This window comes from Staurois parvus, unplaced genomic scaffold, assembly GCF_062004578.1.
Source record: "Staurois parvus isolate SC_StPar_1 unplaced genomic scaffold, SC_StPar_1.0 ptg000155l, whole genome shotgun sequence".
Lineage (NCBI taxonomy): Eukaryota > Metazoa > Chordata > Amphibia > Anura > Ranidae > Staurois > Staurois parvus.
The window spans coordinates 113,035-257,213 of NW_028317951.1; the positions used below are offsets into that span (position 1 = coordinate 113,035).

Below are 144,179 nucleotides of genomic sequence, written 5' to 3' on the forward strand. Positions count from 1 at the left end.
TGCAGTGCATTGCAATTCAGTTATGTTGGGAAGGTGTGTTAGGGTGTTATAATTAATGGCGCTACAGTGAACCAACACAGATAATGTGCATTACCGCAATGTTCTAGTGCAGCCTTTCTCAATCTTTTCAACATAGAGGAAACCTTGAAATAATGTTTTAGTCTCAGGGAACCCATGCTAAAAATTACTATATCTACAGCTCATGATACATTAGTGTCAGTGGGAAGAATGCTCCTTACACTTGTGGTCATTGGGAAGAATTACCCTCTTATAGACAGCTAAAAAGATCAGTGTCAGTGGGAACATACAGTATCTAAGAGGCAGAAATTGCTCATTGCTAAAGAAACCCCAGCAACTTCTGAAGGAACCCTAGAGTTCCACGGAACCCTGTTTGAGAAACCCTGCCCTAGTGTGAAAGGGTCCTCACTGACCACAAATGTCGGAAATTAGGGAGTAAAGTTAATCCACTGACCACCAGTTCTTCCCACTGAAGATAGGAAGATGCTGGGAGGGAGGATTCTTCCTTTCTATTACCTGCTTAGACTATAATATGTTTTGCCTTCCACTGTCCAGTAGGCAGGTCTGAGTCTCATTGACCTGACCTTTACACTTTGTATCTTGAGCTATGTGTGTTCTACTCCTGATTTCTGCATTCTATAAGCTATGTTGTACATTAATTACTCCTGATTTCTGCACTATATCCGCTGTAATTTATGTTGTATAGATCTGACTGCAGCACTGTATAAGCTGTGCTGTCCATTATGCTGATCATGGTGTTTAATTGTCTCAACAGTTGCTGGTTACCATGTAGTCCCAAACTATTTTAATGAAGTTCTTCTTTAAGGAAGGATCACACAAGGTGTTAGCTGTCTTCTGTGCAAAGAGAACGAATTTTATTTAAAAATTATCCTTTTTGCTGAGTGATATGTATATCTGTAAGACTATCATTTGTCCCAATATGAGGGTAGCACAGTGGCTAAATTGTTAGCACTTCCGCCTGGCAGTACTAGGGTCGTTGGTTCAAATCCCAACCATGGCACCACCTGCCTGGAATTTGCATGTTCTCCCTGTGCCTGCGTGGGTTTCCTCCAGGTACTCCGGTTTCCTCCGACACTCCAAAGACATGCTGGTAGGTGAGTTGGATCCTGTCTAAATTGGCCCTAGTATGTGTATGTATGAATGTGAGTTAGGGACCTCAGATTGTACGCCCCTTGAGGGTTAGGGACTGATGTGAATGTACAATATATATGTAAAAGCGCTACGTAAATTGACGGCACTATATAAGTACCTGAAATAAATAAAATATCATTAAAGTGGTAGTAAAGTCTGTTTTTTTACTTGTACCTACAGGTAAGCCTATAATAAGGCTTACCTGTAGTTACTGTAAATATCTCCTGGCATCAGAAACTGGTATTGCTTTATGTAGCAGAAATCACTTCTTGTAGGCATTTTGTATAACTGGCAACCAGTCTCTGACATTGACTCAGTGAACTTTTTGACCACTTCCCCTTGCAAAATTCCTCCAGTTTCAAGATATTTATGGGTTTTCTTGCATGAACTACTCATTTCAAAATTCCCCTACATAATTTTGGATCAAGACTTTGATTCCTATAACCCACTATTTCTTCTTTTTGAGCCATTCCTTGGTCGAATTGCTTGTGTGTTTCAGATCATTATGGTAATGTAAGCCTAAATACACTGAACAGGAGAAAAAAATTATTTTTTTTCTTTTAGCAAATTGTCTAAGTAGCTCAGTGAACAAACCTGAGAGTTTCTGCTCATCCCTTATTGCTACATCTGACCTAATTCCTCCAGGTATTCTCATTCTAAAAAAATACTGTCATCTACCCATTCATCACAACTTTTGCAGAACAGCTTTAATATCAGAAAACCATACTAAATAAAAGTATGGTTACAGTTAAATGTAACTAAATGTTTTAGAAGTGTTTGGGTGGATCTGGGTGGCCTGACCATATTCAGATTTTAGATTTTTTTTTTTACTATACCATGGTAGCAAAAAAACATTTCCCAAAACACAATTTAAAAACAAATCTCACCACTTTCACAAACCTATTCTATGGACCACATTGAAATATGACTAATTTGCCCTTCTGACCTAAAGAAATTGTTAATTTAATTGGTTATTATATTGGCAATCATATGAACTGTTTAATTACATAAATATTGCATCTGTCGCTCTCTGTATGCAACACACGCACAACTGGTGCTGTTCACATGGAAAATTGTGCTGTTCTTGAGCAATAGGGTTGATTTACCAAAGACTAAAATTATGTAAAGGTCTGCTGACTTCCATCATCCAATCATGTGCAAGCAAAACTTTTTTGTATGTTCATGCATGTGATTGGGTTTGCAAAGTCAAATTTCACCAAATTCATTAAGCTCAGGGGCAAAAACCCTTGCAAAGTGAATAGCCTATTTGTCTTCAGTAAATCAGTCCCACTGCAGATAAGATGAAGAAGAGAGCATGATCAAGAACAGTCAAATATACTTCCAGTCATTTATGTTGTACACTCTTACACACACTAAAATAATAACATTTCCTCATTCAATGCAAATAATGTATCTTTAAAATGTTCACTCTCATTTAAAAAATAAATATTACTGTATATTGTAGAAAGATTATAATTAAAAATACTTTTATATTTAATACCACTTCTTTCAAGATTGCAGATAAATACAGAGAAGCAGAAATATATATTCTAGGAACACTTGCCTATGGATCAACTATAGAGGAATCACAAGTCTCAGCATCAACTACAGCACGCTGGTTCATATATCTTTAAGCTGCAGTTTACCTAATTGTCTAAGATTTCCTTTTCATGTCTTGTGCATGAACCACCTCCAGTCATGACAGCAGTGGAGTTCCCTAGGGATACCAACAGGTCTATTTAATATTATTACAGGTAAGGTAGCAGGTTCACTAGTTGCTGATAGCAAAGCTTCCCTCTCTTGTCTGACAAATGCACCATGTTATGTGTGATTCAGCATCTGTCAACCTCCCCTGGATTATCCTACAACTTCACAGGTCAATAACTGAAAACAATCCTCTATAGCTAGTTACTGGACCTACTGATCCTCTCTGACGTTGGCTGCATTAGTGCTTGTTATCGCCACAACCAACAAAATGCTCATTCTAAAGGACAGCAAGGTGTTCTGCCTACTTGTTGCTTTGACCATCTGCCTACAGGACCATTTTGTAGACCATGTACAGGCTCAGGAGTGCAGATTGATAGGGAAGTTTGATCTACATGGATTTGTAGAATCTAAAAACCATGAACTGATCATTGGAGGACTGTTCCCTTTTCACCAAAGGACCATACTGACCAATGACACTGATATGGAAGAGCCCAAGTCTCCATTGTGCGAAGGGTGAGTCCTTTTATTCTGATCTTAATGAAAGAAAAAAGTTATAGCTATAATACTTATTTATTTGGACAATAAATAGCACCAATTTAACTCTACCTATTTTACTGGCTAACATAGTATAGCATTTTGGTATTGCATATGGATTTTTGGTATTTGGAGGTATAAATCTTGAGCCTGAAAACTTCAGTTATCTTCAATCACTGCAGAATTAGAATATCGTAAGTTGACATCTCTTAGACAGATTTTGTTTATCGTTTTCATACCAGTATGATTTTTTTTGTAAGGCTGTTCAGAGAACAGAGAACACATAAACTCATGTGTTTTGATCAGTTTAGCCAGTTTGCTTGCTATGGATAAGTGAACTTCTTACTTCATCATTGCTTCTTGCACCAGCTTGGATGAGTCATTTTCAACTATCTCTGTATCGTACTTTTGGGATTTTACAATTTCCCTTTTCACAAGAAACCTAATTTTTAAATGTGTTACTTTTTATCACATCAGATGGAATCTTTTGTATCAGTAATATACAATTTATCTTGCTGTATACTGCCTGCTACTGTCAAAATATAGATAAGCAGCTATAAGAGTAATGCCATTATTACATTAATACAAATGACTGTGTAACTACATATGTAAGCAAACTGCATAACTTCTAATATCCAATATCAAACTCAATATCAAAGTAGGGTTAAGCAGTATGTCTGTATAGTAATATCTTTGTTACAACAGCATTTGGCTCATACTATTAGATAGAAAGAATAGGTCTGTTGTCTAGGCATGAAATTGCTATGAAAGTAATTTAGTGAAGGGTTTCTCATTGTGGTAAGGCACTGTCTTTGGTAATATGTCCTTGAAATAAATGAACTTGTGCCTACTTCAAACATCTAAATCTTTGCAGAGAAGTTTTTGTTTTTTAAAGCTCCCCATACCAATACTTGAAGTAGACCCAATCTTACTTTGTTCCCCCAATCTCAATTTTACTAAATCAATATTTTGCTATAGGGCTCTATTATGTTTATGTAATGGACTGACGTGTTGTGTCATATTTAAAATGGCTAACAAAACCCATTTTACATACCTATATATACAGTATACTTTGAAACATGGCCAACTCTATTTAACAAGGACATTTCCAAAGTGTCAGAATTTGGAGATTTCCGTTTCCCACATGTAAGTATTTAAACAAGAATTGATGAGCCGTCAGGGACTCCTGTGAGTAGTCTTTGCTGAAGGGGTGTGAAGAGTAGGTTCTGGAAGTCTACTAAGGAAAGTGACTTAAAATTTAGTTTGAGAAGTTGAGATTTTATGTAATTGTCACACACCTGCATTGCCAAAATGTATAGCTTAGATGTAGGACACAGAGCAGAGTTTGTTGATAAAGATATTGAGCATGATCTACAAAAAAAGAAGTGGACAGGGATAAACCTGCATTGAAGGACTCATGAGCATGTCGATGAATGTGCACATTACAAATACAATCCCTGTGCTTTTGTGGCAAATCCTACACTGATACTGAATGTGCATGGTGAAGTCCAAAATTGGTTTGCAGTGTGTGTTGAACATCCAAATAATGATCTTTTGTATTTTCTGTTCTTGTAATTCTATTGTTGATTAGTTGCAATGTGGTACGACCCATCATAGTTTTTTCATTGTTTATTAAATGAAGCCCTATATGCCCATTTAGATAATGTGGAAAACATAATAGTAAATATTTTAATCCTTATGTGTGTGTGCCTTACTGGAATTTAAAGATCATCAAGTTATAATAACTATAGGGTAAATGTTATTTTATTTTATTTCAATTACATTGGCATACAGAAATATGACAGCTGTGATATTCAGTTGAGATTTAAGCCTACTAGCTGCAATTTATAATTAAGTAGTGCAACCCTCAATTACAGTAAGATGAGCTACTTCCCTCATCCTTGTTTATAAGAATCCCTCTGTATCATTTCAGCTTAACAGCTGTGCTTGAACTGTATGATATTCACATGAATTACAGTTTTCCACTGAATTTTATTTATAATTAAAAAATCAAATTGTAATAAATGCCTTATTTTTGCTACTTAGGCTACATTCTCTTGTGTGCATTTGCCTATGCAGATTAAAGACACAGCATATTTCTGGTGTCCCAGATGTCCCAGAGCTGTGTACAGACACCTACAGCACAGGTGTCAAACACAAGGCCCATGGGCCGAATCCGGCCCTCCAGGCCATTTCAGTGGCCCTTGCACCGCTCCTGCAGTTACCCCCTTGTCTCTGCCCCCACCTCGTCTCAGCAGTCGGCAGCAGAGAGGAGAATAGAAGTCCTCTGTCAAATCCTGCACCTCTCAGTGCAGCTGCAGCACCCCCTCATCTCTTCCTCCCCTGGTCTCAGCTCTCAGCAGACTCTGGTAACTGACTTCACTCCTCCTTTGGTCCTCCTCCAGACCCTGCACTTTCTACTTTCCAGCTCTGCCCCCAAAGGGGTGCATGGTGATGTTAGGGAGGGTGTGGGATTCTTGACATCTGATGTAATGGGTGGTGTGGTGCTCTGGACATCTAGTCTGACAGATACAACCGGCCCATTGAGGGCAACCATTATGCTGATATGGCCTGCAATGAAATGGAGTTTGACCCCCCTGACCTACAGTATAGGCATGAACGAGTGAAGGCACCTGTACAGAAGTAGTGCACTGAACACACCTAAAGTGTGTTTGTTGCATTATGTTCGTGTATGCCCACAAATTTATGCAAAAAGCTGCATACAGCCTCCTACACCCATTCATGTCTATAGGTGATTGTACACAGTTTTAAGACTTCTGGGACACCAGAAATATGCCTTGTCTTTAATCTCCTTAGGCAAATGAGCCCATGTAAATGTAGCCACACTTGGTAGAGGTTGTAGAACTGTATTTACAGTATATTTCATTATAATGCCTTTATGTTGCTCTTTTGCAATGGTTCGTGCTTCAGGTTAAAGCATGCTCCAGGTTATGCACTAAGTTGCAATTTAGACAACACAATTATGCAAATGAATTTAAAGTTCAGCTATGGGCAAAAAAACTTTATACTTTACATACATACAAACCAGAATCTATCAAACAAACAAACTGAGAATCTATCAGGCCCACCCACTACAGGCTGCCTGCAGAACATTACAGAGGAAGGTGGATATAAAACCAGTCACCCTGCACAATCCGAGAGAGCAGCAGTGGTTTGTCTTTGTAAAGAAAGCTCCTGCACGGTGGCAAAGTTTCATGCTGGATTACTGTACAAATCTGGATATGTTCTGTTGTGGGATTGGCTGGTGTGGCTGAGAGAAGCAGAGGCACGAGAAAGGTCCACTTAGGCAGCCAGACAGTAGCTTTTCGCACTGGACCCAACAGGGATGGTTGAAGAGAATCAAAGCTGGGGATTTTAGGGAGAGAGCCAGGAGGTCTGCTACTGCTACATATTGCTGGTGGAAAAAACTGAGCTGTGTGGTGAGCAGGAGAGTTGGGACGTTGAGAAACTGAGAGTTTCAGCGAGAGTCTTGCAGGCTGTTGGGTTGAAGGGGAATACTGTGCACCAAGTTGCAGGGAGCTGTACGGTAAGGTGGCCTTAATTTCTCATTGAAATCCAGGCACAGACTACTGACCACGTCCACTTTTATTGGAGTGAAGCAGGGTTGGAGCAAGGGGTGGGGATGATAGCGGCATGCAAGCTGCCCTACACCAAATGTTGGGTATGGCCAAATTGTGCTAACAGTTGGTGTGCATTAACCTCCTTGGAGGTATTCCCGAGTGTAGCTCGGGGTAAAATTTCAGTACCAAGAGCGGTAACCCCGAGCTACACTCGGGCTTACCATGCGGCATTGCTCAGGGAGTCCCTGCAGCACTTACCTTGTCCTTCGCTCCCACGATGTGTCCCCTGCAGCGTCCCCGGCCATCTCCTCTGGCCAATGCCGGCATCCGTCTTCCGTCTTCCGGTCCCTGTGACGTCGGGACGTACGGGCGCCGGGACCTGCTGCAAATTTGAAATTTTTTAAAAATTTAATTTTTTTTAAAATGATTATTACATAGTAAAACATTGCTGTTTCAATGCATTTCACATACATTTTGTCCCTATTGCTTTGTCCTGTGCCCTGCCTGCATTTTGACTGTTCTTTCTGCCTGGAAACTTAGAAAAGTCCATGGCATCCAAAAAGCGTCCCTTTATGTCAAAAGCGGTTGTAGACCAGCTAGAGAACAGTGATAGTAAATCAGAACCACTTGCAGAATTGAGTGATAATGATTCATGGGGAAATTTGTCATCAGACACTGAAAACGATTTTGCGACTTTGCTCAGCGATGTGCGAATTTGCCTCTGTATTTCAAATTTCAGTGTTTTTGGTTTGATTATATTATTGAATTAAATATATTATTATTATTTTTTAGGATTATTTATTAAATTATAATTTATGATTTCGTGTTTCAAGTTTTATCATATCCGGAATGTTTACTAGACTCTTGTTCGGACAGATTTCAGTGAGTTATTCCTAAAAATTACAGCCTGCAATAAAAAACTACATATTTCCATGCAAAAAAATGGTACCGCTTTCAGCACAAAAAATCGGAAATAATCGCACCGCCAGGGAGGTTAAAGGAGTATGGTTTAATAACACCTGAGTCTACTTTGCTCTGGGTCAAGAGTGCAGGCCCAGGTGCGCACTGTAAATCAACATCACAAGCAAGAGCAGGGCAGAAAATAGTCCATATCCATCCGCAATTAAGTGTGTACAAGCCGAGAGACCACGTAATATCATCATGTGACACCAGTAACCCTGGACACTGCCAAAAGCAGACACACCCCTCCCCTCACTCCTTCTGCTCCAGGCCAGTCACAGAAATGTTGCTAAGATGGATTACTCACCTGGACTGGGGACACCATTAGTAAAGAAATCGGGGACACCATTAGTAAAGAAATCGGGAACACATTCTTTTAACCAAGGATGAAATTGGGAACATTTCTTTTCCAGGGACAGCCCCATAAAATCAGGGACTGTCCCCAGAAACTATGGCTCTCTGGTCACCCTACTGTACAGGAACTATGTTGTGCTGCCACTGTTATGTGTAGGGAGAGTAAATACTACATGCTGCTTCTGTGCTGAGGGTCAGGCTTGAGCTGTGCAGAGCCGAGTGCTATGACCATCCAGAGACTAGACAGTGCCAAGGGGCTGTGCTCAGCAGGGACCCAGAGAGAGAGCAGCCTTATACCCCTCCCTGCATGAAAGGACTGAACTACTACTGGATTCAGTGGTGCTGGTCAGGAGCTGTTGCTGTGTGAACTGTTAAGTATGCAAACCCTACTGTCAGAGCTGAGAACTGTGGATGACTGAGAAATGTGTGGTGCTACAGAGTTATGGAACCCTGAGCTAGAGACCGACTGCAGAGAGCTACAGTGGCAAAAAAATATAGGGCAGTTACAAAACAATGGCATCCAGAAAGGAAGAAGTTCTTTAATTCAGCAATGCTGGCTTGATATGGGAGCCCTATGAATGTGGTGTGACCAGGGGCGGACTGATCATTTGGAATCCCGGTCACTGCCTGAGGGCCCGGGGTCAATAGGGGCCCCATGAGATGCCCCTGGTACATTTTTCATAGGCTTTTTTGAGTTTGGGCAAGGACACAGGGGCCCCATGAGCCCCTATTGCCCGGGGGCCCCATGAGTTGTCAGTCCGCCCCTGGGTGTGACCTGTTGCCTGGCCTTTGGGGGCCGCCTGAGACCAAAGAGTCTATCTGTGGTAGAGGTCTTTTGGTCTGAATTTACTGCATTTTATTTGCTTTGATCTAGGTTCCCAATGCCACTGGCTAGTGGCTTAGGAGGAGCTCTAAATCTAGATAGGCCATATGGTTGACTTGTAATACCTGTCTACAATTGTGCTGAACTTCATTTGTTACAGAGCCTTTATTGTCAATGATATCCTTGTCTATTAACAAAGCCCACTTTACACTACTGGTGTGTCTGTGAGTTTGACTTCAGCTAGGGCAGGTCATCGCAGGGGAAAGACAAAAGGACACATCTATCAAGCTGCTCCTTTGGGGGTATCGCTGCAAACACACTGTGCCCCACAAGTTTTCTGTATTAGGCACTCTATGTTAGGACAGCCCTTTAATTTTTAATGATCTGGCAGCACAGCTTAAAGTGGAACTTCACTCTACTTTATGCCCTCCTCCCCCCTATCTTCTGTGTTTGGCACTTCTTTCCAAAGAGGGGGATTGCTGTGGTGATTATACTGAAGGTTCTCTGATGCCCCCTGCTTGCAACCTTCTGGTACATGTCACAGGTCCCAGAAGGCTGTGGGACCATTCAAAAAGTGCAGCGTGGCTCGTACATGTGCAGTGAGAAGCCAGCTGTGAAGTCACAAGAACACACCGGGGACCCAAAGATTGTCAAATAATCAGCCCGGACTAGGACAGTTCTGGATTCCTGGACAGGTAAGTTCTCTTTTTTATTAAAAGTCAACTGCTACAGTATTTGTACCTGCTGACTTTTAATTTTTTCAGACTTCTTTAATGTACAAAAAAAGTAATTTTAATAGCTGCTTACCAAGTGAAATAGGGGAGCACACAAAGTCAAATTTACACTACAAAGAATTCCCACAAATTAGATCTAAAAATGTAGCTCTAACCTCAACATACATCAATGAATTACACTATGTAAATCACATAATCCGAAAGAGACCAAAAGCCAAATAGTTAACCTAATTAATAGACTTAAATAAATGTAAAATCATAAATTTTTTTAAAATGATAAAATCATATAAAAACAAACACACACACACAAATACATATACAGTGAGGAACAGAAGTATTTGAACACCCTGCGTTTTTGCAAGTTCTCCCACTTAGAAATCATGGAGGGGTCTGAAGTTCACATTGTAGGTGCATTCCCACTCTGAGAGACAGAATTAAAAAAAAAAATCAGGAAATCACATTGTATGATTTTTAAAGAATTTATTTGTCTTGCACTGCTGAACAGAAGTATTTGAACACCTGAGAAAATCAGTGTTAATATTTGGTACAGAAGCCTTTGTTTGCAATTACAGAGGTCAAACATTTCCTGTAGTTCTTGACCAGGTTTGCACACACTGCAACAGGGAATTTGGCCCACTCCTCCACACAGATCTCCTCTAGATCTGTCAGGTTTCGGGGCTGTCGCTGAGCAACACGGAGTTTCAGCTCCCTCCAAAGATGTTCTATTGGATTTAGGTCTGGATACTGGCTAGGCCACTCCAGAACCTTGATATGCTTCTTACGGAGCCACTCCTTGGTTATCCTGACTGTGTGCTTCGGGTCGATGTCATGTTGGAAGACCCAGCCACGACCCATCTTCAATGCTCTGACTGAGGGAAGGAGGTTGTTGCTCAAAATCTCACAATAAATGGCCCCATTCATCCTCTTCTTAATACAGTGCAGTCGTCCTGTCCCCTTCGCAGAAAACACCCCCAAAGCATGATGTTACCACCCCCATGTTTCACAGTGGGGATGGTGTTCTTGGGATGCAACTCATCCTTCTTTTTCCTCCAAACACCACGGTGAAGTTTAGACCAAAAAGTTCTACTTTGGTCTCATCTGACCACATGACTTTCGCCCATGCCTCCTCTGGATCATCCGGATAGTCATTGGCAAACTTCAGACGGTCTGGATATGTGATGACTTGAACAGGGGAACCTTCCGTGCAATGCATGATTTGAAACCATGACGGCGTAGTGTTCTACCGACAATGACCTTTGAAACTGTGGTCCCAGCTCTCTTCATGTCATTGACCAGCTCCTCCCTTGTAGTTCTGGGCTGATTCCTCACCTTTCTTATCATCAGTGATACCCCACGAGGTGAGATCTTGCATGGAGCCCCAGTCCGAGGGAGACTGACAGTCATCTTTAGTCTCTTCCATTTTCTAACACTTGCTCCAACAGTTGATCTATTTTCACCAAGCTGCTTGGCAATTACCCCGTAGCCCTTTCCAGCCTTGTGGAGGTCCACAATTTAGTCTCTGGTGTCTTTTGACAGCTCTTTGGTCTTGCCCATGGTAGTAGTTGGCGTCTGACTGACTGTGGGGTGGACAGGTGTCTTTAAAGAGCTCAGACAGTTGCTACTAAATTAGATTAATGAGTGGAGTAGAGGTGGACTTTTTAAAGGCACAGTAACAGGTCTTTGAGAGCCAGAATTCTTGCTGTTTCTTAGGTGTTCAAATACCTACAGTGGGGATCGAAAGTTTGGGCACCCCAGCTAAAAATTTGTATTAATGTGCATATAGAAGCCAAGGAAAGAGAAAAATCTCCAAAAGGCATCAAATTACAGATTAGACATTCTTATAATATGTCAACAAAAGTTAGATTTTATTTCCATCATTTACACTTTCAAAATAACAGAAAACAAAAAAATGGCATCTGCAAAAGTTTGGGCACCCTGCAGAATTTATAGCATGCACTGCCCCCTTTGCCAAGCTGAGACCTGCCAGTGTCATGGATTGTTCTCAATCATCGTCTGGGAAGACCAGGTTATGTCAATCTCAAAGGTTTTAAATGCTCAGACTCATCTGACCTTGTCCCAACAATCAGCACCATGGGTTCTTCTAAGCAGTTGTCTAGAAAACTGAAACTGAAAATAGTTGACGCTCACAAAGCTGGAGAAGGCTATAAGAAGATAGCAAAATGTTTTCAGATGTCAATATCCTCTGTTCGGAATGGAATTAAGAAATGGCAGTCATCAGGAACAGTGGAAGTTAAAGCAAGATCTGGAAGACCAAGAAAAATATCAGACATAACAGCTCGCAGGATTGTGAGAAAAACAATTCAAAACCCACGTTTGACTGCACGATCCCTCCAGAAAGATCTGGCAGACACTGGAGTTGTGGTACACTATTCCACTATACAGAGATACTTGTACAAATATGGTCTTCATGGAAGAGTCATCAGAAGAAAACCCCTTCTACATCCTCACCACAAAAATCATTGTTTGAACTTTGCAAATGAACATATAGACAAGCCTGATGCATTTTGGAAACAAGTTCTGTGGACCGATGAGGTTAAAATTGAACTTTTTGGCCGGAATGAGCAAAGGTACGTTTGGAGAAGAAGGGGCACAGAATTTAATGAAAAGAACCTCTGTTCAACTGTTAAGCATGGGGTTGGATCAATCATGCTTTGGGGTCGTGTTGCAGCCAGTGGCACAGGGAACATCTCAGGAGTAGAAGGAAAAATGGATTCAATAAAATTTCAGCAAATTTTGGATGGTAACTTGATGCCATCTGTGAAAAAGCTGAAGTTAAAGAGAGGATGGTGTCAGGAATGGACTGGCCAGCAATGGTGGGACTCACCTGCCTTTTGATCTGCAGTACCAGGGCTGGCCAGCGGATGCTCCCAGCAATCAGAGACTCAACTTTGCAGCCAGCTAACACCTGGAACTGATTATGCTGGGGTATTTAAGGGATGGCCAGACCCACAGACTCTGCCTTGGTGTTGTGTTTGTCCTGGGCCCTGTATCCTGTTTCTGTCCTGCATCCTGTTTCTGAACCGCTGCTGACTTCTCCTGCTCTGATCCCGGCTCGCTCCTGACCATCCCTCTGCCTGACCCTCTGTACCACGCTGCTTGCTACCTGTTCTGATCCCTGGCTTGTGACCCTGACCATCCCTCTGCCTGACCCTCTGTACTACGCTGCTTGCTACCTGCTGAACCTGGCCTGTGACCCCGACCAATCTCCGCTTGCTCCCCCTGTACCTACCTGCCCTATTGATATTGACCCGGCCTGCCTGACGACGCTTGCTTGTATGTACTGTTATCTGTGGGTGGTTGGTTTGGTTTGGTTTGGTTGCACTGTATTATGTTTTAGTATTGCACTGCGTTTATACAATCTCTTAGTGTCTGTGGTGAACATGTGGAATAACGCTCCAGAAAGTAACCCACATCATCCTCTAATAACCACACCAGGGACTCTACCTGGTCTGCACTAAATGGTGGCAAAAATTCATCCCTGCATTCGGGGGAACCAGATGAAACCAACTCAGCACAAACCTCAATCAAAGGCTGCACCTCAGAGAACTCTGTGCCCTGATCTACTAGAACATGAGCGAGCCGTGTACATTCTAGCAGTTCATCCCGGGGATACTCCTTCAGAGTTTGATAAGCATACTCCCTGTCATCAAACACTAGCAGATATAAATACGCAACCTCATCAAGATCCATCCTTCCCATCAACAAACCAAGATGGCTTCCCTGTGCAGCCACTTCTGGTCAGGATTGGCCTTGGTGTAATGTCAGGGCTCCCAGGTGTGACCAGAGGTGTGTGGCTGACGCAGGGAAACGCAGACCTCAGATATGTTATAAACAATATAATTTATTAACACTAACAATACAAACATAAACGCAGTGCAATACTAAAACATAATACAGTGCAACCAAACCAAACCAAACCAACCACCCACAGATAACAGTACATACAAGCAAGCGTCGTCAGGCAGGCCGGGTCAATATCAATAGGGCAGGTAGGTACAGGGGGAGCAAGCGGAGATTGGTCGGGGTCACAGGCCAGGTTCAGCAGGTAGCAAGCAGCGTAGTACAGAGGGTCAGGCAGAGGGATGGTCAGGGTCACAAGCCAGGGATCAGAACAGGTAGCAAGCAGCGTGGTACAGAGGGTCAGGCAGAGGGATGGTCAGGAGCGAGCCGGGATCAGAGCAGGAGAAGTCAGCAGCGGTTCAGAAACAGGATGCAGGACAGAAACAGGATACAGGGCCCATGACAAACACAACACCAAGGCAGAGTCTGTGGGTCTGGCCATCCCTTAAATACCCCAGCATAATCAGTTCCAGGTGTTAGCTGGCTGCAAAGTTGAGTCTCTGATTGCTGGGAGCATCCGCTGGCCAGCCCTGGTACTGCAGATCAAAAGGCAGGTGAGTCCCACCATTGCTGGCCAGTCCATTCCTGACAGATGGCTTCTACAAATGGATAATGATCCTAAACACACCTTGAAATCCATGGGGGATTACATCAAGAGGCGTAAACTGAAGGTTTTGCCATGGCCTTCACAATCTCCTGACCTCAGCATAATTGAAAATCTATGGATAGACCTTAAAAGAGCAGTGCGTGACAGACAGCCCAGAAATCTCAAAGAACTGGAAGACTTTTGTAAGGAAGAATGGGCAAAGATACCTCAAACAAGAATTGAAAGACTCTTGGCTGGCTACAAAAAGCGTTTACAAGCTGTGATACTTGCCAAAGGGGGCAGTACAAGATATTAACTCTGCAGGGTGCCCAAACTTTTGCAGACGCCATTTTTTTGTTTTCTGTTATTTTGAAAGTGTAAATGATGGAAATAAAATCTAACTTTTGTTGACATATTATAAGAATGTCTAATCTGTAATTTGATGCCTTTTGGAGATTTTTCCATCTTTCCTTGGCTTCTTTATGCACATTAATACAAATTTTTAGCTGGGGTGCCCAAACTTTCGATCCCCACTGTATGATCAGCAGTGCAAGACAAATAAATTCTTTAAAAATCATACAATGTGATTTCCTGAATTTTTTTTTAATTCTGTCTCTCAGAGTGGGAATACACCTGCAATGTGAATTTCAGACCCCTCCATGATTTCTAAGTGGGGGAACTTGCAAAATCGCAGGGTGTTCAAATACTTCTGATCCTCACTGTATGATCTTTCTGATTAATGTAGCACTCCACAACACACAATATGTGCACTGTGGTTCACACTAGTGCATATGCACTGACATCTACTGTATGTTTGTGTTGGGGTGACATTCAAAATGAATACACTACACTGCACATAGTACTATGCATTAACCTGCCTTGTAGCAATGCACACAGCTAATAGATATAAAGTAAGCCTAAATGACAACTCTGTCACCAACTCACAAGCTTAATTTTGAATGATGTTTATTGGTCAACTGGCATGTGATTTACGTGACCAATTGTTCACAGTGCACTATGATTGGTCCTTTGCATTTTCCCTGTGACCTGTGCTGTCTATAAACAGTGCAAACTTAGGCATTGTGAATGCAACTGGCAGTTAAATAGTATTGGTGGGTAGGAAAATGGATAGGCTTGGATCAGTGTTTGGCTCTCAGCACTATGAAAGGAGTAAAGGAATGCAGTAGGAGTCCAAACAAATGTCTGATATGCGCCTGTGAGGAGGAGGAGAAAAAGATCACATTATCAGCACTCAAACAGAAAATGGCTGCTATGCGCCCTTGAGAAGGAAGAGGCACAATATACTTTAGAACAAATTGAACGTTTCCACCACTATTCATGAAGAATTATGTATATACTGTACATATTGCACAGAATTGGGGTAAATAAGATTTGAGTGTATTTAGCTGTAATTACCCTTGTTGGTGCCCACTATTGTTTATTCACAGAAGTAATAATATAACTTTAGAGGGTGGCTGCACTGCATTTGTGTATCTTTGAATTTTTGTAGGTGTTTGAACAGATACCAATGTTAGCAGTAACCCAGCAGTGAGTTCAAATTTAGCTTTGTCATGTTTTTTTTTTTAATTGAGAGGGTTACATACAGATTATTAAGTGTTCTTGCATGGCAAGACCACTTACTGTTATCTCACATATATATTCTTATTATTATAGCCAAATTTACCACCCTAACTCCTCCCACAGTTTTTACACTACATAGACAGTAATATACCGAAACGTGAGGATTGTTCCCGATTGGTGTGCTATTACTGTGTGGAACGTTTCGCCGAATGGTTCACAAAATATCTGCGTTTTTGTGGTGAAATTGGTCCCATTGGAATGAATGGTGGAATTTTCAAAACTAGAGTGGGAGCTGACAAAAGCTAGAGTGTGAGCTGAAAAATCAGGACATGATTTCTAAACTGCCATCACTCCCTCATTTTCAAGTCCACCTACACAAATCTTATATCAAAACGTTCAGCTATCCCTGCTGCCACAAAAAATGTCCACGGCTAAGTCATAGTCCTGATAGTTTTCACAATATGACCATTTGTTTGCAACTCATGCCGCCAATTGACATTCATTGAAACTCCACTCTAGCCACCTCAAATTTGAAGGGCAATTTCTAAACTGCGACTGTGCCTTCATTTTTTATATTTCAGAGACATACTATGCATCAAAATGTAGGTCTGGGTCTTGTGATTCTCACAACATAAAGCTCTTTGGTGTAGGATTTATCATTTTTAAACTACAACCGTTTGAAGATGGCAACCGCCAGTGAAGTGAGCAAGTTGGAGCAGTTTGTTTTTAACCGCTCTTCTCTGCCCTTGTTGCAGAGTGAGTTTCTATAGGAACCTAAGTGTGCCAGCAGGCAGCAGAGTGACAAAAGCTAGAGTGTGAGCTGAAAAATTAGGACATGATTTCTAAACTGCCATCACTCCCTACACAAATCTTATATCAAAGCGTTCAGCTATCCCTGCTGCCACTATAAATGTCCACGGCTAAGCCATAGTCCTGATAGTTTTCACAATATGACCATTTGTTTGCAACTCACGCCACCCATTGACCTTTTCACAGTTACTCCAGCCACTCCAACCACACAATAGTTACTCCAGCCACTCCAACCACACAACAGTTACTCAAGCCACTCCACCCAGTTACTCCGCCAACTCCAGTTGTAGACTACTGGTGGAGGCAAGAACACTTCACACAATTTCCCCAGAAATTTTAGCTTTTCTAGTTATTATTATTATTCTACAGGATTTATATAGCGCCAACAGTTTGCCCAGCGCTTTACAATATAGTATATATAGATTAGTAGCTCAGTATTTATTTTCCATAAAATATCAGGTGTCGCAGGTTGCAATCAAAACTACTGCAGCCAAAAAACCCCCAAAAAACTACACTCTGACGCTGTTTATGAGAATCGTACTGTTTGTTATCAGCATATACAGCTTAAAGGCATCCACCAAGCATGTAATTTAAAGAATTGGCATTTTCCCATGTCTCCGTTCTGATGTTGCAATAAAAGGTGGACCCATTCCCTATGATATGGTATCTGATTTTCAAGATTCACCTTTATAGACTTCAGTAGGGATGGGATTGCAATTTTAAACTAAACAATGGGTTCAATGACTATCCTGTGAATCCAACCCTGAAACAATTGCTCATTTCCATAAACTATCCCCATTACTATCAATCATTATTAATTAATATATTTAGCAGTTGTACTTATTTATATGTAATCACAATGAAGATAAGTGCAGGAGAATAAATGAGTAATTCCAATTGTTTTATAAATAAAAATAGTCCTTTTGATACAGTATACAAAAATGTTCTATTTGTTATGGAAATATACTGTAATAATAAAATGAATAAATGGAAAGAGAGAGATGGAATCTTTGAAATTATATCTTTTATTTCATAGAGATCTTAATGTTCATAAAACACTAATCAGTATGCATATCTTTACATACTTTGCTAGGAATTTTATTTTGTTTAAAGGTAAACTAATGTATTTTATTGTTGTATCTTCTTTATTGTTTTTGCCAGTCTAGCTCTGTCCCTGTGTAACTAACACTCATCAGGCTTTAAATAAAGAATGCAATTTCCAGGATTTTATGTGGAAAACAAAATCAAATTAGGGCCACTTTAGTCTGGTACCTAACCGGTCAGTATGTCACATGGCCATTTCTGTTAAGTTTTGATGTGATAGCACCAAACCCCCCCAATGACCCCTTTCTGGAAAGTAGACACCCCAAGGAATTTAAAAAGAGGCATGGTGAGTATTTTGCAGATCTCATTTTTTCTCACAAGGTTTTGAAATATAAAAAAAAATAGAAAAAATATTTTTGTTTTTTTTTCTTCATTTTTCAAAAACTTGTGGCAACAAATGAGATCTGCAAAATACTTACCATGCTTCTTATCAAATTCTTTGGGGCGTCTACTTTCCAAAAGAGGATCATTTGGGGGGGGTTAGGTGCTATCCTGGCATTTCAGGGCCTCCGAAACTGTGATAGGTAGTCAGGAAGTGTAATGAGGAAATAAAGCCCTTTAAAAGCCTGAAGATGCTTATTGGATTTTGGGGTCCTGTACTTGGCTAGACTGTCAAAACGTCTCTCACATGTGGTACCCCCATACTCAGGAGAAGTAGCAGAATGTATTTTGGGGAGTAATTCCACATATACCCATGGCATGTGTGAGCAGTAAATCATTTAAGTGACAATTTTGTGTAAAAAAAAAAACATTTTTTGTTTGTCATTTTCCAAAAACTTGTCGTAAAAAAATAAATTCTTCTATTGATTCAACATGCCTCTCAGCAAATAGTTTGGGGTGTCTACTTTCCAAAAAGGGGTCATTTTGGGGGGTGGGGGTGTTTTATGCCCAGCATTAGAAGTTTATGCCGTACATCATTCACTCTTCCAACCACATGAAGACTAAGCGTTTTCTGACACTTTTTGTTCACATGAAAAAAATCAGTCTTTTTTGATAGGAAATTAATTTAAACCCCAAACATTATATATTTTTTTAAAGCAAGCACCATAGTGAACAAAATGGTGGGTACTACAATTTTGTAAGGCACATAGTACTCACACAAAAGCACAACATATTGGCCAATTATTTGGTAAAATTTAAAAGATGATGGTATACCGAGTAAATAGACACCAAACATGACATGCTTTAAAACTGTGCATGCCCTGTGCAATGGCGACAAACTGTATAATTTTTTAATATCCATAGGCGGTGCTGGTATTATTATTATTATACAGGATTTATATAGCGCCAACAGTTTGCTCAGCTCTACAATATAACGGGAGACAATACATCAACAATACAGTTCAATACAAGAGGGTTAGGAGGGCCTGATCCTGGGAGCTTACAATCTAATAGGCTGCATATGAGAGTCATCAAAATTCACCGGCAAGTGCTTATAGAGATCAGGCCTGATTCTGCGAACACTGCGGTTTTGTGTGTAATATATCAAGTGACAGGGACCTACTGACACTGCACTTGCTGGGGGAGAAGGGGGGGTAAGCGTAGGGGCTAAACACAGGTGCTGGCAGGTGCTGGGGCTGATCCCGTTAACGCTGCATTTTTGAGGATGCTATACTAATGTAAACTCTGGTATAGTGCTGATCTGATCAAAGATATTGATCCGTTCAGACACTATACTAGCAATGCAGATTTATTGTATATGAGCCTGTTGCTCGCAATCAAGGGGTTAAATGTGATAACTGGTGTACTGACGGACAATCTGACGCCATCTGGGAGGGGCGTGAAAACCACGGGAGCACAAATCATGTGTATATATATATATGTGATTTTGTGCACCTGTGCCACCCTGTAGCAGTATTTCTGCTATAGGGTGGTCAGGAAGCGGTTACAGAAGTGGTTTGTGTTACGTCACTGCGTTACTTTAACTGACAATTGCGCGGTCATGCAACACTGCACCCAAATTAAATTTACGTCCTTTTTTATCACAAATTGAGCTTTCTTTTAGTGGTATTTGATCGCCTGTGCGGTTTTTATTTTTTGTGCTATAAAAAAAAATGCTGACAATTTTGAGAAAAAAAACAACATTTTGGACTTTTTGCTATAAAACATGTCCAGTAAAAAAATTTAAAAATCAAATTTTGTCATAAATTTCTGCCAAAATGTATTCTGCGACATGTCTTTGCTAAAAAAAATCCAAATACGTGTAAATTAATTGGTTTACGTGAAAGTTATAGCGTTTACAAATGGCGGGAAAGATACTGGGATTTTTTTTTTTATAATAATAATTGCGGCAATCAGCGACTTATGGCGGTGATCAGCGATTTATGACAGTGATTAGCAACTTATGGCGGGACAGCGGGACTGCGGCGGACATTTTAACACTGGGGGGGAACTGACTTGGGGTCACTGACATCCCCAGTGCAGTGACACCAATACAGCGATCAATGAAAAGAAAAAACACTGACACTGTACTAATGACACTGGGGAGGAAGGGGTTAACTTTTTTATTCAATGAAAGGGTTAACTGTGTGAGGGGAGTGTTTTACTAGTGGGCGGGGGGTGTGTACTTCACAAGAACATGCTGTCCCGGAAAGCTAATCTCTGCTCTCCGTGGCAGTGTGTTAGGAGCTGACAGGGAGCAGGGGTGCAGTGTAAACACTGCAGCCGTGCTCTCTGTCAGTGATTGCCGGTAATCGCCAGGAGCCGGCGGGTAGTGACTGGCCGGGACCCGGTGATTGACATCCGCGGCCGCGATCGGCGGCGCAGGTAGGGCAGGCGCGCGCCCCGCGCGCACCCCCTACCTGTTTTGCTAAACGATGTTTTAAAACGTGGTTTAGCACAGCGGTGCCGCCCTGTCGCAGTATATACACTGCGGCTGGTAGGCAAGCTGTTAAACAAAAATAGTTATATAAATATAGGAGTAACAGTAGGTTATTTCTAATTTTAATAACCTTCTGCAGTAGCAGTTATTCTGCTTTTGTAATAAATGGCTGAAAATTACCTCTTGCTATACTGCACAGTTTAATTTTTTAGGGTGGGCACTCACAATAAAAAGAAACCCAAAAATTTTATTTTTAAATTGATTTACTAAAATACAAAGGATCATCTGCAAAGTACAGTAAGCAATAGCAACCTATCATCAGTTTGGAGTATTTAGGTTAATCAAACCGGATTGCTTATTGGTCTGCTACACTTTGAGAAAAGTTTTTTTGGGATATATGTCTGGGGTAGTTTGAAAAATATTGCTTATGAAACATTTAAGAGCTTCCTCGCATCAAATGCAGTAGAAACACTAAGTTGATTGACCCACTGCTTTCAGTCCTAATAGCAAATCTTTATTGGTCATGCATTTTTTACAGTAGGCTTTAGTAGACCCTACAGATTTACCACTTCACAGCCAAAGAATTGTGCATTTTTAATGTTTTACTTCAAGCCTTATTAAAGAGCTTCCTGGCAAACAATATATTATTCCACTGGTTTATGTGTCCAGCTCCCCACGCCTCTGACAATCACTTGCCTATTAGCCATGAAAATGAAGAGTATTGATTTTTCAGATTCATTTCCCATTGACCTCAATCACATTGCATTTGCAGTTTACAGTTTGTGGGTTGTTGGCTGTGTTCACCAACATGCCAGCGAATGGAACCCAAACAGGTTTGCGCCTCACAAGCGATAAGCCATGTTGTTTGGAGTGGATTTACTGGTCTCCCAGGTTTTTGCCATATGCAGGTTATGATGAAATACCAAATCATATAGGATCGGGAACAAGGTGAAGATGAATTGTAGAAATTTTTATTCATATAACTATGAGTAAGGTCTCATTTGACTGAAACGCGTTGGTGTTGCTTGCATTCTGGAATTAATTTTACTCAACATCTGAATGAAACTTTCTACAATTCATCTTCACCTTGTTGCCGATCCTATATGATTTGATTTACTGGTTCGGCGGGTGGAAGCCACAGGAGTCGCATAGTGAGATATATACTCCTTATGGAAAACATGCTATGAGGGTTGCAGCACCTATTCCTTGTATGTGTGAATTTTATGAGATACCCAAGGTTATATTTCCCACTTCCTAACTTGCAATATATTTTGATCTCGTCGACTATTGTCCTAATAAAGACTTCCTCTGCCAACATCAAACATTCCTACACCTCCAGGCTAATGCATTGTGACATATAGACAACTCCATATCAAAATGCTGGAGGTTTAAAAATATGTGTTTAAACACAAGTACATATACTTTTACAGTATATTAATTGGAGCAATGGATCCTTGGAAATAACCAACAATTTAAACCAGAAAATTCTATCAAAAACGTGAAAAAGAAATATTGACTCTTCAGATGTACAATAAGCTCTGTTGATAGGTGCCCTTCTTGTTTGCTGGCAAGCAAACTGCAACATCTAGATGAATTCTCTGAAGTGTGAAATGGCACCTATTGTAGCTAACACTATAGACATGCAGATTGTTAACCCCAGGCAAATCTCTTCATTAGATATGTGTTCATTTATTTTTAATGAATAAAAGCTTCAGGTGTCTGTACAAAAATATAAGAAAAAAACTGCAACTCCATAAAATGTTACAACTCAAAATAGTGACGCTTGAACTGCCTTGGATTTGCACAATGGTCCACTAATGCTGTAGCTATGTATCTCTCCTGAAGCCTCTCAAACAGGGGCGGACTGACAACTCATGGGGCCCCCGGGCAGTAGGGGATCATGGGGCCTATAAAAGCCTATGAAAAAGGTACCAGGGGCATCTCATGGGGCCCCCTACTGACCCCGGGCCCTCCAAATTGTCCAATTGACCAAATGGTCAGTCCGCCCCTGCTCTCAAATAAATGATTTGGTCTTTTAAGACTTATAAGACATAATATATAGCTTTGGGGGCCTGTCAGATAATCTGATTGTACTATCAACATGCTATATACATGTTATTATTTATCTTCAAGAACTCCTTTGTGAGTGAATATCTCACTTTATTGATGGCTTCATATATAAGTATGATGTGACTCTCATGCTAAAGAGGATCTCACTCCCTAGAGCTGGACCAACTAGGAAACAGACCATACGTATGTGATGTGGGGGTTCCCAACTGCTACCTCGATGATTGATTTACCTATATACACTATTTGCTATAGTTTGGGGTTCATAACTGTTCTTCGAGAATATCTGCCATCTGCTGTTCAAGGAGCCATAATTATTGCAATGAGATCTGATTTAAGATAGGCAGTCATTTTGTAGAGTCTCGTGTGGGTATAGTTTGGAGTCTCATTTGGACACATGTAGCCCCAGTCCACAGCAATGCTGTGCTTTGCAGCATGAACTAGGCTGCCATCATTACAGAGTTGACACTTGCATGTTGTCTCGTCCTATCAGGCCATCAGAAAACTGAAGGAACATCTGTGTGAGGAGAGAGGGGAGATATTGGGGACACAGAACATTTGCAGGGCTATGGTGCAGACTGAGAGCTGGAGGGGAGCCCTGACCACCATCTGCGAAAGCAGTGAAAGCTGAAATTGATTTATGTGCAGTTTGGGAGAAGACAAAGTTTGCTGGGAACTGACTGGGATTGTGAGAGATAAAGTCCCCAGAGACAGTTTTCTTATGGACCTATGGACTGGATGGGCTACAATTCCCAGCATGACAGGTAGGTTGGAGGAGGAAAAAGGGGACAGATTTCCTGGGTTCAAGGCAGTCCTGTGCAGGATGGTTTGAGATGCACATTAAAGTGGGTTGCTGTGTCAGAGAGATGCCTGGTAGAGGATTCACTATGGAAAAAGGAGAGACTCAGCTGTTGACATCACTAGGTCATGGCATATCATCCTCATTGAGTGCGGTGTCACTACCAGGACTGTGGGAGAACAGAATCATTGAGTCCAGTGTTGCTGCTTACAGGTCTGTGGGGAAATTATCATTGCTGAATCTTGTATCACAGCTGATGTCTTTGAGTCCAGATGGAGAGTGGAAGGAGGTGAAACCCCAGTTCATTTGATGGTGAGAGGCTGCTGGCTGCAACTTTCTGCCCACTGTCTAAGGGGTATTAATACCTGTTATAGGATACAATTTGGGCACCTGTGCCCGGTTTTGTGAGATTTGCTCAAGAGTGAGTGCTGCAATGCTGAAACTTTGGGCCCCAATGATCACCAACACACTGGCCAGTGAGAAGTGTTTTACAGAGACTAACAAACCTCTAATTTTCGACACAACACCTTACTTAGGACCTCTCTGATTTTAGAGCCTAGGGGTAGAGACATTTGGTCCACCAGGTTTTTATAGAGTTATGTGCTACATTAGTACCTGTAAGAACTTCGTGCTAAACAGGGACACGGTGTCTGTTACTCAATGAGGTGCAGCCCTCTAAAGATTGGGGAATCTTGATGCTCTTTTGTTAACATTAGTACCTGTTATTATGCACTTGTTCATTTTTCTTCCATTTTGGTTATTAAATTGTGTGTTGAACAAATACATTTTCCCTATTTAGTATTGGTGTTTTGGAGAGGTGCTGCCCAGAGGGTCATTAGCACTGTGAATGGAGATCTGAAAAACAGCAGCTCCTTCGAGCGTAAACACTACATACATACTGTATATTTGCTTTGATCATTTTTTTTATGCACATTGATTTATTTTTTTGCCACAAACAACCCTGAGGATGGACTTTCCAGACATCAAATGCATTTATCAAATAAGCTTTCAAGTTGAAGTTCTAGTGAACTCTACCTTATTTTATATGCAAGACTGACTTCTTCTGATCATCTGATTGTGTGCCTTCTTCTAAGCTCTTATGCTGTAACATGCTGTATATGATAAATTCTGATTTAGTTTATTAGATTTACTGTATGTGGTAACATGGTTAATGGTTCTATTGTTTTTTTAATTGTTTTTAAATGTCATTGGGGGGGGGTCTACTGTTTTTCAGGGAATATAGAGATAGTGTCACAGTGTTTGCCATGTAAAAACATTTTCTCAGGTTGATTAAATTATCATTTGGGATGTTATACAAAATTCCAAATTTATTATTGTGTTCTCTGAACTGTAAGAAATGCTTCTCAACAGACTGTATTGCACAGTCTAGGACACGGAGTAGGACACAGTAAAAAAAACTCCACCTTGTGCTAACTCTATAGGCGGCCGGATGTAAACAGACTCTGGTATCCAGGCTACCTCCAATCTGTCATGTTTAGGTCTGGAAAAATGTAAAGGGGATCTTGATCAGAAAGCCCGCATGAAAAGGCCCTTTAGGATATATTTAAACTCTTCCTCTGAATGACATATTTGCAGGAAGAATTTCACTTTTTTCCAGCTGTTAAAGCGCTTTAGAATATCAAATTCAACAGCTTGAAGCTTTTTACACGTGACATTTATTTCAAACAATATATCAAATTACAACAGCCACATGTAGAAACTTGAAATTGCCTATGTTGTTCTGGATACTCCTTCCTTTTAGAAACTATGTTAGAGTGAGAAACAACTGACAAATCTGGATTCTCCATAACTGCAGTAATGGCATTATCTATTTTATACAGTTTGATTCTGTAAAGCTTTTCCAGCATCATTGAGACTTTCCCAGTGAGTGTACTTAAGGGTTTCAGTGTATTCATCGGTATTACTATGAGACTGGCAGGTGGGTTTTTAGATATTGCTAATGATCAATAGTAGCTGAAAAAAATACATAGATGCTCTGGATGATATTACAAATTCCACAGCTTGCACATGGGTGAAAACCAACATTACTAGCTACAAGATTTAAGGAATGGAAACTGCAAAGTACAAGTAAGGTCAGTGTTCACTTCCAACACACTTTCGCCTCTACTGCACTGATTTTTCCTTTATATTTGCCCTATTATCGCAGCCTTGCCCTTTCAAATTATTAATATCAGTATATAACTCTTTGATATGTTTCAGAAAGAAAGAGCTCAAGAAGTGTTCTTTAATATTTACAATGGAAGGTCCACTTCTGGTACTTTCCTTCACTGTTACAAACCTTATCATTAGTGTCATTTGTTCAGTATGACTTGCATCAGGAGTACAATATAGTATCACAAAGTAATATTTTGCTGCATTTAACTCAAGACACAATTTTCTGCCTGATTTGTTGAGCATGTAGCTGGATAATCTCATTTTATATTCTGTTGCCAAGGTAATGATTGTGTGTTTAATCATTAGTAACAATTGTTTTTTCAAGGTAAAACTCACTTGCCTCTTCCACAGATTTAAAGAATTTTACATTATTCAGCTGGCAATGTTGACCTGACTTTCCTAGCTAAAATTTGTGTTCCCAGAATTCCAATCAATATAGTTAACCTTTTTCATTTCAATTTTTTTTACTGGATTTTAACAAAAGAGATACAAAAGTTTAAGTCAAGCATATGGATCGCCCTCACAGGGTCTGAGTAATAGATAACCACAACAGACTAAACCATACAAATCAGTCAAAGACATCAAGCATCAAAAGTAAAAGAAATCTGGGATGTTGAGCTGGAACTAATAGATGGACAGAGAGAATCTAGGTCCCAAAATTCTCTCACAGACCTCAAGGGGGAGGCTCTGCACCTGCAGCCAGCTTCAAAAGATGAAGGCTGTATAACCATGGCCAAAGAAGGTTAGACAGATGAAGGAGGAATGTGTAAGAGAGGGAGAGAGAGAGAGAGAGAGAGAGAGAGAGAGAGAGAGAGAGAGAGAGAGAGAGAGAGAGAGAGAGAGAAGGGAGGAAGAGGGTTAGAGGAATAACTCGGATTCGGAGGCCCTGAGGGCAGAAATCAGGCAAGGCCCAGACATGATGGATACAGTGCCTTCAAAAAGTATTCATACCCCTTGAAATGTTTTGTCATGTTACAACCAAAAATGTAAACGTATTTATTGGGATTTTATGTGATAGACCAACACAAAGTGGCACGTAACTGTGAAGTAGAAGGAAAATGATAAATGGTTTTAAATTTTTTTTACAAATAAATATCTGAAAAGTGTGGCGTCCATTTGTATCACAGAACTACCTATCACAGGTGAGTCATACAGCGCTTAGTATCATGGATAACCACCATCAGCTTTCTCCATCTTGGGCCAGCTGCACTCTTTCCTTCTAACTATCTCACATAACATGTAGGGAGAGATGGAGGGAGACTACCATAGTGTAAAATCTTTAAAACCTTTAATTTATTAAAACCCATTTCCACAATGCCCACTCACATTGTTAGGTGCATACCCTTGCACCAGGATAAAAACGCATGTTACATCATAAGCACAGGTATAACACGGATCTGGCTCTCTCACCGCCACCTTCTCCTGTATTAACCACTTCCGGTGTCGCTATACGGGATGATGTCTCTTCCTGCTATGCTCTGACGCGGCATTTCATCTTCCTGACGTTCTCAAGAAGCAGCATTTATTCAGCCTCATAACTGCCCTTCAATGCCTGCCATGAATATTACAATGGCACCACGCAGTGCTCTGCACACAGAAGTAGTAGTGTGTTATCTTGAAAATTCAGCAGCATGCTGCTTTCATGAGACATTGACGCTTGTCAGCCACACTTTAACATCACCTGAGCATTTGTGTCAGTGGCAAAGATTTTTGTTTCAGCAAAGTCAAGTGTCAAAGAAATCAAAGTATACAAATCCATCTTGCAGAGAATTCACAAAAAATGTCTGCTATCACACCACAACCTAACCACGCCTCAAAGTAGATAATTTCCTCTATATCACTGCCCCTTTAACCACTTGCCAACTGCGCTATAGCCGAATGACAGGTACAGCGCGATTGTCCAGTTCTGGGAGGGCATCATATGACGTCCTTCCAGAACGTGCTCTCCTGCTTGCCCCCGGGGGCATGCACCCAGCGATCTCTGTGATCGTTGTGTCCTACGGACACAGCTGATCTTGTAATGTGGTAAAAGGCCAATCACAGCGGCCTTTTACCACATGATCACCTGTGTCCAATGACACAGCAGATCACCGGTAAATGCAGTTGACAGTTATCGGCTGCACTTTCCTCATGCTGTCACAGCGTGAGGAAAGTACTTCTGATAACCGGCAATTGTCAGAGGACGGATCGGCACCGATCATCAGGGCACTGATGATCAGTGCCCTGATGATCAGTGTCCAGCAGTGCCACCCAGCAGTGCCGCCCACCTGTGCCCATCAGTATTGCCCACAAGTGCACAGCAGTGCCACTCACCTGTGCCCATCAGTGCCTAGTAGTGCCACCCACCTGTGCCCAGCAGTGCCACCCACCAGTGCCCAGCAGTACCCCACCTCAGTTCCACCCATCAGAGTTGCACAGAAGTGCCCAGCGGTGCCACCAGTCAGTGCCACCCATCAGTGCCGCCTATCAGTGCCCATCAGTATCATCTATCAGTGCCCATCATTGTTGCATATCAGTTCAGCATCATCAGTGCCGCCTCATCAGTGCCGCCTCATCAGTGCCAGCTCATCAGTGCTGCCTATCAGTGACCATCAGTGCCGTCTATGCATGCCACCTCATCAGTTCTGCCTATCAGTGCCCATCAGTGCTACCTACCAGTGCAGCCTCATCAACAAACATCAGTGAAGGAGAAAAATTACTTGTTTGCAAAATTTTATAATAAAAACAAATTTTTTTTTTTTTTTGTTCATAGCGCAAAAAATAAAATGCCCAGTAGCTATTAAATGCCACCAAAAGAAAGCTCTATTTGTGTGAAAAAAATTATAAAAATGTAATATGGGTACAGTGTTGCATTACCGCGCAATTGTCATTCAAAGTGCGACAGCGCTGACAGCTGAAAATTGGCCTGGGCAGGAAGGGGGTATAAGTGCCCGGTAGGCAAGTGGTTAAGCACTTCCCACTTTCATGGGCATTTTTCAAGCATTGTTGAAGCTTTTTTCAACACATCATAAACACATCATAAATGGTATAAGTGTGTGAGCATTGCTTTGTCCTTCAACACACGTCTCCCTAGCTTACTTCAGGAATTCCATAGGTTTGGAATGTATAGTAACTTTAAACTGAATATTTTGAAAACGGAGGCCCTGAACGTCTCTCTTCCCGACAGCATGCTTTCACATCTTTGTTCCAGTTTCTCTCTCCAATGGCGCCCTAAAGCAATCTCCTATCTCGGGGTCCTTATCCCTTCCAACCTCTCTGAACTCTACGCGCTTAATTATCTCCCCCTATTATCTTGCATGCGTAAAGATTTGACCTCCTGGGGAGTTTCCTCCTTGCCCTTAAGAAGGATTCTCTGCCTAAATTGCTCTATGTCTTCCAGACAATACCTATTTCCGTGCCCAGGAGTTTCTAGCTTTTATCACAGTCTTTTTTGATCCGTTTTATTTGGCATCGTGGCTTTTCTAGACTGAAACACAAGTTGCTTACCTATCAAAAACTCCAGGGAGGAGTGGGTTTGCCAGATTTTGATCTTTATCACAAGGCCGCCTTGTTGGCGTGTATGCTTGACTGGGTCCCTCGACCCTTCCGTAAAGCTTCTTCTATGGTAGAACAAGACTTGTCTCCTGTTGACCTTCGGGCTTTCCCCAGGGGATATAGCCGTGACCTGCACCATTTCCCTGGTCCTTCGCCCTTAACCTTGGCTGTTTTGCGGTTGTGGTACAAGTGTGGCCTTTCAAATTCTTTTATCCTCAGACCCATTCCCACTGTCTCTATTCGATAACCCTTCTTTCCCGCAAGGATTGGGATCCTCAGTACTTGGTCCTTTTTCTCGTACCTCATGGCCGGTGGCTCGTACCTTTATTCATCCTTATTCGGGCCCACCTGTCCTTCCGGGTAGTCCGGGGGACTGGCTTACTGCTTTACACCTATCTTCATTTTTTAAGCATTTGTACTCCTCCTCTCAAGTACACCGTCCACTTTCTGAGTTTGAGCAGTTGTGCTCCTCTCTCTCTGCTCCCCAGACATCTATTGGCTTCTCTATATAGACTGCTACAGTCCTTGATTCATACTGAATTTCCACCTTATACTAGGACTTGGTCTGGAGATCTGGGCAGAGATATTTCTGATGCCGAGTGGTTCACCTTGTTCCATTTTACTCATAAATCTTCCATCTCCTGCTATGCCAAGGAAAAGAATTTTAATCTCCTTTCACAATGGTACAGGGATCCCTCCTCTTTGCATAGGGTATTTCCCTCTACATCCAACATTTGTTGGCGCTGTGGTGCCAAAGTTCCACCGACCAGATGCGACCTAGCAGCTTGTAAACCATGCCTTTTACGTTTCGGCCTGATTGGTCGTCTTCACCCTAGACAAGCTGTATATACCTAATGCCAGTTTATATAGGTACTGTAACACGTGACTGGAATATTTTGACTTGCATTTTCTAATAAGTTTGACTCTGTGAGACCTCTTCCCTGGTATCTTCTATCTTGAGTGGAGGGGTACTACATGTGGAAGATTCTCGGGTGAAGCATTAACAGGTGATAAGAGTACAGGCGAGTTACCCCAAAAGTGCAGCTGACCTGACTAGCGATAGTAGGTCAACATCCTGAGTTGAGTGTTAGTCCATGTGGGGACACCAGAAGCACTTTGAGTGTAGCACTCGTGCGAGACGCATGAGCACTTTATATTGAGAGCATAGTCGCATTGGGGCTTTTATTGGACTGTTTGTTATCATGGTTTATATTACACAGTATACACCTATGTTTCATATAGAATTAATGTGAGTTCACAAGTTCAGATTTTTTGCGAATAGCAGTGCAGTTTTCATTTATTTGTTTTCCTCAGCTGCATTTGGCTGAAGGTTTGCTTGTGGTGGTACTTTTTGTACAATCTCTTCTGGCTCAGCCGCTCACCACCTCCAACAGGGAGACAAATCTCAGCAGCCATCGTGGCAGGATAGACTGTTTGGCCAGCCAACTAACAGTCAACACCCAGCTAAGCTGGACTTCAGTACAGACAAGGGGATATGAGCCAATCCTCATAAAACAATGATGCATAAAAGCAGTGCAAAAAAAATAAAATAAAATATATATATATATATAAACACTAGCAGAGTGAAAATATGATACAAAATATAACACTGTAAAAATACACAAATATTTAAATCATTTGACATAAGTCCATCAACTGAAAAATGTAAATTGTGATGAAGTGTAAAGCCCTTAGCCCTCATGCACACTGGACGGTTTGATAACGCTGGTAACATTAGCTGTGTAAAGTCACATTAAAAACGTGAGTTTTTCAGCTTTTTTTAGCATTTTTGTATTAGCGTTTAACAGCATTTTGCTGTGATTAGCGGCGTTTTCCTGTGCTTTTCCGTGTTTGCGTTTTTAGCAATTTGTAGAGGTCTTTTTGACCGAATAAAAAAAAATTGGGGGGTGTCAAAAAAAAGTCCAAAATTGCTGGTTTGCAGTGTTTTGCCACGTTTTTCAGTGTTGGAGCATTTTTACAGCTAAAAAAACTCCTCTAGAAACCCACTAGTCCTGGGTTTTTTTTCCAGCCAAAAAACGTCCCAGCCAGAAAACGTTGATTACAGTCTATGTGTGCATGTACACATAGGATAACATGCTGGGGAGTTTACTGGCTGTAGAAAAAGCATCAACAGCCAAAAACAGCAGCTGTAAAAGCGTCAAGCATGAGGGCTTATGATCCACCAAAATCACCACGTGATCAACATAATGATACTTGGTTGAGTAAAATGCACTCAGATATCACCACATGCTCCAGAGGAAAAGCTCCCCCAATTCAGTAGCACTCACCAGATATCGTGGCCCATCCAAACCTGATAGGCAATAGTGCTTATGGTAAGTATCAGTGTAGTGCAGATCATCAATCAACAAGCCCTTCATCAATCAGAGACTGATATGATGGCGGGACATCCTCCAAACTATTACACTCCATAATCAAGGAAAGATGACAAAGTAAACTCATAGCGTGAATCCATTAAAAAACATTTATTGGGTAGAAAGTATTGCACTCACATGAAATAAATGAAAGCATGCCAAAATTTTTGTATCTTAACGGTTATTGTATCTTAATGGTTAAGGTGGATATTTTGGCATGCTTTCAATTGGGGGAGGTTTTCCTCTGGAGCACGTGGTGATATCTGAGTGCACTTTACTCAATCAATTATCATTATGTTCATCACGTGGTGATTTTGGTGGCTCAATAAGAACTCTGCACTTCATCACAATTTTCATTTTTCAGTTGATGGACCAGGGGCGGACTGACAACTCATTGGGCCCCCGGGCAATAGGGGATCATGGGGCCCCTGTGTCCTTGCCCAAACTCAAAAAAGCCTATGAAAAAGGTACCAGGGGCATCACATGGGGCCCCCTACTGACCCCGGACCCTTGGGCAGTGCCCGAGTTTCCAAATGGTCAGTCCACCCCTGTGATGGACTTATGTCAAATGATTTAAATATTTGTGTAAATTTACAGTGGTATATTTTGTGTAAAATTGTTAAACCCTGCTAGTGAGTTTATATATATTTATATCTTTATTTTGCGCTGCTTTCATTCATCATTGTTTCATGAGGTGATTATTGCATTATTCACAATTAGGGCAGCTGCATGCTTACTTAATCTATGCACTCATTTATTGACTTAGGTGAATGATTTATTCTGCAGTTATTCAGGTGTTAGATTTTTTTAATTTTTTTAAGTTATTTTCACATCTCATTTGCACAGTGAATATATGGTTTATACATTTATTTTGAAGGTATACTGCACTGCCAACATGCTGATCTGCCACCCCCCCCCCCACATGACTGAATGAGGTGATGCCTGAAGAAAAAGTCTCAGGTTGTTTCCTTAAGAGTGTTTATATATTTCTTGCATAATCATCCATATTCTGAGGGTAGTAGAGGTGGAGCTACATCTTAACCGCTTTGAAAAACTGTAGCGTCTGATTTAAAGGCATACTCTAGTCAAGACTAAAAATAAAGCCTTGAAATGCATACAGCTAACATAGCCTATTTGGTGTGTAGCTCAGACATTGATTAGTTGCACCTGTACACCTTTGTGTTTTCTTTGCTGTCAATCAAATGTACCTTGGAAATGTGAACATAACTGGTGATACAGGAAGCAGAAAGGGAGAAAGGTAGAAAAGACAGGCTTCAGGAAGAATACTGCAACATACCTTATACTGACTTTCTATGGAGTCGTGTGTGATAATAATATATTGGCCTTTTTTAATTTGGAAAAGTCCTGGACAGTATAAGTAAAACATTAAACAATTTAAATTGTGCAGGGATCTGTTACCCTCTACTGTCTGCATTTGTAAATGTCTGTAAATATATTATGCATGCACTTCCTGTCCCTAGGTTCTTGGTTATGAACCCCTAGAAGGAGGAAGCGGAGAGGGAGAGAAATCTCACATGTCTGTCCATGCTGCTAAACCCCATTTTGCAAGTATTTCTGTGATCTAATAGTTTAATTGCAACTGCTGAGTGTACAGTATATCTAAATCCTTGTGACAGACATACTGTCTCTGCTCTGCCCTTGTCATGCTCAGTGCCAGATAGCTAGGGCTGTGCTACTGTATGTGTAATAGTCACCTTCCAGTATATTGGTAGGTGAACCTGTTTATTGCAATATAGTTTATATGTGTCTCCTGTTATTCTAGGTAACCCTGTCCCTTCTTGTCTGCAATTTTATAGTTAGTTTTAGCTTAGGGCTCGATAACCAGCGTAGGTTACAGCCAGGTTAGGCTTCCGGTTTCCATGTTGAGATCAATAGCTTAGAGGTCCAGTTGAAACTATTAGGAAGGGACTAAAGTAGATAGGCTGAGTTCCAGTGCCACAGTTCCTGCACCACAACATAGTTTCTGCTGCTGAGAAGCTCTGTTCCAGGCTGGTTGGGCAAAAGTTGGAGGATCTTTCTATCACTGCTGATCTTGTTTTCAGGACTTCGACACAAAGATAAAATATCATCCACCGGGGCCCATGCGACTAAATGTTGCTACAACATTCATCTGGAGTTGTCTCTATTAATAATTGTATATACCCGGGTATACAGTCAGGTCCATAAATATTGGGACATCTACACAATTCTAACATTTCTGGCTCTATACACCACCACAATGGATCTGAAATGAAACAAACAAGATGTGCTTTAACTGCAGACTGTCAGCTTTAATGTGAGGGTATTTACATCCAAATCAAGTGAACAGTGTAGGAATTACAACAGTTTGCATATGTGCCTCCCACTTGTTAAGAGACCAAAAGTAATGGGACAGAATAATAATCATAAACCAAACTTTCACTTTTTAATACCTGGTTGCAAATCCTTTGCAGTCAATTACAGCCTGAAGTCTGGAATGGTTAGACATCACCAGACGCTGGGTTTCATCCCTGGTGATGCTCTGCCAGGCCTCTACTGCAACTGTCTTCAGTTCCTGCTTGTTCTTGGAGCATTTTCCCTTCAGTTTTGTCTTCAGCAAGTGAAATGCATGCTCAATCGGATTCAGGTCAGGTGATTGACTTGGCCATTGCATAACATTCCACTTCTGTCCCTTAAAAAACTCTTTGGTTGCTTTTGCAGTATGCTTTGGGTCATTGTCCATCTGCACTGTGAAGCGGCATCCAATGAGTTCTGAAGCATTTGGCTGAATATGAGCAGATAATATTGCCTGAAACACTTCAGAATTCATCCTGCTGCTTTTGTCAGCAGTCACATCATCAATAAATACAAGAGAACCAGTTCCATTGGCAGCCATACATGCCCATGCCATGACACTACCACCACCTTGCTTCACTGATGAGGTGGTATGCTTAGGATCATGAGCAGTTCCTTTCCTTCTCCATACTCTTCTCTTCCCACCACTCTGGTACAAGTTGATCTTGGTCTCATCTGTCCATAGGATGTTGTTCCAGAACTGTGAAGGCTTTTTTAGATGTCGTTTGGCAAACTCTAATCTGGCCTTCCTGTTTTTGAGGCTCACCAATGGTTTACATCTTGTGGTGAACCCTCTGTATTCACTCTGGTGAAGTCTTCTCTTGATTGTTGACTTTGACACACATACACCTACTTCCTGGAGAGTGTTTTTGATCTGGCCAACTGTTGTGAAGGGTGTTTTCTTCACCAGGGAAAGAATTCTTCAGTCATCCACCACAGTTGTTTTCCGTGGTCTTTTGGGTCTTTTGGTGTTGCTGAGCTCACCGCTGCGTTCCTTCTTTTTAAGAATGTTCCAAACAGTTGTTTTGGCCACGCCTAATGTTTTTGCTATCTCTCTGATGGGGTTGTTTTGTTTTTTCAGCCTAATGATGGCTTGCTTCACTGATAGTGACAGCTCTTTGGATCTCATCTTCAGAGTTGACAGCAACAGATTCCAAATGCAAATAGCACACTTGAAATGAACTCTGGACCTTTTATCTGCTCATTGTAATTGGGATAATGAAGGAATAACACACACCTGGCCATGGAACAGCTGAGAAGCCAATTGTCCCATTACTTTTGGTCCCTTAACAAGTGGGAGGCACATATGCAAACTGTTGTAATTCCTACACCGTTCACCTGATTTGGATGTAAATACCCTCAAATTAAAGCTGACAGTCTGCAGTTAACGCACATCTTGTTCGTTTCATTTCAAATCCATTGTGGCGGTGTACAGAGCCGAAAATGTTAGAATTGTGTCAATGTCCCAATATTTATGGACCTGACTGTATGTGTAGCTAAATCCAAAACCTCTGTTTCCTGTTGCTATCCATGTATGTACCTGCTGAGGAAATTTAATTATCTATTTACCATTGTGAACATTGTCACTAGGACTAAAATTATAGAAAATATGGGGTGCAGATTGGGTAGTGGGGGGGCAGGGGGATCATTCTGGGAATTTTGGCTCACACTTCAAGTCATCCAAGTTATCAATCTGTACTCATTCTAAACAAGAAGTAGTAGACCAGACTGAAGACGTGGGCTGTATGTGTGAATCAATGTTATTTAGTGTGGGGGAAAGTTTCCTTTCATTAGTTGTAACGCTGGAAGGAAAAAGTTTCTTTGCTTTGGTGGTGTCACTGGAATTAAAAAAATGCCGTGCATTGGTGATGTCACAGGAAGGAAAAACTGTCCCTGCATCAGCTGTCTCACTGGATGGAAAAAAATGTCCTTCCATCAATGTTGTCACTGGGAGAAAAAAACTCCCCCGTGTCAAAGTGGAAATCAAAAACACCCAGTGATTAATCTTATAAGAGAGCAGCTCACGGTCACAATCGACCCCCAAGATTAATGGAAGGTCTAAAATCACTTTTGTATAATCCACTCTGGAGAGCCATCTTGATATCTGAATCTTGATTATAGATGGATACATCAAGATGGAAATCCCATATGCAGAGAAAAAGAGGCTAACAATAGTGAAGTACTGCTTAAAAAAATTTTATTAAAAAGTTATACTCACAAAGGCAGAAGAAGTGTTGGCATGTCATAAATCCCACAAGACAATACAGTCTCAAGCTCTGGTGCCACAAACCAGGCACTCCTGTAGCTCAAAAGCATTCAAGCATGATGATGACACAGGGGACTTAATCTACATGTATGAGTTTTGTCAAGGTCCTTGAGGAAGCACTTTCACACCTTCCATTAATCTTGGGAGTCCATTGATTTAACATTGCTACAGTGCATATGCATATACATTTCATGTATATTACTTTTGAAGTGGCTTCCAATTAATTACTTTAATTACATTTTGTATTTTTTATGCTTACTATTTAATAATTATTAATTATGCGTTTACTTAGCTAAAATCTAATATGCTAAAGTCAATTAGATCTGGTTTATTGCTATAGGTGTTGCACATCACAGCTGTTCTTTGCACATCTGTGCTGATGAAGCCCGAAGTGAACTTTTTTCTTTCTCTTTTTTGTTGGCAGCTTCAACTTCCGTGCTCTGCGATGGACTCGAGCCATGATGTTTGCGATTAATGAAATTAATGAGCGCAAGGACCTCCTACCAAATATAACACTGGGGTACCAGATATTTGACACATGTTTTACCATATCCAAATCAGTGGAAGCCACTTTAACATTTCTAACTGGGCAAAATGAAACCCATCCAAACTTTAGGTGCAGTGCTGGAGCTCCCCTGGCTGCTGTGATTGGAGCAGGGGGGTCTGCGTTATCCATTGCTACAGCCAGGATACTGGGGTTGTACTATTTCCCACAGGTAACATGGCTATTGCCCTTATGATCTAATGCTTGTAGCTTTGTGGATATATGTTTGTCTCTAAAGCTATAATACAGCAGTAATAATTATTATATAAATGAAGGATTAATCAATTAATTATATTAAATGAAAAAATCTTCCACCAAGGTGTAGCAGAGTGTAGTAAAAGAGGATGAAATCCACCATACAGATGTCTTATAAAGAAAGTCTCTGTAGTTCATAAATTCACTCCAGAGACTTTCCTTATAAGATATCTATGTGGTGGACTTCAACCTCTTTTACTACACTCTGCTACACATTGGTGGAAGATTTTTTCATTTAATATAATTAATTGATTAATTCTTCATTTATATATTATTTTATGTTAGTCTATTGTTATGATCATATAGAGTGAAGAGCTGTTTTATGTGGATTTTTTTATGACTCATATTATTGATCTTTTCTTCTTTTTTGTTTAGTGGAAAAACAGCAGCTCATTGGTTTTATCTTATTTATTTTATTTTATTTTTGGCTCACCGGTACATAAGCGTATAGTTGACACACTCACACGAGTGTCAATTTATTTATATAAGTAATAATTATTAGTTGCCACTTTCTTTGTTCCAGTAAAGCACTGAGAGACAAAAAAAGGACACATGTAGTCTGGAGCAATGATGCCAACCTCCCAAAGTTAAATTTATTGACAGGATGCCCAAAATTTACGAACAGCACCCATTTATTTTTTACTAACAAAAGTCATGAAATTTACTGACAGAGCCACATTTTTTACTGATGTTTCAAAAAAGTACATAAAATGCAAAATAGTGCAAATATCAATATTTAAGCTACAAACATGTATCTAGTGTGATTAGCAATGTGTTTAAGATATAACAAAAGGCAAAAAACATATTTCTCTTTTTACATGAAGGTCAGGTTAATATAACCCAGAACAGAGTTCCCCTTTACAGTGCAAGGGGGAACTTGACGTAAAAGGGAACAGTGTGGACTCTGATGTAAAGGAGAACTCTGAGGATTCTGATGTAGGGGGAATGCTACAGACTCTGCCATAAAGGAAAACACTGATGCAAGGGGCTCTCTGGTCAACACGGTCCCCTCCTTACACTACAGAGCTCCCCCTTACATCACAGTCAAAAGAGTTCCCCCTTACATCAGAGACCACAGAGACTGCAGAGCTACTACAGGAGATGGTCAGAGACTGCAGACCTACTACAGGAGACGGTTAGAGACTGCAGGCATACTACAGGAGATGAGATGGTCAAAGACTGTGCAGACCTAATACAGGAGATGGTCAGAGACTGCAGACCTAGTACAGTAGATGGTCAAAGACTGTGCAGCCATACTAGAGGAGACAGTCAGAGACTGCAGACATACTACAGGAGATACTCAAAAACTACAAATATACTATAGGAGCTGGTCAGAGACTGCAGACATGGTACAAGAGATGGTCAGAGACTATAGCCAACCTACAGGAGATGATCAAAGACTGCAGACATGGTACAAGAGATGGTCAGAGACTGCAGGCATGGTACAAGAGATGATCAGAGATTGCAGACATACTACAGGAGATGGTCAGAGACTGCAGACATGGTACAAGAGATGATCAGAGACTGCAGACATACTACAGGAGATGGTCAGAGGCTGCAGACATGGTACAAGAGATGATCAGAGACTGAAGACATGGTACAGGAGACAGTCAGAGACTGCAGGCACACTACAGGAGACAGTCAATTCCTGTTATTACGAGTTATTGCTCTTTAGATCTTTGCATTGAATGCATTTTAATCAGTCCATGGGTGTCGTGCAATAAATGTGCTCAGCATAGAAAAAGTTAAAGAGCATGCTGCTTGTACACCTTTAGAGACAGCAAGGAGAAATCAGGGGACACAAATAATTTGTAACATGGTGCTCTGTAATGTTATCACATCTCTCTATTAATCCTGTAATTCAGGGGACATCAGCTCTCAGCTGCACTCTGAAAACGTCTCTTCCTGGAGGGGAAAGTTTAAAGCAAAGTGTATCAGCACTGAGCTGGCCTGGAGTTCTATCCTGCATGCAGCTCAGTAGGGAAGGGAGGGGTGGGTTCGCTTTCTTTGTACGGGTCCCCAGAAGCCATGCTGGGTCCAGGCTGAGCTCTGCTCTCCATGTGCACAGGGCTGAGCAGGCTTTCAGTGTTGCACACATGGAGGCAGCTGTCAGAACTGGCTCTGGAGACTGCTGCTATGAATCATAAAAGGCGCCAAGTGGCACCATGACGTCACCATCTGCTCGAGCCCTGCCGAGCTCAGCCACGCTTGCCTGATCCTGGTCAGCTTTGGATTTGCGCATGCTTAGCCCCAAAGTTAGCCGAAGGCCATTTCTTTTGCTGGCAGCCGCTGTCCCAAATGGACATTTACAGACATCTTGTAAATCGTCCAAAATTCACAAACTTTAAGCGGTTGGTAACCCTGGTCTAGGGTCAGTTTTTCTGTCAGAAGTAGACTGGTTGATGCTGAGCAGCTGGCAGAAAGTTTACTTGGTCACAATTACCTGCTCTTCAAGTACTTGCTAAACTTGCTACATGATTTCTAACTCCTACAATTCTCTGCCACAAAGTAGATGCTGTAACATAGCTAATACATTATTATTATACAGGATTTTATAGAGCACCAATGGTTTGTGCAACACTTTACAGAGCAAAGGAAGACAGTATAGTTAGAATACAATTTGATACAAAAGGGTTAGGAGGGCCCTGCTCATTAGAGCTTCCAGTCTAAGATACTTCCATGTTTGTACTGTTCACTGTGTTGGGGTTTATTGGTGACAGGGCATTCAACATATACAAGTAAAAAACAGGCTTTATTATGTTCAAGGAATAAACACTTAAAAGAGCACAGATACCCACACACCATATAGCATTTAAAAAAATAAGTTGTCTAGTCAAAACGAAGGGCTGTACAGCCTGCACACCATACAATCATCATACTCATTCACACAGGTCAGATAAACATAATTGTGACTGGCAGAGGGGGACTAACGTCCATCAAAATTGAGTAGATATCACTTAAAGGCAGTGGAACATAACGTGAATGCTGCTTCAGCTATCTGAGAGTGTGGGTTTTATGTCCATAGTTCTAGATCCAAACATGGATATTTGCATGGACAAATGGAGGACCTTTTTCTGTGATCCAGGGAAAAGAGATACTGGTGGGGACAAGATTAAGAAATTATTTAAACATCATAAGAAATTGACTGTAAAATTTCTAAATAGGAAATGGGATATTTCTTCACTGGAATCCCATATAAAATATAGAATTATCCCTAGAAGGTTTAGGCAAAAAGTAGTTCCAGCTGAACATCTTCAAACAGAAAGGTTTCTAGGGAAATGTAGAGATCACTGATTAGAACATGGTCTGTCTGTGTTGAGATTAATTATTGAAGAACAAAGGCTGCAGCTACAGGAGATACAGGAAGACCTAGGTGAAAGCAGTAAAGCCTCAGAGTCATTTAAAGATGATTCTGAATTTGACAAACAAAATGAACTGTTAAAAAGAGAAGTTGAGAAAATTCAAAAGAATTTAAAAAGTACTAAACAACATAAATTTCAACAAAATCTAGAGGGTTAGGAAAGAGGAGAAGCCTTCGACCTCACATCTCATCGTGGACGTATTAGATCTAGGCGAGGTAGATATAGGTCTCGTAATAAATCCATGAATACCCAATCATCTTCAGAAAGCAAGACTGAAGGAACAGCTAAATCGGTGGCTTTTTTAGAAGTAGGAGGGAGAGACCAAGATCTAAGTGTACAGAAGAATGGGAACAAGGAGATATCCAGACCAAGAGAAAAAGGAAAAGGTGGAGAGTAAGGAAAAACAAATGGAGATGGGAGAAAGAACCCAGGACACGGGAGGACACGCAGCGGGAAATAATGTGTCAAAATTCGTTGATGAAGACAATTGTCCCTTGCGGGACATGAAAATTGTGAATTTATCAGACTTTCAACTGATTGAAGATCACATTAGCCTCCTTAAGAGAGGCCTATCCTTTTCACCTGCTTCTACGATGGATGAATTTGAGGTATATAAGGACATTATCCTGTTCCTTCATAAAGTTCCCTTCCAACTATGGCATACAAAAAGGACTGAGGAACACAAGGAAGTATACCCTTTGACTTTATCATTAGAGGAAAAGACTGATCAGGACACGCTGGATATGCTGTTGTCCCTATTAGACAGAAGCACACAGATGGAAGAAGAAGATCTTCAGTCCTTTGACTTACAAAGGAAATGTGATCTGAGAATTAAATCCAAGAAAATGCGTCCCATGCACAAATATTACTGGATCAAGGTATTTTTAGAGTAGGTCAAAGAAGATCTACTTAAAGTAGACTGGACTTGGCGGGGCCTCAATAATTTGATCAAAAAGAGAGCGAGCTAGGAGGTAATGTTGTACTGATGTCCGAGGGGATGTATGAGAAAGAAGTAATTCAACAGCTTAGAGAGAGCTCTACGTATAGTAGGGTCTCCTCTAACCCATTTCCTGTCTTAAAAATAGCTCTAAATAAAAAACTCTAGCCTGGGAGGAAGGATTATTATCCCATAAAGAGAAGGAATACCTTTGGGTGAATGAGTATAATGATCCTATCTATTATATCATACCCAAGCTTCACACGTCTCTTATGAACCCTCCAGGTAGACCCAGTGTGTCAGCTATAAAGGACCCCCTAAAAAAATGGGGAACTATATAGATGCACTTAACGGTTTAGTGTGCAAAGTATCCTCATATGTGCAAGATACGTCTGATGTATTGCAGAAACTATCACAGGTGAGGATCTCCCCTGGGGCCCTACTGATGGGCATCGATGTGGAATCATTGTACACTTCGATCCCCCACCACTAGGGCCTTAGAGGAGTTTCCATCTTCCTTGAGCATGAATTTTCCCATTTTGGAGCACATAATGAATTTCTGCTGGAACTCTTGGAGTTTTCCCTGCAATGCTGGCAGCACTCATATGTCTATTTCCCAAAGACAACCTCTGGATATGACGCTGAGTAGAACCTGTCCTGTTAAACCGCTGTATGGTCTTGGTCAACGTGCTGCAGCTCAGGTTCAGGGTCTTGAAAATCTTCTTATAGCCTAGGCCATGTTTATGTAGAGTAACAAATTTTTTTTTCAGATCCTCAAAGAGTTCTTTGCAATGAGGTGCCATGTTGAACTTCCAGTGACCAATATGGGAGAGTGAGAGCGATAACACCAAATTTTACACACCTGCTCCCCACTCACACCTGAGACCCTGTGACACTAACGAGTCATATGACATCGGGGAGTGAAAATGGCTAATTAGGCCCAATTTGGACTTTTTCAGTTAGGAGTGTATTCACTTTTGTTGCCAGCAGTTTAACCATTCATGGCTGTGTGTTGAGTTATTTTGAGGGGACAGCAAATTTACACTGTTATACAAGCTGTACACTCACTACTTTACACTGTAGCAAAGTGTCATTTCTTCAGTGTTGTCACATGAAAAGATATAATATCATTATTATTATTATACAGGATTTATATAACGCCAACAGTTTGCTCAGCACTTTACAATATAACAATAAAATATTTAGAAAAATGTGAGGGGTGTACTCACTTCTGTGAGATACTGTATATAGAGAAAACTAAGAAACAGCTTAGGGTACCTCCAAAGTATTACAAAGAAAGACGATGAGAGCCCACTAGCGTTACACTTTGCAGAGTTTCATAATGGTAAGCTTGATGGGATGAAGGTTAAAGGGATTTTTGCCCTCAAGTTATCATCATGTAGAGGTGATTTTATTGCTGCAAAAAGAATAAATGTGGATTTTTAAATTGGATACATTAGCTCTAAAAGGCTTGAACACAGAATGTAAGCTGTAGGTGTTCTTAGATGCACATTAGACATGCATATATCCTTAAGTATATGCCATTGGCTAGATATGGTGGGACTGGGGGGTTATGGCACATTTAGGCTTCTCCAAGGAATTAGATAATTTCTCTATTTCCCCTTTACGCTTTTTGGTTTTTGTTAGTTGCTTTATTTTTACTTCTTTATAAAAAAAATCCATTGTCTTCTTTCCAATTATTATTTGGATGCACAGATCATTAATATGCACTGGGTGGTGAATAATTTGTTTGCAGGTTCATATGTGAGTGGGAGAGTGACATTTAGTGGCAGAAGTAGTTCTCTGCATGCCAAATAGGTATATAAGGACTATGGAAAATAGCTTCTCCCATCCCTGAAGAAGCCCGAGATCACTGGGCGAAACATGTAGGAATGTATGTCACCACATCGCCGACGTAGCTGATGTCATCACGGAGGTGATAGTGTCAGCAAGCACACCGTGTATCACGATCTGAAGTGCCATTACTATATTCAGCCACTGAGGTCCGAACCTTGATATGCTCCCTTGTAATCCTTCCAGGGACAAGACACTCCATTGCCACCACGCGGAGGAGAGGAATGTTGCTATGCCCTGGATGGACTGACAGCTGCTGCATATACACCATATGGGGATGGGTGAGCCTACTATATGGCCTCTTTATGTTCACTACTGGCTGTACAGGCCACCGGAGTATGGTCAACACACTAAAGCAAGGTAGAGCAGCTGGACCTCAGTGACGGCTTTATTGCTACTGCTGATACTCACCAGACTGAAATAAGCAAATAACTTTTACACATCTTTGGTCCTCCATTCATCCATGCGAATATCCATGTTTGGATGTAGAACTATGGACATTGTACCCACACTCTCAGATAGCAGCATTTACGTTAGGTTCCATTGATTTTAAGTGATATCCACTCAATTTTGATGGACATTAGTCCCCTTCCGCCAGCCACAATTATGTTTATCTGACATGTGTGAATGAGTATGATGATTGTATAGTGTGAAGGCTGTACAGCCCTTCATTTTGACTAGACAATGTTGTCTTTTTTTAAATGGTATATGGTGTGGGGGTATCTGTGCTGTTTTAAGTGTTTGTATTCCTTGAACATAATAAAGCCTGTTGTTTACTTATAAGCCACTTGGTCCTCCTTGTAACTTCCTATCAGGCTTACTTTTGCCCTTGTTTGGGTCATAGCAGTGAGTTATGCAGATCGCACCATTTATTTGGAATAATTTTGGGTGAGTCAGCTTCATCTCACGTGGTTGTTTAATACTGTCACCACGTGATAGGGCAGTGGCTATGGGTGGTTCCTTGGCATCATTTTCATCTTTTTTCGTTCAACATATATGACTAAAGGGCCAGATAAGTATGAACAGATGCAAACAAGAAAAATGTTTCCTCCAAAGGTGGGACTTTAAAGGGCAGCACTGATCAATGAGCCAAGATATAAAAAACAAGAGAACAAAAAAAACCCAATAATGTATTCATATATAATTGATTAAAATGACAATTGTACTCAGCAAACGCATGATCTGTACATGATCTATTTGATAGTCATACATTCAATGCATTTCGATGCAATACATGACAATGAATATATTCCATGGATTCAAACTTATTTGGTATAACCACATAGGTATCTTAAAATAAAACAGAAGTAATGCAGAAGTGGTGAAAGCTGATGTTGTCTGGGTACATCGGTGTCCACCAATGCCACTGAGGTCACCATAAAGAGCTGGGAATAGGAACTTCATCCTTAGTTGAAAAGCAGTAGTCTGTTGGGAAACTTGTATATACAGACACAAAGGTATATTTATAAACCCAAGGGGCAGTCAATGGATGGAGACTTGTTATGGAGTGACTAGAATAGTCAAAGATGGAAAGGCTCACTGCATATACAATGATTTGGAAAAAAGGTGGCTGTGAAGTTGCTCACCAAACCAGAGCCTTATAATCTTTTCCTGAGGAGTCTGGAAAGGCAGGGTGGTGCATCCATGTACAGCACAGCACAACACAGCACATTGAGTTTACTCAATTCTCTCATGAAAATCCTGAATACAAGATAATATCCGCATTCTCCATACTGGGAAGTCCTTGAGCAATACTATAAAAACAGATAGAAATGCACTGGTATTGTGTAAAATTCTCAATGATTAAAAAGTAAATCTCGTACTTACAAAAGTGTATGGAAAAAGTTGGTGTAACATAAAATTTGAGTTGACACTCAAACAACTGGACACAGATATTCAATGGTAGAACCTGTACAACAGAATATAATTTCTGCCCCAAATATGCATAGATGCTTACACGTATCAAGGGCAAACTCTCTTCTTCAGAGCTACCTGAGTTGCACTAAAGGTGCATTTATACTTGCAAATGCACCCTGTCTGTGATTATATACAAGAACCCCAGTGGGGTTTCCCAGCAATTAGCTGCAAAAGGCAGCCCCTTTAAAAGCAATGGGAGGCTGCTGGCTCCTGCAGCTAATTGTGCCCACTCGCATGTGAGTGATCAGCCCTGGATGCAAGCTGCCTGTGCAGGAAGCCTGGCTATGGTCACATACACAATGGTGCATGGAGAACAAATGTAGCCACCCTAGAACAGGAAGTCTGAGAGTAGCAGAAAAAAGCTTGAATTTGAGAGATGAAATAATGGTAACGATAGAGAGAATGTACATTTGACATATATTTAGACATATTGCTTTTATTTTTTTTTGTAAATGTTAGTTTAGTGTGACTTGTGTCATTGGTTTTCAGGTATCTTTGCCTCATCTAGTATGGAGTGTTATGAAATCTTTTGTACACTGCACACATTCATACACACATGCATGTGTGCATCTAGCTCCCATGTGAAATAGGCATTTTTAAAACAGCATAATCCATAACTAAGAATTTTCAATTTTTTTACAGGTGGGATACGCTTCCTCCTGCTCTGTGCTCAGTGATAAATTTCAGTTTCCATCCTTTTTGCGCACTATACCCAGTGATGTAGCCCAGTCTAAAGGCTTTGCTGATCTAGTAACATATTTTGGATGGACATGGGTGGGTACAATTGCAGCAGATGATGATTATGGCAAATATGGTATCAAAGTTTTCAAAGAAGAGGTAGAAAAAAATGGCGTGTGCATTGCTTTCTCTGAAACACTTCCGCGAATCTACAACAAAGATACGATAGATACTATTGTGAAAACAATACGCCAATCATCAGCCAATGTTGTTGTCATCTTTTCTTCAGACATTGATCTTGGTCCATTAATGGAAGCCCTAGCAGAAACTAATATCACTGGAAAAACATATATCGCTAGTGAGGCCTGGACTACATCAGCTCTCATAGCTAAGCCACAGTATTTCTCTTTCCTTGGAGGAACAATTGGCTTTGCAATCCGCAGAGCACAAATACCAGGGTTTGAAGATTTCCTCTTGGACATACATCCAGAGCATGGCACCGGCACTGATGACCTGGTTTATGAGTTCTGGGAAGAGGCCTTTAACTGTACTTGGCCCACCCAGAGAGCAGCTTTTTATACAAACATCACTATAGAAGCAATTGTTGCAGGTCGAAAAAGAAATATTTCTCCAAGACTCTGCACTGGAAAAGAGAAACTGTCTGACATTTATAACACATACAAGGATGTGTCAGAGCTTCGAATCACATACAGTGTCTATAAATCTGTGTACACCATTGCTAATGCTCTCCATGATTTAGATATATGTGTTAAAGGGTCAGGGCCTTTTCCTGGTAATGAATGTGCAAATTTGCTTGATTTTGAGCCTTGGCAGGTAAGTGTTAAGTAGATTTTATACTCATGATATTTTGGAAAGTAATGTCAGCGTACTATAACATTTTTCTTTTCCCCATTATGAAGATGTCTTCAGTATGCAGTTGTATAGCCTCTATAAGAGATAAGGAATGGTGGCACCTGTGTTATAGAGGAGCCTGAACATTGTTGGACATATTTTTCAACCCTACTATGTTGCTAAAGTGTCTTCCCTTAACTGGTCCCATCTAAAGGTGATAGAAGGCACCAATACATCTCTCTTATTTTTAGCCTCTCCACCATTAAAATAATTTAAACCTTCAAAACCTCAACGATTCCTAGTTTAATTATAATTATCCCTTATTACATCAAAACAGAACTCTATGTTTACTGGACCTATCGATGAAAAATGTGCCCCATAGCATTCAGATGGAACTAGAATTCAGTTCAAATATTGCCTGTTTGGGGTTTGGTGAATGGGAAAATTAAATGGGGTGTTCGCCTGCCCAAACCTCTGGCCGGAGTATTAATTGATACATTTAGCAGCAATATTACTACTGCTGCTAAATGTGACAACTTCCCAGTCAGCTTGCTTGTTAAGAAGTATGCTCGCCCAGTTGATAGGTGAATGTAAATGGGGGTGTGGGGTAGTTAGGGGCTAACATAAATTTATTTATTTCAGGTACTTTTATAGTGCCGTCAATTTTATGCAGCGCTTTACATATATATTGTACATTCACATCAGTCCCTGCCCTCAAGGGGCGTACAATCTAAGGTCCCTAACTCACATTCATACATATACATACTAGGGCCAATTTAGACAGGAACCAATTCACCTACCAGCATGTCTTTGGAGTGAATAAATGATCATATATGATCATGATCATGTTTGGATGGTCATGGGATGGTCATGGGATATATCATTTGATGCAAGTATCTGTTGGGAGTGGATAATCTTGGCTGTTAATATGTTTTCTCTTTATTGTCCTAAGAGCCTCTTCTCATTGGGCTGAAAGTGATAAAAAGTCTAACATTTTGTTTTGCCACTTGAACAGAAATAGAAGGGAAATCTTCCCATGGGCATGCTTATTCTGGTGGCAACTGTCTAAGAGGGAATTTTTATTACTTTGGAGTGATTTCCCTCTTTTCCTGTTGTATTTTCAGGACAGAAAGTAAATGGAAATTTCCCTAAAGGGCCACAGACAGGCAATTCCAAAGGTTTCTGATTCAATATATACTTTAACTCTTTATGCTGTGAGATGATAGTGTTGCACTACCCCCATAGGGGCTGCTGAATTTGATTTGGGTCCCCTTAAGCTCTGCACAACCAGGCAACACGCATTTTCTACACTTGCACATCCAAAGTCAGTAAGCAGTCCATCAACTTGAGTTTTTTTGTTTTATTAAGGGATTAAACTTGGATAGGGTAAAGGGCTTATGGGATGCCTAGTTTGATTGAAAACAATAGCAGAATGAGAACGTTTCCTGCTCTAGCACACTTAGTAAAAAACAATGACAAACACTTGCCTGCATTCCAGCCAGAACCATTGCAGTCCTTAGTAAAGTAATTCCATTCTAGGAGCTTGGTGTCCCCTGAGTAGAACTCTAGTAACATGACAACATGTAGGAGCTCTGTGTCCACTTGCTGCACAGAATACCAGCCCACCTGGCTACAGTATCTGATCCCAGGACAGGGGATTGGGTAAGCTATGAACTATCCCCTGAAGACTTGCCAGAACCTGCATCCAGTAGGCCTATCCATTCTAAGTCCTGGAGGTGTAGAGGTGCTCACATTGTCTTTGTCCTGCAGCTGTGGATAGAACTGCTTTCAGGCCTTCTAGCTAGGCTGGTTACTCTCCAGGTTTTGCAGGCTGTCGTTCCCTGATGAACAGCAGGGCACCTCAGCTTCTCCTCAGCTTCCATTATCCAACTTGGAAGCAGAACCTCCCTCCTCTGGGGATCCCTCCCAGGCCACACAGCATCACCACTCAGCAGTCCATCTTCCACCAGATGCCCCTGCTAGCATGGCTCTCTCATATTCATGGGCTAGTCTACCACACTACCAGGGCCTCTTAGCCTGGGATTGGTCAGACTTCCATGAATATGCAGATTAGGGTCTCTACCCTTCCGCTTACTGATTTCTGGAAGCTTCCATGGACCTCCAGAGCCAGGTGGAGGCAATAGAGTCCCAAAACGCCAAGCCATCCAGCCTGACCTCACACTGAACCCACAGTAATTCAGGCTCACTCACTACCATGAGCAAAAAAGAAATTTACCTTACAATAGCCCCACCTAGTGGGCGCTACAATAGTTTATGTACTGTATAGTTAATGCCAGCCAGCAAAATTACTCATTATTGTTTTATATATTTAAAAATGAACCAGATATCTAATGTTTGGCACATCTGCACAGACTCATCAAACATAACATTTGACTTAACCAGAAAACCATAGATTAATAAAGCGGTACATGGAAAAAAAAGAGTGCAGTAATCAATGAGAACTAATTAAACCCTTTTTACAGTAACACTGAATGTTACTGTAAAACTTCACATATAATTACGCTGTGCTGCACTGAATAATAACATTAATAGCACATTACTGCATTTTGCCTCTTGTGAGCTTTAGATACACATCCTGGGTAGTTCCCCAGTTATCCTTATTACACTATGCTCCCCACCTTCACACTTCTATTCCCCCTTCCCCGCTTCATATACTTCCCTAACCATTATGGTTTGGTTCGGTTGCAGTCATGTGATGATTGAGGTAATCACTGTAAAAGTAGCCCTTTTGTTGCAGCTGTCATCTCAATTCCATGTAGTATTTTCTTCAGAAAAGGGTGATTTTTGAATTTAGGAATTCTGCATGGGTGTTTCTCGAGAGAAAAGCTTTAAGTTAGAATGTGTACAGAGTTTGTAGACTCCAGCCAACTGCCATTTTAAAAAAGGGTGCATTTGGGTGAGGTAGAGTGCTTTTCTCATAATGGGGTGAGCAATGGTTTTGGTTATACTTGGAGGTCCTCAAGGAATAAAATGTCCAGCTCAAAACCATTCCAGAAAGTACGGTAAGTGTTAGTAAAAGAGGTGAAAGCGTACAGATGACTTTATATTGCTAAAAATAAAGTTTAAATAGGAAAAAGATGCTGGCAGCTAGAATCAATTTTACTTTTACTTCTTTTGTGGATCGCTGAGATTTTGTAAGGTCTAGAATAGTGCTTTAATTGGCTGCTGTACATATTGTCCTTAGCCTTACTGAATAAGCCTGCATACCTGATTAGCAGTTACTGAGGCACAGTACATAGTAGTACATACTACACAATTGCAGCACTGTATAACAGGTTATCCTGTGTAAATTTAAATACACACACATATATTAATATTTTTACAGTAAGATTTACACCACAAAAGTCAGTTTAACTGAGGGAAAATAGAGCTATTTGCATATTTTCATCTCCATAGGGCTTCTTTTAATTTTTTTTTTTTTTGCTTTTCTACAGCTTATGTACTACTTGAAGAACACCAAATTCACAGTCTTCACAGATGAATTCATCAAATTTGATGACGCAGGAGATGTCGAAGGCTATTATGATATTTTAAACTGGCAGTGGCGTGATAATCATAGCCTATCCTTTGTAAAAATAGGACACTATAAACATGTAGGTGGTGGAGCAAATAATGAGCTCGGAATAGATAACAGCTCAATATTCTGGAATACACCAAATGGCCAGGTAGGTGTTATGAATATTAAAAATAATATATTGCCAAAAACCATACTGTAGTCTTTTTTTTATGTTATTTCATCACTGACAGTTCACAGAAACATTTTCACAAGATTTCCATAAAGGATAATTGCCCTCCAAAATATTCAACCAGTTGTTGCAGCTGTAATCCCATTTTCAAATACTGAACTGTATGTACCTGTTCATTTTATCTGCTTAGCTGAAAAAGGAATGCTGTTTAGAAGGTTCAATAGCTCAAACTGCTATTTACGTGTACAGTACAACTGAATGCGTTAGAGATGTGAATCAAACACCCTACTTCCCACCACTGCCCACCATCTCTGTTTAGACAGATTCCAGTTAAAGGTATTTTCCACTTAAATATTCAAATGGCTCTCTAATGAAAGACATCTCAAACAGGCTGAACAATATAAAAATAATCTATATATAGAAATCACTTTTTAGTATATATCAAAAATTAATTTTAATAAATATTTGTAAGATTATAAAATACATATAAACACAATTTAAGCAACAGTGAGATGAGGGTCCTGTTATTGATTAATAGTAAAATATAATCCAATTTGGACCACTATGTCATACTATAAAGATGAGTCTGCAGCAGAGGTCTGCTCCCAAATTAAAGAGGAATAATATTAATTAAAATGGCACAGTGTCTTCTGTGTAGCATTTATTTTCATCCTGGAATCTATCTTGTTCCTATTCTGGCAGAATTTCTGTGGCTGATGGTATAATAGCCTTAAACTGAGCATGTGAAAAGCCAGGACAGTTGTATTTTATCAGTTCATTTACCATCCTCTCTGAGCCCAATGTACTCTTATCCTTGTTTATCAAAAAAGCAAAGAGGAAAATCAGCACAAGGGACATGCCGGTAACTTACAGTTAGCATGATGTGTTGTGTTGATTCTTTTTGTTTTAGGAGACATCTCACCACCACCACCACCATAAACATCTGGTGCAATGGGGGTTAATACAGCTAAAGGGCTGTCAGGAGCTCTCATTAAGAGAGCTTGACTACCTGCCCTTTCCTGCCAAATCTGGCATTCACTCTATGAAAGACACAGCTTCTATAAATGAAACAGGATCTCTGAATGGAGGTGGCGGGGATATCAGTCATCCACCAGTCCCCCATTCTGAGATTCTGTCTCATTCATAGAAGCTGTAGTATGGATAGATGACGATTTGTCCTAACACAAGAAGAATTAACACAAGGAACACATGGAAGCAGGCTGGAACTAGCTAGTTAGGATCCTGCCCTGGACAGGAGAGCTGGGGATAACTTAGTTCCTGAGTTTTTCATTTAGCAAGATCTTTTGGTGCAGCCCACTGCTGCTGTCGATATAAAAAGGGATAGTGGTTCAGAGCCAGAAAGGCCCTGGAGGAGGGGAGTTTGAGAGTCTTGTGGATGGTCTATCTGTTTTGTTCCATGTAGGGTACGGCCACCTAAGCATCTGAAAGATGTGAGAGCCATCCAACCTGGGGTTCTCCCCAAACATACCATGGTGTACGTTCATCTCTAAGAATAGAGGCCCGCCTTAAGGTTGAATATTCCCCCACGGCAGCCTCCGCCTTGCCTCAAGCCATTGATGAAAATGGCACAGAGTAAAGGTACCCCATATGTATTGACAGTGACCCTGTTACAGGTGCCTAGCATTGCCCAGAAGAACCTACCTGAGGCCTCCTATGTGACCCACACTTGGTGCTCAACAAGGAGGGAAACATGGAGGATGTACCAACCACCTGCTCCCCCCTTAAAATTATCATACTAACTGTAAGTTACAGTTAACTGTGCTGATTTTGCTGTTTGGGTTTTTAGCTAAAATTAGGCTTTAAATGAAAAAGGAAGTACAGCTGTATGTTACATATATAGAAAACATTAATGATGTTATTTATGCACATTTCTCTAGCCTCCCCAGTCTGTTTGTAGCATCAGCTGTATTCCAGGATCAAGGAAAGGCATTAGACAAGGAGAGCCAGTGTGCTGCTTTGACTGCATTCCATGTGCGGATGGAGAAATTACTAATGAAACAGGTAACACACTCTTCCTCTGTATCCCAGTCCTTTACTTTGGAAATTTGCAATACAAACATTGGTCTTTAAAGCCCAACTCCAGACAAATTAGAAATGATAATCTGCAGTGGGGATGTACCTGCACTGCAAGGGTTAATTGCTCATTTTAGGGGAAAGGAGATACACTTTTACTTACCTGATCCTCTCTTTCCTGGCACAATCCGGTGGTGGACTGTCCTTCAGCATCCACACACCTTGATGACATCCTGACCCTATACTGGTGGATCAAGGTGGTGGATGCTGTGAGGACTAGTCTAGCTGCGGAGAGGAGCAGAGGATTGAGTATAACTCTTTTTTTATTCTTTGTTTCCCTAGACAAACACAAAAAATTAACCCTTCTAGTGCAGGCACAGCCCCACTGCAAGGGATAATGTACTTGCCAGGGGTTGGGCTTTAAAGCCAAACATTTTTTTGGTTATGTATAGAGTGGGTAAGAGTTACAATTTCTGTTTTAACCCTTCTCCTTTCCTCTAAAAACTGTGTCTTTGTTTGTGCACCTGACAAAGATTTCAATAATAACTTGACAGAGGATCCATACATTCCCCACTCCATTCAATAGGAAATTAAACTTTTTTGTCTGGAGTCGCATTTTAAAAAAGATTCCCAAATAAAGTAATGTTTGCTGGAACTATTTATCAAGTTTATTTACCAAGTTTGAGTTGGCATATTTACCACTTTTTCTACCCATACATATTATAGTTGCACATCGTAAAGTGGAAGCCTGGCCAAAACCTAATCGTAAACCTGCTCCGGCCCCTATTCTAAGCTCTATACTAACTACCCTGTAAAGGAAATTGCTTATACTTAACTAATCTGTGGTTGCCCTGGTCCTGTCATGGTATCTTCCCAATGGCCGGCTTCAAGGTAGAGGAGAGAGCAGTAAGAACAGCTGCATAGTTTGGGCGGTGATGTTACCCATATGTGCCTCCACTCCCTTGAAGCTGGCACTGGGAACCAATCATGTTACTGGACCAGAGCGCCCTTAGATTAGGTAAGTATAGGCATCTTTCCTTTACAGGATAGTTAGTATAAAGCTTAGAATGGGGGTGGAGTCAGGTATAAACTTAGTCAGGCTTTGACCGGATGTTTACTTCAAATAAAAAAAAAAACAAGATTTTGGGTCCTATACCATCTAGACGTAAGTTCAGCTTTTTTTACAAAAAAAATGAAAAGGTGAACTAACTTACTACAACCTCTCCTCTCCCCAGTCCCCACTGTATGATTAGTCTTTCACTGCCAATGCACCCAGTGCAGTGGTAAGGAGATTTGAAATCCATGGCCTTCTTTCCTTTCTTTCCTTAGGAGTAATTCTGATTGGTCAGCGCTGCCACATAACCACTTTGACCAATCAGAAATGCTCTGATCTATCCTGGTATCCCTAAGGAAAGAAGGGGGAAAAGACTGCGGCTTTCATATCCCTGGATCACTGAATTGGCTGTGTGAAAGTGAAAGCTTATCATCCATGGAAGTAGATGTAGCAGGGATTGAGGAGTAGAATGGTGGGGAGGGTGTAGTGTATTTTATTTTTTGTAAAAAAGGTGAACTTAGACTTTAAGCTCTCATGAAGGGGGTCCTGTTGAGCCCCAAAATGCACTGGCTGTATATTTACAGACTTTGCTTGAACCTTTGATTAGAATAGATGGGCCTTTTGGGCCTTACCTTTTCCACTAGAGATTAGTATTGGCTGCTGTATACCAAACAATATGCATTTCCTTTTTGAAGTTATGCTGTTATGTATATTTATATATATTCTTGGTGTAGCACTCTCACTGTTGCTAGTGCAAGTAAATTTAGTTTGGCTCCCCTGTAGGCAGAGGAGCAATAGTTAAATGTGTTTAGGAGACTGTGCAGTGCTTCAAAGGGTGGGGCTCAATTAACTCCCCCTGTCTTCTGGAACTCTCTGGATATTTCTTAATCATAATGCGTGGAGGGACAGAGGCTGCAGTATGGATATTTATGGAGTTTCTACCAATCCCTGGGAAGGCAGGACTAGAAGGTAGGGAAGCAGGCCATAAATACTCAGAAGCCTGACAGTCTGGGAGCATAGCCCAGGGTCCAGCCATGTGGAAGAGACCCCTGTGCTGGGGGCTCTGCCCCCTTGGATGGGAGAGAGAAAGGAAGAAAGCTCCAGGACATCACTTAGCCTGTTTCAGCTAGGCTTAACTGCAGACTTCAACCCAAGTCAGAAACAGCTTGTTCAGCAGAGAGGCCAGTACAGCAGCTATCTGATTCTAGGATGTACTTTAAGAGACTGACTGAGTACACACCAGCCATCATATTTGAAGCAACAGAGAGGACAATGTAGTGCAATACCTAGGAGACAGCTTTTGTGCAATGCAAGACAGACAGGAGCACCCCAACGTCTCTACTTTGGATCTAGAGCAGCTAGGTGCTGTGCAATACAGGCAGGAGCTGACTCTTACTACTGGCTGCAGCATAGTCCAGCTGGACTTTAGCAGCCAAAGACTTTATCAGTTCCTCATTCATTTGTTCGGAGTTTACAAATCTCTTTGGTCTTGGGGCATCCCATGTACCCCCAATCCCTATCCAACTTCTTTGTTTTCAAAATAAACACCATAAAACCAAAACTCCTACACTGGTTCACGAGTCAACTGGAGTGTGTAGAAAATTCCTTTTGCCTGTTGGAGCTGCGTGGGGGAAATAGGCTCGAAATCTAGTGGCTCCTTTGGGAATAGCGTTACATTGGGTATTATCAGGGGCGGACTGACCATTTGGAAACTCGGGCACTGCCTGAGGGCCCGGGGTCAGTAGGGGGCCCCATGAGATGCCCCTGGTACCTTTTTCATATGCTTTTTTGAGTTTGGGCAAGGACACAGGGCCCCCATGATCCCCTATTGCCCGGGGGCCCCATGAGTTGTCAGTCCGCCCCTGGGTATTATAGTGGCTCTCCAGTCAAAAAGTAAAAGATACAGTTGATATATCTGTATATTTACTTTTTTTAACCTTACAAAGATTTTGTCATTTTTTCCAGCCAGTCTTGTGATTTACTTGCCTTTGCTACACTGCACATCCAGCAGGATAACCCTCCCATTAACTGGTTCAGGTTTAATGCTTTCTGAATTACTTCTGTGCTAATTAAACAAAGTTGATTCAGTTTCCTGGGAACAGGCTGGCTGCAGAGATTACATACGAGGCTCTGCTCTAAAATCAGGTAACTGTGTCAATTGACTGGCTTTGTAGTGTGGCAGATGTGTGTTAATAACAAGAATAACTTTACAGAATTACTCATTCTTTGGCAGATAAGATATAGGACACAAATATGAACATGTATTTAGCTGTGTGCTTGGAGTTCTACTTTAATTATGACCATAGAAGATAGAGGGTGGTAAGATATTCAGGCATGATCTAACCACAATAAAAGGCACACACATCAGGTGCTGGCTTGATGCCAGGAAAAACCAAGAATAATGGTCAAAATTATCCTAGAGTCGGACAGTTGCTAGTTTACGTTTCCTAGATGGTCAACTCTCAGTTTGAGGTGATGCAAATATATAAATATGAATATCAACACCCAATCTGATACAGGAATCCTGTAAATAAAAAAATGAGAGCAAACATTTAAGCATTTGAGCTTTCAAAGTTGGAGGTTTCTAAACAGGAATCCAAAATGTTTATCCATTAGTCCCATATGTAGGGTAAAGTCAAAGGTTTGGTTAACTGCTTTTCTACCTAGCCTTCTCCGCAACTTTGTGTACTTCCCCTCTTTTCAACACCCTGCTTCTCTATTCAGCTGACTAAACTTAAGAGATATCCAGTACTTAAACGTTATGGGGTACATGTGTCTTACCGCCCATATTACAGCACTGGTTCTTGGCCATTCAAAGGACAGGTATAGAGTCCTAAGCCCTATTTAAGCTTCATTCATGAAATACTGGGCTTCCTCCTTTTGCTGCCATCCAAATGGAAGGTGAGTAAGTAAAGTTGAGGAGGACAGCAATATTCTAATAAATTACAATGTAAATAACTTTTTTGATGGTTTTTCTATGCGTTCACATGACTGAAAGGCACAGCCTTGTGTGTTTGTCTGTGGAGGACTGACAAAGCCACAGAATCCCAAGAGCTGTGATGTCACCCCATTGGCTTCCATGATTCTAAGGAAATGCTGGCTGGGAGACTGGAAGAGAATTTACACTTACCAGTTGCACAGATGGACACACTTGCCGGAGCTTTTTGCTCAAATGACTGCATAGAAAAACGAAACAAAAAAAAGGTATTCACATTGTGACATACTAGAAAATGTATGCACTGAATATCAAAACAATGGGGATTAAATATTTAAAAAGTGCGTTGTTCTTTAGCCTTTACTTCTATTTTAAGTGCATCTGTTGGTTTGTCCTCCACAGGCAAAGCAGCAGGTTCACTTTAAAACTGCAGTCAAACAACTAAATACATATATGGAAATTGTTTCACCTAAAATGGTATTTCTGTCCATCTAGTTCTGACATTTACAAAGCTCTGACACATAACACAGACCTGAGACCTGATTTATATCTACAGTTGTTATGTAACACTTTACAGGTCCTGTCCTTTCCCCAGCCCGTTACTGGCTAATAAAATGAGAAGCAACATGCTGATAAGCTCATTTCTTTGTCATTTTGCTCTCTCTTCCTATCAGGATACAGTGGATATAAAAAATCTGTACACAAAATGTCAGGTTTCTGTGATGTAAAAAAATGAGACAAAGATAAATAATTTCAGAACTTTTTCCACCTTTAATGTAACCTATAAACTGTACATCTCAGTTGAACAACAAACTGAAATCTTTTAGGTGGAGGGAAGTAAAAATAAAAAACTAAAATAATATGGTTGCATAAGTGTGCACACCCTTAAACTAATACTTTGTTTAAGCATCTTTTATTCCAGCACTCAGTCTTTTTGAGTATGAGTCTATCAGCATGGCACATCTTGACTTGGCAATATTTGACCACTCTTCCCTGCAAAAACATTCCAAATCTGTCAGATTGTGAAGGCATCTACTGTGTACAGCCCTCTTCAGATCAACCCACAGATTTTCGATCGGATTCAGGTCTGGGATCTGGCTGGGCCATTTCAAAACTTTAATCTTTTTCTGGTGAAGCCATTTCTTTGTTGATTTGGATTTATGCTTTGGGTTGTTGTCATGCTGAAAGATGAAATTTCTCTTCATGTTCAGCTTACTAACAGAAGCCTGAAGGTTTTATGCCAATATTGACTGGTATTTGGAACTGTTCATAATTCCCTCTACCTTGACTAAAGCCCCAGTTCCAGTGGCAGAAACACAGCCTAAAGCATGATGCTGCCACCACCATGCTTCACTGTGGGTATGGTGTTCGTTTGGTGATGTGCAGTGTTGTTTTTGCGCCAACCATATCTTTTGGAATTATGGCCAAAAAGTTCAACCTTGGTTTCATCAGACCATAACACATTTTCCCACATGCCTTTGGGAAACTTCAGATGTGTTTTTTCGGACTAGGATGTTTTTCTTCATAAGAAAAGGCTTCCGGCTTGCCATTCTTCCCCATAGCCCAGGCATATGAAGAATACGGGAGATTGTTGTCACATGTACCACACAGCTACTACTTGCCAGATATTCCTGCAGCTCCTTTAGTGTTGCTGTAGGTCTCTTGGCAGCCTCCTGGACCAGTTGGTTATGATTAAGCACGAGATCGTATGAAACGCGTTAACAAGTCCTGTATTCATGTCCTGGTGTTTTGTGTGTCCTATGGATCAATAAGTACACCCTATATTCATCTATCCTCCGGTGTGAGGCTGACCCTTCTTCCTGTTGCTGTAAGCCTCTTGACAGCCTCCCAGACCAGTTTTCTTCTCGTCTTTTTAGCAATTTTGGAGAGACGTCCAATTCTTGGTAATGTTGTGCCCCGTTTTCTCCACTTGATGATGACTGTCTGCACTGTGTTCCATGGTATATCCAATGCCTTGAAAATTCTTTTGTACCCTTCTCCTGATACCTTTTAACAATGTGATCCCTCTGATGCTTTGGAAGCTCTCTGCGGACCATGGCTTTTGCTGTAGGATGCAACTAAGAAAATGTCAGGAAAGACCTACTAGAACAGCTGAACTTTATTTGAGGTTAATCATAGGCACTGTAAATGATGGCAAGTGTGTACTGACTCCTATTTAACATTATTTTGAATGTGATTGCTTACTTCTGAACACAGATACATCCCCAGTTATGAGAGGGTGTGCACACTTATGCAACCACATTATTTTAGTTTACTTTTCCCCCTAAAAAATTTCAGTTTTTTTAAAATTGCGTTGTACAGTTTATAGGTCACATTAAAGGTGGAAAAAATTCTGAAATTATTTATCTTTGTCTCATTTGTTTACATCATAGAAACCTGACATTTTAAAAGGGGTGTGTAGACTTTTTATATCTACTATATTCAGCTGACTGGCCCCTTCTGCTGGTTCTCCCTCTTTAAGTCTGAATACTGGTGCATAGGGGATTGCAAAAGACGGACACTAAGTCAAATCCTAGTATTGTTAGCTATTTTAACCCTGAGAGAACTCTTACTAATACACATTACTATGTATTTTTTTTACAAATAAAAATATCACCTAGCTCAACTAATTAAAATAACTACATCAAATTCTTGCAGTAATTACATTTTTGTTACTGTTTTTTCATAGATGCAAGAGAATGCATAGCATGCCTTCCAGACTTCTGGTCTAATGCACCGAAGAATGAGTGTGTTTTGAAGGAAGTGGAGTTCCTGAACACAGATGAAGCTTTGGGGATCACATTGATATTCTTGGCTGTGTTTGGTGCTTCCCTGGTTATTGCTTTTACTATTATCTATACAATTTACATTGATACGGCATTAGTCAAGGCTAATGACCGCACTTTGAGCTTTCTAATTCAATTCTCACTAGTATGTACATTTATGACATCTATCCTTTTTGTAGGCAAACCAGTGGCATGGTCATGTATGGCCCGACAAACTACTCTGGCTCTTGGATTTTCATTATGCCTCTCCAGTATACTTGGTAAGACTATTGTTCTGATGTTAACAAAGCGAGCTGCTAAAGCTAAGAAGGGTGAAAAGAGCTCTCAGATAGTCATGAAACCACTCTATCAAAGAATAGTTGCAGTAACTGGCTTAATTATTGAAGTAGGGATATGTACAGCTTATCTGATACTGAAGCCACCATGGGTTTACAAAAATATGGAATCCCAAAACATTAAGATAATCCTTGAGTGTAATGAAGGTTCCATTGAATTCCTGTGTTCCATGTTCGGGTTTGATGTCTTTCTTGCTATTCTTTGCTTTATAACTTCCTTTGTAGCTCGAAAACTTCCAGACAATTTTAATGAGGCTAAATTTATCACATTTGGAATGCTAGTGTTCTTTATTGTTTGGATCTCTTTTGTTCCAGCTTACCTGAGCACACGAGGGAAATTCAAAGTAGCTGTTGAAATCTTTGCCATTTTAGCATCTAGTTTTGGTTTACTTGGTTGTATTTATGTCCCCAAAGGGTATATAATTCTCATAAAACCAGAAAGAAACACAGAAGAAATTGTTGGTGGTAAAGGCCCCACTAATGATAAGAGTGCACCAGGAACATCAGCTTCTATTACTAGCGAGATCAACAATACAACAGTGTCCACAGTTGTGCTTGATGATTAAATTGATTATCAAAGGCTGTACGTGTATTTGCTTAGTTTACCTAAATGGTACCAGGCATACTTAATAACAATGCAAACAGTGGTAACATACAGTAATCCATAGAGACCGTGGATCTTTAAAGGAAACGTATAGTGGTGATTACATTTTTTTTAGCTTGTTATAGCCAGGACTAAAAAAAAATAAACAATTTAATTTTTTTCCCTTAATGGTCACATAAATATGAATAGTAAATTATTATTATGTAGTTCTTTCCAGCCAGAAGGTGGAGCTCTGGTCTTTTTACATCATTACCATTATTATTTTCAGCTGTGCTGATAATAGTCCTTTTAATAATGAACTCCAATGAGTCATCAGAGTAGTAACTCCTCCTTTTCTCCATAATCAGAAAAATAAGTCTGAGATTTCAGTCAGAGAAACAGAGCTACAAAGCAAGTTGCCCTCCTGTATGGTCCCTTTAGCTGACCCAAAAGTTCTGGAAACTCTTTATATTGTATTAAAAGTTTATTTGTAAAACAGAGATTGTATACAGATAGTACAAAAAAAAATATACAGTACAACAGTTAAAAAAAATATACAGTATATATAAAAAAATTAAATAAAATAAAATTGACCCAAAACCATTATAGTTAACCTTTATGCTGTTGCTGAAGTAATGAGAGTTGATTTCTTATTAGCTGCTGTAACTTACTGCAAATCATTTACTTTACCATTTTATTAACCATATTTGTATCCATTTAAGATACAGAAGTAATACATTTTAAGAGTTTTTATAATAATAACTTTTTTTTCTGAAATATTTACTTTTATTCACATATGATTTTGGAAATAAAAATTAAAGCATAAGAATATATTTTACAGAAAAATAAAGGAAATCAAACTTAAAATAAAATGTAGCAGCCATGCACACCTAGTCACTGTGTGCATTATTGAGATCAGTAAGGTAAGAGCATGAACAAGCAAATGTATGTAACTTACACTTTATTTGATTACTTGGATCTTATGAAAAAATTTAAAAGAAGACTTGTCCTGCATGTGATTGTGCTGTAATTGAAATATACTAATATTTTGAGGTTGAGTTTTCATATTTGTTCCCCTTGAGAATCAAGCAAGGAGATGTGTGATGAAGTAATTATTGTTAGCCTATTTATCTTGCATTAAAGCAACCTGTACTGTATTGCTGACATATCCTTCTAAAAACACTGCTATGCTGACTCTCTGGATTTAATACTTTGTGACAATGACCTGAAACGTGTATGCATAGCAAAAGTTCTGACTTTTTAATCCATCTGATTGTTCCATGTAATAAATTAATACAGTCATTTTAAAGTATTGAAGACATAGACAAGCAGACAACTAGCATTCTTAGGAATTCAGCAGTGACGGCTCCTGTGCTCAGAACAGGTTAAAAGCACATTTTTTCATTCTTAGGATTCGTATCGGATTCCATGCAAATACTTTTTTATGTAGTTAACCATAACATCTTAGGCTGGCCATACACTATACAATTTTCTGCCCAATTTCCTTTAGATTTACCTTCAACCATGTAGTGCAAGGGCCTGCTTAATTGGATACAATTGAAGTTGTTTAGGTTTGACCTCATATTATATGGTTTTTGGTCAATCTAAAGCAATTTTCTAAAGAAAATTGTATAATGTATGGCCAGCCTTATGCATTATTTTTATGGACAAATAGGAATTTGGTTAGGGAACAGAAATAAGCATACATCTTTTTGTATTTTAGTTTTCAGCTAGAAAGAGGGAAGAATTAAAATTAATTATTTTCAACATTTAAGAAAGAGTGTTGATGACACACTGTCATTTGTATCATGAATCACATTTCTTCCTCCGTGATAAAGCTACGAATTTTCATTATATGAAAATTACACCATAATAAACATTATTTACTATAACTGGAGCGTGAAAAATCTGGCGCAGCTCTGCATAGAAACCAATCAGCTTCCAGGATTTATTGTCAAAGCTTCATTGAACAAGCTGAAGTTATAAGCTGATTATCTACCACGCACAGCTGCACCAGATTCTGCATGCTCCAGTTTTAGTAAATTTCCTCCATGATCAGTTGAAGTTGGTTTGGGGCAAATGATGTATATGTACAGATTCCACTGATCATCACACAGCAATATCTATAAAGGTTAGATGTCCATTGTATATTTTGATAATGGAAAAAATTACCTTTCTGACATCACTCCAAAATATCATACTCAGTAGTCTACAAAAACCTGTTGTGGTAAAGTGAACATGGCCAGGTTTAAAATATTTCTAAGCTAACAAATGTTTTGAAGTGATGTGTTGCTTTGAATCACCTTGGACAGAAGTCAAGAACCCATATACATGCTTGATCTATCCAAGACGGATCAAAAATCAACACATGGTTCGCTTTGAAGACAAAATAATATGAATAATAATATCTCCTGCGCATAAGTGTGGGGGACTGAAGGCAGTGACCTTGATAAAGCTTAAGAAAGTGTATATATCAGTATGTCCCACGGACAGACTAAGCCTTGCAGCTCTCGCACATGGCCGGGGTAGTCCAGCCCAAACTGCAAAGAGACAAAACAAGAGCGCCCCAGCCTACCGCATTATTTCTTAAATAATTTTTTATTGTAGTATAGATAAAAACATACTCACAAACATGTGGCTGTTTTTGTTATGCGAATTGTCACCACGTTTGTGAGTATGTTTTTATCTATACTACAATAAAAAAATGTTTAAGGATAATGCATTAGACTGGTGCGCTCTTGCTTTGTCTCTTTGCAGTTATCACATCCAATGCAAAGCCCATAGCCTGCACTGGATGCAAGTGCACACTGAAAATTTTCCTTTTGTTTTGTTTCGGACGCATTCTTTCAGTGAAGAATTTTGCTTAGTCATATTCGTTGTGTTGAACCGATTTGTTTTCGGAATTCGTTTTGTATCTTCGACATTCGTTTCATATATTTGTTGGACCAGGTAGATTCAAAAAAATTTAGCAGTTTTTTTGAAAGATTGCTATTTATTTAATATATTATCCAATTGCACGGATTTAAATCTGAAGGAGTACAATCCACCAAGAGAATTGGCATGAGCTGATTGGACAGTGTTGACTAGCATCTTGTGCATCTGAATTAATGAATGGAACGAAATTAGAATCCATTTGTTATCTGAATTATCATCAAACAAATTTAAAAATATTATTATTTTCACCACTATTATCGCATCATGTGATGTCATCGAATGAAATTAATGTATTTGTTAATTTCGTTTTAACTTTTTTCGTATTCGTTGACATTTGTCATTAAGTCCAATCAGAGATTTGTATATGTCCAAATCTCCAAAGATGAATTTTTCAGCCAGAAAACAAATCATAACGAAACAAAACGTATATGTCTAGATGTAAGTAAGCCAAGGGACAGTCAACTGCCAGAACGTAGGGGAGTAGAGGAGAATTCTGGCTGCTGGGGGAGCAGAGGATCGGGTAAGTAAAACTGCTTCTTCCGTCCCCTTAACATAAATGAGCATTTAACCTCCACAGTGCAGGGGAAGCCCCACTGCATGGGAGGATTTTTATATTCCCCAAAGATGCATTTTAAAGGTCAGGTCAAGTTTTCTTTAACGTCATTACATTTAATCTAAAAATAGAATTTCCCAAACCAACAGCCAGAACACAGACATTGCCAATATGGCCACTACCAGGGGCGGACTGACAACTCATGGGGCCCCCGGGCAATAGGGGATCATGGGGCCCCTGTGTCCTTGCCCAAACTCAAAAAAGCCTATGAAAAAGATACCAGGGGCATCTCATGGGGCCCCCTACTGCCCCCGGGCCCTCGGGCAGTGCCCGAGTTTCCAAATAGTCAGTCCGCCCCTGGCCACTACTGCAACTTATAGATTCCTCTTAACTACAAGATCATCCTAGTTGGTCACTACCACCTTTGGACCACAATAATTAATCTTTATATTTCAATAAACTGTATTCTGTAAAGATGTCTAAGTTTTTAGGTTTTGTGGGACATATTTTACAAGCTCTATTAGGAATTACAAAAATGTTATTGTTATAAAAGATTCAGGATTGGGTGGATAGTAATAAAATATGCAATTTCATTTATTTTTTAATTCAAGGGTATTTAAGATCACATTTATTTTATTATGCAGGCTTACAATCCAGGCTCAATTACTAGTAGTGTCTTTTTTAAACCCTTGTTTTGGTGGCCTTGGGAAAAAAGCCATATCCTATGTCCTATGAAGCAGCAGTGATCACATCCAAACCCTCTTTCATTATGACTATGTTGTGTAGGTTACAGCTTAAAATCCAAGCCCCTATTAAGCTTTTGTGTACATTGAATGGTATCCATCCCTATAGTTTTCCCATTGTATGTCACAGTTCTGAATGAGAATGAAAACATAGAAAACTGTCAGTACTGTAATACATGATGCACAATTATACCATGTTTGGGTACAGAATGTAAACTGGTTCTTTCATCACCCAGAATGTTACTTCTTATTGTACAATTTTTTAACAAATTGTGTTTTTTTGGATTGGTTTTAAGATGAATAAAGTCTATATAAACAATAATGTTTGGCTGTGAATATGATGAAATGGATAAAATAAAGTTTCCAAATTTGTCAAATATTGTGTGTTTCTTTGAATACAGTTGTAGTCAGGAATATAGAATTAGCCATAGGGATTAATTGCGGCTATACCTGTTCATCCAGGTTAAGGTCACCAGATTTTTTAAATGAAATCCTTACTGATCACACCCATTTTAAACCACAACTTCATTTGTAGCCATGTACACAAAATATCTTGAGCACCACAGCTCTAGCTCTAGTTTTAGTAAACGCCCCCTTAGGGTTCTGGGGTCACATTTAAGTAGGGTCAAAATGAAGTAATGCACAGTTCAGGGGTCAACATTACATAATCCACAGAGTTTAGGGGTCAGTGTTATGTAATACAGAAAGTTCAGGGGTCAGGATTAAGTAACATATAGTGTTAAGGGGTCAGTATCAAGTAATGCACAGAATACAGGGGTCTGGGTTAGGTAACACAGAGAGTTCAGAGGTCAGTATTAAGTAATGCAGAGAGTTCATGGGTCAGGATTAAGTAACACACAAAGTTCTGGGGTCATGATTGAACAATGCACATGTAAGTAAATGGAGGGTGCCTAAACAAATAATATTATGGCCATTAATAAATAATATCAAAATTATTCATCAACACTTACATCTCACCTTTCAAAAGAGGTTGGTCAGTAATGAAAGACACATCACAAACTGTACAATCAAACAGGATACTGTAGATCCCTGGCCAACAAGAGTATCCAGTATTACCACTCCCAGGCATTTTAGCAATTGTTGGTCTGTCTGTTTCTGTCAGGTCCCCTCCTCGGATCTCTCTCTTCCATTCTTATCCTAGTTCCTTCCCTTCACTATCATTGAGGAATCTCTGATTGATTCAAAGTGCACAATTATACCTTTCTCATGAAAGTAATTGGATGGAAATGGAGCCCCCCTAATAATATTTAAAATCTCACCCTGCTATTTAGAGTCATGAAATCTAGAGCATGTACTCCAAGTTCCATACAAATATATATTTTATTGGGTTAGGATTAAGTAACGCACAGAGTTCATGGGTCAGGGTTAAGTAATGCACAGATTTCAGGGGTCAGGAGCAAGTATTATTATTATACAGGATTTATATAGTGCCAACAGTTTGTGCAACGCTTTATAATGTAAAGGGAGACAGAGCTATTACAATACAGTTCAATACAGGAGATATAGGAGGGCCCTGCTCATGGACCTTACAATCTAAAGGTAGATGGAGGTGGTGAAAAATGGTAATAGTTGCAGGGGATAATCTGATGGAAGTGGTCAAAGTACAGATTTCAGGTGAAGGTGGGGTAGACTTCTCTGAATAAATGAGTTTTCAAGGATCGCTTAAAGGCAGACGGTAGGAGGCCTGTGGAAGAAGCACCACACTTGCACATGAGTACTCTGGTAGCAATTGGGAGGTGCTCCCCACTGCAGCTGTGTCTTTTGGAGAAGCTGTATGCTATTAGACTCAGACCTGGCTGTCTGCATCCCGGCTTTGACAGGAGTCACCTTGCTGATTATTATTATTACATTGAGTTTATATAGCAACAAAGGGTTTGCTCAGCGCTGTACAATAGAGGGGGGGGACAATACATGAAACAGTACAGCAACTACAAACAGCACACGAGGGGTTAGAGGGCCCTACTCTTTCGAGCTTACAATCTAGGAGGGAGGGGGTAGTGGTACAGGAGGAAGTGGCTGTGGGGGATGGAGTGGTAGGAGGAATGAAGGAGAATGGCTGTTAGGTGAGGGTTGCCCAGCTACTTCTGTAGCAAACTAGCTCCTCAGAGCTGGAAGCGGAGTTCTCCTTCAACCTTTGCTTTTGTACCAAACTAGCTCATCAGAGCTGGAAGCGGAGTTACCCTGTTCCTTGCTGTATTTGAGGTCTTCCTCGAATCATTCCTCACATTCCCCCCTTGCATTCCTGTGAGGCAGACTTTATCTCCTGGCAGATGATGTGGAACAAGGAGGCTAAGACATGAAAAGTGGAGCCAGCCCGTCTCCGGAGGTGTCACTTTGGTCACCCAAAGCTATGTAAGCCCCACACCTTATCAACCTGACCCAGAACTGAACATTCCTCAGGTCAAACATATGTTTCATATCATGGGACATGAGCTGGCAGTTTCAGTTTAAAATCTCCCAATGACCACTCCCAAAAGGTGTAGTCAGAGGCCCCCCCCCCCTCCCTTTGTGAGGGACTTTTAAAAAAGACAGACTGACAAGCCTAGAGAGAGAGTGAAAGTTTTTTTAACACACAGAGATCTCCCAGCAACATCGTAACAAGAGGAGATCAAAGAAATCACCCTGCTCACAACTTGGACTGCAAACCCAGGCTAAGGGCAAGTAACTCAACCCTGTAATCTTCTTCCTAGTCATCTCTTTGCTGTGTCTTTGTATACATATATATATATTTTTGTGACATCTTTGTAAATATCTATTTGCATCTGACGCTTTTAGAATAAATCTCTCTTTCTGAAAGTGTTAAACTGTTTCTAAGCGCTTACTTGCAATTCACGAATCCCTGCCTTTGAAGAGACGCTACTGGTTGGTTATATCTCTGTATGGTAGGTCCGCGGGCCGTGCTATACAGTTGCAAGAAAAAGTATGTGAACCCCTTGGGATTACGTGGAGTTTTGCATGAATTGGGCATAAAATGTGCTCTGAACGTCATCTAAGTCACAACAATAGAAGAACACAGTCTGCTGAACATAATACTACACAAACATTAGATGTTGCCATGGTTTAATTGCACATAACATGTAAACATTCACAGTGCAGGGAGGAAAAAGTATGTGAACCTTTGGACTTAATAACTGGTTGACCCTCCTTTGGCAGCAATAACCTCAACCAAACGTTTCCTGTAGGTGCAGATCAGACCTGCACAACAATCTGGAGTCATTTTGAACCACTCCTCTTCACAAAACTGTTTCAGTTTAGCAATATTCTTGGGATGTCCGGTGTGAATCGCTCTCTTAAGGTCATGCCACAGCATTTCAATCGGGTTGAGGTCAGGACTCTGACTGGGCCACTCCAGAAGGCGTATTCTGTGCTGTTGCAGCCATTGTTTTGTTGAATTACTTGTATGCTTTGGGTTATTGTCCTGTTGCATCACCCATCCTCTGCAGCGCTTCAGTTGGCGGACAGATGGTCGTACGTTTTCCTGCAAAATGTCTTGATAAACTCTGGAATTCATTTTCCCATCAATGACAACAATCCGTCCAGGCCCTGAGGCAGCAAAGCAGCCCCAAACCATGATGCTCCCTCCGCCATGTTTTACAGTGGGGATGAGGTTTTGATGTTGGTGTGCTGTGCCTTTTTTTCTCCACACATAGTGTTGTGTGTTCTTCCCAAACAACTCAATCTTGGTTACATCTGTCCACAGTATATTTTGCCAGTAGTGCTGTGGAACATCCAGGTGCTCTTTTGCAAACTTCAATCGTGCTGCAATATTCTTTTTGGACAGCAATGGCTTCCTCCGTGGTGTCCTCCCATGTACTCCATTCTTGTTGAATGTTTTCCTTATTGTAGATGTGTCAACAAAAATGTTAGCATGTGCCAGAGATTTCTGTAGGTCTTCAGCTGACACTCTGGGATTCTTCTTTACCTCATGCAGCATTCTGCACTGTGCTCTTGCTGTCATTTTTACAGGACGAACACGCCTAGGGAGAGTAGCAACAGTGCTAAACTTTCTCCATTTGTAGACAGTCTGTCTTACCGTGGACACATGAACATCAAGGCTTTTGGAGATACTTTTGTAACCCTTTCCAGCTTCATGCAAGTCAACAATTCTTGATCGTAGGTCTTCTGAGAGCTCTTTTCTGCGAGGCATGGTTCACATCAGACAGTGCTTCTTGAAACCAGTAAACCCAAAACAGGTCTGTGTTTTTTAAGGGCAGGACAGCTGTCAGCAACACATCCAATATCATCACACTGATTGGAGTCAAGGTTGGCTCACTCCTGGCTCCAATTAGCTCTGGGAGAAGTCATTAAGCTCGGGCCTCACATACTTTTTCCTCCCTGCACTGTGAATGTTTACATGTTATGTGCAATTAAACCATGGCAACATCTAATGTTTGGGTAGTATTATGTTCAGCAGACTGTGTTCTTCTATTGTTGTGACTTAGATGACGTTCAGAGCACATTTTATGCCCAATTCATGCAAAACTCCACGTAATCCCAAGGGGTTCACATACTTTTTCTTGCAACTGTATAGATCAATATTTCAATCATTATAGTGTATATTTGATAACGGGAGTTTCCCAGTCTCCGACAAAAGTGGTGGTGGCAGTAGAGGGTTAGTTGCGTAACTAACCTGACCCAGTAACAAGCGCATTCAGGCTGCAGGCACTGATTGTAGACCATTATCTGGGCAATTGCTGTGCAGGGTGCAGCTGGGTGGGGCCTTGTTACACGCGTCACACTGCGGTTTTGGATCGGCCGGCCCTTCGGTCACGAGTTTGGTGAGAAGGTCTGTGGTCTGACGCCGTGGGCGTGACGTATTACTGTTAGTCGCGGCTGTGCGATTGTCGCCTGTTGGTGGCGGCGACCGCGGGTCGTGACAACTTCTGCCTTATTATGTGTGTCCTCTGTAAGCTGGTAAGGGCAAGAAGCAGAGAAATCTACTCTGGTCAGATCCATGAAACCAGGGAGTTTTGGGAAAAGGAGGTAAATGGGCCTGCATCTGAGCATATTGAGTAAATGGGCACTACAGAACCAACATCTAAGTAGCCTTTAAAACAAGCTGACAAGGCTTGAGTAATAGATATACATTTGTTCTCTGTAGTAGAAAGTAATGCTGCCATAAGGGTTACTTGGCAGCTTTTTAAGAGTAATTCAGGGGAACATGAATTGATTTTTGAGTCAGCTGGGAACTGAATAAAAGCAGAATATGGGTTAGATATCACGACTCCACTAACTGGGTTGGGAGGATGATAGCAAATGTTTAATACAATGACATGAAGGCCATTGGAATATTAAAAAAAAGCCTGTAGGTTTCCTTGAAGGTTTACTTTTTGTCAAAGTCTAGTTTACAGATTAGATAACTCCAATCTAAAAAGCTCCACAAAAAAAAGCCAAAAAAACCCATTAGAACTTCTCTCACCAAAGACCAACTGGAAATCTTGACTATCAAACTGTTCACTCATGAGTGGGGACTGCGTTCTGACTTCTACATTGAACCCGCCTGAAATTACATTCGGAGATCTTGAAGTGCTTGGAGATCTGTTCAGATCTGTACACCTGATGTTGGTTTTAACAGGCTGCCTGCATGTGAGTGCATGTAACAACTGTGCCTCCCGAGCAGGTAAACATACCCATTTGCATGGGTGTGTGAAACAGTGTGCCCTTGTGAAACGAGGCTCAGTTGAGTAGTGTCCCTTTATATGTGGGAGGAGGAGTCTTGCTACCACTTTTGGCATGCCAGCAGCAAACAAAATTATCAAGTGATTGTGGGAGAGCTCCCCCTGGAGCTTGGGGAGGAGGCTGTAGAACATAAAAGGCCTGTGGCCTGGGCTAATACAGCACGGAACACTAATAAGTATACCACATCACCCCTCATGGGATCCATGTGTGATAGCGGGACAGTATCATGACAGTTACTAAAGTAAGAACTTCAGCCTGGAGAGCGATACCAGCAAAACTCATACACTGTGCTTTTGCAATGAGCATATTAGCATCAAAGGGTTAACAACTATTAGGTGCTTTCACACTGATCTGCGGGTGCAGTGCAGCTGAGGCTTTCCTGCGGGTTAGCTGTACTGAACCATAGACTTGCAGGTTTTGTGCACTTTCAGAAAGCGCACTAAAACGTCTGAATGCAGGAGTTTTAGTGCTCTTTTAGAAAGTGCACCACAAGCTATAATAGAAGAACAAAGCTAACCCACAGGAAAGCTGCAGGTGCCCTGTACTGCACAACACCTGTGGAGCAGGTAAACTACAGCACACCAGTGTGAAAGCAGCCTTATAGGGGCTCAGGACAGTAAGGGCTTGTTTACATTTGCAGTTTGGGGGGTAGTAAAACCCCATAGTTGAGACATGTTTTAACTACACACCCCAACCACTAGTGTAGCATCAGTTGTTGCAATGGTGACCCTGCCCCATGCTTCAGGGGCCTGTGCGGCCTTCCTGTCATATTCAGTTTTACACTTGGAGAGGAGAGTCAGCGGAGGCAGCACATACAGGAACTGATCCTCTCCATTTTCTTTCTGCAATGACTGAAAGCCAACTTCTCCCCCTCTCCCTCCCACCAGCATTCAGCTGCTGCAAGAGGGAAATGTTAATTTTGCTATTCACAATAAACAATTCAAAATTCTGAACCATTTCATTTTATCGTTACCGATTACCAAATCACTTAAGCGATCCTCACTCTTCAAAAGGTTGAGCACCTCTGTCCTACACAGATCTTAGGTTAACCCAGTGTTTCTCAACTCCAGTCCTCATGGACCCCCAACAGGTCATTTTTTCAGGATTTCCATTATTTTGCACAGGTGATTTGATCAGTTTCACTGCCTTAGTAATTACCACAGCTGTTTCATCTGAGGGAAATCCTGAAAACATGACCTGTTGGGGGTCCATGAGGACTGGAGTTGAGAAACACTGGGTTAACCAAACCTCTAAACAATAGTTCCTTGTCAATACATATCCTAATTATTCTTCACTGGTGTCATTCTTGTCCTGTATGCTGTTTATGTGGTGTGGTGATGGCAGCTATATACACCAATTTTTGTGAAATGTAAAGCTCACTTCATCAGGTATCTGTGTAGACTATAGGTCATAATAGTATTGAGTGATCAATCAAGGGTTGGAAACATCCACCTCACCAAATGTACCCCCTTGGGATGCAGAACAATAGAATGGCACAGTATGATGGCTTGATTATTGAGGATATGACATTGCACTTATCCACAGCAGAAAAAACTCAAAGGAGTCCAGATAGTCTTTCCACCCTCCGATGATCAAAAGTGGTAATGAGAAGCATTTTCTCCAACACCAGATTCCTGGTGAAAATAGGCTTAACCAATAAAGGACTACTACATTTGGGGTTCAAAAACCACTTTATGTGCCTTCACCATGTCTATAACCACTAACAAGTTTTGTGCAGAAGATATTTGGTGGGGAGGAAGCCTCCTTCCTTGCTGCCATAATGTTTCATTATTTTGAAAGTTTTTTTTAGGGTGCCAAATGAGTGAATCATACACATTTGTCTAATGTGTAAACAAAGCTTAAAATCAAGTTCAAGTCAAGTCAGGTGACCAATGCTTTGTATATATGGTGAACCTAAAAGACAAGTTCAGTTTTATTTAAAAACACATATGCCAACCTTCTCTACCACCTTAAACTTTTCTAGCCAAGACCCAATTCCTTCCCAAATGTTCCTATACCTTTCCATGACAATGTAGGTCTACTTTGATGATTATCCTACTTGAACTGAGGAGGGTAGCGTGCTGTCATTTAGAGGCATGTAAGTATCTGGGTGAGGGAGATGTCTTAGTTAAAATATCTTGATGGGATAGAAAGTGTGGGCTACTGGGTTTTAATTAAAATTTAAATTGTGCTTATGTAGTATTTTGAAAAATCATTGCTTTGTCTTGAAGATCTCCTGGAAAAAAACAGTACCTTAACTGGTATGTGAGTAGGGCTTCATAGCTGTATTTCTGCTGTGTGAGATCATTTAAGGCAGGGGTCTCCAAACTGCGGCCCGAGGGCCGGATGTGACCTTTTGCTACCCTTTATCTGGCCCTTGGGGCACTATTCCTTCCACTGAGACCAACAATGGGGCAGTACTTCTTCCATTGAAACCAATGATGGGGCACTATTCTTTCCATTAATACCAATGATGGGGCAGTACTGCTCCTACTGACCATCAACCCTGTGGCCATGTTTATTCTCAATGAAGCTAGGCCAGGACATTTTCTATCCTCGCTGGCCCTAATCCAGCCCTCCTAAGGTCTGAAGAACAGTATACTGGCCCTTTGTTTGAAACGTTTGGAGACCTCTGATCTAAGGCAGTGCTTCCCGTAACTGCTAGTCAACATATGGAGTGAGATTGATAGATGCCACTACTGTGGTGCATACTGGAGAGATATCTGTAATACATGCATCCCCATGTTTGCACTTCAGTGATTCTGTGAAACTTTGCTTTATTAACCATTCCTGCTGCTTTTTGGAATATTTTCCCACCAGCCATCAGGGGCAGTTCTGTGAGGAGGAAGAAAGCCCTGTTCCTTTACCAAGACAACCCCTCTGCACAGAAAAAGAGCACAACAAGGAATGGTAAATCAGTAATGTGGGGGGGAAAGAGACCATAGACAATAGTGATGACTAGTCATTTGACCTCTGCATGCCTTTTTTCAGGCACAGCTTCCAGAATTCAGATCCTCTTTAAGTATATGGGAAATCTGCTCATTAAAAGACAGCTTTACTAATATGTTCTACATATTAGTCCTATATTAAGAATAGTAGCAGCCAAAATGCATATTATTAAAGCAATGTAATATACAGTATATTATTGATCAGTAATAGTAATGCATTTACCTGGCAAATCTTTATCAACATATGATTTCTACCAAAGATGAAAATGTCATTAATGATTCTGTTTGCATTCAAAGGTTCTAAAAAGTTACTGAAGAGGTTAAAGATATGAACATATGATAATGCATACATCACATAACCAGTTCGAAGGAAGCAGGATCAGATGTTAATTCATAATCGTTGTCCCTGCAGAGATTCATTCATGAAAAACAGCCCCAGGGTATGATAGCCCAAGAGAGCTACATGTGAACCTCTGGTATTGGATGATTGAATATATACAGTATATTTTTTTTCCATTAAATAACAAGTAGGGTGTGAAATGGGAGCACTGGGAAAGTACAATCTACATGGCAGCTTGCAATTGGCCAACTAATTGCTGTTCATTTAAAGTTTCAATCACCTGAGGAGGAAGCAAACAAGCAAATAATTATATACATTACAAGGTTCTTCAGTTATGTTCATATATATATATATATATATATATATATATATATATATAGTATCTCACAGACGTGAGTACACCCCTCACATTTTTGTAAATATTTTATAATATCTTTTCATGTGACAACACTTAAGAAATGACACTTTTCTACAATGTAAAGTAGTGAGTGTACAGCTTGTATAACAGTGTAAATTTGCTGTCCCCTCCAAATAACTCATCACACAGCCATTAATGTCTAAACCGTTGGCAACAAAATGAGTACACTCCTAAGTGAAAATGTCCAAATTGGGCCCAAAGTGTCAATATTTTGTGTGGCCACCATTATTTTCCAGCACTGCCTTAACCCTCTTGGGCATGGAGTACACCAGAGCTTCACAGGTTGCCACTGGTGTCCTCTTCCACTCCTCCATGACGACATCACAGAGCTGATGGATGTTAGAGACCTTGCGCTGCTCCACCTTTTGTTTGAGGATGCCCCACAAATGCTCAATAGGGTTTAGGTTTGGAGACATGCTTGGCCAGTCCATCAACTTTACCCTGGATTCTTTAGCAAGGCAGTGTTCATCTTGGAGGTGTGTTTGGGGTCGTTATCATGTTGGAATACTGTCCTGCGGCCAAGTCTCCGAAGGGAGGGGGCCATGCTCTGCTTCAGTATGTCACAGTACATGTTGGCATTCATGGTTCTCTCAATGAACTGTAGCTCCCCAGTTCCGGCAGCACTCATGCAGCCCCAGACCATGACACTCCCACCACCATGCTTGACTGTAGGCAAGACACACTTGTCTTTGTATTCCTCACCTGGTTGCCGACATATTCCCTTGTCACCATCTGAACCAAGTTTATCTTGGTCTCATCAGACCACAGGACATGGTTCCAGTAATCCATGTCTTTAGTCTGCACTCAACTTCCTTGGTTGTCCATGGCGAGGCCTGTTCTGAGTGAAACCTGTCCTATTAAAACGCTGTATGGTCTTGGCCACCATGCTGCAGCTCAGTTTCATTGTCTTGGCAATGTTATTATAGCCTAGGCCATCTTTATGTAGAGCGACAATTCTTTTTTTCAGATCCTGGGAGAGTTCTTTGCCATGAGGTGCCATGTTGAACTTCCAGTGACCAGTATGAGAGAGTGAGAGCGATAACACCAAATTTAACACACCTGCTCCCCACTCACACCTGAGACCTTGTCACATGACTAATGGCTAACAGGGCCCAATGAATGAAAATGGATAATTGGGCCTAATTTGGACATTTTCACTTAGGGGTGTACTCACTTTTGTTGCCAGTGGCTTAGACATTAATGGCTGTGTGTTGAGTAATTTTTAGAGGACAGCAAATTTACCCTGCTATACAAGCTGTACCCTCACTACTTTACATTGTAGCAAAGTGTCATTTCTCCAGTGTTGTCACATGAAAACATACAGTGGGGCAAAAAAGTATTTAGTCAGCCACCAATTGTGCAAGTTCTCCCACTTAAAAAGATGAGAGAGGCCTGTAATTGGCATCATAGGTAGACCTCAACTATGAGAGACAAAATGAGAAAAAAAATCCAGACAATCACATTGGCTGATTTGGAAAGAATTTATTTGCAAATTATGGTTGAAAATAAGTATTTGGTCAATATCAAAAGTTCATCTCAATACTTTGTTATATATCCTTTGTTGGCAATGACAGAGGTCAAATGTTTCCTGTAAGTCTTTACAAGGTTTGCACACACTGTTGCTGGTATGTTGGCCCATTCCTCCATGCAGATCTCCTCTAGAGCAGTGATGTTTTGGGGCTGTCGCTGGGCAACACGGACTTTCAACTCCCTCCAAAGGTTTTCTATGGGGTTGAGATCTGGAGACTGGCTAGGCCACTCCAGGACCTTGAAATGCTTCTTACGAAGCCACTTCTTCATTGCCCGGGCAGTATGTTTGGGATCACTGTCATGTTGGAAGACCCAGCCACGTTTCATCTTCAATGCCCTTGCTGATGGAAGGAGGTTCGCACTCAAAATCTCACAATACATGGCCCCATTCATTCTGTCCTGTACATGGATCAGTCGTCCTGGTCCCTTTGTGGAGAAACAGCCCCAAAGCATGATGTTGCCACCCCCATGCTTCACAGTAGGTATGGTGTTCTTTGGATGCAACTCAGCATTCTCTCTCCTCCAAACACGACGAGTTGTGTTACTACCAAACAGTTCTATTTTGGTTTCATCTGACCATATGACATTCTCCCAATCCTCTTCTGGATCATCCAAATGCTCTCTAGCAAACTTCAGATGGGCCCGGACATGTACTGGCTTAAGCAGGGGGACACGTCTGGCACTGCAGGATCTGAGTCCCTGGCAGAGTAGTGTGTTACTGATGGTAGCCTTTGTTACACTGGTCCCAGCTCTCTGCAGGTCATTCACTAGGTCCCCCCGTGTGGTCCTGGGATTTTTGCTCACCGTTCTTGTGATCATTTTAACCCCACGGGGTGAGATCTTGCGTGGAGCCCCAGATCGAGGGAGATTATCAGTGGTCTTGTATGTCTTCCATTTTCTAATTATTGCTCCCACAGTTGATTTGTTCACACCAAGGTGCTTGCCTATTGCAGAGTCAGTCTTCCCAGCCTGGTGGAGGTCTACAATTTTGTTTCTGGTGTCCTACGACAGCTCTGTGGTCTTCACCATAGTGGAGTTTGGAGTGTGACTGTTGGAGGTTGTGGACAGGTGTCTTTTATACTGATAACAAGATCAAACAGATGCCATTGATACAGGTAATGAGTGCAGGACAGAGGAGCCTCTTAAAGAAGAAGGTACAGGTCTGTGAGAGCCAGAAATCTTGCTTGTTTGTAGGTGACCAAGTACTTATTTTCCACAATAATTTGCAAATAAATTCTTTCCAAATCAGCCAATGTGATTGTCTGGATTTTTTTTCTCATTTTGTCTCTCATAGTTGAGGTCTACCTATGATGCCAATTACAGGCCTCTCTCATCTTTTTAAGTGGGAGAACTTGCACAATTGGTGGCTGACTAAATACTTTTTTGCCCCACTGTATAATAAAATATTTACAAAAATGTGAGGGGTGGTCTCAGATTCTGTAGATATGTTGTAATATAACTCACTATTAACTTTGTGCAGTACTGTCTTGTGAACCAATGTGATCTCCCTTGAAGGACAAGCATTACTGCTGCAGGTTCATGAGATAAATGCAAATAAAGCAATAAGTTTAATGTGAGACTGGAAAATAATTTCAAAAGTTGTTTTCAATCTTTTTAAAGTTGTTGAACTTGTAACTTGACCTCCGATAGATTTACCCCTCTTCCTGAAGAGGCCATTCTTTGCTATATAGCACATCGTTACTTTAACTGACAATTGCACAGTCATGCAACACTGTATATAAATTACATTTATGCCATTTTCCCCCACAAATAGAGATTTCTTTTGGTGGTATTTGATCACCACCAATAAAACATTTATAAAAATCTAATTTCTTCATAAATTTATGCCAATATGTATTCTGCCACATATTTTTGGTAAAAATAAAATCCCAATAAGTGTACAGGTGAAACTCGAAAAATTAGAATATCGTGCACAAGTTCATTTATTTCAGTAATGCAACTTAAAAGGTGAAACTAATATATGAGATAGACTCATTACATGCAAAGCAAGATAGTTCAAGCCGTGATTTGTCATAATTGTGATGATTATGGCTTACAGCTCATGGAAGACCAGGATGCTTCACTAGCAGTCTTCAGCTCTTCTGCATTGTTCGGTCTCATGTCTCTCATCTTTCTTTTGGCAATGGGGTTCAGGTTCAGGTCAGGCGAGTTTGCTGGCCAATCAAGCACAGTAATCCCATGGTCATTGAACCAGGTTTTGGTGCCTTTGGCAGTGTGGACAGGTGCCAAGTCCTGCTGGAAAATTAAGTCAGCATCCCCATAAAGCTCATCTGCGGAAGGAAGCATGAAGTGCTCCAAAATCTCCTGGTAGACGGCTGCGTTGACCCTGGACTTAATGAAGCACAGTGGACCAACATCAGCAGATGACATGGCTCTCCAAATCAACACAGACTGTGGAAACTTCACACTGGACTTCAAGCATCTTGCAGTGTGTGCCTCTCCATTCTTCCTCCATACTTTGGGTCTTTGGTTTCCAAATGAGATGCAAAAGTTGCTCTCATCAGAAAAGAGGACTTTGGACCACTGAGCAACAGACCAGGTCTGTTTTTCTTTAGCCCAGGTAAGATGCTTCTGACGTTGTTTGTTGTTCAGTGGGGGCTTGACAAGAGGAATATGACATTTGAAGCCCAGGATCCGTCTGTGTGTGGTGGCTCTTGATGCACTGACTCCAGCCTCAGTCCACTCCTTGTGAAAGTCCCCAACACTTTTGAATGGCCTTTTCGTGACAATCCTCTCCAGGCTGCGGTCATCCCTGCTGCTTGTGCACCTTTTTCTTCCACATTTTTCCCTTCCACATAACTTTCTATTAATGTGCTTTGATACAGCACTTTGGGAACATCCAACTTCTCTTGCAAGTACCTTTTGAGGCTTTCCCTCCTTATGGAGGGTGTCAATGATGGTTTTCTGCACAACTGTCAGGTCAGCAGTCTTTCCCATGATTGTGATTCCTACTGAACCAGACTGAGAGATCATTTAAAGGCTCAGGAACCCTTTGCAGGTGTTATGGCTTAATTAGCTGATTAGAATGGGACACTTTGAGCCGAGAATATTGCACCTTTTCACAATATTCTAATTTTCTGAGATTGTGGATTTGGGGTTTTCATGAGCTGTAAGCCGTAATCATCCCAATTATGACAAATCACATCTTGAACTATCTTTCTTTGCATGTAATGAGTCTATCCCATATATTAATTTCACCTTTTAAGTTGCATTACTGAAATATATGAACTTTTGCACGATATTCTAATTTTTCGAGTTTCACCTGTATATTGATTGGTTTGGTTAAAAGCTATAGCGTCTACAAACTAAAATATATATACTGCAGTGCACAATCTGACACTAACTGACTCTTTGTGGGAACCAGTAACACTAATATAATGATCAGTGCTAAAAATAAACACTCTTACTGTACTAATGAGTCTGGCTGTGAAGGGGTTAAACATTGAGGGCGATCAAAGGGTTAACTGTGTGCCTAGCCAGTGTTTATATGTGTAGTATGTGGTGTTTTTACTAAGCGATGTGCTGGATTTTATGCCCTGCTTTGCAGGGAGAACAAAATCCAGCACATCGCTGCTGGCAGGACACAGCATTGCCTTGTTTACATAGGCAGAGCTGTGTTCTGTCTCTCTCCTCACCGATTAGCAGGTGCCAGTGGTCATTCATTGGCTAATCACAGCAGAAGCGGCACACCAAGGACATGCGCCTGAGCCCTACCAGGAAGTGCAGAATCACGTATATATGCAGAATTCTGCATACAGTGGTCACTCTGTAGCAGTAAAGCAGCTATAGGGCAGTCGCCAACTGGTTAAATGAACACCTTGTAATTCAGCCATGCAGGTCCTTATTCAAGCCTTGTTTTTATGGGATGACAGCGTTCTCCCAATTGCTCTCCAGCATTGTCACCCATTGCCAAATGTGCCCCTGATGAAGACAATTATTTGTACCTTATGCTAGAATAAGTGCATGCAGACAGTAAATGGCTAAAAGAAGCAGGAGTGGATCAGCAGCATAGAAATCTACAAAGAATGAAAAAAGTTTGAAAACAGATTTTTTGTAAAAGAACATAGCAGTTATCTGTTATAAACAATGCTTTGGCAAAGGTAATGTTCTATACAATTTACTATAAATTACACTAATTTGTATCATTTTTTCCCAAAAATAATCCATACACACCCACTACTTAATGGTCCTGTTATCTATTTTTTATGAGAATGTGTCCTACTGTGTTTTTCAGCACCCTTTTAATGTCCTCTGTGAGTTCCTGAACCTCTCCTTTTCCCTTTTTCATTTGTTTGGAATGAACAGTGAATGTTAGTTGCACTACTCTATGCAGACTATAAATCCCATAGTCTCTAGTCCATCTCAGGAGTAAGCAAGCAAGAGACGGTGGTTAAATTCCTACATAAAGTAGTACCACAGCGAAAAATGTAGCCACCCTCAAACAGGAGGTTAGATCACAGCAGCAAAAACAAAGGAAACTGAAGATTTGGAGGAGGCTTAGAGCAACAGAAGGTACTTTTTTTGAGTTAAGAACACAAACTTGAATAGATTTTTTTTAAACTAGGGTTTAACAATATTATCATTATTATTATAATTAATACTACTACTAATAATAATAATAGTAATAATAATATATCAATGATAATGCTGGCTTACATGTCTAATGAAGAAGGTTATGCGAGCATGAAAAAGTCCAAAAGGATGGGGTAAACTGACAGTATAGGCAGGCCTTTAAAATGCCTTTGATTTGAGTCCAATGTTCTGGCATTACACTAGTGTAGCGCTCACCCCTAAAGGAGCTGCTTAGCATTGGGTCCCCCTACATCCTGCACAGCCAGGCAACACATATTTTCACACTTCCACTCAGAGTAAGTAACCAGTCCAGGAGCTTGTTTTTGTTGTTTTATTTAGGGGATAAACAATTTGGATAGGGTTTAGGGGTATATGGAATGCCCAACTTGACTTGCAATAATAACTCCTGATTATGTACAAAAAGGTAAATCCTGAACTTTCTAGTCCAGCCAGAGTGGCAGTCTCTTAATGAATCAATAGCACAGTCTCTGTAAGGAGCACCTGGTCCCCTCTAAGTGAATTCTCTTCAGACCCCAGTTAGGAAATGCCCATCCATCTGGCTGTCTTTTGAAGAATACCTTGGAGCAAAAGATTCCAAGACAGGCATGCAGCCCTGTCCCAGGGAGAATTAGTTAATTATTGCACCCATCAGCCCTCTCTCCTGTAGGTCCCAGGTGTGTAGAGGTACTCACACTGTCCTTGTATCCTGCAGCTCTGGGTAAGTTGCATTCAGGCCTATCACTGAGTGAGTTTCTGTCCCTGCTTGCAGGCTGTACTTCTCTGGTGGACTATATAGTAGTGGAGCTCCCCCTGTTGGCTTCCTTTCCTTTTTCTACAGCCTCCAGCATGGAGAGAGTACCCCTCTCCTCTGGGGTTCCCCCAGGCTACATGGCAGCACCTTCAGTAATCCATCTTCCACTCGATTCCCAACTCCTGCTGAGATGGCTCCTTATAGCCAGGGACAGTCTGACACACTACCAGAACCTCCTGCCTGGGATTGGTCAGACTTCCATGAATATGCAGATCTAGGTCTCCACCTGTCTGCCCTCTAGCTTCTGGAAGGTCCTATTAACCTCCAGAACCAGGTGGAGGCAATAGAGGCCCAACCTGCTGAGCCATCCAGCCTAACCTGGACTTGACCCCCACTCAGACAATCTTGTTCCAACTACTGAATGAGCCATTAAATTTACCTAATTCTCTAGCACCACTAGAGGGTGCCCCACTAGTAAAGCATACAATACAGTATAAAAGTCATAAAAGTAATAAAAGAACATACATAAATAATTCAATTTTAATAGAGTATTTTTGTATTATTAAAGTAGCGATACACAAATTATGCAAACGCCTTTACCTGTTAGTTTGAAAATCACAATTATTAACTGTATTAAGGGGAAAAGCTCATATGTACTTGCATAGTATGCTATACTTAGCAATAACACAACTGAAAAGGCTAACAGGGTATGGATACAATCACTAGAGTAATACATAAGTTTTCTGTTGCCATCTGTTGGTCACAAGCAGTACTTCGCCAACTAATCTATTTTAGAGTCATTTTATTCTGCTATACCAGCAGAATTTTACCAGTCCCCTAGTCTAAAATGATGATAGCTGCCTGGTTCTCAGTTGTCTAACTATTATCTCTTCTAGTATCCATTGTTTGATCTGAAATGTTTCTGGCAATAGCTGACCCCCTAGAGATCTGTACAGATCATACATTTGTAGTAGATGCATACACTCTAACCAATGATGGCTACAGGGCTGTAAACTCAAAATTGTATCTTATTTTTCATGGACTACAACTACAAAAAAATAAAAACTGAGAGAGGGTGCACCAGAAAAGTGCATTACCATAGGACCAATTTATTGAAGAAAATAGAACTCCGTTATACTCACAAAAGTGAACAACTTCAGGCATATAAAGTCAATCCAGTACTGGTGAACCCTCTCTTTTAGTTTCGAGTATATGGTATAAGGACCTCTTTGATCTGAGGAGCGCAGCAATGCCTATACAATGTAGAGTTCCTCATGGATGATTTCTTCTCTTTCTAATGAGATTGGAAGAGGAGTACTACTCGAGATCATTTATAGACGCTCCAAAAGACTTGAGGTTCCTATTCTCTTTTAGCGATGGTGTTTTTTCTCTGTTATACCAAAAAATAAAAGATCATATTTCTGTAGAAAAAAATATTTTAAATTATATCTAAAGCCATTTTTATTATTGGATTACAGTACAAATTTTGTGGAGCCTGTCAAATTCAGGCTCACCCCGAGGACAACAGTATGTTGTTGTTGAAATGCATAAAACACATTATACTCTCATATCTATGCCTGGCCATGGCAGCAGAGATCACAGGCAGATTATGAATCGGGTCTGTGGACCAACACAACTGCAATTCATTTCTTTTAGTAATGCCCATGTTGAGGGTTAGGCCCCCCAAAAAATGTAAATTTGGAAACCGTAATGGGTTTCCATGCGAATGGTCTGGTCTGGCAAGGTTTGAATTTGGGTTGGCGGCGATAAATTGTTGTGCATATAAATTGCTTGATCCACAATCAATGCATACAGATATTCTGTGAAAAACAGCTCCAAAAAATCTTCCTGTGTGTGCCAATCCTGCATTTTCCTGTTTCTACTTACAAAGCACAGCCATTACAAAGCACAGCCATGCAAATCAGTGTGCTTACAGTGAAGCACTGACACACAGCCCCTAGTAAAACATCACAAAGCACACAGTTAACCCTTTGATCGCCCCACATGTTAACCCCTTCCTGCCCAGTGTCATTAGTACAGTGTCAGTGCTTTTTATTAGTACTGATCACTGTATTGGTGTCACTGGGGATGTCAGTGACACCAATTTAGTTCCCCCCAGTGTCAAAATGCCCGTCAAGTCCCGCAGTCCTGCTATAAGTCGCTGATCGCCGCCATTATTAGTAAAAATAAAAAAAATTAAAAATCCCAGTATATATACCACCATTTGTAACCGCTATAACTTTCACGTAAACCAATTAATTTACATGTATTGGGAGTTTTTTTTAACAGAGTATATTTTGGCCTAAATTGCTGAAATTTGATTTATAATTTTTTTTACTGGACATGTTTAATAGCAAAAAGTAAAAAATTTAGTTTTTTTCTCAAAATTGCCAATCTTTTTTTTTACAGCGCAAAAAATAAAAAGGCACAGGAGATCAAATATCATCAAAAGAAAGCTCAATTAGGCTGGCCATACATTATACAATTATCTGCAGATTTTTGGTTTAGATTTACCAAAAACCATATAATAGGAGGACAAACCTAAACAACACTTTCAGTTGTATCCAATTAGGCAGGCCCTTGCACTACACAGTTGAAGGTAAATCTAAAGAAAATTGGGCAGAAAATCTGCAGATAATTGTATAATGTATGGCCAGCCTTAGTGGGAAAAAAGGACGGCAATTTCATTTGGGTGCAGCGTTGCATGACCGCGCAATTGTCAGTTAAAGTAACGCAGTGACTTAACGCAAAAAATTGTCAGGAAGTGGGGGCAAATCCTCAGGAGGGCAAGTGGGTAACCACTTCAATACCGGGCACTTTTACCCCCTTCCTGCCCAGGCCAATTTTCAGGTTTCAGCGCTCTCACACTTTGAATGACAATTGGGTGGTCATGCAACACTATACCCAAACTAAAATTTTATCATTTTGTTCACACAACTAGAGCTTTCTTTTGGTGGTATTTAATCACCACTGGGGGTTTTACTTTTGCTAAATTAAGAAAAACAGACCGAAATTTCTGAAATAAACAACATGTTTTTCTTTGTTTCTGTTATAAAAGTTTGCAAATAAATAATTGTTCTTCATAAATTTAGGCCCAGATGTATTCTGCTACATGTCTTTGGTGAAAATAACCCAAATTAGTATTTATTATTTAATCTGTAGGAAAGTTATAGAGTTCACAAACTATGGTATAGATCTGAAAATTGATCAATCCTGAAGTACTGACAGCCAATCTAATTCTTGAGGCCCAAAAATGTCAGAACAGTACAGATATCCCCCAAATGACCCCTTTTTGCAGAGTAGACAGTCCGACATATTTCATAAGAGGCATGGCGAGTTTTTTGAAGTTGTAATTTTTTTGTCATAATTTTTCATAAAATGAAGAAATTAAAAAAATTTTACAATTTTTTTTTACATACTGTCACCAGTGCAGTACAGCGTCAGCATATAACTGGTGTGGTGGTGATCAGGGACACTGACTGGTGACAGTACGAAAAAAAAAATTGATAATTTCTTTAAAAAGTTTTTACATTTTTGATTAAATATACAATGGATGGCATGAAAGGAAGCCATCCATTGTATACAACTGCCATGTGACCTGCTGTGATTGGTCACAGCAGGTCACATGGTACTGACAATGGGGCCAGTACACAGATCTGTCATCGGCCATGTCCGAGGTACACAGCCAGTGACAGATTATTATTATTTTTTATTATTATTATTATTATACAGTATTTATAAAGCGCCAATAGTTCACTCAGCGCTGTACATTACAAAGGGGGACAGAACATGTGACAGAACAATACCAATACAATGCAAAACATGAGGGGATTGAGGGCCCTGCTCTGCGGCCCTGCTCTGCGGCCCTGCAGGCACGCGCAAGGGCGAGATCCAGGAAAGAAGTCATATGATGCCCTCCTGGAGGGACGAAGTGTTCGCCCATCCGTCATTTGACCATATGCCAGGCAGCAAGTGGTTAAAGTAATTGTAAACCTTTACATATACCCAGTGACTGGCCTCAGGTGATACACAGAGATGAAACAAATCCTCCTACATAACTTCTCTACATCTATTCAATGTGCAGCTTTTCTAGGCTGTTGAAAAAAAGGTGGCAGAGAGCTGAAATAACAAATTGCAGAGCTCAGTGAGGAGAGCTCTGAGAGCTGATGGGAGAGATGGGACCCCCCCCCCCCTTCACACAGCACACAGGAACAGAGCTGAAGCTGTCAAGCACAGGCTGTGCCCTCCCCTGTAGCCTATTTTCTCTTGGTTTCAGGAAAATATGTCAGAAATTATTCATGCGGATATCAGAGGAATGACAGAAATGACACTTATAGAGAGATATGTTTTATTCATATTTCAAGTCTTAGGTTTACAACAACTTTAACCCTAGCAGTACCAGCCATTAACCCTCTAGTAACCATAATTACCTTAACCGCCTCCCGCCTGCCATATAAGGTAATGACGGGCACAAGGTGGTTCTCTCGTTCTTGGAGGACATCACATGACGTCCTCCCACTCTAACGGCGCATGCGCACCCCCGGGGGCGTGCAGTGCGGCAATCGGTGGTGCACTGTGTCCCTGGAACACAGCGGATCACCGATAAATGGAAAAAGCCGAAGACGTTGGCTCAGTCATGTGATCAGCTGTGTCCAAGCACAACTGATCACATGTAAATAAGGAAATGCTGGTCATCGGCATTTCTCTCCTCACGAGCTGTCACGCTGACAGCTCGTGAGGAGAGGAGAGCCGGTAATCTGCATTACTCAGAGGGGACATGTACACTGATCATCAGGGCACTGATGATCAGTGTGCCCTGATGATCAGTGTAGCCCCAGCAGTGCCACCTGTCAGTGTCCATCAATGCCACCTGCCAGTGCTCATCAGTGCCACATCAATGCTACATATCAGTGCCTACCAGCGAACATCAATACCACATATCAATGCCCATCTGAGTTGCCTTTCAGTGCCACCTATCAGTGCCCATCAGTGACACCTATCAATGACAGTCAGTGCCGCCTATCAGTGCTGCCAATCAGTGCCAGCCAGTGCTGACTATCAGTGCCTGTCGGTGCTGCCTATCAGTGCCGCCTAACAGTGCCACTCAGTGCCACATATCAGTGCCAGTCAGTGCCGCCTATCAGTGCTGCCTATCAGTGCCACCTATCAGTGCCATATATGAGTGCTACCTTTCAGTGCCCATCAGTGATGCCTGTCAATGCCCATCAGTGCCACCTACCAGTGCCTCCTCATCAGTGCCCATCAGTGCCGCCTATCAGAGCCCATCAGTGCAGCCTATCAGTGCCCATCACTACAGCCTCATTAGCACACATCAGTAAAGGAGAAAAATCACTTATTTACAAAATTTTATAACAGAAACAAAGAAAAAACTTTTTTTTTCAAAATTCCCAGTTGTTTTTGGTTTGTTGAGCAAAAAATAAATAAACCAGAGGTGATTAAATACCACCAAAATAAAGCTCTATCTGTCTAAAAAAATGATAAAAATGTCATATGGGTACAGTGTTGCATGACCGCGCAATTGTCATTCAAAGTGTGAGAGCGCTGAAAGCTGAACATTGGTTTGGGCGGGAAGGGGGTATAAGTGCCCTGTAGGCAAGGGGTTAAAGACGTAGTAAACTGCAGGAACAAAAAAAAAAAATCCGAAAATCAGCTGCAAGGTAACGTCATAATGTGCTAGTATGCATTGCATACTAGCACATTGCAAAGCCCTCCAGCGGCGCACTTTCACCGCTACAGAGGCTTCCATCTTCACCCTGTCTTCCTTCCGGGTTCACAAGTTCGGCTATCTGACTGGGCGGGCTGAGATGATCTCACACAGGCACACGAGAGTCCCGGGCCATGGCACAGTACTGTGACACAGGTATGCCCTTCCTTCAAAGCACATGCGCCAGCTCTAAAAAAGAGGGAATATCTCCTAAACAGTGCATGACAGGTGATATTCCTTTTACCTACAGGTAAGCACCTGCCAACACATTGCTATTTTTTCACTGTCTAGTCAGCAGATTGGCAGTAGGTCCTTGTCCAAGCTGTGCTGCTTATCTCCATAAGTTGAAAGGAATTTGGATGTGCTGTTTAGCAGGGATGTGAAGATCCTAGGACTGGTTGAACAGAATTAAAGAGTTTTTCAAAGATAAGACTGTTCACATAAATGTATTTCAATTTTGTCTTCAGCTGTTTGAGTTCAAATTTAAAGGTACTCCCAGGGGCGGACTGACAACTCATGGGGCCCCCGGGCAATAGGGGATCATGGGGCGCCTGTGTCCTCGCTCACACTCAAACCACACCCAAAAAAGCGTATGAAAGGTACCAAGGGCATCTCATGGTGCCCCCTACTTACCCAGGGCACTCGGGCAGTGCCCGACTATCCGAATGGTCAGTCTGCCCCTGGGTACTCCTAATGACCTTAGTGACTTAAAAGGTTCTCTTTCAACTTGAATTCTGAATTCTGAAAATGGCTGGGGGCCATAAGTATGTCTAGGTGACTTCAAAAGAACCAGTTTAAGAGGCTTGCCTTTAATATAGTCTGGGATTTAAAGCGATAGTTCACATGTGCCAAAAAAACTACCTATGCAGATAAGGGATGTTTGTAGTTAAAAACAAACTCTTTGATTCTATACATATCCTGTACTCTTAAAGTGATTCTAAAGGTTTATTTAAAAAAACAAAAAACAAACATGTCTATACTTGCCTGCTGTGTGTAGTGGTTTTGCACAGAGCAGTCCAGATCCTCCTCTTCTCTGGTCTCCCGCCAGTACTCCTGGCCCCTCCCTCCTGTTGGGTGCCCCCACAGCAAGCAGCTTGATATAGGGCAACCTGCTGTGCCGTGTGTCCATTCACACATGGAGCCGTGGCTCAGCCCCACCTCCTCTCTCTTCTCATTGATTCACTGGTTTGATTGACAGCCAATGAGGAGAGGGAGTTACGGGATAGCCGAGACTCCAGTGCACATCGCTGGATCGAGAGGGGGCTTAGGTGAGTATTAGGGGAGGCTTGGGGGGATGCTGCACAGAGAACATTTTTTACCTTCATGATAAAAAAAACCTTGAGCCTTTACAACCACTTTGAAAAAATTTTTTTTCAGATGAGGACCCCTCATATTAATTATATATTAAGTATATGTCATATACTGTATACATAGACAGCATGTGCTTTCTTTATAGGATTTTCCTGGTGATATGGTTTCCCTAGTTGGGCAACTAACTGGTGATATGCTTTCCCTGTTTGGGTGTTACTTGTGCTCCCTGCAAATTAATCTGGATTTAAGTGGATACAAGACGATTGTAATTGACTCACACTTTATACAGCTGGTTTTCTTCATGTTTTTCTTGGGGTCTTCCCAAATTTTCTTCTTTTTTTCTTTTTTGCTGTAATGCATCCTGTTAATTGTATAGTAGTTTTAATATGTTTCTGTCAAGATGATTATGAGGAGATGGTTAAGAATGCTTATTGTTACAGATGATGCTCTTTGTAGTTGTGTACCTAAAGAGTAGCTCTCTTGACAACCCCCATGTTATCAATAAGCACTTCATTGTGTGAAACGCGTCACATATAGCTTGTTTGTCCTTTGAGCTATTTCTCTGACCATGGAACACTAAATATTTTCTATTTGGATCAAGTCCTGGGGTGGTGTGTGGCCATTACACTCTTTGTTCCCATGACGTTGCTAGGACGCTGTAGTGAGACCTAGTCATTGCTGCTCACCTCCACCATCACAGCAGTGAACTGTCAAATTCTGAGCTCAGAGTTACTGCATCAGGAGATAGGGAGAGCATGAGAGAGGATCTAAATCAGAGAAAAACCTCACACCTGTGATGCTGGAGGTGAGCAGTATTCACCAGGCCTCATTTAGCAAGGTCCCTTTTCTGCATAAACTAACCTTTTAATGTATCGTCATTGAGATTCTGGGTACTACATACAGTGGTTACCAGTCAAATACCACTGCAACTAGTTACAAATAATCGGTGCTCTATGACTGTCAAAATTGCACATTATCAAACCCTCACTGAAAGTGTATGAAATGCTATGGCTTCATGCCAATACTTGAAAATGGTTTGCCATTTTCATCAAAGGAAATACTTATGATGAAATATTGCTTATATGCCCCTTTAAAAATGCCAGTTGCCTGGCTGTCATGGTGAGTCATAGCGAGTCATGGCTTGAATACTTTCAACATCACAAAAAAGCAGATGAGTAGCTATGCGCTTTATGCTTTCACTTGGAGGATCCATATGACAAGCCAGGAAGCTAGCATTTTTCAGAACAGGTTAACAGTAGTATTCTCCACCTTTCTTTCATTGCAGCTTTCTTTTGTTGGTTTTTTTATAAAATATAGGTAGTCTTTAAATACATACTGTACTGTTTTTTAAAAATCAAAAATAGTTCTCTGCAATCCTGCCTTATGGAAACATTGATTTTTCCAAGTGTTGTAAGAATTCTTCTTCCTGATTTTTTCATAAACATGACAACCTTTCAGACAATTTTAGAACAGAATGTTTAGTCCTGGTTCTGTACTCTCATTATACATGCACCATCTGTTATTTAATTCCTTTCGTCTCTGATATATTTGCATGATTTAACTTGTTTTCCTTTCCTTATATAACACCATGCTAAATACATTTCTGGTTTGCCCATTACTCCACTTTATGACTACAATAGCAATTTGTCCCCTGCTAGACAATTAACATTATGACATTCTCAAATAAAATCGGATTTTAATAGCACAGTGCATATTATATCTGTTGAGTTGATCTGCACTGTTTATTTTTTTCCTGAGAGAAACATAAATGCTGCCATTGCTGATCTCATTTTGAAAATGCTAGTTGCCTTGGTATTGTGTTGATCCTCTGGGGTTAATAACATTTAAAGTGTTACTAAACCCACAACAGTAAAATCAGTCTGTATATGCAGTAAAGCATGCTTGTTATACTCACTGTGGAACCTAAGGGGTTAATCTTCTGCATTGTGTAAAAAAGCTGTTTGTTCCTTTCTTCTCTGCCCCTCCTCTTTTTGAAATGACCATCTGATACAGACTGAATCCATAGTCACATGCACATGCTCAGTTTGGTGTGTATTGCTAGAGAGTTGTTTTTTTTTCTTGGGAGAGTGCTTGTGATTAGCACAGGGCCAATCAGCGCTGTCCAGACAGAGGGTCAGAGGTTTCACACCCTCCTAGAGCAGAAAGAAAACTCCTCCTACAAGCTTTAACCAGTGCTCTGAGGAAGTCACAGGACTGCTCTAACTGCTGATGAGAAAAGATATTTAGCAGTTTATGTTTACTAAAATAATTGCATTTCCATGTTGTGTGTACTGTGGGAGACCAGATATAGTGAATGCATGGTCCTGGGTTTAGTAACACTTTAGATTGCTTACTTGCAAAAGAATCTCCTTATCAAGAAATGTCATGCTGAAGTCAGAAGTCCTTATCTTATTGTAGATCTACCCTCGCAGAAGCCACTGCAAAAGGATGAGTCCACTTGTTCTTTGCCTTTACCTTCCCAAGAATCTAAACCTCTTTGACTTACCCGGGGGGATGTAGGCCTATATCAATATAAATATGCGGATAACACCATTAAACTCCCTGAACTGCTTCCTGACTCCCAGCACAATATTCTCTAAAATTATAAACAGGTCACGAATGCAAATGAAGAGTAACTCTGTATATTGTATACTATGTCACTAGGTAACAGGATAAACATATAGTGGATTGAAGAGAATGTTACCAGTTTATTTACATTCAATCTAATGGCTGACAGGACATGAGGCACCATTGGAATTGAGTCTCCAAACCATCATAAACAGTAACAACGCCGCCAGTAGTGAAACCGTGAGCAGAGAAGGAATTTGGACTACCAACAGGTAAGGCTATAGTGCTCCCGCGCTCTGATGACAGATATGCTAGGCCTAGGCTGATTGGAAGAAAACACCAAACAGACAAGTTATGGTTAAGTAGACTAGAAGGACAGATGGGGGGTGTATGGTGAGGAATGATAGAAGGGGCAGTCTCTAATATGATCCATCTGCCAGCTATCATTGGGGCCCTTAAAGAATGTTGGTGCACTTGATGAAAATCCCTCTGAGAATTCTGCATGCAGTGAATAATCAGTAAAGGTCAGCTTGTATCAGTGGAATGCTTGGTGCCTGCAATCAGATTTAGTTGCTGTTAGATGTCCCTGTGCTCGGTTTCTTTACAGAGGGTGGTATTTATAACATAAAATCTGAATTAGGTCAGGTATACTGAGAATCTTAGACGTAATGCTGAATGTCCCGCTCCCAGCCATTCTGTTAAAAATGACAGAGAGAGAAACCTGGGCCTGCAGCCCTCTCACATGCTACTAGGCTCAGGCGGCATTTTCTTGTGAAGCAGGGGACCTCCCTTAGCTATGTTTGGATCTGGGCCTTAACAAATTGATCCCCCTGGGAATGAGGGTCCGTGGCTGTATCCCTCAGAACTCCTGTCACACCAAGAGAGCGGCTTTTCCTAGGCAATTCTATTTAAGTCCTTCCTTTGCCCCTCCCATGCCCCAGATAATAGAGGGATTTTGTAGTTTAAAAAGTCAGCAGTTCAATATGTAGTGGCTGTTTTAGACTGTTCCTCCCAAAGTTCTTAGCGCTCTGCATAAAGGTGTATGGGTCAGCTCACCTTTGGCTCTCCCCCTGCTGGCTGGAGGAGAGTAATGCAGCCAGGTTTTTGCAGTGTTTCTGTAGAACAGGCAGTAGAAATAAAACCATGTCTCTTTCTCCATACTAATGTAGTGCAACACATGGCTAAATTATCATACTTGGTAGTGATATAAAATGTTGAAACTAGCATTAGATACATAAAACCTCAGCAATCTCACCCTCCATCTTTCAGGATATACTTTAAAGTGGAATTGCAGCGTAACCGAGAGTAGGCGGCACTTGCCATAATGTGCAGATACTGGGAATGTTGCCAACAGTATACACTAGAAAAAGAATTCTTAAGAGAATAAGGAAATGGTTTCTTTGGCAGAAGAGCCTTGCAAGTCATTTCTGCCAAAAAGCTTCACTGCCAAATGATTTTTTCCTTCACTTTAAGGGTTTAGATCTTCTTTTAAGCCTATCTCTAGATTTTTAAATGCCCTCCTCCACACCCTCTCACCTCCCTGGGAGGGGGACCTTTAAACCAATTTTACCATTTTCCTACATATACACCTTAAATCCCGCTGTCTCCTGGTTGGTCACATGAGATCATTGGTCCTTCTGGTCTTCTGGCTTTGGCAGCAGCTAATGCTTACTCCTGCACCAAATGGAGTAGATGAATTAAAGCAGCCACTTCAATACAGGCACTGCTGTATGAAGGAGTGGTGAATCTGCAAATGACAAAGAGGGTAAGTGTTGCAGCTCCATTTTCTATTTTCAGTACTGCTGGGCAATTAACTTAAAAAATAGTGAAAGCTGGAGTTCTGCTATAAGTAGAAATACAATTTAATATAATCAAAATTAAAGTGAGTGTAGTGCCACCCCCAAAGAAGCCACTGGTAAAGATGGGACCTCTGTTTCTGGTCTCGACCTTATCAAAGGCCTCAGCCCCTCTGACACACCAGGCAGAGTAAACAGACACACAATTTCACAGGGGTATCACTGACAGTGTCATTAGTACCCAGCTATAATACTATATTAAAGAACGCAAGCACCAGACCAATTAGTAAAACAAACGTAATGTATTGACATAAAATAAAGCAACTAAAAGCAGGTAGAGATAAGGAGTGAAATGAATACAATGGTAGTAATACACTTGAAATACAAGATAGTTACAAGTAATGGACCCAGATTTTACCAATAAGCTTAAACTGTAACCTAGGGTAACATAACGTTAGCCAGAAACAAAAAGTATAAACCCCCGGTGACTACGCTGCCTTAGGCCCTGGAGTGACTTTACTAGATCAAAATCTGCCTGCAGGACTTCAGTGTTCCAGGAAGGTAAAAATTGCTAAAGTCTATGTAAATACTATGAAACAGGGAGCAATATTCTCCAAGAAATAAAGGAAAAATTTTTTATTTTTGCCAGAATGGTTGAGGCCCTTTTGTTGGTGCACTAATGATGATATTGAGTGGCTTCAAGATATTCCCAGCTCAAGAAGGTGAGGACTTGAGGAAGAGCTCTAGTAAGAATAACCTGAACAAAACTTAAAAATAATGAAAAGGGCAAGTAACAAGCAGAGGGAGGGGTTAAGGCAACCTGAGCCAACAGAGCAGGTGATATGGTGCTGCTCAGTGGAATGCTGTATACGTATGATAGTGTCTAAAGAACCAGGTGGCAACTGTGTTAGCTAGCTTTGCTGGGTTTTGTGGTGCAGAGCGTTTTATGGGTTAGCAACCTTCTAACTAATCCTGCATTTCGGTTGTAGGTACCGATGGTGGAGGGGTCCCACATGGATCGGTAGCTTGAACTCCAGCGAACCCTCGCTGCATGGCTTTAGATGCAGATGAAGACAGGTGAACCTGCTCTGTGTGGCTGAAGATGCTGCTGTTCCAGCTGCACAGGAAGACGAGTTCCTGTGGAGTCAGTGCTTTAGCCTGGAAGTTCACTTAATTCCCTGATCTTGGACCAAGTTCCTGTTTTGCTTGGTGTCTAGTAAGATTACTTTGCATTATACGCAAGGAAGCTTAGACCTCTGTGGTATGTTAATGTGCTTTTACTAAACAAAGATTCTGTACATGCAAATAATTACAATTAATTACAGATATACCTGTAACAAGCAAAATGCTACCTACTATCTAGCATAAGTATGTTCTGTATGCAATAGAGATACACTGAAAAGTTACTTAGCTCCAATTATAGAGGTTTCACAATCTCTGTAGGCAACGTGGACCCCAGGCTTGCTCTGAAATAGTTGCAGGATATTTGGCTATAAGCGTCCAGTTTCTGGCAGAGATCTTCCTTGGTGTTAAGTAATCACAGAGTCCTCCTTTTCAGCATTGGTTGTTGGCTTTTATATTTGGAAAGTTTTACCATCCCACTTGGGTGTGGCTCCTTTCGCAGTACTGTTTTTCAATGTGAGAAACATTCTTCAATTCGACTTCTAGATGGCACTGTTGTATCATACATGCCATAGGTCATATATATGTCAGAAGGTCAAGCTATTGTTAACCATCCATTAACTTGTTTTGTTGATTTCAGTTACATAATTAAATGTAGAACAATAGAAGAGGCTAACATACATCAATTGTATCTAAGTTCTCATTTTTGTAGAAGATAGCTTGTATAATTGTTACCAAGGCATTTGTTTGAGCAGTCCATTCAAACATTCAAAAGTAACCTGCTTTCTGTTTCTAAAATAATCAAATAAACAGATCCTTTCATGTAAGTCTGACAAAAAAAAACATAAAAGAAACATATATTTGTATGAAATACAATCCCCTCTGTAACTTGCGGGATCTTGGGGGGCAAAAGTCAAAAACATTCCAGGACAGTACAGTAAAAAGATCCACTCTCCTCCTCCTTGCGTCTCCCAGTCTATTAGGGTCTGTAGTTGTGCAGATATCCTCCAGAGTGCAAACAGTCTGCAAGGGACTGCATGTTCCAGTGTGCAATACAACAGACCAATGTTTTCCTTTTCCTGCTCCTCCTGAGTCTCAGAGTCTAACTGGATTTGTATTTCAGAAAGTCATTTCCTGCATTATATAGATGTAATTTTGGACTACATCTCCCATGATCCCATGCACTCTGTCTTACAGTCTATGAGATTTATTGGCTATCTCTCTTGCTCCCTGATTGCCCCTTTGCTCTGCTGCCAGGAAGGGAGGAGTAAGCAGGGGGAGAAGTCTCACACAGAGCCGCAGCACAGTGAGCATGAGAAGAGGATTTTACACAGGCTGCTATGGCTCTCAATGTAACAATGTAAGTGGGGGAAGAGAAGGCAGAAGAATCTGCAGCTACATGGAACAGCCAGCTGCTGGCTACATGAGCTAATTGTTTAGTTCAAAATAAGAATGAGCTTCGAGTTCAGCTCTAGCTGCAAAGTCTAGCTGAGAATTACAACTTCAGTAAAACAGGCAAGAACACAAACAGCTACTTGCTATAATTCTCAAAAGGCTGATTTACACGGGTGTATTGAACTGTATACCTATGCAGAAGGCTGTGTTTATTCACATGGGAGGCACAGGTTGTCCGTTCAGTTGTATGCAGCCAGTCTGTTCAAATCAGTGAAAGGCTGATGGCTGCACAGATCCGCACATCCCTGCCTGTACATCTGTGCAGGACCAATGCATGGCTCCTAAAGCAGATAGACTGCATTCAGAGCCCTGCATTGGTCCTACACGAATATAATCTCGAATATTTATTAAGACCAGAGAGGATCCGTACAGTTTGGCTTGATTTGAACAGACTGGCTGCATGCAGCTGAACACCTGTGTCTCCCAGATGGTTTTCTGCAGGGGTGCACCCATGTGAATGAGCTCATAAACAGAGTTTCCCTACAGCGAAGTCTAGGGTAGCTCTTGTAACAGGTCAACAGTTGGAGGGATCCAAGGCCCAAAGACAAAGGGCCACCCCTCTGGAATTGCATAGATCCCAACTGTCCCTGATTTCAAGGGACTTTCCCTCATTTGGAACAAAGTCCCTCTGTCCCTTTTTCCTCCTTATTTGTCCCTCATTTTGGTCTAATGTATCAAAAATGCACTATTTATCTATCAAAAAGTGTTTCCCAGTGCTAAACATTTCATTAAATTCTAAATTACTGCATTTGTACAATTCAAAAGCCAGTACAGAGGAATAGAAGTTGTAAAAAAAAAACACTTGTTGGTTTAACCAATCATTTTTTTACTCTCCTTGTAAGGGGGCGTGTTCTGTGAATACATACTTTTGCTTATAGGTGTCCCTCATTCTCATCTCAGAAAGTTGGGAGGTATGGGATTTGGAACATTCTGGCAGCAAAGGTAGACTTGCTTCAGTTGCTGAATCTTCTGTAGCACTACCCTCTTGAGGGCCGCTGAGTATTTCTCAGGTTTCCTGTCTTTCTTGGGTCTGCCTTAGAAGACAACCCCTGCTGACACCACCTTAGACCTTTCACCAAGAGAAAACCCTGGCTGCAACCATAAAATAGACTCACACACAGTTTAGAGTGGATTGGTATTTGGACTATATTGAGCTCAGAATGCGAGCACAAAAATGACAAAAAAATATGTGTGTAGGATAACACTCTTAAATGACTCTACTAAGAGTTGCGACACTGAAGAGAAACTATCAAATTGCCAGACTAACTGACGTTTGAATTCTCTGCTACAGGTGCCTGGGTTTAACTCTGAAAAGCAAAAAAAGTTCTTTAATTAGATATATCAATGTCCCTTTAACATTGAGGTGTCCAATCTTCTGCATGCTTGATGGGGCCCTAGTTGGTACACATGAGGGTTTAAATCTTTCTTAATGTAAAGGCAAGGTTTCCTTAAGATAGGGAAACACATAGGAAAGGGAACTTCTCCTTTAGGTGATGTAAAATTTGGATGATATTTCTTTAACACACACAGAGTAAAATCTGAGAATATGCTGAGATTAAGGAAAGGGGCAGAAGCAGACTTTACCAGAGATTAATTACTTATTAAAGGGTGGCAAGCTAGGGTGATAAGGACGTTCCTTGATGAGTAGCACAGACTGGAACTGAAGAATTAATGTAGCTTGAACTGCAGGGTGCATATATCTATTGATATATCGATCAGTGTAATTAATTTTTTCGGTTAAACGCTGTCTATAACACTCCCATCTACATCACAGGAGAAAACAGAGAAACTGGAGAGACACGAGAGACAGGAGGGAGGATACACCAGTTGGGGCAGAGGCCGTAGGAGGCAAACTGCTGAAACAGAGACAATGCTCCATGTAGATAAGCATCTCATGGATCTGCTGAGCAAAGTCCACCAACATAATAAAGTCCTTCTTGGAGCAGGATCACGTTGCTGACCCTAGGGATGAGAGGGCTGCTTTCTGCCTTGATGTCTGGCATCAGCTGAGACATTTTTCGAGAGTTGAAAATAACCATATTTGTGCCTTCATTGCAGACTGCCAGGCAGCTGAACAAGGTGGCCTGTCATTGCTATTGCTACGAAATCGCACTGCTCCTCCAGTTGGACCTCTGCCATGTCCCCCTCCTGTTTATTAACAACCTCTATCTTCTCAAGAATCCCCTCTGCCATGTCCCCCTCCTGTTTATTAACAACCTCTATCTTCTCAAGAACCCCCTCCTCCTTTCCACAACCCATGCATTTACCTACCCACCGAGAAACATCTCCCAGTCCTCCCCTGATTTCTCCCATGTCTATCCTGGCTCACAATACCCTGTATATCAGGACCTATAGGATTTTTTTTTTTTTTTTTTGATTATTTGGCAATTTTTTTTTTTGCCATAGGTATGTAGAAATTTCTTTTTTTTCTAGGGCCATTTTGCAGTGTATTATTGGCAACTATTCTTGCTTGTTTTTGCTGCAATTAATTGTTGGCACCTATGTTTATTGGCCTTGTTTAGCTGCCAATTTAGTTTAACTGCTTCCTGCCCAGCCTATTGCAATATGATGGCTGAGCAGGAGCAGGAGCTCCAGCGTGATTTGTCACTAGCCATGTCCATGGGATAGATCACTACACTGGCCCATTGCCAGTGTCAAGTGATCACTGTGACCAATCACTTCTTTTCATGACATTCGTTGCTTACAACTGTGTTGCAAGCTGTGATTGGTCACAGTGATCACATGTACAGACTGGGCCTATCATAGCTCATTTGTAGCATGTGATCAGCTGTGGCCAGCACAGCTAATCACAACAAAAACTACTGAATGAATCAGTTTCATGCAGTAAAAATGCTTGCTTACACTAATGAAATTCATTGGTATAAGCAATCATAATGTGTAATAAAAAAAAAGAAAATTCTAATCACTTGCCCAGAGTAGTAACATTGTATTGCTCTGGTCACAGGAGTAGAAAAAAATGATTAAAAAAAATAAAAAATGTAATAACATTAAAAAAAAAAAAAAAAAATTATATATATATATATTTTTTTTACTGCATTGGTGGTAGTTTGGAGAAAAAAAAAAATTGTGAAGATTTTTTTCATTTCTTCATTTTCCACAAAATTATGACAAGAAAATGACAACTTCAAACAACTCGCCATGTCTCCTGCTAAATACCTCAGACTGTCTACTTTCCGAAAAGCAATAATTTTGGGGTTATTTGTACTGTCAGGATTTATCGATTTTTAGATATATAATATAGTTTGTGGACGCTATAACTTTCCTACCACCCAAAAAATAAACACTGATTTGGGTAATTTTTACCAAAGACATGGAGCAGAATACATATTGGTCTAAATTTGTGTAGAAAGACTATTTGCAAAATGTTAGAAAAACGCATTTATTAAAACAAATTTTTTTTTTTTTTTCATTTATAGCACAAAAAATTAACAACCCAGTGGTGATTAAAAACCACCAAAAGAAATCTCTATTTGTGTGAAAAAAAGATAAACATGTCATATGGGTACAGCGTTCCATGACCGCGCAATTGTCATTTAAGTGCAACAGCACTGAAAGGTGAAAATTGGCCTGGTTGGGAAGGGGGTAAAAGTGCCTGGTAGGCAAGTGTTTTCAAAAAAAGGATTTAAAAAAAAATAAAAATGTTTTTTCTTATCAAGTATCTTGTTGTCTTCCGTTTATTTCTTATATATGTCAGCTGCATTGCAACCAAAATCTTGAAATGTAATCTTCCAGTTGAGTAATTTGTAAGGCAGAGTTAATTTATTGCTATTGCACATTTTTGTGCATTATAAAGAACAGAAGTCTGCCGTACAAATGACATTACAAAGAACTGAATTGTATCCAACAAACTACTGAACTGTGTGTTCACAGTTCACTACTTTGTTCAGTTCAGAACAGAACTCTGCCTTACAAACTACTGAACTTGGAATGCACAGTTCACTACTTTGTTAAAGTGGAGTTCCAGCTGAATTAAAAAAAAAGTCAAAAACTGTAGCTGCTGACTTTTAAAATACAGGCACTTACTTGTTCCGCGGTCTAGCGGTGTCCTCACCACAGCTGGTTTCACCAGCCGTCTGCTCTCCTGGCATCGTTAGTGTGGACACATGGCTGTGACAGCATGCGGCTTCACAGCCGGGTGTCCACTGCGCATGCGCGAGTAGCGCTGTGCTTTGTGAATGCCTTAGGAAACCACACCGGAAGTGGGAGCGGGTACCTGTCAAATTCGGGTACCCACTCCCCAAAGGTGCCAATTCTTAACGGGGAGCGGAGGACAAAGCATTAAAGCGGATCTTCCTTTTTTGGGTGGAGCTCCGCTTTAAGCACAGTTCAGTCCTTTGTAATGCCCTGTTTTATGTGTTACAAAGGAGTGAACTGTGCCTAACAAAGTACTGAGCTGTGAACGCACAGTTCAGTAGTTTGTAAGGCAGAGCTCTGTTCTTTGTAATGCATAGGTTTGTGCATTTGCAAACTACTGAACTGGAAATGCACAGTTCAGTACTTCGCTAGGCACAGCTCAGTTCTTTGTAACACACTTGCATGTATGAGCATTACAAAGAACTGAACTGTGCCTAGCAAAGTAATGAAATGCAAATGTTAAGATAACAATGCAGAAAAACACAAAAATTTTCAATAAAAACATATTTAGCAAAAAGTGAAAATTTAACTGAAGTGATATTTATCATTTATAATACTTTATTAAGCTAAACAACATGCGCGTCCTGCCAAGCCACTTGACCTTTTGGGGAAAGAAAGAAATCCATAAACAGGTTTCGATTGTTCATGACCTCTGCCGTGGAACAGAAGTTCACAAACTGGATACTTCGACCTGGGTTCTCTTGGCACAGGTTCACAGTAGCCTCTCTCCCTATCGATTAAAAATTATGGAGCATGCAGCAGGCAAGCACAACTTTAATTGCGCTTTCAACGTCTAACTGCATGCATGAAAGGAGAACTTGCCACTTGACTGTGCATACGCCAAATGCGCATTCCACAAAGCGACAACCACGGCTAAGATGATAATTGAAGATTTTCTTTTTGTGGCAAAGTCCATGGCCCCTGTATGGTCTCATTAAGTTCTCAGACAGTCCAAAAGCTTCATCTGATACAATTACTAGCAGCAGACTAGGCTCTTTTGTGCCTGGAAGAGGCTTTCTTGAGGAATCCGCAGACGTCCCTGATACAGGCGACAACCAAAACCAGAGTCACGGAAGATTCTAGCAATACCATGGCTACCATAGGCATTCAGTTTCAGCTGCTATGAATCTGAGGTGTGCATCCAACAATCTCAAAAGCACTATTGAAAAATATTTCTTGTAGTTGTAATATAAGGATCTGGAATTGGGAGGCATTGTACCTTTACTTGTTTACAGTCCAGGGTGCTAATACATTTGGAAAGCTGTGTTTTCTCCCAAAATGCAGCAGCCACCTGTTCCAAAATGTTTTCTGTTGGCGCAGGCATCACAACATGGCATAACTCCTCCCAAAGCGCTAAGCATTTGTACCGCTACCCTCAGGAGGGTCACTGTTAGACGACTGTCCCCAAAGATTGCCCTGACCTTGCAAGCTTCTGGACACCTCTGACACCCTGGGTTCAGACATAATGCACAGAAAAAAAATTGCACATACACCTGAAGGCAGTAAAGCAATTGAGTGTTTACTAAGGATTACTACAGCAAACAGTAGATAATGGTAATGCCAATAATTCTCAATGTAACCACCTTTTTTGGACTTAAAGTGTAAACATAGGTGTACTTGGCAAAGCTGAACACAATAGGTCAAACAGTGTTTCAAATATGCTCAGAGGGAACCTTTGACCCCAGGTATGAAAGGGAAAAAAAGACTCCTCGGTGTCAGCCTGCTCCCTTAGAATCCTGATGCCACAGGTCCAAAAATAAGCACACACTTTGTAAGAGCTAACTGTGTGAACTATGCTATAAACAAATTCTAAATAGAGTCCCCCTTTAACAGACACACAGTTGTTAGGCACCGAGTCCTTGGCTTGAGGAGTGATAAAAGAAAGTTTTGATGAAAAAACTGTCGGATCTTCAGTTAGCTCAATCAGGACCCAATGAGATTGCTGTGCAATGGCGACCAGCAGTAATGGATACTACACTGCTCAAAAAAAATTTAAGGGACACTTTGAAAACCCATCAGATCTCAATGAGGAAACATATCTTGCTGGATATCTATACTGATATGGACTGGGTAGTGTGTTAGGAACATAAGGATGCCCCATCGTTTGATGGAAATGAAAATTAACAACTTACAGAGGACTGAATTCAAAGACATCCCAAAAATCAAAGTGAAAATATGATGCAACAGGCTAGTCCAATTTGCTGAACTTTCATTGCAGCAACTCAAAATGGTACGCAGTAGTTTGTATGGCCCCCACGTGCTTGTATGCATGCCTGATAATATCGGGGCATGCTCCTAATGAGACGACGGATGGTGTCCTAGGGTATTTCCTCCCAGATCTTGACCAGGGCATCAGTGAGCTTCTGGACAGTCTGAGGTGCAACCTGGCAGCGTTGGATGGACCGAAACATGATATCCCAAAGGTCATATCCCAGAGGCCAGGCAAGCGTTAGGGCCATTCAATGGTATCAATTCCTTCATCTTCCAGGAACTGCCTGCATACTCTCACCACATGAGGCCGGGCATTGTCATGCACCAGGAGGAACCCAGGACCCACTACACCAGTGTAGGGTCTGACAATCGGTCCAAGGATTTCATCCCAATACCTATTGGCAGTCAGGGTGCCATTGTCTAGCCTGTAGAGGTCTGAGCGTCCCTCCACAGATATTCCTCCCCAGACTATCACTGACCCACCACCAAAACGGTCATGCTGAACAATGTTACAGGCAGCATAATGTTCTCCATGGCTTCTCCAGACCCTTTCACATCTGTCACATGTGCTCAGGGTGAACCTGCTCTTATCTGTGAAAAGCACAGCGCCAGTGACGGACCTGCCAATTCTGATGTTCAATGGCAAATGCTAATCGAGCTCTATGGTGCTGGGCAGTGGGGACAGGGCCCACTAGAGGACTTCGGGCCCTCAGGCCACCCTCTTGAAGTCTGTTTCTGACTGTTTAGTCAGAGACATTCACACCAGTGGCCTGCTGTAGGTCATTTTGTATTGCTCTGGCAGTGCTCATCCTGTTCCTCCTTGCACAAAGGAGCAGATGTCAGTCCTGCTGATGGGTTAAGGACCTTTTACAACCCTGTCCAGCTCTCCTAGAGTAACTACCTGTCTCCTGGAATCTCCTCTATGCTCTTAAGACTGTGCTGGGAGACACAGCAAACCTGGAAATGGCACATATTGATGTGCCATCCTGGAGGAGTTGGACTGCCTGTGCAACCTCTGTAGGGTCCAGGTATTGCCTCATGCTACCAGTAGTGACACTAACCCTAGCCTAGCCAAATGCAAAACTAGTGAAAAATAGTTAGAAAAGATGAGTAGGGAAAAAATGTAATTGGCCTCCACCTGTAAAATCATTCCTGTTTTGGGGATCCTCTCATTGTTGCCCATCTAGTGCACCTGTTGTTAGTTTCATTAATACCGAAGCAGCTGAAACTGATTAACAACCCCCTCTGCTACTTAACTGACCAGTTCAATATCCCAGGAGTTTAATTGACTTGATGCTATACTCTGATTAAAAAGTGTTGCTTTAATTTTTTTGAGCAGTGTTTATGCAAATGCTTCCTGGTAGAGACTGCTAAGTTATGAGAAGACATGGGGTAAATATGTCTGCATGCAGTGTCCCTTTGTGAGGAGTGTATACAGTGTTGGCGGCTGCCCACTCACCGGTCCTGATGACAACACATCTCAAGGGATTCAGGATGTCTTGGAAGTGCTCCTGCAGAATCTGCAACCAGCGTAGTAGGGCGCCTGTCCAAACCCCTTGTAACACAGAGATTCTGCTGTGACTGTGGCACTGGTGATGCACACAATCAAGATGAGAAAACAAAAATATGACTGTGCAGCGCTACACATCAAATATAAATAAATATGTGAATACTATAAATAATATCATGAGAAAAGTCCCAACAAAGTTCTTCTTAATATATATCCTTCCTTCTATGACCACCGGTGCTCCAAAACACAGAGAGTACACAATTCCTCCACCAGATGTCTGCTCACCTCCAGCAGTGTGACCTCACATCATATAATGCTTCATCTAACCACACTTTTGATCCCAATTTGGACTCTGAAGATCAACGTGATGAATAATGGATCCCAATGGCTCACTCCAAAGAACCCCCTTTACTGGTAGTAATCCTCATGAACAAAAAACTTAAGATAGTGTTTACCCTTTAAAAGCTTTATTTATCACAAAGACTCATGTGACAGGTGCCAGACAGCACCAAGTGTAAAAGCATCCACTGAATATCTCCACAAACCCAAGGAAACTGTGCCTTTCGAGTCAGATACAATCAATAACATAGGTACAGTTGTGTTCAAAATAATAGCAGTGTGTTGAAATAAGTGAATAAAGCTCAAAATCCTTCTAATAGCTTTTATTTCCATACACACAAATACATTGGGAACACTACACGTTCTATTCCAAATCAAAACATGAAGAAAAATATATCAAATTTGTGTTGTTCCTCTAAAAAAATTTAAGAAAAGTGAATATTAGACTGTTCAAAAAAAATAGCAGTGTTTGTATTCTTCTTTACAAACTCAAACATTCACTATATAAACTGAAAAATGTTTGAAGATTTCGCTTTCCTTTGAATTACTTAATTAATATTTAGTTGTATAACCACTGTAACCAGCATGTACAACATTTGCTGCCTTCCTTCCTTAAATAAGGGCAATAATTGCCACCTGTTTTTCAAAGAATGAATGACCTCACTAATAGAACTCCACACTGCTATTATTTTGAACATGCCCCTTTCAATTAGTGATTCAATTACACAGAATCAGCAGCATGCATGTCATGACTGTTGGGTCTGTTGGATTTCTATTACTCTACTACACCTGCTAGTAAATTATTTGCCATGTAGAAATATCATTTCTACCAAAACAGTGACTGATCAGGTTAGTGATGTCTGACTGCTATTATTTTGAACACAACTGTATATGCTCCAGCCAATCGTAAGACCATGAATTATTATGACACAATAGCAACTGCAGGCCCTGAGAATGTTGCCAGAGTGCCTCACGATCTGCAGAGTCCTGGAGCGGTGTATACCACTGCTGTGATAATCGCTGACTTTCCGTTGCGTCGTGACGTCCCCGGCTTTTTTTCTCACCAATCACGTGACTTTATCAAGGAGACCTGATTGATTAATTTTGACCCATAGTATCGCATAACTTTTTTCACTACACTGATGATGCGCACATCTCTGGTCAGTCACTCTGTGGAGAGGAAACTGGGGATGGATGATCTGCTTGCAGGTCTGTAGCTCACTCGCCAAAGACTCTCCACATCGTCCAGACCACACGGCCTACTTAACTCTTCACAGCAGTTGGTTCCCTCCTTTTAGCTTCAACCCATGGTCCTGAGAAAGAGAGCTTTTTCTGAGATCCAATATATATACAGTATCCTCTCTCAGCATTCCACTTCTCTTCTCCCAGCTGGTATTGACAAAAGAATAAAGAATAAACTCCCATGCTACCTCAATGTGATAATAAATAATAATGCACGGAGATGTTGCTAGCATCAAAAATTGTGTTCCCACAACAAAATCATAAATAAAAATGAATAAACTCAATGCTGCGCTGCTAATGTGAAATATACTGTACATACCAAATCATCAGTAAATGAAATATACATATAGCATGCATGAATCATGACAATATAAAGTCCATTATTATTTTTTATTATTATACAGTATTTATAAAGCGCCAATAGTTCGCTGAGTGCTGTACATTACAAAGGGGGACAGAACATGTGACAGAACAATAACAATACAATGCAAAACATGAGGGGATCGAGGGCCCTGCTCTTTCGAGCTTACAATCTAGGAGGGAGGGGATGGTGGTATAGGAGGAGATAGCTGTGGGGGATGGAGTGGTAGGAAGAGTGGAGGAGGTCGGCAAGTTAGCAGGGGGTGGGGTAGGCTTCCCTGAAGAGGTGGGTTTTCAGGGTGCACCTAAAGGAGAGGAGAGTAGGTGATAATCTGATGGGTTGGGGAAGGGAGTTCCAGAGGATGGGTGACACCCTGGAGAAGTCCTGGAGGCGGGCATGGGAGGAGGAGACCAGGGAACTAGAGAGAAGGAGGTCTTGTGAGGAGCGGAGTGTGCGTGCTGGGCGGTACTTGGATATTAGGTCAGTGATGCAGTTTGGGGCAGTATGATGGACAGCTTTGTGTGTCAGTGTTAGGATTTCGAATTTGATCCGTTGCGCAATCGGAAGCCAGTAGAGGGATTGGCAGAGGGGGGTGGCATAAACGGAGAAGTTGGAAAGGTGAATGAGTCTGGCAGCCGTATTCAGGATCGACTGAAGTGGGGATAGCCAGCGGCGAGGCAGGCCAGTAAGGTGGGAGTTGCAGTAGTCGAGTCGTGATATGATGAGGGAGTAGATGAGCTGTTTAGTGGTTTCTGGGGTTAAGAACATGCGTATTTTGGCGATGTTGCGGAGGTGGAGTCTGCACGAGTTTGTTAAAGATTGGACTTGGGGCTGGAAGGATAGGTTGGAGTCCAGAATGACACCAAGTACTCTGGCCTGCGGGGCGGGTTTGATGGTGGCGTTGTTGGACGTGATGGAGAAGTCAATGGGGGGTGGGGTCCGGGCTGGGGGGAAGACAAGATACTTGGTTTTGGAGAGGTTCAGTTTAAGGAAGTGGAGCAACATCCAGTCTGATATGTCACTCAGTAGGTGTGTGATTCGGGCGGAGACTGAGGGGGTGAGGTGGGGGGTTGAGAGATAGATTTGTGTGTCGTTAGCATATAGGTGGTAGTTGAAGCTGTGAGAGTGTATGAGTTGGCCAAGGGAGGAGGTGTAGATGGAGAAGAGAAGGGGCCCGAGGACGGAGCCATGAGGGACCCCAACAGAGAGGGGGAGTGAGGAGGAGGTGGTAGCATTATAGGCAACGCTGAAAGATTGTTGTGACAGGTAGGATGAGAGCCAGGAGAGAGCAGAATCTCTGAGGCCGAGGGAGTGTAGTTTTTTGAGGAGCATAAAGTCCATAAAGATAAGTCCATATGAAATATGAAAACAACGGTGAATAAGCTTTACATCAACTTTCTTCACAACTTCATATGATTCCTCACGTGCTCATATAACCAACACCATCTCTTGAAGTGCTGCAAAGCATGCAGGTTGTGCCACCTCAGTGCTCACAGAACTCCCACCTTAAGGCAATTAAAAGGCGCTTTATGATAATAAATAAATAGAGGTTCCTCCACTCTCCTGGTCATCCACCATTTAGAACCACTGGGTGCCCTCTTTCTTTTCCATTGATCACCGAACCAGAGAAAAAACATTCCCTTTAAGGGTGGCGTGAAGTCAAAACATCCGCATCTTCAGGATTACACTGGTCAATGGGGCTTTTGACGCCTGTTCTTAATTCAGCAAAGGCAATTATCAGTAATGAAGAGTGTTCCCTGATCTGGTGGATGCAGTCTGCAGTAGAAATACTCAGTCCTCTACCCCCAGATATCCCCTCAGCCCCTCTGAATTATAGGTAGCAGTGCCTTGTAGATGACAGAAAGTGGCTTCTTTAGGGACGGGTCACGTAAAAGAGACTCCAGATCATCAGCCAACAAACGGATTGGGTCCACCCCAAACTCAGAACTGAAGGAATGACGGAGCTGTAAAAAAAATTAGAGATTGGAAGGCCTAATTGGAATTTAAGTCAGTCAAAAGTGGTTAATGAGCCCCTATCACAGATATTGTCTAAGTATTTGATACCTCTCGAAGCCCAAACAGAGGGGTTCGGTTAAGTTTCAAATTCAGGCAAATTAGGATTACACCAAAGCGGTATGTGAGGAGGCCAAAAGCATGGCATGGCATGACCATAGATCAGACCCTAACAAATGCTCTCATGAATGAGGTGAGAGGTGGAAACACAGCCCGCTATCCCCGATATAATACAATTTGAAGCGCATCAAAGGAACCCACAAACGCCACCTCTAGGATGACTGAAGAAAGGGAGGTCAAACTCACATGCTCAGTCAGAAGCATCAGCACTGTCAGCTGCTCTGTGTACAATTTCCCACCCACACATCCAGCTACACAGACAGGAGTGTGGGCGGGCACAAGGAGAGGCAGAGCAGATCCAGCCTCTCTTCCCTCTTCTCCTATTGGTGTGGAGGATGGGGGAGGGGCTGGGCACTGAGGAGCACACAGCGGGGGGCAGGAAAGAAACAGAAGGATCGGAGATGATCAGTGCAGTGATGAGAACAATGGCAAGCAGTGATCTCCTGTATGTCTTTCAATGAAGCAGCTGGAAGCCGCTTCATCTCCTCTCTCTCCCATGACTTTCAGCTGCTTCATTGAAAGACATATAGGAGATAGCTGCTTGTCACTGCCCTCACCGCCGCCCCTCCCACACACCCCTTGTCCTGGCGCTGCTCGCCCCCACCTTATTTCCACTTGCCCAATGTGAGCGGGCGAGTAGAAATTTTGAGGGCTGGCATAGAGGATACCCATGTTACCCATGATACCCATAAGCCGAGTCCACTTCAGGGTCTATAGGGAGGATTTGGGAAACACAAACACAAAATATCCAGAGCAGTGGAGAGAGACGGGCTGGAATCACCAAGAAGTAGTATCAAGTCATCAGCATAAAGTGCTAACTTTCAGTAATCAACCCAACTTGTATGCCAACCACATTATCGGGCTGTCTCAATGCCACTGCCAGTGGTTCTATAGCCAACGCAAACAGGGCAGGAGACAAAGGGCATCCCTACCTCGTGCTGCCTCGGATAGGAAAGGGAGTAGAGAGTGCTCCCCCTACCTAATGCGAGCCATAGGTATTTTGTATAGTAATTGGAACCATTACCTAATAATCGGGCCACACACAAAAGTCTCCAGGACCATATCAAGGTATTGCCATCAAACTGCATTAAATGCTTTTTCAATGTCTAATGCCACCAACACCCTAGTGGCAGGGGCCTCTTGGAAGTTGTAAGTGGGTGAAAACCCTAAGCAGATTTATATCAGTTGATTTACCAGGCATGAAACCCATCTGGTCAATGTCAATCAAAGATGGGAGGACCGTCATTATTCTAGATGCCAGTATCTTGGTGATTATTTTAAGGTCATAATTTAGAAGAGAGATGGGCCTGTAAGAGGCACAATACCTGGAGTCTTTACACGATCTTGGGATCAGAACTATGTGGGCCTGATACATAGAGGGTGGTAGTTCACTCTGCTCCAGACATGTGGTAAATATATGTTGAAGCTTAGGGACTGTTATGGAGGCATTTTCTTTATACCATTCTCCAGGGAGACCATCATGTCCCACAGACTTATTATTTGAGAATGAAGAAATTATTATTATTATTATTATTATTATTCAGGATTTATAGCCATTTCAGTTTCTAAGAGTGACAATGGAGCTTCTCCAGATTTACATGTTTAAGGGAACTTGGCCAATCCTGAGGCAGGAGGCCAGGCATGGTACCAAGGACAACCGTTAAATGTAGAAAAGCCTGAGCAGCAGGGGAGTTGGGTGGAAAAGGGAGGAATTCCTTAGTTTAACAACAATTCAACTGTTGCTTGTAATTGCAGTCTGGAATAAGGCATGAGATGTCAGTGTACAAAAGAACAATTAGGAGCTGAGGCATTTCTGGCAGATCATCAGGTATTTTTCTGCTCTTGCATGGTCTTTAAAGGTATAGCCATGGAGAAATACGCTTTCCTTACAGAGATACTTATGCTTAAAGTGTTACATAACCCACAACAGTAAAACCAGTCTGTATATTCAGTAAAGCATGCTTGTTATACTCACTGTGGAACCTAAGGGGTTAATCCTCTGCATTGTGTAAAAAGGCTGTTTGATTTCTCTGATCTTCCCCTTCTTCCAGTGTCCCCCTCTTATCTCCTGATAAGACATATTGTGTGGAGTCACTCTGCACATGGTGTGTATTGCTAGAGGTTTTTTTTCTTGGGAGAGTGCATGTAGCAGCACAAAGCCAATCAGCACTGTCCAGACAGAGGTCCGGGGTCCTGCATCCTCCTAAAGCAGAATGAAAACTCCTCCTACAAGCTTTAATCAGTGCTGTGCTGGACAGTGATATAAATCACAAGACTGCTCTAACTGTTGATGAGAAAAGGTATTTAACAGTCTATATTTAATAAAATCATTGCATTTCTATGGTGTGTGTACTGTGGGAGACCAGACATATTGAATGCAGGGTCCTGGGTTTAGTAACACTTTAAGTTTTTGTTTATTTTGCTTTGGCTATAATCCATGGGTTATGTAAGGTATGGAAATATTTTTCCAAGCCCTCTAGAATTAAACACTAAAATATGATTATCCAAACAAGCATTTACCAAGTTCAGGCTAACACAAGAAGGAACTATTAACAATATTAAAATATATATTAGTGTGCCACATCCCTAATATTGTATATTTAAACCAGAGAAAGACCTAAGAATGGGGACTTTTGAGGCACAGCATAAACATAAAAACATTATTTGTATATCAGAATCCATCATATGTGACATCTTTCTATTTCACATCAACAGTACTGATTCGTATAACAAGTAAAACGTTTACAACATCAAGGAACAGCATATGTCTTCTCATATGGTCCAATTCTTTATAAACTTTATAATTCTTTTTAGGCTTGGGCTGAACATGTTTCTTGGACTTGATCACCATACAGACATTTAACTACTGATATAAACAAAAACAAGAACATACAGTCAAAACTTTATATTTTCTCATTCTGGTTAAAGAGAGTATAATTTGCAGGTGCACCGGCGGGCAGGGGGATGAGAAAAATCAGGGGGCCAAACCCCCTGGGGACCCAAAGGGGGCGATAGAATCTGAACCACACTGTATTTGCATAAATCGAAATATTTGAATAAACATTACCTCCAAATAGATGCTGCTATACACTAAATGGTTCTTTGTTGTGTGAAATTCGTGTTGCACCTTACTTTGTTGTACCATGTCATTTGCTATATGGACGATCCCTCCACTGACACGACTGAGAGCACAGCACAACCCGCAACTCTACCTGGTTTCCCACCTGTAAGTTCGGGGGGAATGGGGGGGAGCTTACAGTTCGAGGGATGTGCACAATGAAAGGGGGGAGGGGTAAAAATCATTGTGCTGAGATTAGAGGTTTGTGCAGGAGGGGGGGATGGGGGCTACTTGTGCTGGGAAGGGTAATGGGGATGATTGGGGTGGGGGGGTTGTGCTAGGAGAAGGAATTGGGGGATATGTGCTAGGAGTAGGAGGGAGGTTTGGGGGGGGTTAGGGGGAATTGTGTGAAAATGTGGGCGTGGGGGGATTTGGGGAAGGTGGGAGGATTTTATGCTGGGAAGGGACATTTGGAGGAGGTTTTAACTAGAGGTGAGATTTGGGGGAATTTGTCCTAGGTGGTGGGATTGAAGGAAGAGGATTGGTGCTGGATGGAGGATTGGGGAGATTTGTGCTAGAAGGGGGTATTGTAGGGAATTTGTGCTAGGAGAGGGGAATAGGTGGAATTTGTGCTAGGAGAGGGAATTGGGGGCAGGGGGGGGGATTTTCGCTGGGAGAGGGGAATTTGGGGAATTTGTGCTAGGAGAGGGGAGTAAGAGAAATTTGTGCTAGGAGAGGGGATTGGGGTTGGGGGATTTGTACTATGAGAGGGGATTGGGGGGGGGGGTTATGCTAGAAGAGGGAAATTTGTTTACGGGGGGGGTTGTGCTAGGAGGGGAGATTTGGGAGGAATTTGTGCTAGGAGAGGGAATTGGGAGGAATTTGTGCTAGGAGAGAGGATTGGGGAGGTTGTACTAGGAGAGGAGGGTTGGAGGGGGGGTTTGTGTTAGGAGGGGGGATGGGGGGAAATTGTGCTAGGAGGTGGGAATTGGGTGGGAAGGAAGCATTTGTGCTTGGAAAGGATAATTTGGAGGAAGTTGTGCTGGGAGGAGGGATTTAGGAGGATTTGTGCTAGGAGGCGAGATTGGAAGGATTTATGCTAGGAGGGGGCATTTGGGGGAGAGGATATGTGCCAGGGTGGAAAACGTGAGAGGAAAGAGGATGTGTGCTAAGAGGGGTAAAGTAGAACTACAGGTGTAGGCTTACTCACTCAGTCCTTTTCCTGTGAGCTGGTGGGATGGCAGCTGCCTTTAGGTCTTCTGCTGGGCTGGCTCCTTACCTGCTCCACGGGTGGTCCTCGCTCTGGGGGTCAATGAGGTCTGAATGATCCTCCTTTCAAGCTTCCTGCCTGTATGTAGGCCCCTTCCCACTGGGTCCCCTTCCTGGCTCCTACATCTGTTCCTCACACTGCATCTTCCACCCCAACTCTCCTGCTACTAAGCAGGCTCAGCCACACTTAAAGTCTGCCCTGGCCCCATACCAAGCCTCCTTCTTGGGGATTGGCCAGAGTCCTCTAAATGTGCAGACCAGCTCCTCCTCACCCTTGCCCACTGCTTCTAGAAACTTCTCCAAGTTTCCAGAGCAGGGGGATGTATCAGGGAACTGACCTGAAGAGCCTCCCAGCCCTCACCTAAAATAACTGTCAGGAACCATCGCGACGCATGGGTCTACACATGCGTAGGTGTCTGCCGAGACGTATAGGTGGCAGTGCACTAGGACCCAGGCGTACCTGTCGTCTGGACAGTACAAGACAGGCACTAGGACCCAGGCTACGCCTGTCAGGTGCAGGGCGGCCTATTTAAGCTAGCCCTGCACAGACACTTGTTGCTGAATGGTCTTTGTATCCTGTTACCTGTGTGTGAGTACTTCTGATCTGGATTGGTTTGACCTTGTTGCCTTCTCCCGTCCTGACCCCTTGGCTTGCCTGACTCTGCTCCCGGATGTTCCCGTTTAGATCTGACCTCCTGGTATTGATGCTGCGTGTGACCCGACTATCCTTTGCCTACCGTTTTGTACCTTACCGATCCTCTAGTTATCGTCCCGGCCTGCATGACTCTGATTTAGCTCATCCATCCATCCACCCCGCAGGGATCACTAGGCTCCCTTACATCAGACTCCTAGCTCCCTGGAGCCCCTGTCAGACTCCTCTACCCCTGTTGGAGATACCTGGTAGTTGCGACCTGGTACTGGAGCGCTCCAAGTCCATCCCCACCATCAGGGGCCCTGGTGAACAAGTGCTCCGGTGCTTAGACTCCGCACGCTGGGGAGGCTCTACCGGGGGACTGATAGAGGTGCTGTCAGGCGGTCCCTTACAGTACCATTCGGCCATGTCTGAGTCTGGAGGGTCGCCTTCTCCATGGGATGAGATGTGCCAACATTTGTCCGGACTGACCCAGGCAGTAACTAACCTGCAGGACAAGTGTAGTTGGTTAGAAAATCAATTTGACACCCTAACGTTATCTGGAGTGTCCCCTCAGAGTCAGGCCTCAGCTATTGACACTAGGGCGGTTTCTGAATCTCCCAGTGGGGCTGCGGCTGCAGCTCCACCAGCCGAACCCCGCGTTCCCATGCCTGAACGTTTTCAGGGAGATCGAGCACGTTTTAGAACGTTCAAAAACGCATGTTACTTGTTTTTTGAACTGCAACCACGTGCGTTTACCACAGAGTCGGTCAAGGTGGGATTTGTAATTTCTCTTCTACAGGATGAGCCCCAGGACTGGGCCCTTAGACTAAGGGAAACGCAGGACCCTCAGTTACAGACCTTAGACGCATTTTTTAAGGCCATGTCAGTTCTGTACGATGACCCCCAGCGGGCGGTTTCGGCTGAAACCACCCTTTATGCCCTACGACAGGGTCGTCGAGCTGCGGAGGAATACGCCTCCGAGTTCAGGCGATGGATGGGGGACACACACTGGAATGACGCCGCCCTACGTCACCAATTTAGGGTCGGACTCTCGGAGGGCCTAAAAGATGAGTTAGCTCGGGTTGGCCTCCCCGGGTCTCTAAAGGAGTTGATCGACCTGGCGATTCAGATTGATCGCAGGTTAAGGGAACGCCGGTCTGAGAGGACAGGTCAAGGCCAGGGTCAAGGAGTTACCTGGATACCCCCCAAAGGCACAGGTCATTCCGTCCCTGCTCCTGTTCCACCAGTTGTCTCCACTGATGTGCCAGAACCGATGCAGCTGGGTTTGGCGCGGCAGACCCTTACTCCAGAAGAACGCCAGAGACGGCGGGCCAAGAACCTGTGTTTCTATTGCGGGGGAGCTGGACATGCAGTGCGAAACTGTCCAGTGAAGACATGTAAGTCTCGATCTTCGGTTCCTGTTTCCTTGAGTAATATAAGTCAGTCCAATTACTTAGCGGTACCCCTTTTGTTTCAGCTGCCAGAGAAAACCGTGGTAACCACTGCAATCATTGATTCGGGGGCCTGCAGTTGCTTCCTGGACCTTGACTTTGCCCGCCAGCAGGAGATACCATTACAGGCCAGGAAATGGGGGCTCAATTTGTTCTTGGCTGATGGTTCCCAAATAAAATCAGGTTTAGTGGACCAAGAGACCCCTCCCATACTCACCACCGTAATGGGCTCCCATCGGGAATTACTACACTTTGACGCCATTGCGTCACCCCTTTTTGCAGTGATCCTGGGGCTTCCGTGGCTGCAGGCCCACAACCCCCAGATCGACTGGAAAACCGGGTCCCTTAGTTTTTCTTCAGACTATTGTCAGAAGAACTGCCAGGCCTCTGGGCCCCGGGCCCCCCAGATCCTCTTATGTGCAGAAGAGGACGCTAACCTAAGACAGATTGTACCAACCGTATATCATGAATATTTAGACGTGTTCAGTAGACAAGGGGCTGATACACTACCACCACATCGACCATATGATTGTCCCATTGACTTATTGCCAGGTTCTGAGATTCCTTTTGGCCGTATCTTCCCGCTATCGGAAAAGGAATTAGGGGTACTGAAGGACTATATTGAGGAGAACCTCCAGAAAAAGTTTATTCGCCCTTCCACATCTCCGGCAGGGGCGGGTATCTTCTTTGTGGAGAAGAAAGATAAAACCTTGAGACCCTGTATTGACTATAGGGAATTAAATCGGGTGACCATCAAGAACCGCTACCCTCTACCTCTGGTCCCAGAGTTATTCCAGAGTCTGGGGACAGCGGTCTGCTTTACGAAGCTGGATCTGCGTGGGGCATACAATCTGGTCCGCATCCGGGAGGGGGATGAGTGGAAAACAGCTTTCCGTACTCGATTTGGGCACTTCGAGTACCTGGTCATGCCGTTTGGACTTTGCAATGCCCCAGCCACGTTCCAACACTTCATAAATGACGTGTTGCGTGATTTCTTGGACATTTTCGTTATCGTCTACCTAGACGATATTCTGATCTTCTCTCCATCTCTAGATGTCCACAGAAACCATGTAATCAAGGTTCTGGAACGGCTGCGCCTGCACGGCCTATATGCCAAGGCAGAAAAATGCAGCTTTGAGCAGCAAAGCATTGCGTTTTTAGGAATGATTATCTCCACTGCGGGGATCGCAATGGATCCCCAAAAGATCTCGGCTATTCTTGATTGGCCAATTCCAGCCGATAAGAAAGGCGTCCAAAGGTTCATTGGATTTGCCAATTTTTACCGTAAATTCATCAGGAATTTTTCAGGTCTGGTTTCCCCCATAACGCAGTTAACCAAGTCAGGAAATCGCTTCAAGTGGACACCAGGAGCTCAAGAAGCATTTGAGACTCTGAAGCGACTGTTCACCACCGCTCCCATTTTGGGCCACCCGGATACGGCTCTGCCTTTTGTGCTAGAGGTAGACGCATCCGAAAACGCGGTTGGATCCATCCTCTCCCAAAGAAAGGGTCCCAAGGAACTTCTACACCCAGTGGCGTTCTTTTCCAGAAAACTAACCCCGGCAGAACGCAATTATGACATCGGGGACCGGGAACTATTGGCCATCAAAACGGCATTGGCAGAATGGAGATATTTACTGGAAGGAGCTGCTCACCCAATCCTGATCTTCACAGACCACAAGAACCTTGAGTACTTGAAAACAGCTAAACGCCTAAGACCACGCCAAGCCAGGTGGGCCCTGTTTTTCTTGCGGTTCACCTTTCACATTACATATAGGCCCGGTTCAAAGAATACAAAGCCTGACGCCCTGTCTCGCATGTTTGAGGACCCTGAGGAGGAACTCAAACCGGATACCATCCTGTCTGCTGGTAATTTTTTGGCTCTGCAAACGGAACTAAGGGCTAGGTTGCAGGACGCATCTGAAACTTGTTCCACAATGCCAGACATGCCACTCTCCCGCCAGGAAGGGTTAATACGGAAAGAAGGACTGATTGTGGTTCCAAAGGAGGTGCAGACACAGGTGTTAGGGCACTGCCATGATCACCCCATGGCAGGGCACTTCGGAACGGCAAAGACTCTGGAGTTACTCAAACACACCTTTTGGTGGCCTAAGATGAACCAGGATTGCAAAAGATACGTGGAATCTTGCGAGATCTGCCAGAGGAATAAACCGACCAGAAACAAGGCCTGGGGGCTGCTACGCCCACTACCCATTCCTACACGATGCTGGCAAAAAATTGCCATGGATTTTATAGTGGAGCTACCTCCATCCCAGGGTCATACGGCAATTTTTGTTATCGTGGACAGATTGTCAAAAATGGCCCACTTCATACCGCTAAGGGGGACCCCTTCAGCAGAAGAAACGGCCAGGATCTTCATCAAAGAAGTAGTTAGACTACATGGGGTTCCTGAAGATGTGGTATCCGACCGTGGGGTGCAATTCACCTCAAGATTCTGGAGAGCCCTGTGCAAAGCTCTGGACATTAAGCTTTCGCTTTCCTCCGCCTTCCATCCTCAGACGAACGGGCAGACAGAGAGAACCAATCAGACGCTGGAACAATACCTGAGGTGTTATACATCTTTTGTACAGGACGACTGGCTGACACTCTTACCCATGGCGGAATTCGCATTCAATAACGCGAATCACTCGGCTACAGGGCAGTCTCCGTTTTTTTCAAATTACGGGTTCCATCCCACGTTCATGCCTGACCTGTTGGCAGAAAGTACGATGCCAGCCACTCAAAGCATGTTGGAGTTCTTCTCGGACAACAACAAACGGCTACAAGAAGCTATGACTAAAGCCCAGGAGGACAACAAGGAGGCATTCGATAAGAAACGAAGGGGAGACTTAATTTTGCAGCCTGGAGACAAGGTCTGGTTGGCAACAACTAACCTGAAACTACAGTGTCCATCCAAGAAATTAGGACCAAAATTCTTAGGTCCCTTCCCGGTGAAACGCATGATTAATCAGGTTGCTTATGAGCTGATCCTTCCTGAAACATTTAAGATCCATCCTGTGTTTCACGTCTCCTTGTTGAAACCAGTAGCCACAGACCCATTTCCAGATCGAGAAGCCAGACCCCCAGAGGCTATTACAGTAGGGGATCAGGAAGAGTTTGAGGTGGAAGCAATCCTGAACTGTCGTAGAAGGGGGGGCCAGACCCAAGTCCTGATAAAGTGGAAAGGTTATGGTCCTGAGGAAAATTCTTCGGAACCTGTTCAAAATGTTCATGCTCCTAGACTTATGCGGGAATTCGTGCGTGGTCACCCGCAGTGGAGAGATCAATTGGGCACCCGGAGGGTACCCATAGGGGGGGGCAATGTCAGGAACCATCGCGACGCATGGGTCTACACATGCGTAGGTGTCTGCCGAGACGTATAGGTGGCAGGGCACTAGGACCCAGGCGTACCTGTCGTCTGGACAGTACTAGACAGGCACTAGGACCCAGGCTACGCCTGTCAGGTGCAGGGCGGCCTATTTAAGCTAGCCCTGCACAGACACTTGTTGCCGAATGGTCTTTGTATCCTGTTACCTGTGTGTGTGAGTACTTCTGATCTGGATTGTTTTGACCTTGTTGCCTTCTCCCGTCCTGACCCCTTGGCTTGCCTGACTCTGCTCCCGGATGTTCCCGTTTAGATCTGACCTCCTGGTATTGACCCTGCGTGTGACCCGACTATCCTTTGCCTACCACTTTGTACCTTACCGATCCTCTAGTTATCGTCCCGGCCTGCATGACTCTGATTTAGCTCATCCATCCATCCACCCCGCAGGGATCACTAGGCTCCCTTACATCAGACTCCTAGCTCCCTGGAGCCCCTGTCAGACTCCTCTACCCCTGTTGGAGATACCTGGTAGTTGCGACCTGGTACCGGAGCGCTCCAAGTCCATCCCCACCATCAGGGGCCCTGGTGAACAAGTGCTCCGGTGCTTAGACTCCGCACGCTGGGGAGGCTCTACCGGGGGACTGATAGAGGTGCTGTCAGGCGGTCCCTTACAATAACCCTCTGACTCAGCCCAGACTGTTATTCAGCCTTTCTAGCTGAAAAAAACCTAGCTATCTCCCCCTAGCTACCTAGGAGGGTGCTACACTACTATTGTGAAACTATGCAGCCATTATTAAGCTCGCACTGTACCTAAAAGAAAGGAACATTGGATGTGGACTGATAGGATTGTGGGAAGTGTAGTTCAAATCTCACAAGATACTGGGGTAAAGAGGAAAGGTGGTTCCTTGCTACTTTCTAGGCTGAGGAGTAGAAGTGTGGAGACTGCTCTGGGAGGACTGAATGCATCTTGGGCTGTCAGCTCACTGCTGCCCGAAAGAGAGAGAGTCACAATGACAGACATCTTGAGCCATTGGAGGTATGGATGTTGGAGGAGCCCACTGACTAACCATGAGCAAGGAAGCTGTGAACACTGACTGGCTGCACTTGACCCAGTGAACAGAGTGAGGTTACCCGCTGACACAAAAGCTTGTGAGAGACCACTGGCCAAATTCACACTACACTTTAAAAAGAATGGCAGTGTTATCTGTGAGTATTTCAGAGCCAATGCCTTTCTAAGTGCTTAAAGGGACCAGGGAGTCAGTTCTATCATCAGTGCTTAAAGCAACATTAGCCTGAACATTCTGACATAACAATTGGGCCCATACGAACTGGCCAGCAGAAGAGAGTGTATTACAGACTGCTTAACTGTTAGGGTGGTGCAGGTAACCCTAGTTAGGATTGCCCAATATGTGGTTGAACCACTTGCCGCCTACCCACAGTAGTTGTACTGTGAGTGGGCGGCAGCTGCAGGCTGAGCAACATACTGGTACACCCAGTACGCCTTTCTTCTGGGTTTGGGGCACATATGCGCATGCCCCCTGTTGACCCGTGCTGTGATTGGACACAGCACGAGTTTTCCAGCTGATTTCAACCAATTATTTTGGCTGAAGTAAGCTGATCGACTGTGGCCAATCACACACAGAGTTCTGTGTTTACAAAAACACAGAACTCTATGTACAGGGAATAGCAATCTGTCTGTTTCTTCTTCCTGCAAAGCAGGGAGAAAAAACAGACACATTGTAACATTTTTAGGCACTTAGTTAACCCTTTGATTTCCCCTAGATGTTAACTCTTTCTGAGTCAGTGTCATTTGTACAGTGTCAGTGTACAGTATTATCGCTGATCATTGTATTATTCACTAGCGATGTCAATGTCAGTTAGTGACCCTTCCAGATAGTGTCTCTTAGCACCAGATTGCCCTCCACCCTATCAGAGTCACACTATAAGTCACTGATCATCACTGTTACAGTAGAGCATCATAGCTGTGTAAATTCCAGTATATATACCACAGTTTGTAGATGATATAACTTTCGCACAAAGCAATTAATATACACTTAAGACATGTAGCAGAATACATTTTGGCCTAAATTTATAATTAAATTTGATTTTTTATGTTTTTATTGGATATGGTTTATAATCAAAAGTAGAAAATATAGTTTTTTTTTAAATTTTCGGTCTTTTTTCATTTATATCGCTAAAACTGAAAAACCCAGTGGTGATCAAATACCACCAAAAGAAAACTCTATTTACGTGAAAAAAATATAAAAGTTTAATTTGCATATAGTGTTGCATGAGCGGGCAATTTCCAGTTAAAGTAGCACAGTGCTCAAAGGCAAAAATGCTCTGATCATGAAGGGGGTAAAACCTTCTGGTGCTCAAGTTGTTAAGGAAAGTTGCTACTTATACCTACTAATTAGTTTATACAAACTAATTGTTTTCTTTACACTGAATTTCTTTCTCTTGTTTACCTATGTGCAAAATATTCTATGTAATGAGTAAACTGTTTGCTATATTATTGCAGCTGTCTCATATTTTAGCTTCTGGGGTACTGCATATACATCTGCAGTGGATATTCTCCACCCAGCCGGGTGTGCGGTGTTGTTTGCAGAGTCATGGGCACAGGACTGGGGGTCCCAGGAAACAGCTGTTCCTTCGGGGTGAGAACTACACATAATTTACCAAATCATTGGGGTTGATTTACTAAAGGCCAATAGACTGCGAACTTTACGATTGCAGTTGTACTCTGCAAGGAATTTTTTCCGGACCTTAGTAAATGAGGTGGAGCTTCACTTTGCAAAGAATACCCAAAAACATGCAAGGAACATTTTTTAAAAATCAGCATTTTTGCTTTAACACGATTGGATGATGGGCGGCAGCAAAGCTTCCCCTCATTTACTAACCACTGGAGCAAATTCCCTTGCAGAGTGCAGCTGCATTTGCATCATGCACAGTCTATTTGCCTTTAGTAAATCAACCAAGCTGGGTTTAAATATATCTACAGTCCTTTGCTTAACAAACCTCTGGCTGCAGACTTCTACTTTATTAAAGCGGAGTTCCAGTGAAAATAAAAAAAATTAAGGTCAGCAGCTACAAAAACTGTAGATGCTGACTTTTAAATATTGAACACTTACCTGTCCCTTGATCCCGCGTTGTGTCCCCCGCAGCCAGTTTCACTGGGTGCCCTGTGTTCCCGGTGCTTACATTGTCAGTGTGGGCATCTGACTGTGACAGCTTGCGGCTTCACAGCCGGGTGCTCGCTGCGCATGCGCGAGTAGTGCTGCACTTCGTGAATGGTCCCGTAGTCTTCTGGGACCTGTTAAGTGTCCCAGAATACTGTGGGGAGGAGGGGGGACACCTTCCGCTTCTGATCTCCCGGGCGATCGCAGCGGAAGGGGGAGTGGGTACCTGTCAATTTCGGGTACCTGTTCCCCAAAGGTGCCAATCTTTAACAGGGAGCAGGGGACCAGTCCTTAAAGCAGAACTTCCCCTTTTGGGTGGCGCTCTGCTTTAAGGACACTGTGATAGCATATTGATATGGCAAAGGGCAGGACAATGTTCCTCTTTATGTTGAAAGTTAGTGGTAAGATGCTTGCCGCCATCGCTGAAAAAACCGGTGGAGGGAATTTCAAGCAACATATCATTGCCTTATGGATCAATAAATAGAACAAAGCAACATGTCCATCCCAATACTTTGAGGGTGTGTATATAAAGAGATTTCTTCAGTGATATCCATTACCAGCAAGGCATCCCCCATTTTCTACATGGTTCATATGGATACATAAGAGTATTTCTTCTAAACTGATCACAAGCTTCTTTTTTATATATTGGATAGTATTGTAGAATATCAAACACATTTTGTTTTCAAAAATTACTTTCAGTTTTTATATGCACAATACTCTCTACAAGAAATCAATGATATTTTAAAAACCTAAGCCAGAATACATCATTTTGAAAAATGTGCTATTCGATAAACAATCTGTTTTTGTTTCCTATTGATTTCGCACTGCATTGTAAAGTTCGATATATGAGTTAGCAATAGCTAAGTGTTGGCTGCAAATCTGCAGGAAGCAAAAATACCCATTTACCATGATCTATTAGGCTTATTCTGTAAAACATTAGGCAATGCAAAGATGAAGTGCTTGATGAAGTAACCATTAGCAACCAAGATTTCAGATTAATTAAGTCAGACCACTGATAGAAGAATTCTGATTATGGTTTTCTAACACCTTGGACTTGCTGAGCAGCTATTACTGTGAACTTTGCTATTTGCCTTGATTGCTATTGCCATTGATAACATTTACCAAAAATAAACTACAACCACTTTATGTAACTACAAATAATTAAAATATATAATACAGATGTACCAAAATATCCAATATTATATATGTGGAAAAAAGCATCAGAAAAGGCTGAAATTTACAAGAAAACATCTGTTTATTTCCATATCAAATATTAAAAAAAACATTAAAATATTTTAAAAATAATGTGCTACATTGACATTAGAATGACAAAAATAGAAACATAATTTATATTACTCCACATCTATAATTTTACTATGTCCTATATAGACAGCTAAGTATTGAAAGTTGATATTGATCTATGTTTGCAGGTGCAGTCTGTACTCCCCTGTGTAGGTGGTGCTTGACTGAAGCGGCAATGCAGAAGGGGAAGGAAGTTGTGAGAAACTTGGTTTCCCTATGATTTCCTGTGGACACCAGGGAAATAGCTGTCTGATTGGATGCTCTGTGGCCATCTTGGGTGAGGGCAGAGCTTATTTAAGCCCCTGGCCTACTTGATTTGATGTGCATTTTGCGAGCTGTTGGGATAGGGACAGGTTCCCCATCTATCAGGGATAGCACTTAAGATCAGGGAGAGGTTCCGGAGGAGTAGGGAAAGTGCAGGGCTTGGGCTAACTTCTCTTTGAAAGCCTCCCAGTTGGGTCGGACTGGCCAGGCCGCATTCCCACTCCTCATTGCAAAAGCTGTCAACATTATTCCAAGCTACACTTACACTGCTATTGACTCTGAAAGTGTTTCCAGATGGTTGTGCTCACCCACCAGGCTTAGTTGTACAGTGTTGAAACATTCTACAATATACAGTTTATATTACTCAGCCCATGTGTGATCTCTGCTGCTGGCGTACCACGCTGCACCCTGCTTACACTCAACCTTTGTGGAATTTTGTGTCTATCGTGATGCATCGCGTCGGTACGCGAGGAGGATTCTGGGAGCGCGGTGACGTCATTTCCGGCGTGGTGGCCATATTTGAAACCCCTGTATCAAATACCCATGCAAGGCATTCATAGCATGAGGTATAGGAGCCTGATATTGAAGATCTAAATGGGAGTGGGCATTCTTATTATATATAGATTGAATAAATACAGTTTTACACTATGAAAGTTTTTTGTTTATATATGAACCGGGGAGGAAGCTGCTGACAGAGTATATGACTCTGGCAAGGATCCGGTGATACATCAGAGTGGTGTTTTATCCTAAGGTGAGCTGACCCTGTGGGGTCAATGTAAGTAGGTGAGGGGCCACTGTAGCCATTGTTTGGATTCACACAGTGTGGACATCTGTCATCACATGCATGAAGATTGAGTTTTTTGGACACTATTTTACATATGGACTTATTTTGAGTGGTCTATATTTTGAGTGATTTTGATGAATTATTTGCTGTGATCACTTTGACACTTTGAATATTCCTGGTGGGAATACATGTGTTGCACTTTACTTTATTTGCACATTTGCACAGATTTTTAGAGCACGTATTTATATATTTATTATTATTGTATATATGACATTTAGGATTCAGCACTGCACTTTGTATTATTTATTGTTAATTTACTCACTATGGTAGGAGGTTAAGTGTCAGCAGCTATAGTGATAGGGCCCCATTTCTAGCGCAGGAGGTCCGTTCCTTAGTATGTAAGCACATATGAATTCCCTATGAACAGTTTATTTGATACACAATAAGTTGATATTGATCAGTCCAATATGGAATTTTGGGAAATGTAGGCGTATGTAATACCTAAAAAAAAATCACCCTTAGAAATTTCACACTACCTGTATAGTTGCTCTATCCCTTAAGAGAATATGCCCCGTCTATCCTTTAAGGGAGTATGTAAGCAATATGAGTCCCATTGAGCAGTTTATTGAATATACAATAATGACTCAGAAGTGTATACTCAATATGTCTATTAAAAAACAAGACAGCAGGTTGATAAGCATGAAATCTTGAAATTGCATTCTTTCGAATACTCATACGGATAAGAAAACCTCCCTTATATCAGACATTCTCACTTTCCCTAGAAGGTAACCTGCCAAAAGTATAGAACATTGAGAATCCCAGCTGTATATTGGAGATGTCAGCTATATCCTAGAAGACATGGCAGCCAACACTGAAACTTTAGGACCAGTATCATACCACATCATCATGAAAGTGTGCTAGATAAACAATCCTGATACTGAAGGGATGCAGCCCCATCAAAGGAACAAAGGAATATGAATAAAGCATACAATACAGCAATTCATATCCCCTCCCCCCAAAAAAACCCCAAAACAATTGCAGTTTAATGATAGGAAAAATCTTTAATTGACCTAATATATTGTTACAAAGTTTTGCACACAGTTTTTACAGAAATGATTTGCACTATTTCATTGAATCCGTTGTGTGCCTTTTATTTCACAACCTGGTGCAAGCTACCCAACAGGATATTGTTCACGTGTCTGTGCATTTTTTTATCTTAATCCATGGACAAAACAGAAACATAACAGGCACAATATAGCGTGGGATTAAACATCTGGGTTTTTCATCCTTCCTGCCAGACTTTTTTTTAAAGATAAATCTCCCAGGCTTGCATGGGATTGAAGTCAAGCTTGTAAATCTGCCCTGAGAAGCCTATTCGTGGTGCAGAAGGATCCCAGACACAAAGAGCAGGTAAAGCCCTTGGCTAGTGCACAGGAGGAAAATAGTCTTCGCTGAGAAAAAGCCAGTTTGGGTTAAAACATTACAATATGGAAACTGGACCATGAATCTTTTAACGGATCTTGGTTTCCTAGGAAGAAAACTATCTCTATCCAGCTTGTACATTTTTCATAGGCCTGCTGATGTTACTTCGTTGGGATGATAAAAAATGATTATCACTCTTGTACAATATTGTAGGCTACTTGCAGGGACTATGCGAATTAAATATATATATATATATATATATATATGTATATATAAAACTATATTCCCACACTGGGAGTTGCATATCCAGGCGTGGGAAACTGCTAGAACCAGCATCACTTACATGACCAGGACTTTTGTAAACAGTAAACCTATAGTAACTGAATTATTTATGGTGTACAAGACCTTATGTCTTACTTGAGAACATTACTAAATCAAGATGCCTGGTGAGATCTTAGCCTGTTCTGTAATTATCCTGTGTAAAATAAGAACTGCACAGATATTTCCTGTATCTTCTGATTTTAAAATAATCTGTTTATTTCAGTTAATTTAAAGGGATTGACAAGGTAAGTAAAAAATTAAAACTGAACTACAGGATGAGCAAACATTTTCCTAATGCAAGAGTCATGTGTATTCTTACTTTATTCTCGGTGTGCTTTGTGTACTTCATCCAGATCTGTAGAGTAATTCAGCATGAAAAAACACCTGTACCTTGCCTCTTTGCGGCAGTTTGCTGTAATAAAGTCCACTCTCCAATTTTAGTAAATCAAGGCCAATGCACAGGTAACTATAAATAGCATCAATGTGAAAATCTTTCAAAAAAAGCTGTTCTAGTTTTCTCTTTATTTCTCAAAGATTGTTACCACTGATATGAGTCCACTCCATATCACTCTTGTTCCCCACACTAGTGCTCTTCTAGATCATTCCCCAGCATTGTTGACCTTTAACTTAACCTGTTGGTGCCCGCATAACACTTATGTGCGGCAACAAAAGGGTTGGTTTAATATCCACATGCCTCACATTCACCGCATACTCCCAGCACAGAGACCAAGCTGTCAATGATAGCTCTCAATTCCCACTAATGATCAGTAGCCAGCAGAACCATCTCCTAATCATATGACCACTTTGAGAGCCATTCACCATAGCCACATGATTGCAGGTCCCCACCCCAGGGTATTCAGAACCATTTAAAGGGACACCAGGACAGGTGGATAAGGGTTAATAAAGTTTGGATACACTTATGGTTATATATCAAAAATCTCCCCTGGATCCAACTTCACAAATATTTCAACATCTCCCTTAAGTGCACAAAATACTCCAAATAGTGTTTTGCTACCTTTAAACTTTTATTAAAATACAAAGTTAAAACAATTCTACTCACATTTATTAGTGCTCCACAAGCACTAAATACACTGCTAATTGCATATCCACCTCACACTGATCAGCCTTTATCATACATCTGTTACTCACCAGTTAAATTCCCATCTGTTATTCACCAGTTAAATTCCCATTTCTACCCAATCAACTGGGTGTGCAGTTGTGCATAAATTATTATTTCCAACCATTGAATGGTACAGTCACTATCTTACCTTGTGTTTCTCACCTGCTGGTAGTCAGCCGCTCTGTGCAACACTGATCTGTGCATTGTTAGTGGACTGTGTATTTGCAGGCACAATTACTTCAGAATATGTTTCCTCTTTAGGATTTTGTCAATGGATAGAGTTGGCGTATACATGGCTTCAACTTATATGTTTTGTGATTGTGAAACTTCGACAATTACATCATGATAACCTGAAAGAATAATTTATAAATTCTTTCAAATCATCTACATATGTTTATACAATTTATTTTCATTTGTATACTTAACTATTATACATTACAAATCTCCCACATCCTTTTAAAAATAATTGACAAAACAATACAAATATATGTCCAAATTTAAACCCTACCTGACAGAGTCTCTATTGTGTAAATCTATTTGGTCTCTACCTCTGATAGAATTTATATACATTTTCTCCTCTTCCGTTAAATTTCTATTCTCCAAAATTGCAAACTGTCTGAGTATTTATTATGATTTTTTTTAAATTAGCTAATACGCTATGCTGCCTTTTTATGTTAATCACATGTTCCCTAATACCAGTGTTTGGGTTTAGTGTTCATTCTGTGTATTGTTAGCCACAACGGCAATGTTACATGCTGTATAAATTACATCTTTTTGTTTTGCAGGATATAAATTGTTTGATTTGATATGCTTTCTAAGTAAAACTGGAAATAAAAAAAATCCCTATATCTTTTTTTACACTGAAGTTGACCATATCCTTAGTATTTTTCCTTCAACGAGGTGGGTGGAGGATGCCCAAACCAGGACATTGTATTCTGACAATGGTCTCTGTTTAATCGCTTCTTGCCTGGGCCAATTCTGACAATCCTTTCCTATATGTAAAAAAACATTTTTTTGCTAGAAAACTAGTTAGAACCCCCCAAAATTATATATTTATTAGCAGAGGCTCTAGGGAATAAATAATTTGCACGGCTGTTTTTCAAATGCAGATTTTTCAAATGCAAATCCTCATGAAGACCACTTGCATTTTTGCCTAGGTTTCCCCTTCTTTGCCCTGCAGCCAGGCACAAAATATTATCCACAGCCAGGTACACACACACCTTCGCTCGTTGTCTTCAATGACCAGTCTAGGGGATGTTTGTTTTTAGAGTTTTATTGTAGAACTGGGGATAGGGAATTCAGTAGGATACTTCAAAACTAGAACTATTCACACTAGCTGATCTCTTAGTTGAGCACTTTTGAAGTCTTGGCTGACAGTAGATAGCAGACTTCTCTTTAATTTGCAAGAAACAAGTAGTTTAGGAGTGAGCAAAGTCCCCTTTTTTGGTAGTAGTAGTTACAGGGCTGAGCCTCTCAGGTATAAGCCAGTTACGACAGATTGTGACAGCCCAAATGTAACCTAGCTGAGCAATGTCCTTTTGTCAGGGCTCCCAGGTATGACCAGAGGTGTGTGACTGAAGCAGGGAAACGCAGACCTCAGATATGTTATAAACAATATAATTTATTAACACTAACAGTACAAACATAAACGCAGTGCAATACTAAAACATAATACGGTGCAAACAAACCAAACCAAACCACCCACAGATAACAGTATATACAAGCAAGCGTCGTCAGGCAGGCCGGGTCAATATCAATTGGGCAGGTAGGTACAGGGGGAGCAAGCGGAGAATGGTCGGGGTCACAGGCCAGGTTCAGCAGGTAGCAAGCAGCATAGTACAGAGGGTCAGGCAGAGGGATGGTCCGGGTCACAAGCCAGGGATCAGAACAGGTAGCAAGCAGCGTAGTACAGAGGGTCAGACAGAGGGATGGTCAGGGTCACAAGCCAGGATCAGAGCAGGAGAAGTCAGCAAAGGAACAGAAACAGGATGCAGGACAGATACAGGGCCCAGGACAAACACAACACCAAGGCAGAGTCTGCAAGTCTGGCCATCCCTTAAATACACCAGTATCATCAGTTCCAGGTGTTATCTGGCTGAAAGGTTGAGTCTCTGATTGCTGGGAGCACCCGCTGGCCAGCCCTGGTACTGCAGATCAAAAGGCAGGTGAGTCCCACCATTGCTGGCCAGTCCATTCCTAACACCTTTGCAGTAGTAACAGTTGGACAAGATCTTCAGAACACTAGCCAGTGTTCACTTTGCTTTTCAGACCCATGCTGACTACCAAGCACCAGGGGGGATAGCAAGTACACAGAGTCTCCACATTCGTCAATGTCTGTACTCACAAGGCCCAAGGATAAAATGGTTGCCTCCTTTCAAATTTCCAAGAGAAACCCTCCAATGATAACAGACAGAGCTTTGGCAGACAGCCCCCCTCAGTCAGCATACTGTAGAACCACTCTCTCTAACTTCAGGCCCTCAGGTCGACTACCTGAGGGCCACATGGCAGCCAGTGCCAGGCAAGGCAAGCCTGCCTCCAGCCTGGCTTGGTTCAACCCACTCCCAGGAAAGACACTAAACCCATGTGCTGGCAGAACATAAATGCCACTCCCAGCATGCAATGGGACTGCCCTCCCCTACAATTGGCCAGAGCTATATCCATATTCATGCTGCCCATTTTCCTAGTTCCCTCCCAGGTTTTGGAAGGCGGGCATAACTCAAGCAGCACCAGAGCATCATGAGCAGACGTGACTAAACCATCACAGAATGCTGGTAAACAGCCTCTGTTAAGCAAAGGAACACAGCTATGCTTAACCTAGCTACAAATCCTAGCACCTACATCTGAGGGTGATACATTATTTATTTTATTTTTAAAAAATTTCTTACACTGTACCTTTATATTTTTATCACTTTTATTGCTATCACAAGGTGTGAACAACGTTCTTGCGACGGCATGTGCCATGACAGGTCCTCTGTATGGAGAGATCTGGGGTCTATTAGACCCCAGATCTCTCCTCTGGCCTCCAAAGCATTTGATCAAACCAAGATTGGTTTTATCAGATGCTTGTTCAAGCCAGTAATGGCTTGTTTACATGAGAGTGACACTGGATGTGACAAAATTGTTGTTGCATTAGCTCCTCTCAGGAGTCTAATGTGTCCCAGGAACCAGTCATATCCTTATCAGGCTCCCGAATTGCCTGGAGGAGACACCAGCAAGAGGTGGGACCCTCTTCTGCCACCTTTAAAAGTAGTCCAGCAGCTTCTTAGCTGCTGGGATTACTTTTACATTCAAGGGAATTGCCGGCCCTAAAAAATGATATCTCGATCATTTCTGCACCTGCAGTGATGACCGAGATATCACCTTCCAATCCAATGACATACTGGTACATTCCTGGACGGGAAGCAGTTAAAGTGGTTTTATAGGAAAAACATTTTTTTTTACCTTAATGCATTCCCTGCAAAAAGCACTGTACAGTTTGATATCCCCCCCACCTCTCTAAATACTTTACTTGAGTTCTGGATCCCTTCTCTCCCCTCTCTTCTTCTACACGTGGACTCAGGCAGCAGCAAGAGCTATTGGCTCCTGCTGTTGTCAATCAAATGCTGTGAGGTGACACCCAAAAATACCTTTTCTGCCCAGGAACGTAACTTTTCTCTCATATAATATAGTGAATTAACAATATTATGGGCCACTTTTTGTCTCACTGTGGATGCTTGTCTGTATGTTATCTCTGGTCTCTTTTGCGAATAAGCGAACTAATGCCTTGTCCCCTAACAAAATAGCCCAGAGTTTTTCCCATAATAGCCAGCATAGCACCCTCCTAGTGTAGGTGCTAGGAGGTAGATAGTTAGATTAGTGTAGTTTGCTCTTTTGTCTAACAGAGGAGCTAGTAGGTCAATTTATCCTTGATATTCTGCCTAACAGAGTGCTGCAATCTATTATCCAGGACTGCTCATGATGCTCTGGTGCTGTTGAGTTTGCCTTGAGCTTCTCCTGCCTTCTGAAAGCCTCTAAATCTTTCCAGAACATAGGTGGGAACTAGGCAAATGAACAGCATGAATATGGGGGGAGGATTGCATGCTGGGAGCTGGTATTTATATTTTGGGAGCACATGTGCTCAGTGTCCTTCTCAGAGTGGATTGCACCATGCCAGAGTAAAGGCAGGTTTGTCTCCCCTGGCACCTGCTGCCAAGAGGCCTCAGGTGGGCAACCTGAGGGCCTGAAACTGGAACTGATGAGTGGCCCTGGTTCTTCTGAAAGCTGACTGAAGGGGAGTTCACTGAGGATCCATCTGGTATCACTGAGAGAGGCTGCCGGTTGTTCTACAAGAGAAGTCTGCCATCTGCTCCCAGCAAGGGACTTTACCTAAGGCTCTATCTTAGAACAGTTAGTTTTCTAAAGTTGTAAATAATTTTGTTTCGGAGTACTCTACTACAAACCCCTAACCCTATCCAAGCTCCTCTAAAATAAAACTACAAAACAACACGCCTAGTCTGGTCTTTGACTCCAACGAGCTAAAAAGTGTATGCACCTGACAATGGGAAAGTACCTTGTGCTTGGCTGTCAGCATAGTAGTGGAGAGTACTTGGGTAATACTCAAACAGCTCCTATGGAGGTAGTGCTACACCTAAAATTGTCTGTGCTGGACTTTATAATCTGTGAAAAAATTTGAATCTAACTGCTTCATTTTGTTTTGCTTTCCCTTTTCAGTGAACGTGGATATATATCAATATACTGTATATATCAAACTTTGTTCGCTCTACTGTTATTCTTCTTGCGTAACCAATCCTTCCTCAGGGCTTCTCTGTACATGGGATCTATGTACATGTGCCTCTCTCTCAGCTCTCCCAGCTCTCTGGGCAGTCTCTGACATCTAAGTTCTGTCAGTTCTCTGGACTCACTGTCAAGGTCCTACCTTTCCTCAGGGCTTTTGCTGCTCCATGTGCTGGCATCCATCTTAGGTGTCTGCAAAGCATTGTGGGATCCTTTATGCTTTCAGCCCTCTGCGGCTCCTCCCCCAGGAGGTGGCGGCTTATCACATATAAGTCTGCTGTTTGTAGATGTCCATTGCATTCGTGTCCTGTCTCTTGTACAGCAGCAAGCTCCTGTTTAGCTACTCATTGCTTTCCTGGATACCGACTCGGCTTTGGCTACGACTCCTCCTGGCTTCTGACCCCGGTTCTGGTGACCATTCTTCCTGGCTTCTGACCCCAGCTCTGGCGACCATTCTTCCTGGCTCCTGATCCCGGCTCTGGTGACGATTCTTCCTGGCTCCTGATCCCGGCTCTGGCGACGATTCTTCCTGGCTCTTGATCCCGGCTTTGGCTACGATTTCCGTTGTTGGACTTGCATAGATTCTTGTGTTATTTTGATATTAATAAACCTACCTTTAATTGCACCTCCTTGTGTGTCTGGCTCCTCGCTCCCTGACACTCACTCAGTCATGTCGACTCTCTCCATCCTCTAGATAAAAAATCCCCTGCTTCCACCATGTTGTACAGTCTCATGAGTGGAGCACACCTGTCTTCTGATGGGAGCCCTGACCTGCTTTCAGGCCTTTCATTTTAAGAACTGCGCACACATGACAGAGAGGGGTCAGCTCATGCCGAAGAGCACAGTGTGCAAAAGTCGCCAACTGTCTGCAGAGTCAATAGCTAAAAACCTCCAAACTTTGTGTGGCCTTCAGATTAGCACAACAACAGTGTGTAGAGAGCTTCATGGAATGGGTTTCCATGGCCGAGCAGCTGCATCCAAGCCTTACATCACCAAGTGCAATGCAAAGCGTCGGATGCAGTGGCGTAAAGCACACCACCACTGGACTCTAGAGCAGTGGAGACATGTTCTCTGCCTGGCAATCCCATGGATGTGTCTGGGTTTGGTGGTAGCCAGGAGAACAGCACTTGCTTGACTGCATTGTGCCAAGTGTAAAGTTTGGTGGAGGGGGGATTATGGTGTGGGGTTGTTTTTCAGGGTTTGGGCTTGGCCCCTTAGTTACAGTGAAGGGAACTCTTAAAGCGTTAGCATATCATGACATCTTGTACAATTTTATACTCCCAACATTGTGGGAACAGTTTGGGGATGGCTTTTCCTATTACAACATGACTGCACACCAGTGCACAAAGCAAGGTCCATAAAGACATGGATGAACGAGTTTGGGGTGGAGGAACTTGACTGGCCTGCACAGAATCCTGACCTCAACCCGATAGAACACCTTTGGGATGAATTAGAGCGGAGACTGCAAGCCAGGCCAGGCAGCACCTGACCTCCCAAATTAGCTTCTGGAAGCATGGTTAAACATTCCCATAGATACACTCCTAAACCTTGTGGACAGCATTCACAGAAGAGTTGAAGCTATTATAGCTGCAAAGGGTGGGCCAACTCAATATTGAACCCTATGAACTAAGACTGGGATGCCATTAAAGTTCATGTGTGTGTAAAAGCAGGTGTCCCAATACTTTTGGCATTATAGTGTATATATATACATTTTATGTATGTACTGTAAGTATCCATGTGCCGTCTATATTATTATGGCATTCAGGGACATTTACAGATGAGACTATGCCCAGTACTAGGACTGCTATATCACTTCCTGTTAGCAGAGTGGATCAAGCACTTCTGACAGCAGCGTATCCTGGGACCTGGAACCCTATAGCCAATGCATTCTGTATTTCTGAGTGTTGATTGAACTACAGCAACCAGAGAGCTGGGAAACCAGAAGGTTTCTGGGCCAGCAGATATATTCTACAGCAAGGAACTGGCTCACTCTCTTGGTGCAGGATTCAGAACTGAACACAGAGGGACTGCGGTTCTCCTCCAGAGACAGATTGCTGGCCTACTGCTGTGGTACTCTGCACATCAGTTCAGCACATTGGTGACACAGATCGCCACACCGGGATCACACCAGCATCTCTGCATTGGGACTGTCACTGTCCAGTCTTCCCACAGACATCTCTACTCAACGCACTGTCAGGCTGTCAGGCAGTAACTCTGCACATCCCTGCAAACAGTCAAGAGTCTGGGCAAAAACTCTTGTTCCTTGGAGGCCGAGCTATCCATAGGACTGGTGAGTGAGCAGATGCCCAATCTCTTTATGTCATCACTCTAGAGATACTGCATGCAGACACCTTTACATCTCACTTGCCAGGACACCTTTGCTTTTAGCAGTAGAGCTTCTTATGTGTTTAACTTCATTGAATTTCACTAATGCTTATGGACCCCCTCCATTGCTAGTAGAAGACAACGGATACCACCATATCAGGAACTTTAAATATCGCAGGCCTCAAGTTGCAATCTCTAGTTAAAGGGACCTTTTGTCTTCTAAGGCCATTGTTATTCAACGAATGTTACTATTCTATTTGTGCCAGAGTATACATTTATGTAATTCACTGCATGCCCTGATGTGGCACAGAGGGAGCTGATAAGTCAACCAGCCTTTTCTTCCCCCTTTTGCTGCTGGTGTTGCAATTAAAAAGTTAAACCTTACTACTCATGGCTGTATAACCTGTTGAATGTTGTTAATTGATTTTGTTCAGATTTTAGGCGTTAATTGGGGTTCTATATCCTAAACCCATTATTCCTGTAGCCTACTCTTTTGAACAAGTCTAATCTGAAAGTATTACTAAAGAATTGTGTCTCTTGCATTACTATCCTATAGTGTTGAAATATGTTTGAACTCAGAGTGTCAGAGGTGTTGGGAAGATTGCAAGGTCAGGGAAACAAACCACTGGGGACAAGCATTATCAAGCGGCCCCTGCAGGAGTAGCACTACGTATATTCTCTCTCTCTCTCTCTATATATATATATATATATATATATATATATACAGTATATGGATAGATAAATCCAAGGTAATGTTGTTTTATGTATTTGACTGTGTTCAATTTCAATAAACCTTCATTTTATGGAGACTCCACAATACAGAGGATGTAGCCACGGATCAGGCTTTTTTTTTATATCACTGTTGATTTAAGTCCGTTTAATCCCACTCTAGCGTACACTCATGATTACAAACTAAAGACAGCTCTTCCTCCATCACAATAAAAAGCAAAGGCACAACAGTCACAGCACAGCAGTGCTATAACAATCCCCAGATTAAAGGTCTTAGATGCCAGTATTATTTATTTATTTATTTTAGCTTTGTGAAACTCTCTTCCACACAAGGAACAAAAGCATTATATGAATGACAGGCTATTCTGCAGCTCCCTCCTGATTTGTGCTGGTTACCTGTGCCTGATAAAGAGCACTTGCGAGAAGTTTAGGTTGGAAGAAACCTCTAGTTTTTCATTCATATTAACCCCTACGCTACTGAAGGGGCCTGCAGCGCATCTGCTTTGCAATGCGTTGCTGGCCCCTTCAGGACTGAAGGGGTTAAACTGAATCTAGAAGGATCTTGTTACCTTTGCATGACCAGCTTAAAGCTGTAAGGGAGGACCAAGCAGTGAGAAAAAAAAATATATCCACGCTACCTCTGATGACAGTGACAGTGTAAAGCTAGTAATAGGGCACAATGCTGGCAGCACGTACTGGGACAGTGGGAGGCAAAATTGTGGATGAAAACACCAAACTGAGGAAGTACTCTGTGGTCTCTTTGGGAAACAAGGCTCCAAAAAGTGTGGCAGAGAATGGGAAAGGAAAACGCCACAGCGCAGCGGGGCAAGTCCAACCAAGAAGTGGCAAGACCTCTCTTCTGTATGAGCTGGAGATGAACTGGTACCTAAGAGTATGCGAACTGTCCTATGAACACACTGTTGCCTGCAGAACTGGGATGCCCTACAGGTAAGCAGATCGCTCTGCTGTAAAGCAGTTTTGTACTTTACAAAGTTATGAATGAGACTTACCTTCAGCACAAAGCTTTAACAAGTACTTACTGAGTTGTACCGTTGCTTGCTAAATTTTACAAGATGCTGATCATGAGTACATTTGAATTGAATCATTCCTTACTATTTAAGATAAATTGCAATGATGATAAACAGCTATTTATTATTATGCATTGATTTTTTTTTTGTTTATTAGTAATATTGGTAAAACTATACTTATTAGGTTAATTCACTTTTGCAAAGATGAATTAGTGTTGGCACAGTTGTGCATTGCCAGTGCAGTGGTGTATTTTAAAACGTTGTGTTTAGTAAAATATTTATTTTAATGCATTATTGAATCTGTAGTATAATTGCTTGTCATGAGTCTGTGTAAGAATTGTTGTAGCCAGGTAAATGTAAGAAAATAAAATTTTTCAAAATAGTTCAGTAATAGTTGCCCCCAGTTTTTTCTCAGGACAGGTGTATTGAAAAGCGGTTCTTCACCCTGTTTGAAAAAAAATTAAGAGTCAGCAGCTACAAATACTGTAGCTGGTGACATTTAATAAAAGTACATTCACCAGTACAAGGATCCAGCGCCATCCTCACCCGAACTGGTTCTTCAACGGTCTTCGAGTCCCTGGCACAAACATGTTTACTGTGGGCTATGATTCCTTGTGGCTTCAGAGACAGCTGCTCACTTCATATGCGCGATTCTTTTGAAAAGGAAGAGTTGCCTGTTTGTGTCTGGCTGCAATAAATCATGTCAAAGGTTTGAAATCAGCATGCTGTAAATGAGTGTCAGAATTCCTTATCTCTATATTTATTCCAGGTAAAAGCATTAGAAAGTGAAGAAACCAAAGCAAAAGCATGACAGCCAGGAACTGACGTTCTTAAAGGAGAGGTCAGCAATGTCAGCACCATACTTTTCTCATAACAGAGTCATTTTAAAAGTAAATGTGTTACATGTGAAGCATGATCAGAGTATTGTAGGACAGCCTCAAGTAATTTTATGTTTTACATTCTTTCTGCCATTTCTAAGTAATCAGCAATTTTGTTTAGCAGAAATGTATAAAGTGATGGAAATTTCTAGCTTTGTTCTGGGTTTTGGACATCGCTGAAAATTGTTCAAAATGGCTACAGTCAGAATAGATTTAGTGTTATGTTGTAGCATTCTTCCAGATACCAACTGATCGAGAAGTTTTATTGATCTAATTAGTGAACTGCTGTAAGTCTGAGCATTCTTTTCATATGCCCCATTTGTAAATTAACATCAGGCAACTAAGAGTCATGGTCACCACTTCTCCCAGTTATAGTCAATGGTTAGAGATTAGTGATCTTTTGCATCTTCAGCTGATTGGGGTTGCAAGTCTATTTTTGTTATTTATTTGCCCAGTTTTGCAATTAGCTTATTTAAAGCTTCTTTAAGGCTTTGGGGTTCATTCACATATTAGTTCCGCTCCTGCATACCTATAAAACAGGTCTACTGTATTGCTGTATCCAATGGTAGAGTTCATATATCAATGGTTAGTTGGTGGGACTGCACCCATTTTACTGCATGCAGCTCTTCGGAGATGGTTCACATAAAGTGCTATTTTAGTTGCCCTTCTAGGAGTAAGACAGTTTATCATGGCATTCAAACTGCCATTTTCAAACAGTGGAGCTTTTTACCTGTGGTTTTCAGCACAGATGTGCACAGACACCAAGCAGTGCAGTGGAATAACGTCCTTACAGGATGTCTGCAACTTACAAGCCAACCTCAATGCACTGTTTATTTGGGCAAATACATGGCAAATGAGATTAAATTAAAAAGTTGGTAAATGTAAAGTTATGCACTTAGGGGCTAAAAAACATGCATGCATCATACATACTAGAGGGAAAACAACTAGAGGAGTCAATGGTCAAAAAGGATCTGCGTGTTCTAGTAGAACATAGTAGATCATACAAGTAGCTGTAAAGCCTGAAGTTTTTTATACCTTCATGTGTTCTGTGCATAAAGGTAAAACACCTTCTGTATGCAGCTTCCTCCGCAGCCAAACCAAATACTACCCGAGCCCAATCCAAATTCAGCGGTTTGCAGAAGAGTGGCTGCTGTCTGATTCAGTGCTTTGCACAAGAGTGGCTGCTGTACTGGCTCTCTGCCTACTCATTTGCTCAGAGACAGCATTAGGAGTCATAGGCTCCGACTGCTGTCAATCACAGCCATGGAGGAGGGAGCAAGAGCAGGGCCGAGCCCCGTTCTGTGTCTTATAGACACACAGACAGGACTGTGGAGTGAACACGTATCAGTACTCGGGGGGGAGCCTAGAGCGCCAGCGGAGGACCCAAGTAGAGGAGGATCAGGGCTACTCTGTGAAAAATCCTTGCATAGTGCAGGTAAGTATGACATGTTTATTAAAAAAAAAAAGCCTTTAGTATCACTTTAAAGCGATATTAAATCTGTGCGCTGGTTGCAGGGTTATTGGATTCTTCTGGGCTACGCTAGGCACTGTGGTTGGGGTCACTCTCCCTGCACATGGGGTAATGTTGATGTGTTGTGCTCATCAATTCCCCAGGACAAGGTGGGGGCCATTGTCGGGGAAAGTCAACCTTAAGGCGGTCCTCCAACTTAGATATGAGCTGTGCACCATGTACATTGAATAAATACACCAGACTCCAGTTAAACCTCTGGTCGCATGTCAATGCACACCTTAACTGTAACTGCTGCATTTAGGAGGAACATGCTGAGCCTATTCCCACTCCACCTGTCCAGTGTACCTCTGTCACCTCACCCCCAGTGACAGAATGGGGTCCGGCCGTGCACATAGCGTGGACCTCATGCATGCACTTAATTTCTCTTCCTCTTCTGTACCTGGTAGCAAGGTTGTGGTGCTGATCTGCTCCCGTTACTATGGGGGATGGATAGCTGGGTAGGGAGCCCCAGAAGCAACCCTTTGGCTACCGGAGAACACCTCACCTAGCATAGGTACCGCGCTTCTTGACAGGCTGCTTATACTGGATACTAAGCCCTAGTTACTCTTGACAACCACTTCCTTCTCTTCCGAACCATATTCATTTTTGAAGAGACTGACTTCAAACCCCAATGTGCTTTGACTTACTCAAGCTTCAGATGCCTGTGTGTAATGTGCTTTCAGGCACCCCTTTAGAACAACTTCAGGCCAGGCAGAACAACAGTTCAAAAGGCTTTATTGATAAAACTCAGCATAACATTTTACAGGCAAGAGTCTTTCCCTAACTAATCCTAACTATGGCTGCTCCAACATACCTGCACAGGTAGAGTCCATAAGTGATGAATCCAGAATGGCAAGAGTCCATGACAACGGTGTCCAGACAAGTCAGTGTTCCTCAGAGCAGACCCTTTACATGGTGGTGTTATGCAGACTCTCCAGCGGCTCTCTACCCCCTTCTTTCTGGAATTCGAACCCCTGATCCTTTTGTAATAACACAGGACCAATGGGTCAGACCCAGAAATGCCCACAAACCTCGCCGGGGAAGACAATAAAATGATTACCCCTTCCCCCTGGCTAGGGCAGCCAAAACTAATTAGCTTACAGTAGGCAACCTGCCTACAAACCCAAAACCAATAATGTCATATATTGTAGCTTACCAATCGTTAGATGCGATGACTGCATTTAGGGGTTTTTTTCGGCTTTCTCCCCTGGTGATCTAGCCAGTTACACACCTCCTGTATTAGAGTGCCCCACTCTGGATAAAGGAGCACAGAAGAAACCTTTAGACAGTAGCATTGAGAGTCTGGGAGGGAGGGGAGTGTTAGATATACTAGCAGACTTAGATACACCAACAATTTGAAGCAAAACTCCAGCTAACATTTAAAACACTAAAAGGAGTTACAGGAACAATTTGTGATCCTTTTTGGATAAAGGTTTTACATAAATAAAGGCTGATCATTGTAAGCACCCTTGTCAGTCGTAAATGGTTTGTCTCAACCCTCCAACTGCTACATATGCAGGACAGCTTGTTCTGTTGAAAAGCAACAGACTTACTGGCTAGATCACCAGATGAAAATAAAGGAAAGAAAGTGTAAAAAGAAAACTAATGCAGCCATCACTTCTAAGAACTGGTAAGTTGAAGGAATAATAAGTGTTTGCATTGGGTTTAATACTGCTTTAATAATAGCTGTCAATGCCAAGCTGCAGTTTCTAAATCAAACAAAATACTTTCTTGTAATAAAAGAGATATAGACTACAGAGAGAAAGAGGCATCATTTTGTCCCTGTACAAATCATTAGTAAAACCTCATCTGAAATATGCTGTTCAGTACTGGGCACAAAAAGAATATTTTCTAACTGGAGAATGTGCAAGGAAGGGCAACCAAACTGATAAGAGGCATGAACGAGATCAGCTATGAGGAAAGATGCTGAATTGAAAGTATTCTCTTTTGAGAATGTATAAATACATAAGTGGTCCATTTTAAGGTCATCACAAAGCGGTTATTAATGTTAAAGTCATCACAAAGGACAATGAGGCACACTTAGGGGTTTATTTACTAAACCTGGTTGACTCAGAATCTTGGGCACCTGTGCATGGTAGCCAATCAGCTTCTAACCTCAGCATGTTCAGTTAAGCTTCAGCAATAAAACCTGGAAGCTGATTGGTTTTTATGCAGAAGTGGACAAGATTCTGAGTCAACCAGGTTTAGTAAATAAACCCCTTAATGTCTGGAGGAAAAGAGATTAACCCTCCAAATATGGAAAAGCTTCTTTACAGTAAGAGCTGTGAAATTGTGGAATAGACTCCCTCAAGAGTTAGTTCTTGACAGCTCAGTAGGTTGTTTTAGAAGGCCTGGATTCTTTCGTAAATATACATAATATAACTGGATATTAATATTTATAGGTATTAGCACCATGGGTAGTTGATCCAGTGAATATTCTATTGCCTCCTGGGAAATCAGGAAGGATTTTTTCCCTCACTAGGATGGATCATGCATTATTGTTTTTTCCTTCCTCTGGATCAACTGAGGGGAATAACATTGCGTATATGAAGGTTTTCTATTTGTGTGTGTTTTTTGTTTCTATCTGTTGAACTAGATGAACCTGTGTCTATTTTCAACCAGACTAACCATGTAACGTAACTACTGTATGTCAGATGTGAGAACACCCATGATGCAATGCCATGGAATATGGAGTGTTTTTCCAATAAAAAGTGACAGAACACTCTGTGCTCACATTTATTTTAGTTCTGAAATTCATATTATTTTAAGAGGGAACACATTCCTGCATCCTGCCTGCTTCAGATCTAGTGAGCTTATTTAGTAAGGCAATGCAAAGGGCAAATCTGAAGTGTAACTGCAACAAATTCATTATGTTTCACTCCAGAGGAATGAGTTTACTGCAAGATGAATTCTGCGTCTACTTGGATGTCAACTGATTTTTATAGCTTAAACGTGCACTAAGCACACAGCCCACATCAAATCCAATTAAATGCAGCTCAGAGTCACTATTTAGTGTCAGCACATGGCAGAATATCATACTTGCCTTGTGTATTTATTGCAATGTATCCTTTGATGTGCAAAACAAAAAAATTACTGTTCAGACTTTTGTGCCTGCATTTTCATGTATTTTTTAATACATTGCATAATTATTATCATTATACAAGATTTATAAAACGCCAACAGTTTGTGCAGTGCTTTACAATATAAAGGGAGAGAGTAAAGTTCCAATACAATAAAATACAAGAGGGTTAAGAGGGCCCTGCTCATAACAGTTTACAATTTAATTGGGTGGGGCAAGTGGTATAAAAGCTTTTAACTGTGGGAGATGAGCTGACGGAAGTGCTAAACAGTTGGAAGTGTGATAGGCTTCCCTGAAGAGGTGAGTTTTTAGGTATTGTCTAAAGGCAGCTAGAGTGGGGAATAGCCAGACAGATTGAGGTAGAGAGCTCCAGGGCATGGGAAAGGCTCTGGCAAAGTCCTGTAGATGAGCATGGGAAGAGGAGACAAGGGATCTTGAGAGCAGGAGGTCATGAGAGGAGCAGAGAGGATGGTTTGGGTGATATTTGGGGACAAGATTGGTGATGTAGCTCAGAGCAGAGTTGTGGATAGCTTTGTACTTGTATGTTGTTAGTATTTTGAATTTAACTCACTGGTCAATCGGAAGCCAGTGGTGTGATTACCAGAAAGGGGTGGCAGACAATGAGCAGTTGGTAAGGTAAATGATTCTGGCAGCAGCATTCATGATAGACTGAAGAGGGGATAGCCTACGAAGGGGTAGGCCTATGGGAAGAATGTTGCAATATTCAAGGCGAGGGATAACAACGGAGTGAATGAGTAGCTTGGTGGTTTCATTAGTTAAAAAAGGGTGAATTTAGAAATGGAGGTGAAGTCTGCATGCTTTTGATAGCAATTGGATTTGGGGCCGAAAGCACAGGTCAGAGTCTACGATTACACCTAGTACCCTGGCTTGAGGGGAGAGACTGATAGTTGCATTATTGATCTTGATGGAAAAGTCAACCACTTGCCTACGAAGCACTTTTACACTTTTGTTGTGATAAGCTGTGATTGGCCATAGCTGATCACATGCTATAGATTGGCTGTGATTGGCCCAATCTGTACATGTGATCACTGTGACCAATCACAGCACACAGCACAGTTGTAAGCAGTGAATGGCATGTAAGGAAGGCATTCATTGTTTACAACTGTCATGAGATCTGCTGTGATTGGTCACAGGGATCACATGACACTGGCAGTGAGTTGGTGTAGTGATCTGTTATCGGTGTGTCCCTTGGACACAGCCGTGGACAGATCGTGTCGTAACATGGCCCGTGGGGCACGCATGAGGCGTGATCCTGGGAGGACATCATATGACGTCCTCCAAGGATAATAGGGTTCCCACTAGGCCGCCATCGTACAATAGGTTGGAAGGAGTTAAGGAAGTAGTATGACATCCATGCTGATATATCAGTTAGTAAGTCAGCAATGCAAGAGGAGACTGAAGGAGTGAGATGAGGAATAGAGAGATTGATTTGGGTGTCATCGCCATAGAGGCTATCAAGTGACCAGGAGAGAAGGTGTAGATAGGGTAGGGGTCAAAGAACAGAGCCTTGGGGGACGGCTACAGAAAGAGGAAGTAGAGAGGAAGAGACAAAGTTAGTTGCATTGATTTTTTGGCCAATTAAAGTGAAATAAATATCAGTTGCTGGGAAGTTTGGGCTTGCTGTCATGTGCCAAAATGCATGAAAATGCATGGTACATGCATTCTACTTTTGCTCTTGTTGAAGTATAGGGCCAAAAATGATGCAGTACCAAAAGGAGCACATGCACCTTTCACCAAGTCACACTGTATCACGAAACATAGATGTGAATGGGTCCCATAGAAAATACTGGGATTCCTCTTATTGTATGTTGTTGCATGACAGTTGAAACACTTCCAATCACACAAGTGTGAATGGGATTTACAGTGGAATCAAAATATTCTATTTATTTTGTTTATAGTGAAGCACAATGCTGTTTATTTTATGTTCAGAATGGTATTCCACAGTTATGATATCAAATTCACTGAGGAATAAAAATAAAATGACTTAGAAGATAACAGTAGACAGTTCTTGGCTAGGAAATGTATTTATGTGACCTTTAACCTGCACGGAGGAATTACATTTGCTGTTACCTTTCAGAGCCATTGTGACTAGACACGGGGTCATTGTATCGGGGAGTGAGTCACAGCAGAGAATGTAAACTGTCACTCATCTCATGGCCCAGAGCTCATGCTGCTAATACAGTGCACTTTCTGCTGGATTAAGTCCCTGCATTGGATGCCAATAACCTTTTCATTACTGGTGGTGATTTTTTTTTTTTTGGTGTAGCAGTAATATATTTGGAAACTGTGATGTAGCATAGTTTAGTGATTAATGACTTTAAGGCTGCAGTCACACTTGAGCTGAGAAAACTTAGGTTGATTTGTGGGCTTTTCTTTTTAGCATTTGTACAGGTAATTTTGTGGACATCTGAGGCTCAAGTGTTTTTTTCTTAAATTATTGTTAGCCAATGGAAAGCTAGTTATTAAAGAGAAAAATGTGTGATATGTGCGTTTTTTCAAGCACTTACATCAAAATCTACATTGAAATCTATTTTATGATGTGGTATTTCTGTAATTGAAATCCAAAAATAAAAAAGCTTTACTATGTGTGCTTAGTAGCTACCTGATCAAAAAAAGAAAAAACAAAGAAGACAAAGAGCTTGCTGCAACTCAATATTGGAATACGCAATACCTGGAAAATAGTCTGGAAGTGAGTGCACTGTCTCTTTAAATCATAAAGTGCATAGATATAAAAAAAATACATCAATAAATCAATAAATATATGATCAATTCATCAAATAGATGCAACTTCCAAGCTGAGAAAGTTCCATAGTGTACAGGCTCTTTAAATGTAAAAATGCATATGATATTTGCCAAATTCGTCAATAAAATGCATATACATTGATGTGCTTAATGTGCTCATATAATGCTATAAATAATCATGAAAAATGATACCTAAAGTGCAATGTGCAATCATACACAAAAAAATACAAAATAAGGTTACGAATAAAAAAAAAAACAAATTAAAAATTAAAAGACCAAAGTTCATCAACTTGTTCAACAAATTATGCAATGATAAATTCCACCAGGATGATCTTGTGAAGTGCTCCACCAGCTGTAGAGGCACTCCTTACTGAAATGATCAGACCTCTAAATTATAGGAGGTTGATCTAGCATGAAAAGATCCAAAAACAGTAACAACCTGGGGGAAATCTCACATCAAAGATCCACCTCTAATAGCAACTGAAATTGACAAATCCCTAACTGAAAAAACTATTGGGATTTTGGAGGCACCATACCACAAAGTTTAAAGTCAAAAATTCTAACAAATACACCTTTATTAATAAAATTCAAACTGCCGTTGTGGTAGTGATAAAATGAGCACACAATACATACATCTTAAAAAGCATACATTGCTTAGAACAAGCACAGTTAATATACATCACTGCAAAATATGGCCTTTAACAACATGAATAGCATGATTCACATGGTTGTTCCAAGTTGATACTTTGCTTAATTCAACGACATGTTTCACAGGACGCAGCCTGCTTCTTCAGGGAGACAAAGTATATGGCTCCAATGGTACAATCAATGATGCTGAAGGAGGCCAATGGAAAGAAGGAGCATAAGGTACAAACAAGAATAGAAAGGGTCTCTCAATCAAGAATGTAAATGTCCACCAATTTGACAGGGTTACCAATCCACAATTAGAAGCATATCAGATAAAGTGCTTGTATAATCCAAAGAAGCTCCCAGCAGTTAAGGTCCCTCTGGCATCAATAGAATGAAAACCAGTCCTTTATGTGGCAGTAATAGTATTGCCAAACCTCTCCAGAGATGTAGCCACATATCATGTTATATTCTATGTAATGTTTGAACGATGATAGAGTTCCTTCACAGCACAGCAATGAGCTTGTAGGGCTGTGTGGGGTAGGTGGGTAATGCTTCCTCCATTTCATCTTTTCCTCTTGGGGAGCCATGCCTGGCTACCCCCGTGGGTGGGTTCTTCTGTGCTACACTAGGCACCTGAGATGGGTCACTGCCTTACACATGGGGTACCTATAAGGTCTTTTCACATGGGGCTGACCTGTTTAGCGGATCTGCTTGCTCAGTGAGGGATCTATCCGCTGATCCCCGCTGAGCAAGCAGATGACAGCTCTGTGTCTGCTCCACTGCTGCAGAGCAGACATAGAGCTGCTTGCTCTCTTCAGTGGATGGCCGGATGAAAACGGACCGCCTGTCTGTTTTCATCCAACCCGATCTGACGTACGGAAGGGGAATTGGATCCCCATCAGTACCTTTTTGGCGGATTGGATCGGATGCTGGCGGGTGTAAATGGATACATAGAGGAAAATGGAGGTTCCGATTGGGTCCACCTGAAAAATGGACAGGCAGACCCAATCAGAATGTCTGTGTGAAGGAGCCCTTACTTGAACAGATGACTGAACTTAGGTAACTCTCTTTATGTTAATGTACACCACTACTGTCACTTGTTGCATTTAGGAGGGACACACAAAGCCAAGGCCCTCTCCACCTGTCAAGCGTATCTCTGCTACCTCACTCTCAGTAAAGGAATGGGGTCCCACTATGCGTGCACTCACTTAACTCTTCCTCTATCGTACCCGTGTACAGTCTGAGGACCTCTGCAGTGCTGATCTGCTCCCATTGCTATGGGGGACAGACCTGCTCGTGGAAAGTTTGCCAACAACAACTCCTCCTGCAAGAGGCTATCACACCTTCCACATGTACATGCTTTACAACAGGCTGCTTGCTAGACCTTGGTTACCCTTGGTAATCACATGTTTGTACTCCACATGCTAACTCATATGGAGCTGTCTTAATACCCCAATGTGCTTAATGACCCATAATTGTAGACTAAGTATGGAATGTGCAGGCTACTTGCATTACACTTCTTTAGCAACTTCAGACCAGGCAACGGATAGACTTTCAAAATGCTTTACTGCAAAACTCAAACATTACAAAGTCCAAAGTGCAACATAGTGCTTCCCTAACATCCCTAGTCTCTATCTCAGGCTGGTGAGCTGTCCTGGCATAGCTGCACAGGTAGAGTGCATACTTGGTAAAGTCCATAATTGGCAGAATCCAGGAACTGTTATCTTCAGGGTGGACTACAGGCTCCAGCAGTCCCCGTTAAATGGTAGAAGGCTCTTGACGGCCGGTGATCCCAGATTTTGGTCAACAGCAGCAAGCCTCAGAGATGATGATAGCATAAGTGTCCGTGTCCCAGACCACTGTCCATTTTATAGGCACAGGATCAGTGGGT

General features: G+C 41.7%; 1 protein-coding gene across 1 annotated transcript; it reads left to right on the top strand.

Annotated features, from left to right (window-relative positions):
* The first annotated feature begins 3,001 nt into the window (after positions 1-3,001).
* On the top strand, positions 3,002-62,591 carry LOC149463229 (vomeronasal type-2 receptor 1-like). The gene is made up of 6 exons (XM_089675670.1): positions 3,002-3,390; positions 36,598-36,889; positions 45,685-46,554; positions 50,028-50,258; positions 52,178-52,301; positions 58,992-62,591. The coding sequence occupies exons 1-6, from the start codon at positions 3,146-3,148 to the stop codon at positions 59,987-59,989; spliced, it is 2,760 nt and encodes a 919-aa protein (XP_089531796.1). The 5' UTR covers positions 3,002-3,145; the 3' UTR covers positions 59,990-62,591.
* The last annotated feature ends 81,588 nt before the right edge of the window (positions 62,592-144,179 follow it).

Excerpts from the sequence above, each read along its gene's own strand:
- LOC149463229 (XM_089675670.1), top strand. The coding sequence starts at position 3,146 with ATGCTCATTCTAAAGGACAGCAAGGTGTTCTGCCTACTTGTTGCTTTG. Across the intron at positions 36,890-45,684 it reads GGTTGTACTATTTCCCACAG|GTGGGATACGCTTCCTCCTG; the intron begins GTAACATGGCTA and ends ATTTTTTTACAG. Across the intron at positions 52,302-58,991 it reads AGAAATTACTAATGAAACAG|ATGCAAGAGAATGCATAGCA; the intron begins GTAACACACTCT and ends GTTTTTTCATAG.